The sequence below is a fragment of the Panthera tigris genome, chromosome A2 (assembly GCF_018350195.1).
Source record: "Panthera tigris isolate Pti1 chromosome A2, P.tigris_Pti1_mat1.1, whole genome shotgun sequence".
In the NCBI taxonomy this organism is placed as follows: domain Eukaryota; kingdom Metazoa; phylum Chordata; class Mammalia; order Carnivora; family Felidae; genus Panthera; species Panthera tigris.
The window spans coordinates 39,400,467-39,542,426 of NC_056661.1; the positions used below are offsets into that span (position 1 = coordinate 39,400,467).

Consider the following 141,960-nt stretch of genomic DNA (forward strand, 5'->3'; position numbering starts at 1 on the left):
CTGGGAGAGAGGGATCCCAAGAGGCAGCCCCTTGGAGCCCATCGCTGGCCGGAGCTGGGGCGGGCATCCTTGAAGCTCGAACCTTCTGACCCCACAGCCAAGTTCCCAGTCCGGGTCTCGGTGGCAGGCAGTCTTCTCTTCCCAGCTGCATGGCCTCAGACATTCACTAATCTCCCTGGGCCTCAGCTGGCCCATCTGTAAAAGAGTAGCTTACGGTCAGCTCAGTGGTCCCCAATTTGAGGCGAGGACACAATGGGTGGAAGCACAGGTAAAACGCCCTGGGTCAATCCAGTGCAGGAGCAGCTGTTCCAGATGAGAGAGGCCTAGGTCTTGGCCCGCCTGAGTCCCCCCTGGGAGCAGTGGGAACACTCCTCACCTGGCTCATCCCTGAGGCCCCATCCAGCTCTAACATTCTGTGATCCTTGGATCTCAACACATGCCCCCCAGAAAAGTTTTTCTTCCCAGATGTGTTTATCAAGACCCTTGAGATCCAAGTGACAAAAACTCAGCTCAAACCAAGGGAAGCAGAAAGGGGAATATATGGGCAGAGTCCCTAGAATTCCACTTTGGTTTGTTCAAACGTGGCAGTCCCTTGCTTTTCTTGAATGGCTTTTTGCAGCTCTTGGCGGGGGGGGGGGGGGGGGGGGGGGGGGGGGAAATGCAAACGCTTTGTGTTAGCCTCTGAGTCTGTGCCTGACCTGGGCCCTGATGCTTACTCCCTCATCCTGAACCTTCCTCTCCCTCATCCGGGCCCTTGCACATGCCGTGTCCTCCACCTGGGACGTTTTTCTCCAAGCTTTTTCGCATCCAGCTCACTCTCCCAATCAGGCTGCAGCTCGCTTGTCACCTCTCCAGAGAGGCCTATCATGTCCACTCCAACTTAGGTGGCTCCTCGTGCTCCCTTTCGCCTCACCTGGCCTTATTTCCTTATCACAGTGATCTTACCTGTGCGCTCCGGTGCCTGCTGCCATCTCCCCGTTAGAATGTCCATTGCCTAAGGCGCTTTGAATCACTTACTGGGGTATCCCTGACATCCACACTCCCCTCGCTGTGCGCAAATGTTCCATAAATATTTGTGGAATGAACGAATAAATAGCGACAGTAACTCTTCATGCTTTATCAGGTCCAGATTCCTCTGCCTCAAACTCAGCATGCCCTTACAAACCAGAGCCTCTTGCTTTTCTCAGCTGGGAGCCACACCCCCCTGGCCAGGTCTGCAAGATAGTGCATCCTGGGCACCTCCCCGCACCCTCTCACCAACCGGTCTCCCCCACCCCGATCTGTCAAGTTTCCGCTTAATCTCCCAAAGCCAACCACTTCTGCCCGTCCCTACACCCCCCGCTCCAGGCCAAGCAGGCATCTCCCCCGCCACACACACACCTCAGGGCACCTGCTGCAGCTTCCCAAGGTCTCTCCTGCAACCCCTTCTCACCTCACGCCAACCTCATCCCTGCACCGCTGCTCTGATCGTGTCTCCCTCCACTGAGAAGCTACCATAGCCCCATCCGGACACTTGGAAGAAGCTCGCTGCCTTCTGGAGGCCACAGCTCTGCATGGCCCATCCCCAGGAGCCCATCGTGTGCCTTCCTGCCCCTCTCTGCTCCAGCGCTATGTTCACCAGACTCTTGCCCCCAGCTTAACAGAGCACGGACCACGGTTGTTCACACGCTTCAGCTGGGGCTCCTGGAACAAGGCTGCCTCTTCTACTTCAGTTTAAACTCCAGGGGCGGAGACACTTGCCTGGCTTTGCATGCACAGCCCAGCCCTATTCCTGGCATTCAGTGGTGCTTGATAAATATTGGTAAATGAATGGATGAATAAACGCGATTGAATGTCTTCTATATGCCAGATGTTGAGCTAAAAATATAAACACGTTATCTAATTTTCCCGGCAATCTTGCAAACGAGGTGCTATTATGTTTGTTGATTGAATACATGAGTGAATGGATGAATGAAAGAACTAAGGGGAGCAGAGCCGCAATCCCAAAGCATACAAAGGCCAGGAGGAAATAAAATTTGTAAAAGGCACCCAACGTAAGGCACTAGTGAGTAAAAGAGACCGTGGCAAAATGAAGCCCCATGGCATCTATTATAGGCTGAATTGTAGTCCCTCGAAATTCATAGGTTCAAGTGCTAACCCCCAGTAACTCAGAATGTGATCTTATTAGGAGATAGGGTCTTTGCAGATTAAGTTAAGATGAGATTGTTAGGATGGGCCCTAGTCCAATATGTCTGGTGTCCTTATAAAAAGAGCAAATTTAGACACAGAGACAAACACACACAGAGGGGAGACCATGTGAAGGCACACAGAGAGAAAATAGCCAAGGACAGGGGGCCTGGGACAGATCCTTCCCCCATAGCCCTCACTCAGAAGGACCCCTTCCAGTACCTTGATCTTGGACTCCCAGCCCCCAAGCTGTGAAATCATACATTTCTGCTGTTTAACACCCCCCCACACCTCCCCGCCGGTCTGCGGTACCTGGTTACAGCAGCCATAGCAGACGAATGCAGCATCTGAAGGCATTCACATTCAAAACCATTTTTCAACCCTGGTGGGCCAAATGAGATTTATCCGGAGGCCACGTCCTGCCCGAGAGGGCACAGGTGGAAACCCCTGCCGCTTCCCGGGCCCAGCCACACTCTGTCCACTGGGAATTGGCTCTGTGGGAAGCTGAGGTCAAGCAGATCAAATGGGAATTCAATTATGGTTTGGAGACAAGTCCTCGAAGTCACAGATTAAATGAGGGCAGGTACTGAAGCCAGGGCTTCCCTGTGGTGCCTGAGCCCCAGGCTTAAGAAGCTGGGCATTGCCTCCCAGCAGAACCCCATGAGGCCCAGCCTGTTTGTCAAGTATAGCAGAAAACCTGAATTAAAAAGAAGAGGTAGATTGGATTAGTTTAGACATGCCTGTCGACTAATATCCCCAGCATATGGTAATCAATGTTCTGTAAAGCACATTGGAACTGCTGTTTACCAGTATCTGTTATTTGTAAAAAAAAAAAATGAATCTATTTTTTTCCCCTCCATTTAATTCAGAAATCTCATGTTACACAGAAAGGTTAATTACAAACCGACTTCTAAGAACCCTTTGTTGGAAGCTTCTGTTTCATTTTCTCCAAGATGAGTCCTTGAACTCCATATTTGGGAATGCAGACTCAGGCTGGCTTAGCGAAATCATTTCCTCATTCTAGCGGCCCCCAGATGCAGCAAATCTCTCAGATGGCCTGATGGAGCTGGGATTAACCAGAAACCACTTCAAACCACCCAAAACCGTCTAAAATGTGGTTTTGTTGCTTTTTCCATTTAGATTGAAGACCACCATCTTTTCAACATGTTGTCCTGGTTGCAAAAGTAAGAGGGTCTCGAGTTCTGGGACCACAATGAGAGACATCCAATATTCCAGTGGCTACACCAATTAGGTCTGTTTGCTCCCAGCTCCGGAGAAGGTAAACGGTCTATTACTTGGTAGGTAATGCATACCACATGGCATTCCTCAGCCTCAAGCCTGAGAGGCCTCGTTTTCCTGGCATGGTACAGAGTAGGGCCCCAGCACCCAGGCTGAGCCCGTTCCCCACCGTTAGCTGTGCCCAGAGCTTGCCATGGCCCCGTCGCAGCCTTCCCGGAAGGCTTCTGTTCGCTCCAGCCTTGCTTGGAAAACTTCCTTACAGGAGATGTGGGCAAGACTGGTTTTTGTCTGCCTGGACCCTGGGCATCGTGGCTGGGCCAATCAGAGGACTGCATCCCTCCGTTTGGGTCGCGGATGGGCATGTGACCCAAATTCCCTAGGACGCAGAGCCAGTGTGTAAAGATAGTCCTCCTCTTTAAAAGAAAAAAAATTTTTTTTCTGTCCTACAAGAATATACAACTAAGCTTCTAGGAACCAACGTTCTTGCCCGATGGAGTGTTCCCAGCTGCAGCTGAACCACAAAATAAATCCCAATGATAATAATAATAATAACAGTTAAATACTTATATATTATTGACTCTGGCAAGCACTATTCTAAACATGTTACATATATTACCTCCCTGAATCCCCACAACTTTCCTCTGAGGTCAGTACTCTTTTATCACATCCTGATTCTATATAGATTAGGAAAATGAGGCACAGGAAGGTTAAGAAACTTGCCCAAGGTCACAAAACAAGTGAGATTCAAATCCAGGGAATCTAGCTCCAGAGGCCTCACACTCAAAGACTACCATAGAGCGAGCAAGGGAAAGAGGGAAAGGTGCCATCATTTAAGCCCCAGGATCTAGCCATGCCTGAAGCTACCGCTGGATTTCTTAGCATCACAAAGCAATTCATTCCCTTTGTTTGCTTACCTGCTGTGTTTTGCTGTCTGTCTTTTGCAACCAAAGGAGTCCTGCTTCATGTATCCCTCCAATACATTCTGCCTGGGTAGAAGATTGGCAAGAAGCATCTCAATGTTTCCTAGAGTCTATTTCCCAGGGCTTGGACGACAAGCATAAAGTCCCTTCTTCAGGTTCTATTATTAATCTCGTTTCACTGACTATGAAACTGAGGCTGGAAGAGGTTAAGTCACTCCTCCAAGACTGCATAGCTGATAAGTAACAGGCATGCCTAAGGCCCCTCATGTCTGGCTGAACCTATGTCCATGACCCCCCACTACCTCCATCCCAATCTGTAGTATCACTGCGCTGATTTGTAATGCATAGCCCGTCTACTTCCAACATCAACATAAAGGTTCGTAGTAGAAATTCAGATGCCAAGACAGTTAAAAGTGGGTGTTGTTGTTAATTTTTTAAGTAATCTCTACCTCCCACGTGGGGCTTGAAGTCACATCCCTGAGATCAAGAGTCACATGCTCTACCAACAGCCAGCAGGCACCACTAAATTTGGTGCCTATTTTCTTTTTTTTCCTTTTTTCTTTTCTTTTCTTTTTCTTTTTTTTTTTTAAGAGAGAGAGAGAGTGTAAGAGAGTGTGTGGGGGGAAGGGCAGAGGGAGAGAGAGAATCCCAAGCAGGCTCCATGCTTAGCACAGAAGCCGACATGGGGCTCGATCTCACAACCGTGAGATCATGACCCAAGCTGAATTCAAGAGTTAGATGCTTTTTTTTTTTTTAATTTTTTTTTTAACGTTTTATTTATTTTTGAGACAGGGAGAGACAGAGCATGAACGGGGGAGGGTCAGAGAGAGGGAGATACAGAATCTGAAACAGGCTCCAGGCTCCGAGCTGTCAGCACAGAGCCCGACGCAGGGCTCGAACTCACGGACCGCGAGATCACGACCTGAGCTGAAGTCAGCCACTTAACCGACTGAGCCACCAGGTGCCCCAAGAGTTAGATGCTTAACTCACTGAGCCACCCGGGCGCCCCTAAATTTGGTGCTTTTTAACAATAATTTTATTGATACATGACTCACATGTTACACAATTCAAACAGTAAAATTTACAATTCAATGATTTTTAGCATATTCACAGAGTTGTGCAGGCATCGCCCAAATCAACTTCAGAACATTTCATCACCCCAAAAGAAACCCTGTAGTCTTTCACAGTCACTTCCCATGTCTCTATAAATTTGCTAACTCTTAGACGTTTCATATCAGTAGAATCATAAAATATATGAAATTTGTGTCTGGCTCCTTTCACTCAGAATAATATTTTCAAGGTTCATCCATGTTGTAATATGTATCAGTACTTTGTTTCTTATTATTGCCAACACTGGAAATTCTATGGATATATTGAGTCTTACTTACCCATTCATCAGGTGATGGATATTTGTGGGGGTTTTTCGTTCACTTTTTGGATATTATAAAAAATCCTGCTATGAATATTTGTGAACATGTTTTCCTGTTTTCATTTCTTTGGTATGTACCCAGGATTTGCTGGGCTTGCTTTAGGGTAACTCCATGCTTAACTTTTTGAAGAACTTCCAGACTATTTTCCAAAATCGCTACACAATTTTACATTCTCACCAACACTTTTTATTCTCCATCTTTTTAATTATGGCCATCCCAAGGAGTGTATCTCAACACGGTTTTGATTTGCACTTCTCTGATGGTTAATCATATAAGCATCGTTTCACATGCTTATTGGCTATTTGTATGAATATATTGGAAAAATGTCTATTCAGATCCTTTGCCCAATTGTTAATTGCATTCTCTTTTTATAATTGACTTGTAAGAGATCTTTATATATTCTATAAAGTCCCTTATCAAATATATCAGTTGTGAATATTTTCTCCCATTCTATGAGTGTCTTTACTTTAAAAAAAAAATTTTTTTAATATTTATTTATTTTCGAGAGTGAGAGAGAGAGGCAGGAGAGGGACAGAGACAGAGGAAGACAGAGACTCTAAAGCAGGCTCAGCACTGAAAGCACAAAGGCAGACCTGAGGTTTGAACCCACGAACCGTGAGATCATGACCTGAGCTGAGGTTGGATGTTCATCTGACTGAGCCACCCAGGTGCCTTTCTTTTCACTTTTTTGATGGTATCCTCTGAAGCATGAAAGCTTTTAATTTTTATGGACTCCAATTTATCATTGTTTCTTTGGTTGCTTTCGCTTTTGGCATCATATGTAAGAAATCATTACCTGATCCAAGGTTTATGAAGATTTACTCCTGTGTTTTCTTCTAAGGGTTTTATAGTTTTAGCTCTTACATTAGGTCTTTGATCCATTTTGAATTAATCGTGTATGTATATGGTGTGAGGTAAGGTGTCCAGCTTTGTTCTTTTGCATATGGACACCCAGTTATCCCAGCAGCATTTATCAAAAAGACTATTCTTTCTCTGTTCAATTGTTTTGTCACAGTTGTCTAAAATCAATTGATTGTAGGGGCACCTGGGTGGCTCAGTCAGTTAAACTTCCGACTCTTGATTTCAGCTCAGGTCCTGATCTCACACGTTCATAAGTTTGAGCCCCATGTGGGGCTCTGCACTGTCACTGCACCTTGCTTGTCATTCTCTCTCTCTGCCCCTTACCTTGCTTGTCTCTCTCTCTCTCTCTCAAAATAAATAAATAAACTTAAAAAAATCAATTGATTGTAAATGTTAGGGTTTATTTCTGAATTCTCAATTCTATTCCATTGATCTATAGATCTATCCTTATGCCAGTATCACAATATCCTGATTATTGTTGCCCTGTATTGTTTTTAATATAAGAAGTGTGAGTCCTTTGATTTTGTTGTTTTTAAAAAGATTGTTTTAGCTATTCTGGGTCTTTTACATTTCTGTGTGAATTTTAGGATAAGCTTGTCAATTTCTGCAAAGAAGCCAACTGAGATTTTGATAGGGATTGCATTATGTCTGTAGATCATGGGGGAGTATTGCTATCTTAACAATATTAAATTTCTGATCCATGAACATGGGATATCTTTCCATTTATTTAGGCCTTCTTTTGTCTCTTTCAACAATATTTTATAGTTTTCAGCATATAGGTTTTACATTTCTTCTGTTAAACATATCCTTTTTAAGTATTTTATTCTTTTCAATGCTCTTATAAAATGAAATTTTCTTAATTTTATTTTCAGGTTGTTCCTTGTTGGTAGATAGAAATACAGTTGGTTTTTAAATACTGATCTTTTATTCTGCAATCTTGCTGAACTTTGCTGCAATAGCGTTTTGTGGATTCCTTAGGATTTTCTATATATAAGATCATGCCAATTGCAAATAAAGATAATTTTACTTATGTATTTCCAATCTGGATGCCTTTTGTCTCATTTTCTTGCCTAATTAGCCTAGCTAGAAATCTCAGTACGATGTTGAATAAAATTGGTAAGAGCAGACATCTTTGTCTTGCTCCTGATCTAAGGGGGAAAGTAGTCTTTCACCATGTAGTTTGATGTGGGTTTTTCATAGATGTCTTTCATCAATTTGAGGAAGTTCTCTTCTATTCCTAGTTTATTGTTTTTATATCACAATGGTGAAAATTAGTTTTAAAAAGAGATCTTGAGGCTTTCAGATTAAGACAGAGCATTGAACGCACATACCATTTTGTTCCCTCTTGGACACCATCTGAACTGGAGTAAAAGTTCTTTTGTTTTGTTTTGTTTTTTGCAAGAAACCACAGGTCTGAGAGAATGAAGAGGACACAATAAAAGAAAATACTTTAAGCTGGGAAGCAGACGGGGAGGTAGCCACTGCCTGCTGAAAGCCAAATCTAAGCCAACATGCAAAAACCAACAAAACCAACCAAATCCTCCAAAAGTCAGGAACTCATTACTCATGTAATTCTAGAAGGGCAGGTGAAGGGTGGGGAGGACCGAATAAGGAAAATCAGTTAAAAGCCTGCAAAAAAAGCAGATGGTTTCCCATATCTGCTCCCTGGGTCACCCCTCACTCCAGGATGCAGGGCATCCAGCCCTCCTCCACTCCGCTTAAGAAAGAAGGTTTATTTCCTGAAGAGTGTGACACAGAGGATATGGGACTGTCCATGATGAAGGCTGAGGCCCCAGACTGCTCCCCAGTCTCTACCTCCAGGCAGGAATTTGGAAGGGTCTGACGAACACAAAGTGGAAAAAAACTAAAGGTATTTACATTCAGGGTTCCCCCAAAAAAGAGTTCCCCCACAGCCCTCTACCTTTAATAAGTTCTATTCTTGGCTTGGTGTTTTTAGCCTTAGCTTGCCTCTCCATAGGATTTAGAGACACCTGAGAAGAGCCTTTAACAGGACATAAAACAAGGAACTTAACAACAGCAGACTAGTCTGAGAAAAGAAAGCTTTAAATCATCATTAATTTTCTCCAATGAGAAAATATATTGCAGGCATGAAATAAGAGGCTGAAATGACAAAACAGAAGTGTACAGAACAACAAAAGAATGGCCCGTGGAAATGGGAAACATGATATAAGAAATGAAGAACTTAATAGAAGAAATGGAAGGCAAAGATGAGGTATATTCGTTTCCTAGGGCGACTCTAACCAAGTACCACGGACTGGGGTACTTAAAGCAATAGAAATTTACCATCTCACAGTTCTGGAGGCCAGAAGTCAAAAATCAAGGTACTGACAGAGATTAGTTCTCTCTGAGGACTCTACAAGGAGAATCTGTTCCTTACCTCTCTGCTCCATTCTGGGGGTTTGCTGGCAATTTTTGGTGTCCCACGGCTTGTAGAAATATTACTCCAATCTCTGTCTTCATTTTGACTGGCGTTCTCTCTGTGTCTGTGTCCAGATTGCCCCTGCAGTAATGATGCCAGTCATATTGGATTAAGACCTACCCTACTGATTTCACTTTAACTTGATTAGCTCTGCAAAGACCCTATTTCCAAATAAGGCCACACTCACAGACACTGGGGGTTAGGAGTTCAGCATATTTTGGGGGACACAATTCAGCCCATAGCATGAGGTTGTTTTTTTCTAAAAAAAAAACGAAAGCATGAAAAGAACACAAACAGAAATCACAAGAAAATCAGAGGAGGTACAATATCTGGATAACAGAAGTTCCAGAAAGAAAAAGTAGAGAAAATGAAGTCATCAGTGAAATAGTTTAAGGAAATTTCCCAACACTGAATGATTTGAATTTGGGGATTGAAAGCACCCAGTGGGCATTCAGCACAGTTGTGAAAATAGATCCACCCCAAAGAGCATAGTCATGAGGTATCAGTGTACTGGGGACACAAAAGAGCTTCTTACTTTATGTTATGTTATTTTATGCTATTTTATTATTTTATTTTATTTTAGATTTTATGTTGGCTGTTGCATCCAACATGGGGCTCAAACTCACAACCTTGGGATCAAGAGTCACATGCTCTACCCACTGAGCCAGCCAGGAGCCCCCAGAAAAGCTTCTTTAAATGTCCAGAGAGAAAAAAATTGGTCCCATGTGCAGGATCAGAAACCAGAAGGCTTGAGGCTTCTCATCAGTGTCACCAGATGTGAGGAAGGAAAATGACTTCCAGGGGAGTGTACAAGGTGGGTATGAAGGAAGAATGCAGACATCGTTGGTCTTGAAAGGTCTCAAAGAATAGAGCCCCCCCTACCCCCCCACATCCTTTCTCAGGAAGCTACTGGAGGATGAGCTCCACCAAAACGAGGAAGTAAAACAACAAAGAGGAAAACCGGGATGACAGGAAACAGGAGATACAACAGAGAAGAGAGGGACATACCAGGGTGGTAGTCAAGGGAGGTCCCACTGTGAGAGCCGTGCTGGGCCTGGATGGGGACAGGTCAGGAGACACTAGAAGAGAGGTCTTCAAGAAGCTGAAACGAGGGCACCTAAAGCCAATGAATCTGTTGGCAAGCATCGAGCCCACAGGCCAGCTAGCCTCGTCTTCCCCCTCCACCCTGCATTTCCTCCCTTTTCTGACTGGCAGTTTCAGGAGGCTATCCCTGTGGATTGCCAGTTTTGAGCTCCCTCGCCCTCGGCTTCCTGTCAGGCTGGCTATTGAGTAGCACTGGCAGGAGATGAGAGGGGATGAAGCAAGGGGGGTCAAGTGTATTTCATGCTCCTCCCGGCCTGCTCTGATGCCACCTTTTTGGCAGTGGCTACTTTATCCCTCCCCAACCACAAATCCTGCAAAGCTGCCTCTCTTGCAGAGCTGTAAATGCTCTAGGCTCCGGTAAGCCTCTTTCCCCTCTTTGCCCTTCAGGCCTGGCACTGGTAATGGCTTCCCACTGTTGCTAACGTCTGTGGGTACCTCTCCACCCAAGTCCACACCTCTCTCAAAAGCCCTTTCATGTAGAGCCCTCGGGTGGAAACCTCTCAGTGATATGCTCTGTATGACCAGGGCCCTGACTAAGCCTATGCATGTTTGGTTTTGAACTGGTGATAAATGCAGAGAGAAATAAGCAGACAAAAAAATACTAACTCCAGAAAAAAAAAATTGTGCAGGGAAGACAAAGTAATCACAATTTTACCATAAAACTCCACTGTGATATACACTTACGTATATAGTCAAAATAATATAAATGCTGATGTTGATCTAATCAAATATGCTATACAGACAGTGGGTCCGGGGTCAGGGAGAAGTCTACGTTTGTAGATTGAAAATGGGCAGAAGGAAAGAGCTAAAATCTCATCTCTCATAGTAGAAATTAAGAGGTAACACGCAAGATGGAAAACAGGAAAGAACCCACTGGGCATGATTGTGACGTATGAAAAGAAATACCAAATAGTGATAAGGAATAAAAAAGAGTTTCCTCTGAGAAAAAGGAAATGGAAGAGAATGGAAGCAGGACTGGAAGTTTAGACTGCTGTTACTCTTAATGGACTAATCCTCTAGGGATGCATAACTAAATACCACCAACTGGGTGGCTTAAAAAACAGATATTTATTTGTTCACAGTTCCGGAGGCCAGAAGTCTAAGATCTAGACACCTGCAGCAGGGATGGTCTCTGCAGACAGCTGCCTTCTTGTGGCCTCGCATGGCCTTTGCTCTGTGCGCGGTGAGAGAGTGAGGTCTCCGGTGTCTCTACCTCTTCTTATAAGGACATCAGTCCCCTTAAGGGACCCACCCTTACCACCTCACTTAACCTTACATATGTCTTTAAATTTTTTTTTTTAATGTTTATTTATTTTTGAGAGAGAGAGTGAGACAGAGTGTGAGCGGGCGAGGGCCAGAGAGAGAGAGACACAGAATCAGAAGCAGGCCCCAGGCTCCGAGCTGTCAGCACAGAGCCTGACGCAGGGCTCGAACTCATGGACCGCGAGATCATGACCTGAGCTGAAGTTGGAGGCCCAACCGACTGAGCCACCCATGGGGCACCCCCCCCTTACGTATGTCTTTAAAGACTCTATCTCCAAACAGTTCACTTTGGGAGTTGGAGCTTCAACATATGAATTTGGGAGGAACACAATTCAAACCGTAACACCTAACATGACTTGATCCAGGAGATTCTTTAGACTATGACTATGTGCGTTATGGTGTATCTAGGGAGCATCCAACTGTGCGTTAAGTTGTCCTGATGTAAAGGGCAGAATTAAGGGCATAAAGACACAGGCTAATGGTGGACTTTGGTGACACACACGCTTCTTATGGATCCGGGCTTTGGATCACACAGGAGACTTGCCATCAAGGGCTCCAGATATGGACCAGACTCACACAAAGACCTTCCAGAGCAGATGCAATTAAATGTGTAACTGAAACCTCATCCCTTCCCCAACCCAAAACCTCAGACCACGGAATTCCCCAACTTGAGGACCATTTCCCAGGTTTCCCTTTGGAGGAGGTGGACTGGAACAAAGAGGTGACTGGGAACGTGAAGTGGGATTAATTGTCAGCCTGGCTCGCCCAAAGTTCCAGGTGCCTCCACCTGGGTTCAGTTCGCTCCCACTTTTAACAATACAGCCAGAATAGGAAACCAGGTTTTTCTGCTCGGAGTCTCTCCTTGGATACGGGAGGGTGAAGGGACTGGAATGGAGGAAGTGAAGTTGGGAGTTAGTTCTTTCTAATTCCTGGTCAATCTCTGTTTATGTTCTTATAGTCTGGTAAAATGGTATGGTAGACTAGTTAATGCTCAAAAAATCTGCTGCCCCTCCCTGTGGCACCCAGCCTAGAGGAGATGATACATCGCTATTCTGTGTTGGGGAAGGGATGCTTTTTTCTTCAGGGAGAAAGTCATTTATAGGAAGAGAAGTCAGAGTCATGCCCAAGTTGTTTGGATCCTTCTTGGCCTGCAGTGGAGATATATACACGTCTCCTTCTTTTTCTCTGGAGAGCCCTAACTAATACATAGTGGTTTAAATAAAAGAGAAGTTTATGTCTCACCAATAGGGGTCAGGGGCTAGGCAGGGCGCCTGGGGATGACAGCTCCAAGGTGTCTCAGGGACCCAGGCTCTATCTTTCAGCTCTTCCTGTCCTCAATAGGTAATTTCCATCCTTAAGATGACCTCATGGTCCATGATGACTGACAGTTCCAGCCATCACCTTAAAGTTCCAAGCCAGCAGCCTGAAGAATCAGGCAAAATTAAAGCATGCTGGCCTCCCTCCCATCATTCAAGGACATTAAGAGTCTCTACTGCATAAGGGCACCTGGCTGGCTCAGTCGGTTAAGGGTCTGACTTCAGCTCAGGTCATGATCTCACGGTTCGTGGGTTCGAGCCCCGTGTCGGGCTCCGTGCTGACAGCTGGGACCCTGGAGTCTGCATCAGGTTCTGTGTCTCCTTCACTCTCTAGCCCTCCCCCACTCGCAGTCTGTCTCTCTCTCAAAAATGAATAAACATTAAAAAAAAAAAAAGAGTGTCTACTGCATAACTGGAAGATACCCTTGTTCTTATATTCAAATACGGCCCTGGCCCTTCTAATCAGACTCATTTCAGGCCATGCACTTTGCAACACTGGGCAACGGTTGTCAAGGTGTAAGGACTGTCGTGTTTGCCTTCGGTCTGTGACGGTTGTTTAACGGGAGGTCAGGTCAGACTCCTTTTCAGGGTGGGCTCCTTGCAGGCAAAGACAGGGTGGGCAGAGTGAAAGTAAATAAATATGCTGACATCTGACAAACAAGAGAAAACAGCCAAGCAGAGACATACAAAACTCAGGAAACAAGAGGTTAAGCCCTCAGACGCAGAGGGTGGAGAGAGGGCTGGCCCCCAACTGGGCTCCCCACAAAGGGCCTGCTGCCTCTTGGGATGCCCACCCCAGCTCTACCGGTGGCCCTGAAATGGGAGAGGCTGTTCTCCAAGCGTTAGAAGGCGAAGCCAGAATCTTCCCTGTGGGGAGGACTCCGGGAAGGGGGTGAGGCTTGCAGCTAGATTGCTGTCTTGGAACTAGGTCCTTTGGTCAGTGCTGGTGTCCACGGAGCAGTTCACACGGTTGGTTCCATGCTTTTAGGGGCGCTCAGGAGCGCGCGTGGGAGGGCCTCGGGCCCTATCTGCCAACTAACTGCTGGGCCCGGGCACCCGCGCTCTGCCCGCTGTGCCTCCACCCTTCCCCCTCCCCTCCCGAACAAGGCTGCAGGCCCGGGCGGCGACGGGAAGTGGCGGGCCCTCGGGGCAGAAAGAGGGATGCGCCTACCCGGCAGCGAGTCCGCCAGTTCTTGCGCTTCATTCTTTTTTTTTTTTTTTTAATTTTTTTTTCAACGTTTTTTATTTATTTTTGGGACAGAGAGAGACAGAGCATGAACGGGGGAGGGGCAGAGAGAGAGGGAGACACACAGAATTGGAAACAGGCTCCAGGCTCCGAGCCATCAGCCCAGAGCCTGACGCGGGTCTCGAACTCACAGACCGCGAGATCGTGACCTGGCTGAAGTCGGAAGCTTAACCGACTGCGCCACCCAGGCGCCCCTGCGCTTCATTCTTAAACACGCGGCCGGAGGACTTCGCCGCTCCACGCTTCGGGCGAGGACACTGCGGTCCGGCAGCTCCTGCGAGCCCATTGGCCTCTCCGGCTCCACCCTTTCCCTGCCCCCTTCCCCTTCTCCGTCCCCAGTCCTGTCCCGGCCCCTTTCCCGTCCCCCCACCTTCCCCATCCCCGGATCAATCCCCACCCCGTTCTCCCGACCCCTTCCGCCACCCCGGCCCCCCTCCCTGGTCCCATTCTCGGCCTGTCCGCTTGCCCCCGGGGCCCCGGGCGCAGAAGCCTCCCGCAGGCCGGGAGCCCCGACAGCCCTCCTTCGCGGCAGCGGACTCTATTAAGCCGCATCTTCAGATGTCTGGGATGTGGGCGGAGGGGACTTTCTCAGACACTGAAGTGGACGGTCATGTCAAGAGGCCGCGGAAGCCTCACCTGCTGCCGGGAACAAAGGCTTCCGGCGTCCGGGGAGTCAAGAACGACTCACTCAAGCAGGAGTGTGACTGAGATGAGAGCGGAATCCAGAGTCCAGCTGACAGCCAGGGCGCACCGTTAGATCTGCTCAGAACGGGTCGGAGGAGAAACCTCCGAGGCGGAGCGCACGGGCTGGCCGGGGCCTGGGCCACGCTGCTGGCTCGCACTGGCTGGAGCCCACTCTCCCGTCGGCTTCTCTCTCCTGCTGTGGGGGCTCCCTGTTATGGCCCTGAATGGTCCTATCCTTGTAACTCATGGGCATCGGGAAGTGACTCGAGCCATCCCTTTGCAAAGCTACTGTGGTCCGCACGTGGCCTCAAAGGTAGGAAATGGCGGGTGTGCAGGATACGGAGTCACCCTGTGGAGCAGGGAACTGAGATTTTGTAGGTATCTAGGAGGAGCCGGGAACTCCAGCTCACGAGACCTTTGTGTTACCGTTCTCCAGAGAAAGAAGCCAAGGTTCAGAGAGGCTCAATCATTTTCTAACGGCCACAGAGAGGCCCAGTAGGTCTTAACTACAGTCTTTTCACAAACGCTCCCCCCAGAGTTACGTTAGTTGGTGGAATACATTTTTAAAACACCATATTAAAGAAAGTGAAATGGGTTTCTTTCCAGCAGGACTTCTCAGAGCCTTTGATATACTAATGATCACTGTGAAACTCCAAGAGGGCTTCTGTATTAAACAGGATTTCAACCAAATGTTTTTGGCCACAGCCAGGCATCTGGCCTAACTCGAGTTCAAGGAACATACTTTGGAGGAAGCTGCCCATTCAGCCTCTCGAAGACTAAACTCTGAATTAGACAGCCTTGATTCAAATCCCAATTCCTCCACTTACTAGCTGGGTGGCCTTGGGCAAGTTCCTTAAGATCTCCGTGCTCCAGTTGCCTCATTTGTAAAACAGGCAGGCAGCAATTTCTTCATTCCACAACCATTTATCCAGCACAGACTGCCAGTAACCCTTCTAGACACTGAGGGCTATGTCAGTGCTTACCTCATAGAATGTGACAGATGGCAGTGTATTCCAGGGAGCAGTACATTTTTTCTCTGAGGGGCCAGATAATAAATATTTTAGGCTCTGTGGCCCACACGGTCTCCACTGCAACAATTCCACTCTGCCTTTGTAGCAGGAAAGCAGCCACAGACAGCACGTGAACAAACGGGTGTGGCTGTGTGCCAATAAAACTTTATTTATAGACGCTGAAATCTGAATTTCAGATATTTTTCATCACAAATATTATTCTTTAAAAATTTCTTTCAACCACTTAAAAATGTAAAATCCATTCTGAACTCACGGGCTGTACAAACACAGGCAGTGGGAAAGGATTTGGCCCACGGGCTGTCGTGTGCCCGTCCTGACTATATTCCATAATGTTTCTGTGCGGATTAAGTGAGTTAATACTAGGCGCTAAACACAGTACCAAGAAAGCGTGTTCTTGCTACGTAAATGAATTTTGCTACGGTGATGTCGCTCCATGTTGCGCAGAAGGGATTTACAGAGTCAGGATGAAGTGAGGGTTTGTCACAGAGCTGGGAACATAAAAAAGGGTCCCACGCAACTGTGGTTCCCAGGACCCGCCACTCACACCCGCCGTTCCTGGTGTACACAGTGCTCTTCGAGGGTAAATCCCCACTAGGGATTCACGGGGCTTCTACGGAAGAGTAGCAAGCCCAGGCGTTGTCGGCCCTCGGCCTCTGCTCAGCAGCCACCAAAGTGGTCCCCACGTCTCACCGGCCACACAGGCAAGCTGGCCCCTCCGTCCACCAGTGGCTGCTGATGGCTTCGGGATGAATGGAGGTGTTGGCAATTCTCCCTCTTATGAGTCTATTTGTTTGCATTGTCAGGATGATCTCTGCACATAGGAGTCAATTGGAACATTACAGTATCATTTATTAGAGGGTCTTGCCTCTTGGGAATGCCTCACCTTCACACATTTTCCACTCTGGCAGATTGTTATAATTCCAGCCAATGAGATAACTCTACTGTAGACTTCTCCAAACGGGTACAAATTTCTTTAAATGTGAAGAGGCAATGAATACAATTTATATATCTGCCTTGCTCCCCTGCACGGAGCTCTCCTCCTTCTGGGGCTGCTGTGATGGCTGAATTACTCAGGCTGAAAAAATGGTTCTCATCTACAATTCACTCTCCATGAGCGTATTTGGGGCCGATATAATGGATTGTAGCTCAAACTTCTCTGTGCCAGGAGCTCGTGACATTTATGCACGAATGAAAAGTCCCACTCCCCATCAGTACACATGTGCGTATACACTTATGACATACACACGTATAGACACATATGCACGCAGGTACAATATATGTGTGTGTAATCCACAACCGATGGTTAGTAGTCTCCTACTGTGTGGTGATGCCAGGCACCCTGTGGCTCTCTAATTCTCCCACTGACTCTAAACTTCTTTTTTGGTAATAACAGGACAGTGAACATCATTTAAAAAAATCAAACTTTTAATGAAGAGAAGCCATATTCATTGTAACACTGTGTGTAGATACAGAAACACCAAGCAGCTGTCAAAAATACCACCGGACTTGATTTACATGTGGCCTTCGCCCAATTGCTCTGGGCCAGGGCCGGGGGTGGGTGGGTGGGGATGGGGGGGGGGTGGGGGGGCAGGTATATAACATAAAATATAAAAACAAGATAAAACAATCACAAACCAAGCCTTTCTCATTCCCAGTGTTGCCATCAGTGAAGCATTATAGCGAACGTTCAGGAAATAAAGTTGTCCCTCTTATTAAAACCACGACAAAATAGAAGCAACCCTGGGGGGTGGGGGGGGGGGGAGCGGAGACCTGGGCAGAGTAGGGTTTGTTTCTGAGATGAGGGAAATGAGCCTAGGGAGGCTGACTTGCCCACAGTCACCCACAAAGTCAGGTAGAGGTGGGAGCCTTCCACAGCTCTGACTCCCAGCATGAGCCTTGCTGTTTCCAGGAATCACATCCGTTTGGTGTTTTGCCCTGTTATTTGAGAGTCCCTGGGGTTGGCAGAACCGGTGCGACAGCCTGGGCAGGTCCTGGTCTGGCCTATATGGCTACACCCATCACTGCCAGCAGGCCTTTGGGTCTGGCATTTAAAGCTACAATGCTTGGCACTGGCCGCCTCCTCTGGTCCCATTTTAAACAGGAAAGCGGAGGTTTTCGAAAAGTTGGTGTTGGATATTTAGTTTCCTTCTTTCCGGACTCCTTCAAGTCTCTCAGCCAGCCTTCCATTGAGAATCCCTATGGCCCCAGGGAGGGCTCCACAACGGAAGAGTTGACTGAGTCATCCTTGTAGGGTCCCCCAGTTGCTTTGGATGGGTTTGGTCCAGGGAAGGAATGGTAAATGAGTTTTACCACACAGGAACACGGGGTCACGAAGACTGTAGAGCTGTGTTGAGGCTTTGGAGTCTGAATTCAGCTGAGAAGAGAGTACTGTGACTGATTAGTGAGGTCTGGCACAGCTCCAGATGGGGGAACAGGTGGGGGTGTGGTCACTTGAATGCCAGGTCTAGGTCAAAAGCACCGGCAGGAGGGGGCCAATTTCAGTCTGCATCCACGCGCTTATCCCCCTTAGCTGTGTTCTGGCAAAGCACTGGATCTGTCATTGGGACTAGAAACACCCAGTCACCAGGTGCCCTACAGTGAGCCCCCCAGTCGCAGCCTTGTGATGAATGCCTGGAGAGAAGGCAGGTTTCCCAGGCAGAACATGACACCTGGATATCTACTTTTGCTTCAGGGTCTGCCCTGACCTGAGCGCCTTCCTCTATCTTTCCAGACATGTCCTATGACCTTTTCTAGAAAAATCAGAGCCTCCCATGCAGTATTCAGTGGTCCGTGTCTATTGCACTTCACAGAACTCCGACTGCTAGGGAAAAGACTGCACCTTCCTGACAAACACTATTAGGAGCGGCCAGAACAGACCTTGGCTTCTTTGACAATTAACAAGCAGGACCTTGATCAAGAGGATGGTTCTGAACCTTTCCTTCCCGGGATGTTAAGGTTTCGGAGTAGCTCTTCAGAACCCCTCGGAGGTCAGGGACGAGACAGACCAAAGGCCTCCCTGACACCCCTCATCTCCTTGCTGCCCCAGGCAGAGGCTGGCCGGTTGCCACGTCACAGGATTATGAAAGCAGAGCATAAGCCTGGGTGCCTTCCGGCTTCAGGGATCATCCTATCCTTGACCAGGATGAATTCGGCCAGCGTCTATACCATGTCGGTGTCACGCCCCAGCCACGGTGTTCCTCAGTGGGGGTCTGGACGCGTCGACACGGCATTTAGCCGAGGACAAGAGGGAAGGAGCCATTGTCTCCCTTCCCTCTTGTCCTTACGGCCAGAAAGGATCCAACTTCTTGCTGTGCGCCTCTATCTATGCGAGGCAGCTGCCATCCTCCTCAAAGGGTGGAGCCAGGGCCACCAGCAGCGGGGACCCTCACGCAGGACTCCTCAGACACCAAAGAAAGCAGAGAGGTAGGGGGTACAACCAATCGCCTGTCTATAGCCACAAGAGCCGCTGGGAAACAGGAGACGCCATCTGATCCCTGCCCTTACACCCTTCCAGATCCTTTCCGAGACTTCTGAGGAGCCAGACTTGGGTGACGACTCCGTACCGGCAATTAAGGACCAAGGAGAACGCAGCTTTCTTAGTTTCCTTTCGTCAGGACGAACCCATTTTCCAGTTGGGGGTCCTGCACCATTTTACACCGTGTTCCTTTCAGTGCTAGTCCGAGTGCAAACTCAGGACAAAGAAGAGTAATCAGGGGTGCATCCTGAAGCGTTTCAAGTGGTTTTCATATCCTGTGGAAGGGTACAGCGACCGCTGCGGCCACTCAGCAGTGGTCTCCCTAGCACGCGGCAAGCTTTGTGTGTGTGGCTTTCAGGTCTGACACTGCACTTCGTTTACATCGGAGTCACAATTTACCTAACTGCAGTTGGCCAGAAACGGGTTGTCTTCTGACAGTTTGCGGCGAGCCACCGAACTGACCGTCGTCAGCCGCCGTCTCTTTTTAAATCACTATAACCGATCTCAAAGGATGAGCTTAGATACGTGAAGATGGTTTTCTTCCCAAATCTGGACGTTCTTTTTGTTCAGTTAGGTTTGCTGTTGCAGCTTTGAGATATGCACACCTAAACCAACTTGCGCTCTTGGCCTCCTGTTCCCAATGGAAATAACCCGCGAGCTAAAAATCCGAGTACAGAATGGAACCATTTTCCTAAGGCTAAAATCTATACACAAGGAAATAAAGATTTCAGTGTAAATTTTACTATTTTATTTGTGAAAAAACTACAAGCAGAATTCATAAATAGACATTTCTATTTAAAGCAGGAAAATGATAAAGTGGCTTCTAATAACATAGTCGTGCACATGCCAGTAACAGGAATATATTAACATCTTTTATTTGCTAGACAAAGAGCAGTGTCCAATATAAATTTCCCCAAAACATTTAAGACCTGTGAATTTCTGACCAGTTCACAAAACCACCAACTGACACTTTAGCATGAAGAAAAAAACAAACCTAACAGACTGTCAGCTCTAAAGACGTTACAGAGCAGAAACTTCCAAAAGCGTTATACAAGCTGTCTTTCTGGGCAAATGAAAAATATAGCTCGTATAATACATTAACAAAAATTCACAAGATAAGATTATGTTTTGACATACTTAACAAGCATTCTCTATTTGTCTCCAACAAACAAAGCTAAGGAAATAATGTAACCATCTTTACACAGTAAATTAAGGTTACAAGTCATACACAAGAACAGAACTGCTTGCGCATTAAAAACTGTTCAGCTCCATTGTCATACTCTAAATGTTGGCTCTTAAACCATTTTCGGTTACATACAAGCAAAGGTTATTATATATTCAGCAATTAATAAATTTTCAATAATTTAAGATACGGTAGCTTAAAAAAGTAGACTGAGAATGGTCTTGATAAGGCAGGTGAGACATCTTAGTGGAACTAAACTCACAGAAGCTTCTGCCAATGTTTTTAAAGATCCAGATTGAAACTGAAAGGTTTGATCAGAATATTTTGTGGGTGTCAAGATGTCTTTCCCTTTTTTTTTTTATAAACTGCATGACTCAAGCAGAGCACGCTGGGGAAGCTCTGTTGTGTGTGCGCACGCACGAGTGTGATAGAGCGTGTGGTATGAAAACAAATGGAAACTTGCAAGCGTAACACTGTGCTTTTGTTTGTTTTGTTTTTATAACCTGCTTACTGTGCCACTGAATACCAAGTATTTCTGGTCCTCTTTTAATATATATCTTTATAAACTACACTAGTGTTTTTATGCGCTGCCTACTAGTTGTAGGGCAAACTGCAAATGCAGAAGTTATAGGAATTCCATTTCCAGAATACATGCCTGAGGGATGTCTTCAATTTCGGAAATTAAAAGTGTAGAGTCCCCACCACTTCACTACCTCAACAGGATACACCACAGCAGCCGGAGGACTGGCCCAACGGCATGTGACTGTCGAGAAGTCCCAGTGTTAGCTGCAGTTTCTAGCAAAATGCCAATTTCACCTCACCTGTTTGAAAGCAACCCTCCCTGCCTTCACCCCTCCCAATCCTTTCCTCTATTCTTTATCACGGAGGCAAAACTGAAAAACCAAGACACTGGCGATGAATTAATTAGCAGCCTATGAGTAGCTGGTTCATCAGCTCTTTCCACTAATCTAGGGGTCCAATCACTTTACATGAAACGAATTTTGAGAAAGTACACAGTGTTTCTGAACAAAGTGCATACCAACACTTATTGGTTCAAAAAGCAGTGCAACCCACGAGTTTGGTGGCATTTAAATTTTCTTAAAAAGGTAATTAGAAAACGTAGCAATTCCTTACATCTCTGGAAAATAAATATGGCTGACTAATTTACCCTCCCTGAGACCCTTAATAAAAGGAATATTAAAACTTTAGAAGGAATGTCTTTGCAATATCCCACTAATATTAAAACGTGGATTTAAAATTCATAGTCAAATCACTATGGATTATATATTCTGATGCTTACAGAAAGCATCTGATTTCCTTTGGTTCATTAATAAATACTTTAAAAATGTATTTAAAAAGAGAGCATAGCTTGCATCCCAGATACAAGCATCATTTTAAAAAGAGGGGAACAATTGTCCATGCATTTGAGAATAGGAGCACAGCAACAAATAGCACTGCTTTACAGCCTACACCTTTGAGGACAGAATTTAAATTACGGCACACCAGTGACTACCGAATAGTTTTAATGTAAATGTGAAAGGAACCTTTCCTCTTGGCTACTCAAATCAAGCTGTTAATTGTTTTTTTTTACTCGTTGCCTCCATAGACAGGTACTTCCGTTCTTAAGCAAACCAGGTTTTTCACCCCACAATGTGGCACTTCATCACAAATCGCTGCCCTCCCGTGAGTCCTTCAGTATGATCAAAGAAAGGAAGGTGACACCAAGTTCCCATGTTTGAAATGACTCTGAAGCCTACAGACCGCGTGGATATGAACGTTAAGAGTCAAACGCAAGAGACCCGAAATCCAAACAAAGCAAAACAACACATTTGAAAAACAAGGAGGGGGTGGAATCATGTTAGTGGTCTTTTTGTTTTGTTTTTGCAAGACAGTGAAAAATGAGGGAACAGAAATGTTGAAAAAGACAAAGATCACACGCTCGCAGGAAGTCTGAACTTTCCCTGCAATTCTGGCTGCTAATGCTTAAACCATTCACCACGTTCCCACAGCAGGGAATCGAGAAATGTCTCTAAACACTGTAAATACTCCATGTCGGGACTGGATGTGTTTGATAACCTTGGTTCAGTCAAAAACAAACAAGAGTAGGTTTTAAGAAGGAAGAAGAAGTCTCATAAACTAAATTGGCAGGGTAAGGAAAAGGAGAGGACACAAGGCAAACCAACTTCAATTACAAAAACCACGACTGCAATGTCACGTGCAAAGTGGTAAGAGGGAGTTGCTTCTTGTATGGACCAAAAATATAGGTTAGACGGTTTCAGTCCTGAAACTAAGAGATTTACCTCAGACATGAGTGGAGGTCTGGAAAATGGATGGAATTCGAGTTACAGAATACCATATTTTCATGAGTGCTTATGTAAGAACAGCAATGCTAACATGTAACCGGAACTTACACGAATACTTGGCATTCTGGAGCTAGTTTAGTTACTTTTGAATCGTCTTCAAAGCCCTCCCAACTAAACCATTTGTGATTTGTCAGTTATTCCATTGCAAATGCAGGCTATCTGGAGCAGTCTTGAAATCTGAGATCACATTGTGTAAAAAATATATATTTTTATATCGTCCAGTACTCTTTAGACAGATGAGAGTCAAGTTCCCACGTGGGTTGGAACATACTTCATGTAGGACTGATTTTAATTTAATTTCAGCACTTTCCTAGAAGGGACTGTCCCAGATCTGTAACTGTTCAATGTTGTATTCACTTCACAGTGTATCAAGCACCAGCGTTGCCATGGATTGGTTTCAAATAACCCTTTATATATAATTTTATATTTATATATATATAGTTATATCAAAACTGATAGTACATAGTATAACTGGAAGAAAGAACTAAACTTAAAAGGATATGCTGAAAGGATGGAGTCTGTGAACACAATAAATAAAAGTTCCCTCCCCCACCCAGCCCCCCCCCCCGCCCCCCCCCAACAAAACAAAAACAAAAAACCAGTTGTCATGTACATGGAAAATTGTGCACAGCAGATTTTTTTTTTTTTTTATAAAAAGTAGATTCAGGAGCACATCCAATTATAAATGATTGTTAGGAAAATCATATAAAACAATGGAATACATAAAAGTGTCAAGAGTAATCGTCAGGGTGCGAAATTCCTTGGTGGCCAGATGCCCATGGCAAGCAGAAATCATCCTGGCAGCTTCACTAAGAGGCCGATGTCCACAGAAGATTCTCCAGGGGGTGCAAGCAGCATGGGCAGGTGGAGGATTTGAATTTCATACCCTGATTCATAGTTTTCACAATTCCATGTGCAATTTCAGAAAGATTCATCATTTACTGCTGACATGTCGCCCTTTGGCGTGGAGGAACGGGAGGAGCCCTTGTCTGTGCTCTCTGACCCCGAGCTGCTCTGGTTCTGCTGTTCTGACCCTGCACTGGAGGTCACTGTGGATGAGGAGGTCGAGGAGGAGCGAGTCTTTTCCTTAAAGTCTGTGATAATGACGGTGACGTTGCCCACAGTCACTGCCAACTGCTGTGCGGTGCTCCTGTCCACGTTTTTCAGCCGGGGCCTGAAAGCAACACCCCGGGGAACAGCCAATTAAATATAAGCTATGGATTCAAAGCAACTTCTCCATCAATATACACACAGACCTCATGCCACCATGGGTGGCAAGGGGTCTAAATCGCCACCACACACACCAAGAGCTTCCAGCAAAGTCTGCTGATTAACTTTTAGCGACAGAAACCACCACCGGTTAAACAAAGCTTTTGGACCAATGCAAAATTATCATCGGTTGATCTTTCTCCTGTTGTGGGCACAGTGGTACAGAAGAAACCCACATATTTACACGTGTGTTTTCCAAGCGAACAGGCCCACACCTAGCTCCTGCCCCCACCCCTTCTTAGCTTGCAAGCTCACAGGCACAAAACCTGCCCCGGGTTCGGGACTAGGACAAAGTAAATCAGAGCAGCAATGCTGTATTTCAATCTAGCTTCAAATACCTTGAGGTGTGATTCGTTTCACTGGTCTTTGTTGTAGCATTTGCAGACTGTATGCTGTTTGCTTCACTAGGAGGATCTTTCAGAATATCGGACTTTGGTCTGGGGGGGCGGGGCGGAAACAAAAAGAGGCATTTAAAACAGGGCTGGAGTTCACCGGCAAAATAACAGAACTGTGCAGAGTGGGCTGGGAACTTACTTTGTTTTCTTGTTGGTATTTTTCTTGGTAACACTAGGACTGATTTCCTTATCTTTCTCAGGTTTCTCTTTGTCTTGCTTCTCCACCTTCTCCTTCTTTTCCTTCTTCGGGGGCGGCGGGGTGGCGTACTGCTGCGCCACTTGCTGCGCCACCAGCTGAGAATTGATCCGAGGTTTTCTAAAACGTTTAAGGAAAGACACGTCACTATTTGCTTTGTATTATTTCTCTCACTTTTTTTTTGCTTTGGTCTTACAATCTCTCGAAGTATTTTATGACCGGTGTCTGGCAAGTGCAAACTAAACTACTTGTTATTTCTCCGTTATTGCTCCTATGCAATAGGTAGAACCCTCTTCCTCTTTCAGATCCACCTCCTGCATGTCTGCCTTTAACGACACACACACATGTGCTCACACAGACACATCCCTTCGCAGAAAAAGTCTTTCAGCCCATAAAACATGACACTGTTTCTAAGAGTGTAGAGAGCACTTCTTCTTTTGAGCTGTCAAGATTATACTGACTGACAGCTTTCAAATACTCCTGCTGCAGAGGGTTAATCTCATTTTATTAAATGGACACTGGTAATCCCTTGAAAGGAGAATGAAATTAGAAGTGTGACATTCACTCCTCAATCTAATTATTCCAACTCGGTCTGCTCCCCTGCAGCTCTGTGATTGGCATGGACAACACATATAGAGCAATAAAAGGTAACTGTGGTTCATACTAGCTCCCAAGGGGAGTGAAAGACTGAAAGTCACTATAAAAAAAACCTCAGACAAGTGATACATTCATTGTGCCATCAACCATTATGTCCGCGCCAATCTCCAACTGACACCGGCTCTTAACACTATTGTTTACAAAATCTAAGTGCTGCCAAACACTTTGCACAATGCAGGAGCATTCAGACCCAAATGGGAAAAGGAGACAGAAGAGCCTATGCGTTATTTCTATACAATATTAATTTTCAAACATTTCCCATCTAGATCTCCATTTATAATATAATATATCGCCATTTGCAATATAGTGACTTCTCCAAGAACAAGGTAGGAAACAAACACCTCCAGGTGGGTGGGTCGTTAATAAGGTGAAATGACCGGCTGCCACAATGTAACCATCACCTTCAGCCCCTACATCTCCCTCTCCGTCCCCAGGATGGAGAAGAGGGCTGGGGAAAAATAACCAGCCACACTAGGTCTAGCTCATCATTGGGAAGCCTGGGGGCAGGGAGTGAAACAAATGTGGGGGCGGAGGGGAAGCTTCCTTCTTAAGTAATTCTGCCATTTTGGGGCAGGAAAACAGTTGCTAGATACCTGACATGCTGAACCCCTAATTCCTGGAGCTTCTGAGGGCTGGTGTGGCGTGGATGAGGAGGAAAGCAGCACAAGGAGGAGACAGTCAGCTCACTCCTGCGAGTTCCCCAAGGTGAGCCTGAGCGTGGAAGGCACTGAGTTTGCTCTGAGCATTTCAGTACTTGTTCGGTGGTAGGGTGGCTTTACCAGAAAACGTACCAACAAAGGTATAATCTCAAAGCAAACTTCTTATCAGTCTCTAGCAACATAGGCCTTGGTCATGGGTGGTCACCACAAAACCCAGTCACAGGTACACCTCAGCCTGGACCACAATATTGTCAGTGGTAAGAGATGCAAACGCAGACGTGAAGTACCTCTAGAGAAAGGGAGGAAGGTACTTAACTCTAAGCCCCCAGAGGATCCCGTATGAAAGTAACTTTCTTTTTCCACAGGTTCTGAGAAAGGCAGCAGCAGCCATGCTAACACATTCTACTCCTTCAAAGAGCAAGCACGAATGTGTTCATACTTACAAAGAAGATCATCACCACCACAAACATTTCCCAAGCACTCACTGGGGATCCAAACAGATCAGCTGTCTAAAGGGATTACCAGTTTAATTCAGGTGAAACAAAATGCCACACACTAAACAATACTCTGGTATCAAAATAAGTCAGCCAGAGTTAATACTGTGAATAAACCATAAAAACTATGAAAAAACTACACCTTGAGAGAGAATTTCAATTAAGCCAGCACATTCATTTTATTCCAGAGAAGTCTGACGTGCAAGAACATGAAAGGACACCCGGACATCAGTCTAAGAGAACCTTCCACAGGGAAGGAATAAAAGGTTAACTGCCAGCCAAATCACCAGCCCCACCCAATCCGAGTTAGAGGTGCCTGTCTCATTCTAGAACACTCTACAAAGTTCTGTCACTTACAACGCTGTACTGTGATTGCCAGTCAACTGGACACCCCTCAGTGGCAACCTCACATCTTAATCATTCTTGTCACCATGTCATTCAGCACAGTGACAGGTGCTCAATAAAGTTATCTACTGGATGAATAAAGAATAAACGAACATAGCAAAGACAAAGTAAAATGAGGATGAACAAGAGGGCCCAAGCTTCGATAACCAGAAGGAGGTCAATGCTGACCACCAGGAGAGCAAGCCACATGGGATCAAGGGCTGCGAAGACGGACGGACCGTCAGCGCACTAGTACAGAGATGGCCAATAGGAACCCTTCTGAGAACTGTGGTGCGAAAGTGAGCACGGCCCTGGCCATTGTGGAAAGGTTAGCAGGGTTTGAGACTGCTATAGGAAAAGAAGACTTAAATCATGCTGTATGGTGAAACAGACCGGAGGCAGGCAAGAGAGGTTAATTCATGGGTAAAGGAGAGACCGTACAATCAAGACAAGTCCTGGGAAAGGAACGGGGACACGTTCTTCTAAAGCATGAAAGGGATGCTAAGTAAATGGGGGTTATGGGCAAAATTTGGGAATGAGAAGTCAGAGAAGAGATTCCGAAACCAGGGACCTTAGAAGCAGTGCCCGGTTCAGTGAGTAGCAGGCACTAACATTAGCAGAAACGAGAACTAATGATGAGCGGAGAGAAAGGGAAATTGCTTCTTTTGAGTACAGCTGACAGACCAGGTTAGTTTCAGGTGATTCAACAACTCTATATGCTGTACTCACCCCAAGTGTAGCTACCATCAAAAAGAAAGCTACTTGTATCTCACGAATGGCCCTTAAGGGCATGAGTGGGGGGACCATAAGAAGCTGTGAGGCAGCCAGACATCACACGTGTCCAGGACGGAGTACCCCGAAACGAGGCCGGCTTGCCAAGGCTCCAGGCAGACTGTGGACAACAGGTGAGGTGCCTACGGTGTGTTTCTGTGCCGGATAAGCATTCCCTCAGACTTCAGCAAAATGCATGGTCTAAATTCTTCAGCACATGCAAACCATGATTCACTATCTACAGGAAAAAATCTATATATACCGAAGGTAAAATCAGCTGTGATTCCTAATACACAGCACACATGCACAGCCATGTGATGGCTTGTACCTGCTCCTAAGAAAATGAATGTCTGACTAGAAGAGTGAATGCCGCTCTCCGCCAATGGTTAACCAAGCCACAAGCTCAGAAAACGACAAGGACCCAAGGCTATTTGTGATCTGATAATAAGCAAATAAGCAAGGAATAGGGGATGTCTGCTAAAGACATTTGTGTTGTTTCAAAGGTATTACTGTGTTTTATGTCATCCATTTCCAAAGTCACAACCTAACTCCTCAGTCGTTACCTGACCCCCTCCTCACAAAAAACCCTCCAAAACTGAGGAATATTATTGAAATTGCTATTGCCAAAAAAAAAAAAAAAAAAAAATTACTATCGCAGCTTTTTCAAACTCTCTCCCTCCAACAAGTCCCATAGAATTTCTAAGAAAGATTAGGGTACAGAGGATGTAGGAAATAAACCTAGCCAATTTTTAAAAGATTTGATTTTTAAGTACTCTCTACACCCAACATGGGGCTCAAACTCACAACCCCAAGACCAAGAGTCTCATGTTCTCCCGAGACAGCCAGGTGCCCCAAACCTATCCAATTTTTACCAGCTGCACAGTACTTTTCTCAATCAAGTGCATACCAATACTTACTGGTTCAAAAAGCAAAGCCAACTTTTTTGCAAGGGGAAGTTTAAGAAGACCAGAAGGCCCACCCGTGTGCACCTGCCAAATAAAAGTGCGACCCCGTCAGCACTACTCGGGCAGCTCCTGCCATCTGTCCCCTCTGGTTCCTAGGCTTATGCTCTGACTGCATGTGGGACAATGGGGACGCCCCATCTCCATGAGAGCTGCACCCACCTCACTCCAGTGAGGCCACCCCAGCCTCTCTAGACTAGACACGGCGAAGTGCCTGGAGTAGCAGAGGCAGATCCATTTCCCAGCCATCACAAGACAGGCACAACGTGAAGCTAGATTTAGCACAACTCTAGGAAGAACTGTCTCCAAATTACAAATTAAGAAGATTGAGGACCAGAAAGATAAACTTGTCTAAGGCTAACAATTAAGTGGCTGAGCTGGGATTTTTAACCCAAATCCATCTGGACTCTTCGTGGATTCCTATTTTGAAGGTAACCTCAAAAGAGTCTCTCTGCCTTAAATAGCCCAGACTTGTCTACTTGTGTGTGTGTGCGACTTGGGCCTGAGGTACTAGGGATGAAAACCTCAGGTCAATCCGCTGAGCTACACAACTCACTGACAATGCCAGGAGCCTCATTAGCCTCGTCATCCTCATTGTGGCAAGAGGACTACTTGGTTGTCCCTAAGGGAAGAGAAAAGGGCAGTGGAAGCTACCAAGAATGCTTTCCACTGCCTGCGGAACATTCCCAGTAACAAGGGAACACCTATCATGATTATGTGATACTGCTGATCAGTGAGAAATCATTACTTCCCGCAGATTTACATAGCTCACTGCATCTTCTAAGTGTCCTACAACGCACAGTGTAGACAGCACATTTAGTGGGCAGAACTTTCAACATGTTGCAGAAAGTCAATCCTTCAGTATGCAGCTGCAGAGTCTGGGTTCTTCAAAATTATGTTTTCCAACTATCAAACCTAAAATAAACTATTAATAGCCTTCAAAATACAGTGGGAAACATAGATCAAAACATATGGCTTAAGCTTTTGATGTCTAAGCCTTGAACTAAAGCCAATAAACTAACAACAACATAAAACAAAAACACTACTGGAGAAGTGTTATATAGTAAACAGGGGTTCTAGTTTCTTTAAAAAGAGTAAAGCTGACACTGAACAAGTTTTCTGCATCTTCCTCAAGACTTTTTTATAACCAAAAAAAAAAAATTACTCTATGGGTTTATGGTTGCTGTCTCAGTAACATTTACAAATGAAAATCTGCTGTGAAATTTCAGTAAAAGACATCATCAGGAAAACGTGTCTATTTATTTGCTTTTAAAACAGCTTAATATTTCAGGGGTGTCTGGGTGGCTCAGTGAGTTAAGCATCTGACTCTTTATTTCATTATCTGGCTGAGTGTGGTGCCTGCTTAAGATTCTCTCTCCCTCTTTCTGGGGCTCGCACTCTCTTAAAAACAAAAAAACAAGAACCCAGCTAGTATTTCAGAAAAGTCCATTCCATGAAAAGTGAAGCAAATCTTCATCTAGGGACAGCCTTAACTTTAGACAAGGAAAATTTTCAGAGTTTGAACATACATGAGTGAATGAACACAGGAAGAGCACAAAACAATCTTTCGGAATTGTTTCTGGTATGTGTACTCATGTCACTGGGGTAAGCACAGACAGACCTTTTTTTCTTTCTTTTTTTTAAAGGCAAACCATATTTTTAAGAGGTGTTTCTACCATATACCCTTTTCCTTGTTTGCCTGTATACTCAGGGAAACCTGAGATTTTACCGCTCATTTCTCATAAACTTCTCTATATCTAAGCTACCTAACAAGCAACATCACAAACCACCGTCTTGTGGTTCAGGCAACAAAGAGCAAGAAGAATCTCTAACAAATTGTATCTTTCCCTTGATTATGTTCAGCTTTTCCTAAATTATCATTTGTGCATTTTGCCAACTTAGAGAATTCCATCTGGTGTTTCACTTTTCAATTAAAATACCCTAAAGGCTCTGGAATCAGACAATCAACTCATCCATTAAAAAAAACAAAAAAACAAAACAAAAAACAAAACAAAAAAAAATGGTGCTTTACAAACTTGCCAAATCGTCTTCACTGAGCTTATACAGTCCTTGAGTTCTCTGGCCATTTACATCTCCCCAACCTTTTCCTTGCTTTGGTGATCTGCTAGGTGAAGAACTATTAACTTCTAGGATTTAACAGCTGTTAGAATGCTTTTCCATTTAGCTCACTTCTATCAGGACCCAAGATTCTTCATGAGAGACCACATGGCAATACAATTTTTTTTTTTTAACGTTTATTATTGAGACAGAGAGAGAGAGAGCATGAGCAGGGGAGAGGCAGAGAGAGGAGGAGACACAGAATCTGAAGCAGGCTCCAGGCTCCAAGCTGTCAGCACAGAGCCCGACGCGGGGCTCGAACTCACAAACCGCAAGATCATGACCTGAGCCGAAGTTGGACACTCAACCAACTGAGCCACCCAGGCACCCCGACCACATGGCAATATAAAAGGAAACTTGACATGACCAATTTTCCTGTCCTTACATGCAAAAGGTCATCCTACACATATTGTTACACCAGCTAGGACAGATTCTACGCCACCCACAGTGATTGAATTTTTGTATTGATGATGCCCCCCCCCCCCAAAAAAAAAAAACACAGCAGCTGGGAACACAGCACAGTCTGTATTTATGGCAAAGGCAATACACATGTTGGGTCAACAACACTGGCCACTACACACTAATGGCCCCTGGCTTTGATGACTAGTACAGAAAAGAGGCCCTACAAAAACAACCTGTTTTCTATTCATTTTACCTACCGGCTCTTGAGCCATTGTATTTTTTTTTTTTTTTTTTAATACCAAAGATAACCCAAAGTAGAAATGCTGCAAACAGAACACAAGTTAGAATTCCAGCTTTGACACCAAGGATCACAAGCCTAATGAGTCGAAATCATTTGTTTTAGTTTAAACTAATTATCATACTCAGTTCATTCTAGCCCTTTCTGGATTCACTCATAGGCTAGACTTGCGGCTCAGAAATGAAATTAATAGTAGTGTCACGGTGAGTATGGTTGATAAGTTGTCTCTTTGAGAGGCTCAGGGTAAGGGTAGCAGGAGTGCGATTTCTAGGTCAGTAGAAATGTAACAGCTACTAGGAAAAACTTTATGGAGAAGGGCAGGCCGGCAGACAGACCCTAGTGTGGGTCAAATCCGCATTCATATGGGCTTGCTTTTCCTGCGCAGATGTTTAGTTGGGGCAGGCAGAATGCAGTTAGTAGGAGTAGTGTAGATAATAACGTGTTGGTGAGTAAAGTTAATATTCCATTTATTATTCCTTTTTGGATTACACCGAATGTATAGAACAGATTTCAAGTTAACAGGCTACCTTTAGGGCTCTTCCCCCTCTGCGTGTACTTATATATATATATTTTTTAACAACTGTTGCCTCACTTTGTATCTTTAACAGTTCTAAAAGGTAACTTAGAGACTAAGATTCTCAGTTTTTAAAAATGAGAGGATTAACAACTAGACCAGAGAAATGGAATCTCCAGACTATTCATGTGGTGATCTTTCAGCTACACCATGTGAGGCTAAGACTTTTTTTAAATAAAGGGTTTTAATATCTTAAAAACCTCTGTACTTTTTCATATTTGTTCAAGTGTTATAGGACAGTATTACTAAGAATCACCAATGTGATCAATTGGCCCAATGAAGAATAACGGATGAAGAAACACAGCAGATAATCTGGTTTAAAAGTAAAACCCCAGGGAATTCCTAGGTACGTGCTTTGTTTGCCACTATTTTATTTTATTTTAATTTTTTTAATGTTTATTCATTTTTTGAAAGACAGAGACAGAGCACAGGCAGGGATGGGGCAGAGGCGGGGGGGGGGGGGGGGGGGGGGGGGGGGGGGGGGGAGGGGCTTGGAGACAGAATGTGAAGCAGGCTCCAGGCTCTGAGCTGTCAGCACAGAGCCCGACACAGGGCTCAAACTCACCAACTCTGAGATCATGGCCTCAGCCGAAGTCGGATGCTCAACCGACTGAGCCACCCAGGTGCCCCAATGTTTGCCACTATTTTAAAGGGCGGGTTATCTTAATAGACCACTGTGCAAATATTCGTTATGTTCAGCCATGGGAAGATGAAACCAGCTCCAACCTAATTCGTCTCTGATGCAGGACATATAAGACTTTGTTGTACCAGGTGTTAGTCCCAATGACCAAGGTACCCTTTCCGCTGGCTTGTTCAGGCCCATGTGAACACTCCTTAGACCTAGCTGGCTCTCCTCTGAAAGATGAGTACCCCTAGCTGTCCCCTGAGCCGCTCCTGACGCAACCTCCAGCCATGCTGCACCAGGGTGAAAAGAAACCTATGTGACCTTGTGACCTACACTGAAGCCAACCATCATAATAAGGATAATTTTAAAGTATCTTTTTCTAAAAAAATGTTTATTTATTTTTGAGGGGCAGGGGGGCGGTGCCAGAGGATCCCAGGCAGGCTCTGTGTGACAGCAGAGAGCCCGATGCAGGGCTCCAACACACAAACCGTGTGATCATGACCTGAGCTGAAGTCAGACACTCATCCAACTGAGCCCCCAGGTAATCCCTAATATGGATACTTTTAAAAGTCAACTATCACTTTACTTTGCTAGGATCATATACATGGTATGGCATTATTAACTTCTCCCCGCCTTGCAAACAGTATCTCTTCTTGCTGTTCTTTTTCTCCCACACCATTCTTTCCTCTCTCATGTAAATATGTGACTTCATGAAATCTCTCAAATCCTCTGGCTCATCCTTTAGAATGAGCCACTAAGTGACCCAGGGGGTCTCAGTTACTACCATTTTAGGTTACTCCTTCCCAACAGTACACATCCTTGAAACAGGGTAACCACTCTACTCTGTACCAGAAAACTCAAACTTTCTCTCAATTCTGACTCCAACTATCAAATTTTTTTTTGAAAACAAACCATCCCCTTTGTCTGTCTTTCCTTCTGCCGTCTTCACAGCTGAGAAGGAGAGCATGGACTCTGGAGTTAGGATAACTTTATATAATAGGCTCTGCTACTGGAGAGCTCAGCAGTAGTAGTAACTCAAAAGGGAATGGGCCCTATCTCATTTAATAGAGCTGAAGCGAAGATTAAACGAGGTGAAGTTCACTTAGCTTGTCATAGGACATGTACACAGAATGTATAAATACTTAACAAAATAATTCCCCTTAGAAGTAATATATATACACTACTTTTCCAGCTGCAGATGTATCTACCACCCTTCCTCAGGTACTGGGAGGCAAATATAAAGGTTTACAAGTGAGACAAGTTGGTAAGCCCTGCCCTAGGAAAAGGCACATTCTAGAGACACAGATCTTTCACAAAAGTTGGTGTCCCAAAGCTAATTATGCTGTCTAGCTTCAACACAGCAGCACTAAGCATCCTCATCAACATGGCTACCAATATTTCTACATACTTCAGAGAGCACTTTGGCTGTAGATATTCCTTTTAAAAGAGAACGCCTTCAGGGGAAGCTACCAGGCTTCAACTGTACAATATCTACGGTATTACCCAACTCTCACCAGACACAACTTGGTTAGGAACAGCTGACTCCAACAGAACGAACACAAGCATCATTCATAAGCAGCAGAATCGACAATGTTCTATTCCAGATTAAAAACTGCCATTTTGAAAATTCAAATGTCTCTTATGCCCTGAAACACATGACTTTACAAATAACCACCACTAAGTACAGGCACCAGAACTTTTTTCCTAGAACTCAGAAACATATTCAAGTAGGTAAAAGAGCAACAAATGGTTTAGAGTCTTGGAAGCAAGACCTGTATTTCATAAGCAAACCTGTGAGCAGTGAGTATCTTAGCCCCACAGTTCTCAAAGCATGGTCCAGAGATTCCTGGGGGTCCTCTAGAACTTTTTAAGGAGGGTCTACCTATGAAGGCCAAAACTATTCCCATAATAATTTTCCGTAACTTTTACTTCCACAATAATTCTAAGATATCACTTGCCTTTTCACTTTCCAAAGATTACATGACGTGTAACATCACTGCTCTGACACCTAATGAAATGTATGTCTGTACAACTGACCCTTGAACAATACAAGTTTAAACCACATGGGTCCACCTATACAGAGATCTCCTGATACAGTACTGTAAATGTATTTTCTCTTCCTTATGATTTTAATAATGTTTTTTCTCTAGCTTACTTTATTGTAGGAATACAGTATGTAATATAAAATGTGTTAACTTTATGTTACAGAAAGAGAAGGTAATAGCAGGCTATTAGTAGGTCATTGCTTTCTGGGGGGAGTCAAAAGTTATATGCAGATTTGACTTCAGGGGTGGGGGTGGGGGGGACTGGCGCCTCTAACCTGCGTGTTATTCAAGGATCAACTGTATAGTTTTGTGTTCTAAACATTTCTCAGTTTTCATTTCTGATATGGAAAACATCTACAGACACAACCAACATGATGCGAAAGCTCCTCGGGATCCATAATAATTTTATCAACAATGCAAGAGATTCTCTGGCCAAAAAGCTTGAGAACTGCTATCCTAGGACCATGCCAAATTATTTTTTTCTGTGCAAGCCTGCTTCATTATAGGCAAAGAAAGAAGAGACTTTCTTTAGATGGCAACTTCTAAAATAACTCAAGCTTAAAATCTTCCTTAGCAAAACTTCAAAAAAGAAACATGAAAAGCAACATTACCTCCAACTGCAGGTTAAAAAAACAGTTTGAAAATAAAGAAAAATTTTAAACTTACTAAATATCAGAACAACTTTCAAGAAGTGGGCTTAAAAGTATTTCAACCATAGACTATAAATCTGGCTTCCTTCCATTTCCTCTCCCCTGTGGTGCCTAAAATAACAATTTTATTGTGGTCATCCAAATATTTTAAGTAAATGTCCCATAATAAATATGCCCTTTAGATCTCCCACAGCTATCTTTCCAAAAGCAAGCCCACTGACAAAGAATGTACTAGTTGACTTTATATAAGGAAAAATGTTTCCTAAACTGTTTTTAAACTGGACCTTCTTTGAAGGTAGCTAACTGAATCTCTTTTTTTAATGTTTATTTATTTTGAGAGAGGGAGAGAGAGGGGGAGGGGGAGGGGGAGGGGGGAGGGGGAGGGGGGAGGGGGGAGGGGGGAGGGGGAGGGGGGGAGGGGGGAGGGGGAGGGGGAGGGGGAGGGGGAGGGGGAGGGGGAGAGAGAATTGCAAGCAGGCTCTGCACTGTCAGCACAGATCCTGATGGGGCTCAATCTCAAGAACTGAGATTGTAACCTGAGCCAAAATCAAGAGTCAGATGCTCAAGTCACTGAGCCCAGCAAGGGTTCCTAAGTGAATTTCTTTTTGATACCTCCATTCATTATTTTCAACATGAATTTTATTCTACAGCAAAAGACTTCAGTGTTCAGACTGAAAAGGTCTTTTGCTTGCTGAGGATTTGGTCTGAGTAAGTGTTTTAGGGAATACTACTCATACTGGAGGCAGCCTATCACCGGAGCCATTGGTCATGTGACTACAGGTGTGGTAGCAACACTCTTCTCTTCACCAGCCCCCTTTAGAGGAAAGCCCAAACAGGCATCTAATCCCTAATTTCTGGGCCAGCATCCCCTACCTCTCAAACTTCATTTGAATAAAGGGGCAGAGACATGGCATGCCTTGTGCTGTCTCCTTTCCCAGTTTCACGTCTGGCATTCTGGCTTTTGTTTTGAAATTCACTAAACATGTTTTTCCTGGTGCCTACCATATGCCGAGGCAGGGTGCTGTGCACTTGGGATATGCATGCATATATGCTCATTATCCAAGGAGTTGGTAAGACATGACATAACAGATACCAGTGGCTGAGATCACTGGTGAGGGTCCTCTGTGTTTTATGGGGTGCTCCCTGACACACAAAGCGGAACCTAAGACTTAACAGGTGAGATGCCTAAGCTTTCCCCCTTCTTGCTTTCTGTACTTATTTTGGGACCTAACTCGGTGACTATGAGTACTACCTTCTCTAAACTTCAGTTTTCTCACTGGCAAAGGAGATTAGAGGTAAGTGATCTCTAAGGTTCCTTTAGCTGAGACACCTGTATTCAATATTTAATAAAGACAACTACATAGAGTATTTGTTCTCAAGGTAGAGGCAGGTTTTCAGTTTATGCTGTTAGTAACTCATTTAGCCTCTTATTTTAAAAAGGATTAAATATCATGGGGTACATTCTACAAACTATACTGTTGGTTTAGTGACTATGATATGACCTCTCTCTCCTGCTGCGAAAGACATACGAAATTACCTTATAAATCATGTCATTAATTTAGAAGGAATCACAGAAACTACAAATCTCTAAGCAAACCACATTTTCAGATGCAAATAAATCCAATGATGAACCAAGGTTTTCTCTCTCCAAGAAACACTTTACAACAGCAATCCAATCTACTCTGCAAATTACTTTATAGTTGTCAAAGATCCCATTTAAAATTCATTTAAACACTTCAAAATTACAGTTCATGTCACAAAACTGGGCACCTGCAAAGCATACAAAAGAATTAGTAAATCTTCAAAGGGGGAAAAAACTCAAAGGAATCTGAGGTCTAACAAGTCCATTGCCTTCTTCAGCTCTTGGGTTTCCTCACCCGCAAAATTAAAGCATTGGGCTTCATTAAGGTCATCATTTAAGATTCCTTCAAATCTAATCCTTGAAAAAACCAAACCAAAACGTACATACTAAACAGTAACCGTTCTAACAAACATGGCTAGAGCTAGTTCATGGTCAAATTATCATGTCATAATGGGTTTCCTACATCACTGGGAATCAAAACTTAAAGCCCGCCATCACTTGGCAAAGAGGTTCACTGCAGCGTTTTTCAGCCTCAGCACTGTTGATCTTTTGGACCTCCTAACTCTTTGCTATAGGGGCTGTACTTAAGCACGGAGGAATATTTAGCAGCATCCCGCCCCCCACCTACCAGATGCCAGGGGCACCCCGATCCCCAAGTCATGACACGCAGAAATTTCTCTAGACACTGCCAAATGTTCTCTAGGAGGCAAAATCACTCCCAGGTGAAAACCACTGTTATGTACAAGATTATCATACAGAGAAGCAAAATATCTACAAAGATGGGAAAGCGGCCCAGAATACAACAGTGCTTCTGTTAAAATGTTATCGAAAGATATCCACCAGAAACATCTGTAATGTGTTCATCATCCTAACTATTGGAGGTTACCAGAGAGTGAGATTTAGGAAGAACAATCTGAAGAACTTTGAATATATTAACAGTGGTTTTTCAAATGAAGTCGTATGATCACTCTTCTCAAACATTTTGCGATACTTTTACTAAAATAAAGTTCTATACCTCACAGCAACACAAGGATTTACCTGTCAGATATATCATTTACACTGACATTAAACAGAAGTCTTTGGTAATTTCATATAGAGCCAAGCATCACACATTTGGTCGGGAACATACCAGTCGCTGAGATCTAAGTAACAGTGTTTTTTAATGTGTAGCACGTATTCTAAGGGGGAAAACCCAAGGTAAAATGTAAAGCAACTTCAGTATATTAATAACCACGAGACCGGTCTGACCAATCACCAAAGAGAAGGCAGAGGAAAGACTATTTGACGGTCTCTACACAATTTCAACTCTATTAAGATCATCTAGATTTCAGGCATTTCAGGTGAATCAGTTTTTATTTCCAGTAAGGGAAGGGAAATTTTAGGGTTATCTCATTTCAAATGGTTGACAAGCTCGATGCGAATGAAGGCGAGAACTCTGAAACCACCAGTAGCTCTCAGCAAGAGAAACTAGCACTGGAGTTTGAGAACTCCTTCAACTCCATGAACAGGATTTTGTTTTGCTGGGACAGTGTGGCACAGGCCGGAGATTGGGATTCAGAGAGCAACTTAAACAGTACGGTAAATCTTTGAGTTAAGTATTGGTCCTATTTGTTACACAGGGATGAAACATTTCTCAGAATCAGAAAATAATGAGAATTATTTGAATAAGAATAGAAGTTTCAATAAAGACGAGAATATTTTGAGATACACTGTCAGCAGTCACGTATCACACCCCCAACAGGTCCGAGCATGCACCTTATCTTAGTGCCTAAGAAATCAGTGATGCAAGTATCAAAATCTGTGTCAGATAAGGAAAACACATTTGTTGGAAAATGCTGATAGCCATGCCTCCTAGAATGAATACTTTTAATTCTGAGGGACCGAAGGAAGTGTTTAGGACACTACATTAACCAACATCTCTATGTAAAAAGCGAATTCTGTGCACAGCCCCTACCCACCCTTGAGTACTTTTCTTCCCTTGAGCAAAATTCTCAGAACAACTTTCCTAGCAATTAAGTGTGGTGAGCTGAATGGGCGCTGCCTAATGCTTTCAGTGTCAAATAATGTGTTACTAGTATGGTCAGAACACCTTCCCAGGAAGATATACTCTCTCCCTTTCCTCATTCTTAACATGCTACTGTGACCTCAGAACAGGGGCTGCTTACCTCCACTACTTATCCCTACAACCCCACTTCTAGATCTTCACTGTCTTCCTCCATTCTAGCTCAGGGCCGAAACACCTTCCTCCTCAATGTCCTACCTGCAACGTCCAGTCTTGCCCCTAGTTAATCCCACATGACCCTACTGAGACCAAGGGTCTGAAAAAGAAAGTGTAATTGGCGATTTCTCTGTTTAACATCTACCCCCGACCATGGTTTACAGAAGTAAATCTGAACTCCCGAACTTGATGCAAGGGGCTCCTCACAACTCGGTTCTGACGATCCTCTCCAGCTCACCCCGCCTCCACCACAGCCTGCTCCTGAGCTCTAGCTTAAGCCACACGGACTTGAGCCCATCTTTTTCAGAAGATACCTTTTATCTCTTGCTGTATTTGCTCACCATACTGATCCCTTAGCTTCTGAAATGTCCTTGCCCATAACTGATGTGCAAAACCCATACGTACCTAAGACCCAGCTCAAATGCTGCTTTTCCAAATTCTACTGGCTAATACCGGTTTGTGGCCAGATTTTCAGGGTTCCCTAACACCCCTGGACCTACCTCTACCACTTAATACTCTGTATTATAATCACTCTGTCTCTCCTTACTAGATTATGAACATCTGAGGCCATACTGACACTTTACATTTTGTTTTACTTCCCAAACTTGCTTCAAAATAACTGACAAGAGCTCAGTTAATGCTGCCTGCAAGAACCCAGGTCCTCTGTACAATGTGGTGCAGACAGCAAGTGCTGTATCAGCATGTGACACAAGATTGTATTATTATCATACTGTACATAACAGTCTCTCTGGGACTCAGAACTGAGGGACTTGGTACAACTCCTCTTTCACACTGCCATTCCCCAGCAAAACACTAGGACACAGGAGGTTCTCAAAGAATATCAATACCTACTCCAGAGGCAGAACAGCTCCCAGTTTAAAAGGGGAAGAAAGGAGCAAGAAAATGAATGGGGAATGCACTGCACCCTCTGAAGAGGCACTGTGTCACGTGTCCTGCACGCATCACCTCACAATCCTCACAACTTTCCCAAGTCGCTGAAGGGACCAAAGCCTGAAGGTCCAATGGTAAACAGAAGGCTAGAGCCGGTAGAGTCTAATCCAAGTTTATGCTCTTTCCACTAACCCATACTGCCTGCCCAGTGAACCTCGAGAAGGAAGAAAAGAAGTGAACTGAAGCCAGTGAAAGTGAGGAAAACACAAGAGAAGACTATACCACAAGAGACACAGAGGCAGAGACAAAGAGACAGAGAGAGAGGGAGGGAGACGGAGATCGACTCCAAGAAAGAACAGCCAATATTGAAAGCTGCAGCAAATGAGGACACAAAAAACAAGATCTCTGAATCTGCTAATCAACGAAGTGCATTTGCAAAAGAAATGTTTTTCTATTCCTTCACTACATATGTGCCCCTTCACCTTTCCTCTGACCTCAAATATCCCAACTATTTCAATATATCCAACCTACACTCCACAACTATATAGGTATGGAAAAAGCAGACTCTGACATTCTGTTGTACGATGCCTGTGTTTTTAAATATCTAGAGCCCAGGAATTGGTACAAAATTCTTAGGAAGTCAAGTCTAAGGAATGCTCTTCATCTTTTCCGTTTCTTTAGCAAAGTAAAAAGATCTATGGGTACTAACAAATGACTTCTCAAAGCATTGCACAATTAGTAAGTCCGCTTACTTAACCTTACAGGAACCACACTATTTTCAAGAGTAAGTACTGTGGCATCAAGTGGGATCCTCATACTACCAGCAAGCTCTCCAATTACACAGCTTTATCTAAATCCCTGGCTTGTAAGAAGGGACATGCGGATACACAGAGACGGTGGTGTGGTGCATACCTGCAAGTACCCGCACCACTCTGGAACAACTTCTCAAGCTGGCACTCCACTCCACATCAAGTATCTGCCTTTGGCATGAAAGTAAGCCAATCTGCATGCCTTGTAATAAGTTTCCAACAGGGTAAGGATCCTACAGGTTCCAAAAATGACTCTTACATGTCTTTGTTTGAAATGGGCTTTTTCTGTTCTTAAACCAAACTGCTACAACTGCACTTTGTTTGAAGGTTTGCTGAAAATTTGATTCGTTAACTGGCAAAGATAAAATAGAGATTTTTCAAATTCTTTGTTTTAGAAGTCTGAAAACACAAATGTTTTGTTTTTAACTAATTTTAGAGTTGCAAAAATGGTACTCAGTTAGCATATACCCCTCACGCGGCCTCTCCTGATGTTAACTTCTTATATAAACATAATTATCAAAACCTGAAAATTAACACTGGGGTACAATACTGTTAACTAAAATGGACACTTTCTTTTATTCTCACCACTCGTCCCACCAATGTTCTTTTTCTCTTTCAGGATCCTGTCTAGGCTCGTGCATTGCCTTCTATTGTCAGTTCTCATTAGCTCCTCAGTCTCCAGGTCTCTGATGACCCTGAAACCTTTGAAGAGTACTGGTCATTATTGTGTAACAACATCCTTCAATTGGGGTTTGTCTGATGAGTTCTCGCGAAAAAAAGAAGTCACCCATTTTCACAACACCAGAGCCAAGATGTGTATCCTCCTGTGTGTCTGTTTTCACACCTTATTAGTAATGTTAACCATAACCACTTGGCTAAGGAGGTGTCTGTCAGGTTTCTCTAAAGTTACTGTCTTTTAAATAAACATCTTGAGAGGTATCTTGAGACTATATATAAAAATATGTTGTTTCTCCTCAAACTTTCACCTATTAACGTCAGCATCCAAATGTGGACTGTGCAAAAATTACTATTTTGTTTTGGCTTTGCCCAATGGTGGCTTTCTGGGTGCCTCTTTCTTTCTGTATTTACTAACTGGGATTCTCCTGGAGGTAAGAACTGTCTTTTCTCTGCCAGTATGGATTCATGGATATTTACTTTATCCTACAGGTTAATATCCAATATTGCCATTATTTATTTTGTGTCTCCAATCACTTCAGCTTTGGCCACCAGGAGCTCTTTCTTCAGGTTCAGTTCTTGTGACAATCCCTCATCCTTTTCTGAGGCCTTAAAACTCTACAAAGTTTTAGGATCAGCTGTTCCTAGGACTATTTCACATTCCTAAGCACTGTACCCAAAACCAGTTACAGCCCAGCTAGCAAGGAATAAAACACCCTAACTTACCAGTCATGTAAAGTGATAGATAAATCACTACATCCTGTCCCAATCAGCATTATATTCCACACAGCACAACTATTAACAAAAATGGGTGATGCCTAAGCAAATGGGAGCTCTAGGTATCATTATGAGTACATTTCCTCCAAAGGTACTATTTTAATGCCTCTTCTAACAGAAAACTGCTGTGTTCTAAAGACATCCTTGATCACCAAACAATTTGCGGCCAGAGGTAAAAATGCCAGAAAGAACAATGATGGATTCCAGTTAGGTAGAAAGTGTTCTCTAAAACACATTCAGGGAGGGGGACTGTGGGGGGGCAGACTTCAAACTCTGAAAGAACCTGGAAATATTTTGACCAGGAAAAGAAAAGAGCACAAAAGCCAAAGCTGAGTGCATGCTCCAAACAGCAAATAGCCTCTGGTGGGGGAAACAGAAGCCGCCCCTGCCCACTTTGTGAGGCTCTGTCCATGGCCTTGGAAGAAATAACTAGCGGCACCTCCAAAAGGACTTCCCTTTGCTTTATAGGTGCATGCTTACCTGCCATCCAAGGAAAACCAATGGAGGCAGGTAGTAAGAGTAATTGGTGCTGTGGCCTGCTAACTAGAACAACTTTTGCCTAGGATACATTTTAAGAAGGCACAATTTACATAAAATGCACACAGTTTTAGCATTACAGTTTAAGTTTTGACAAATGTATACAGCAGTAGTCATCACCCCCAACCCAGATTCCTTTGTGTCCACCTTCCCAGACAACCCCTACTGCCAGCTCCATGAGGCTACCAATTTGTTTTTTGTCACTATGGTTTAAATCTTTGAGTTTCACATAAATGAAATTATATAGCATCTTTGTTTGTATGTAGTTATTTTTGCTGAACATAGTATTTCTGAGATTCACCTACGGTGCTGTATTTTGCTTACCCAGTCTCCTAATGATGGACAGTTGGGCCACTGCCAATTTTTAGCTATCATGAATAAGGCTGCTATTAACATTCATGCACAAGTCTTTGTGTGAACATGTTTTCATTTCTCTTGGCTAAAATTCCTATGGCAAGTATATACTTCACTTTATGGTATGTGAATATTTAACTTTTTAAGAAATCGCCCAACTATTTTTCAACGGGATTGTGCCGTGTTACATTTCCTCCAGCAAAGTATGGGTATTCCAACTGTTCCACATGTTCAACAACCCTTGGTACTATCAGTCTTTTTAATTTGAGTAATTCTAGTGGCCGTACAGTAGTATCTCAATGTGGTTTTAACATGTAATTCCCCAAAGAATAATGATGTTCAGCCAATGTGTTGCCTAGGATGTACTCTTATACAAGTGCAGTTGATGCCTTACCAGAAACAGTAAGATTTTACGGTATTTGTAAAGATCAAGAGGCTTTCCAATATGGTAACTGTTGAAGCTGGGTGACGGGTAGAGAGACTGTGGTCTCTACTTTTGTGTCTAAATTATGTTTATTAAGAATAAATAAACCAGAAGCCTGCTGGGTTGCATGCCCAGAGAACGTCTTAATGTTTTAACTGAGGTAAAGAACTCAGAAAAGAATGAGGTAAAGACAATTACTTGTCTGATTCTGGTACAGAGTAATGAAATAAAGCATTTCTGATTCTGACTTAAACAGCCTAAAGAAACTATGAACAAACTCCTAAAAATCAGCCAACTGACCCAGATGATTAAGCATTTATGTACTATATAGAAAAGTTTGTGTAAATCAGTGAATTAGACGCAGACACACAGGAGACAAGGGACCAGACCAGTAAGGATAGCTACCACTTTAGATGACAGAATGAAATTCTGAAGAGGTTCAGCAAACTGGAATAATGGACTTGAGATCAGACAATAAGATTTCACAGGACAGCGGTATTAACGGACATAATCTGCTTCTTGTACTTCTTAATCTGAATGCGACTGGTCCAGTCAAGAGTCACAGATGTTAAGAAAATGGAATTTTAGCTCTGGTTCTTTATCAATTTGCAGAATAACAACCAAGAAACACAGCCTTCAGCCTCAGTTTCCCCAGTTGTTAAAGAGAAAAGACCTGTCCTATGTTCCTCCCATAAGGTTAAGGAGAAAATGTTGGACAAGGAAAACAAACACTTGGGGAGACAAGTAGAGAAGACCTATTTTGGTTTTCATGTTCACATACACTTTTGCACACATGTTCAAATTTTAAAAACTTTGATTTTAGTAAAAATGGAAGACTATCTCCCCATATGTCATAACAACATATGCCTCAGAGGACTGATGCTACATAAATACCCCAGCAAGAAAAACAGACAAGCCTTCATTGCCACACCACATTTACTGAGTACCAGTGGGGGTAGGTACGCCCAGTGCCAACCAGGGTTAAAGAAAAAGAGCTTTTAAAAATTATACTCTATATTCCTATATTAAATATTTCATGGAAAATAATTTAACCCTGATTATTTTAAGCTATTACAGCGAGAGTCCCTGGAAAAGTATGAAAGGTGGCCCCAGTCCCCCACAGTCCACACTACTGTTTTCATCGGTATGTCCATGACAGTGCCTTCTCTGCTACCCCAGCAGCTGTCTAGTTCCCGCTGTTAATAAGGAGCCATCCACACACACACTCAGGAAGCCGAGAATGCACTTGTAAAAGAACATGCTAGAATTGAGAATACAATGTTTTCAGAAGCAGATTACAATGCTCTCAACTTCTGACCGCTAATCTGGCATCTTCCCCAAGTAACTTTTCAAGAAACTTGTTCTCTGTAAAAAAAAAAAAAATTTTTTTAATGTGTATTTATCTTTGAAGGAAAGAGAGACAGTGTGTGAGCAGGGGAGGGGCAGAGAGAGAGGGAGACACAGAATCCGAAACGGGATCCAGGCTCTGAGGTGTCAGCACAGCTCGAGGGCTCGAACTTACAAACCCAGAGATCATGACCTGAGCTGAAATCGGTCGCTTAACCGACTGAGCCACCCAGGTGCCCCGAAACTTGTTCTCGAGTTATTACTACGTTAAATCCATCAAACAAAAATACACTTAAAACTTTCTCTTATACTTAACTGTTCTTAGTAATAAGTCACAGCCAAGTTATCTCACTATGCACACACATCCAACCTATAATCTAGTAAGAAAAACTTGAAAAAACAAACCAACCAGTAGTCATCTTCATTCTACAAGTAGAAAGTACTATCTCACAAGAATGACATCTACAGTTAATATCAAAGCTGTTCCCTTCAAACAGCAACATACACACACACACACACACACACACACATATGTACATATATATTTTGACAGCAGGGTGGGGGTGGTATTCTGTTTTCCTAAAGAAAGTTGTGATTCGTTTCTTTTTTTTCTAGTAATAAAAGTTAATTCTAAAAAGGGCTAAGTGTCTGTGATAAAAGTATGAGTTAGAAGCCAAAGCGGTAATGAGTGTAAACATTTCACACATTACAGTTCCCAGGGTAATCTTATTGTAGTTACAGGATTATTAATGCCTTCCAAAAATGTTAATAGGTAAGAGAATACCTACAGAGGTTGCTGGAGTATGCTCAATACCCTCTCTTGTGCTTAGTTTCAAAGAATGGTATGACTTGATCGTGTGAAAGCAATGCACAATCAGAAGAGGCCATCCTTCAAATTTGGAGTGTGGATCTTTTCCCAGGCTGGTGCTAGATGGTATGAGCCTCTCCTGTGAGGCTGGGCATCTGCACGTGCAGCTCCCAGCCAGCCCAGCGATCACAAGGGTCAATAACTGATACACTGACAACTATTCTATTATTCACTTTCAGTACAGTATTCAACAGATTACATGAGATGTTATTATAAAATATGCACATCCCCACAAAAAAAGGCCTTGTATTACAAAATAGGCTCTTATTTTAAAACAGGCTTTGTGTTAGATGATTGTGCCCAACTAAAGGCTAACATAAATGCTCTGAGCACATTTAACATAGGCTAGGCCAAACTGTGATGTCCTGCAGGTTAGGTGGTATTACATGCACTGTAGACTTATATTTTCAACTCACAAGGAGTTCATTAGGAACATAACTCCATCCTAAATCAAGGAAGACCTATTAATTACTTTTTCATAATAGTAATTTCCTTTATTTTTACAGATGAGTAAAGAGGCTTAGAGATAACTAGTAATTTTCTCAAGAATCTGAGTGTCATTTACCACACAGTAACAACCAACGACCTAACCAAGACTCCTAATCATTTTTCCCAGTTTATAATAGAAGGGTCATTGCCTAACTAAAACTCTTACTCATCTATTCCAAGCCCTAAACCCAAGCGATGTCATGTTTCTTAATCTAACCAGGTGTCAAAGGGAAATTTTTACACTCCCACTTTCTAACACCAACTGAGATGTCAACAATTTTAATGTGTGTTACTATTTCAAAAGATTAAAATGTGGAAGGTGATGTATCAGAATGGGCAAAACAGGGTATGATTTGATTTACTCCTATGGATCACTTAACTGGAAGTTACCACTGCAATAGGTATGGTGCTTAAAAATTAAACTGCATGAACTTAAAAATACTCTAATATTCTAGTTTGGAAGTCAGATTGGACCCCTCCCTTTCTATTCCAAAATAGTTAGCTCTCATTAATACATAACTTAAAGCTCCACTTCAAGGAAATGTCTGTTACCATGTGTCTATCAATTGCTATTTAAAAAAAAAAAAAAACCTTAAAAAAATAAAAATTTTCACAATGATCCAGGACAAGTATTCTCCTTAAAACTGCATTTTATTCTGCTGTTCTGGGGCCCAAAGAAAAAAGCAAGAGCATGGGTTAGTGGAGGATATTATGGGTTATCTACAGTAATAAATTTTCCCAGAAAAATACCAGACTTCTGTCCCGGAGATAAATTTATTCACTGTCCTAAGTGCTAAGGAAACAAATTAAGAACACTACCTATGTATCTCAAATTCTTCAGTACTTAACATGGGTCTTTGGGTGGGGTGTTCTATGGAAGCTTTTGTGAATATGATAAAAATTATTAATCTACTCAGAAAAAAGTGCACAAACAAGTAAATATCTGTGTGCAATTTCAAATTTATAGATCCCCCAGTTATAGCTGGTCCAACAAATATAAAAACAAACAAGAATAATAGGGATGACTGGCCAAGATTCCATCTGGAAGCCACAAAATCTCCAAATGTTACTGTTCAAGCCGACTGACTCTTATCAACTAGGAGAACTGCAAATTCAGCATTTAAGGTAGATCATGCCTTTAACAGTATCCAAAAACTTAGCTAAATTAAAATGACTGAAAATGGCCACACAAATGCCATCCTACCTTTTTTTTTTTTTTTTTGCCATCCTATCTTTTTTTGGTAAGATAGAGTCACCTGTATTGTTTCTGTTAGCGTGCAATTTAATCCTTCCATCTTTCCCTCTCCCTTTTCCCAACCCTGTCACCGCCATTTATTAGAGAAATTAACACAGAGTTTATATTTAAAAAAAAATTTTTTTTTTAATGTTTATTTATTTTTGAGAGAGAGGAAGAGAGCGAGTGGGGGAGAACCAGACAGAGAGGGAGATACAGAATCCAAACCAGGCTCCAGGCTCTGAGCTGTCAGCACAGGGCCTCATGCGGGACTTGAACTCATGAACCACAAGATCATGACCTGAGTTGGATGCTTAACACAGAGTTTATATTTTTAAACTTGCTGGGGAGCCTGGGTGGCTCAGCCAGTTAAGTGTCTGACGTCGGCTCAGGTCATGATCTCATGGCTTGTGGGTTCAAGCCCTGCGTCAGGCTCTGTGCTGACAGCTCAGAGTCTGGAGCCTGCTTCAGATTCTGTCTCCCTCTCTCTCTGCCCCTCCCGCCTTGTGCTCTGTCTCTCTCTCTCTCAAAAATAAACACACATAAAAAAAAATTTTTTAACTTGCTTATTTTTCTCTTAAGTTGAGTTTTTGCTGTGTGTTTAACTTCCTTAACGAAGTATTTTGTAATCAATGGTTTGCTTATTCTTTTTTCAAATCTGAGCCTCTGTAAAATATGATCTTGAAGATGAAGACGATTACCAACATCTAGCATTACAGGACTAAGATCTGTTTCTTTTCTCCTATGACACCTTGAACATTAGCCCTGAATTCAAAAATCTGCACTTTAAAGTTCTCTCAGAATAGAGATTATTTTGAAATATGTCCCAACACGAGGGAATAAGTCTTTATACAAAGGTTTATTCAGTCTCCTTCACAGCTGAATCCACTGGGCCCACTGTGAAAATATGAATATGAAGAGAATTTGGCCTTAACTCAGTCAGATGGTTGAGTGATGTGATGAGGGCAGACTAAAATGGGGTGGGGTTGGGTAAGATGAGTTCCACAGGCCTATGTAGCAAAGCCATCCATATGGAGTGTGTGTGTGTGTGTGTGTGTAATGAGATAATCCCAGTTGAGGGCAAAGGCAACTTCCAAAAGCAGAAATGTGGCCTCTCTTGGAGGTCTCCAAATGAAATCTCAACCTGCCAGATAAGAACCTACTCTTTCCCACCAAACAGCCTTCCTTCCAGGTAAAACAGTACTCTACTGTTAACTGCCTCTTGTTCTTCACCATGGACTATAGCTAACAAACAGAATTAGACTTAACTGACTTCTGAGTTTAGAATATAAAAAAATCATGGCTTTCTCCCTTGCTCTCTCTTGGACCATTGTGAAAAGCCGGCAGTCATGGTCATGAAGAATCTTACAAAGACTCAGGGAGAGGTTCATATGGTGAGCAACCAAGACCTCCCCTGCCATGCCTGCCAACAGCCAGCAAGGAACTGAGGTCTTCCACAAAGTCATGTAAATAAGTCATTTTGAGAAGCAGGACCCGCACCCCCCCCCCAATACAACCCCAGTCAAGCCTCCAGATGACTGCAGCCCCACCAAACATCTTGCTACATACATTCTTATTAGGGACCCTGCCTGAACCAGAACCATCCAGATAAGCCATTCCTACATCCCTAACTCTTAAGAAAAGATATGACAATTGATAAAGGTGGTCAAAAGCTACGAACTTCCACCTGTAAGATTAAATAAGTACTGGGGATGTAAGGTACAACATAAAGAATACAGTAGCACTGCTCTCTTGTATATCTAAAAGTTACTAAGAGAGTACATCCTACAAGTTCCCACCACAATGGAAAAACCTTCCTCCTCACTTTTTAAAAAAAATGTATGTGGTTAAAGATGTTAACTAAACTTTGGTAATCATTTTGCAATGTATGTAAGTCAAATCATTATGCTGTACGTCTTAAACTTATGCAGTGCTGTATGTCAATTTTATCTCAAAAAAAAACTTGAAAAAAGGTGTGAAATAATAGGTTTAAGTTGCTATTTGGGGAATCATTTGTTACACAGCCATAGATAATGCACACACACACACACACACACACACACACACACCTCAAATATACAGTAATTTTTTTATAAAGTAAAAAAAAAAAAAATGCCTAGAAAAAAAAAAGATTCATGTTCCATCTACTACTTCCTACAAAACCTTTAAAGGTTATACATCCTAATGAGATCCACTCTAGGGAGAATAAAGGTTAATTTGAGAAGCCAGAAGTGAATCTTAATTAATATAAGTAACCCAGCTGACCTCACAGTCCAGTCGTCAGATATTCAATCAAATACTGTCAATAGTTACTGTATTCCTTTAGAACAGGGATCAGTGAACTTTTGCTGTAAAAGGCCAGATAGTGACTATTTTGGGTTTTGTAAGCTAAGAGGCAAAAACTAAAGAGTATGGACACACTTACGTAACAACCATTTAAAGCTGTAAAGAGCATTCTGAGCTCCCAGACCCTACAAATATAGGTGGTCAGCTTCCGAGTCTAGGCTACAGAAAGTATATGGTCTCTCATATTAAAGCAATCCAAAACTTTCAGGGTCTGTATTTCAAAGGACTTCCCCCAAAGGTTGCACATTATGCAAGTACTGGTAAAGCAACAAGAAACCTTATAACTAGTTCCTAAGATGATAAGGTCTGCCATTCCAAAGTTAACAAAATCTCAATACCAGAGTCAGAAGAACAAGGATACATTCCTGTCAAACTGGAAGATGCAAATGTGTTTCAGTAAGAATATTAAGGGCAAGAGAACGATAATGGTAATATTGCCAGCAAATAAATTTATCATTAAACAAGGGGTCTGAGTAGCAAAAATGGCATAGTGGCTAGCCAATACAACAAAGAAACACAACTCACCTTCAACAATTCCCATTCTCTGGCTTCCAACAATTCCCATTCTCTGGCTTTAAAACTCATCAAGTTACAGATATACACACGCACACACACACAGCTTTGTAAACTCAACTTATGTGGATCAATGGGTGCCTGAAATAAGGTTAATCACATTAAATTAGCCCTCATCACACTGTAAGAGTCAAGAGACCTCCAACATCTAGTCCTTATACTTTGTGACTAACTGCTCAATCTTTGCCCATTTATCTTCACTGGGATTCATATTCTACGTGATGGAACTAGAATTTATTATATCTCTGAATCTTGTGAATGGCAAAAATCCATGACCATAGGTGTATCTATTTATAATAAAAAGAAATCTAAAATAAGTTAATTCTGTCTCCTTAATGGATTTAAGGCAGTACACAGGTGTTCTTACACTAAAAAGAGGCAAGAAAACCAAGAGGCAAGAAAATACTCCATTTGCTCAAGTTCTCACATAGAATTCTCTAGCCAATGAAATGTTTTCTTAAGGGAAAATATCACTAAAGAACTTGAAATCAGTCTGGCAGGCCAATCAATGACCCTGAAAACCCCTACAGGAAAATAACAGGATCAAGCTACATCTGCCACAAAAGAATAGCCAGGTAGTTACTGGGAAATTAGAGAGAGGCTTGCACTCAACTTGTCTACATGGTATCCTACTTGATGGATGAAAGCATTGAGGGAAGACATTATCCTATCTTTGGCACATAGTGATAGCAAGGATCCAGTCTGAATCCAAGCAGAAACTGCTCAAAATCTTCAATATTTTAGATATATTTAGCATAAAATTGTGAATGTACTTTAGAGTCCATACTGAAGTAAAAAATTTTTTTAAATTTGAAAAATAATTTTGATCTTTAGGAAAACTGGATGTTTTAAGAAAACTTGTATTTCCTTAAATTTATTTCTTCATAAATTTGGTGCTGCACCATGGCTAATCATTTTCTGGCTAATAAAATCTATTTTATATATTACTTTAATGAGGGTCAAACAGAGGGAACAGAAAAGACCTAAATGTTTCAAAATAAAGAGTGCAAATGAAACGAGTATTTATTAAAAAAATTTTTTCTAATGTTTATTTTTGAGAGGGGGAAGGGAGGGACAGAAATAGAGACACAGAATCTGAAGCAGGCTCCAGGGCTGACAGGCTCTGAGCTGTCAGCACAGAGTGACGCGGGGCTCTAACTCACAGACTGCAAGATCAGGACCTGAGCCCAAGTCGGATGCTTACCTGACTGAGCCACGCAGGCACCCCAAAACCAGTATTTAAATGAGCAGATTTGGGACTTGAAAACAAAACAAAACTTAACCATTATTCTCCTTCTTCTGTGTTCTACAAAGGATGAGATGGCTTACAATATTTAAGTTGCAATATTTATATATACAAATCAATGTATTTATTTATATATACAAAATCAATACTAAATGAAAAACAAAAGCAGAAAATGAGGACAAGGAAAAAGAATATAGAACACTGTTGGTATATAGTTAATCAAACTTCAAATTCTGGCTCTGTGTTTTCCAGGACTCTTAGGCACATGTGAAAACCACTGAGTAACAAGCCTGTGTGGCCACTTGATCCTCAAGGGAGAGTTTAGGAGCAAATGGACTAAGGAGTCTCTCTAACCTTCCTTTAGTATCAGTAATTTTTTGTTTTTGTCAATTTTTGAGAGAAGCTAAACAGAATCAACTGGAGGATAAATTTTTTGGCAAGGGCCCAGATACTAACCAGCTAGAAGTTAAGTGCTGAGGCAGGACAACAATTAAGACACTTAGCACCAGGCCATCTACCCACTTGGGGAGTGAACAGCAGAGAAAGCTATAGGCAAAGTGTCATTTTTTTGTTATTTGGATACCCCATTTACGCACAGGTACAAGTTCTTAAGCTGACCTCCCTGAAGTTCTGCATCACAGGCCATGTAAGGTGATCCTCACTTGGAAAATTTTCAGAAAAGGCGCCCCCACCAAGATCACAGAAAGGTCTTCCGGATCCTGCCATGGATATTCTGGCTTTGCTAATGCTTTCCCGTGTGTTTAACCACTAAATAAGCATAAACTTCTGGCAAGGCCAGTTATTAGCAAAGAACACTGATAAATCTGTGATTTTATTCCCTGGATAATTAAAAAAGGGGATAACTAAGGTGGGAGGGAAGCCAACTACAGTTATAATTTTTCCCTTAGCTTATGTATTAGAATGTCTTATTTTAAGCTGTGAGATAAATCCAGACAAAATATAGTAGGCAACTATGTTCTATTGGTTCTTCACAATTAAAAAATATTTACACCAAAGTCTTTTGTTTTATAGATAACAACAACAACAACAAAAGCAGATACTTGTGTTTTGCCAAATGTTTTACTGTTATTTTGTCTCTCCTACCTCCTGGGAGAGAGGAGAATCTTATAAAATTCACATATATATCCTGAGTATTTACAGATGGATGAAAATACATTATCAGAAATTTGCCCTAAAGAATCATCTGCTATCAAAAAGCATCAAAAATTAATGAACTGGTTTGCCTGTGAATTTTGGACAAAGGAATGGATCATCTCCATCTCTCTAAAAACAGTAACAACAACAAACCAAAAAAACCCCCAACCATCCACCGAAGTCACAAATACCTTATTTAAGTCAGTAAGTTTTGCTAACCATTTGACAGTGGTTCCACTACAAAATAACTGCTCTTTATTATTTCTCCTCTACAAGTGTTCTTACCATCCATCCCACAAAGTCCAAGAATGACAAACAGCCGGCACCAATTCTCATCCTTCCAAACCCAGAGCAAACATGGCCAAGACCAAATGAGGCTCCAGATTCCTCAAAACTACATTCCAGGAAGCTGTTAAGATCAAACCCATAACCTACTCTTTTCTCTCACCTAGTACTTCCAGTTCCTTCTTTCTCTTCCACTTTAGCCTCTATACTATTGCCAAAATCATCTTAAAATACAACTTTGATCCTGCCTCTAAGATCTTAACAGTCCTTCAACCACTTAGAAAGTAAGTCCTAAAGCCCACAATGTAACATGACATACATCTAAAGCCTGCCTTTCTCCAGCCCAACTGCTATGTCCTTAAAAATTGGTTTGGCCACTGACACTGTTCACCGGTCCAAACTGACAACTACTCCCTTTCCTACCTCCTCCTACCTCTGTTTAAACCTTTCCTGACTGCTCCTGTCCACGACAGGATCTCCAGCCTCAGTAGTCTTTGACCTCCTGTTCGCTCTTCTATTCTTTATTTGGTTCTACGGACACATGGCTAATGGAATTTCTGTCCAGTTACTCTGCACTTTCATTTATTCTTTCATTCAACATATGCTGTAACTCAAGCACTGTGCTAGAAACTAGAAATAAAATGGTGGATAAAAACAGGCTAATCCCTGCTCTTTAAGAGCTTCATCTAAACAGATAAGTCAAACCAGCATATAATCACACACAAACAGAAAATTACAGAGGAAAGAGTTCAAAAGAAACATCAAGGGCATATTAAAAAAACAGTAGTTTGGGGGTGAGGGAGTTAATGAGGGATATGGGGACGTAAGAGTCAAGGACAGCAGGCTCAGGTAGGGGAAAGATGGAAAATAGCACTGTGGTAGGAAAGAAAGTCTTATGGTATTAAGTAATACTAAAAAAAGACCAAGGTGGCCAATTTGCAAAGACCAGGCAGTAAATGACGAGGCAGGAAGAGTAGGCAGGGAGCCAGACTGTCACTATTATTTAGGGATCATGTATTCTGTTTACTATAAATTCCCTGTACTGTCTACTATAGTATCATATAGTGAAAAACTTAACATTTACTTGCTGAATGGAGGTAAATGCATCAACAGAACTGTGCTGAAACAGTAAACAAAATATGCAACTTGCTAAAGAAATGAGCAGTCTGGTAGCCAATCCTATCAAATTCATATCATTGATTCCCACCCATGGTAACCCTTACAGAGCCTCAATTCTCAAATCTAACTGCACATTAGCATCAACTGGGGAGCCTTTAAAGAACCGTAATGTTCTGGCCACAACAAAAGGGATACTGATTTAATCGGTCAGAGATCGGGCCCACCTAGGCAAATAAATTTTATTTTTTTTATTTATTACTGAAGTATAGCTGGCTTACAATACCATACTAATTTCAGGTGCACAACATATTGACTTGACAATTCTATACATAACTTAATGCTCACAATAAGTATAGTCACCGTACAATGTTACTACTATATTATTGACCATATTCCCCAAACTGTACTCCTCTCCTCCATGACTTATTATTTTATAACTACAAGTATGCACCTCTCAATCCCCTTCATCATTTTGCCCATGTTCCCACGTACCTCCCCTCTGGCAACCACCAATTTGTTCTATTTAAGTGTCTGTTTTTTTTGGGATTCCACATATAACCATATCTTCTTTATCTAGTCATCTATTAATGGACACCTGGCTTGCTTCCAGATCTTGGCTACTGCAATAATGCAATAAACACAAAGGTGCACATATCCTTTTAAATTAATGTTTTTATACGGAAACCCTCTTGTACTATTGGTAGGAATGCAAACAGGAATGCTCTGGAAAACAGTACAGAAGTTCCTCAAAAAATTAAAAATAGAACTATCCTATGACCCAGCAATAGTGCTACTAGTAATTTATCCAAAGGATACAGAGTGTTGATTCATAGGGGCACATGTACCCCAATGTTTATAGCAGAGCTTTCAACAATAGCCAAATTACGGAAAGAGCCCAAGCGTCCACCAACTGATGAATGGATAAAGAAGATGTGGTTTATATATACAATGGACTACTACCTGGCAATGAGAAAAAATGAAATCTTGCCGTTTGCAGCAACATGGATGGAACTGGAGGGTATTATGCTAAGTAAAGTAAGTCAGTCAGAGAAAGACAGATATCCTATGTTTTCATGCATGTGGAATTTGAGAAACTTAACAGAGGACCATGGGGGAAGGGAAGGGGAAAAAAAGAGTTTTAAACACAGAGGGAGGTAAACCATAAGAGACTCTTAAATACAGAGAACAAACTGAAGGTTGATGGGGGAGAGGGGGAGGGTGCCACAGGGAAAATGGGTGATGGGCACCGAGTAGGACACCTGTTGGGACAAGCACTGGGTGCTATATGTAAGTGATGAATCATGGGAATCTACTCTTGGACCCAAGAGCACACTGTATACACCTTATGTTAGCTAACTTGGCAATATACTGTATTAAAAAAAAAAAAGATACAAACCATAATCGAAAACAATGTAAAAAAAAATATGAATTAGTGTTTTTGTTTCTTTGGGTAAATACCTAGTAGCAGAATTACTGGATCCTATGGTATTTGTAATTGTTGAGGAATCTCCATACCGTTTTCCACACTGGTTGCACCAATTTACATTCCCAACAACAATGCATGAGGGTTCGTTCCCTTTTCTCCACATCCAACACTTGTTATTTCTTATCTTTGATTTTAGTCAACCAAACAGGCATACAGTGGTATCTCATTGTGGTTATGATTTGCATTTCTCTGATTAGTGATGTTGAACATGTTTTCATGTGCTTGTTGGCCATCTGTATGTCTTCTGTGATCTTATTCAGGTTCTCTGTTCATTTTTAAAATCGGACTGTTCTTTGGTCATGAGTCTATGTATTTTGATTATTACCTCCTATCAGATACATCATTTGCAAATATTTTCTATTTACGAGGTTGCCTTTTTACTTTGTTGATCATTTCCTTTGTTGCACAAAAGCTTTTTATTTTGGTGTAGTCCCAATAGTTTATTTTTGCCTATATTGCCAATGTTTCCTTTTAGTTTTAAGAATTCAGGTCTCATATTTAGGTCTTTAATCCATTTTGAATTTACTTTGTGTAAGGTATAAGTCATCTAGTTTCATTCTAAGAAATTGTCTTTCCCCAACTGTATATTCTAGCCTCCTGTGTCATAGGTTAATTGACCAGAGAGGTGTGGGTTTATTTCTGAGTTCTCTATCCTATTCCATTGATCTGTATCTATTTTTGTGACAGTACCACACTGTTCTGATTACTGTGTGGCCTTTTTTTTTTAAGTTTATTTATTTATTTTCGAAAGGTGGGGACAGGCAGAGAGAGAGGGAGAGAGAAAATCCCAAGAAGGGTTGCACTGTGAGCAGAGAGCCTGATGTGGGGCTCCAACTCATGAACTGTGAGATCATGACCTGAGCTGAAATCAATAGTTGGACACTATGATTATTAGTGTCCACTCTGATTATTGTACTATTTCTTCATATCTGGGATTGTGATACCTCCAGTTTTGTTCTTACTCAAGATTACTTTGGCTAGTCGAGGTCTTTTGTACTTCTACATCTATTTTGCAATTGTTTTAGGTCTAACACACTACTGCCATTTTGATAGGGATTGCACAGAATCTATAGACTGCTTTGGGTAGTACGGACATTTTAAGAATATTAATTCTTCTAATCTGTGAGCATGGTATACCCTCCTCTGTCGGAATAGTCTTTAGTTTCTTTCATCAGTCTTAAACAGTTTTTGGGAGTATGAGGTTTTTTACCCCCCTGGTTAATTAAAATTTATTCCTATGTATTTTATTGGGCAAAAGTATTTTAAATAGCTTCCCAGAAAACTCTAATGTGATCTCTAGGTAGAGAACGATTTGCCTTAGGGACAAGTCCTCTTAACAAATTGTTCAGAAATAGCTTTATGTTTCTCCTAGCTTTTCCTTAAACACCAGACATAGGCCCGCCCCCATTCCTCCTAAGTTTAAGGCAACCGCTGGTGTTCCCAAACACCAAACGCATCTCTGTAGGTACATCCCAGGAACCACCTTTATTCATTTCACACACTTTCAAACAAGCAAGATGGCATAAAAAAATGAAGAGGGGCTGTAGGTGTTGATTTGGAATAAAAAAAAAAAAATCCTGAAACTAACCGAGTTCAGTTTTGAATACCCTAGTCAAAACTCTAATTTGTGCAACAAGAGTAAAATCTCTAAGGTGGCAAACAAAATGAGAAGATGAGTGAATTCTGTCCTAAAGAGAACAATCTGCCTCCATCATCAGTAAAAAAGGAGAAAGAGCTGGGAAAGGGAAACCACTTAATTCATGTTTGCTTGTGTCCCAGGCAAAAGGCTTTGAGAGACTGAAAGAACATTACACAGCGGGATCCCAAGACACTGGGAGGAGAGGAGTGCATTCCAAATTGCTCCTGAAGTTGCAGGCCTGTAACAGTTATAAGAGCTCAAATACAAGTCAAATGTAGGTCGACTCTTAAGCTATTAAAATTGCTTGCCTTTAAGGAGAGAGATTTTGGCTATTGCTTTTGTTTTGTAGTATAAGAAAATTGCTAATTGAGGTCACCTGTAATACTAGGATTCTATCCTAATACTGGATATATATATATATATATATATATATATATATATATATATATATATATATATATATATAATAATACATAACCTAATGCTGGTTATAAACAAAGGTAATATTTAAAATAATTCAGGGCGCCTGGGTGGCTCAGTCGGTTAAGCGTCTGACTTCGGCTCAGGTCCTGATCTCAGAGCTCGTCGGCTTGAGCCCCGTGTTGGGCTCTGTGCTAACAGCTCAGAGCCTGAAGCCTGCTTTGGATTCTCTGTCTCTGTCTCTCTCTGTCCCTTCCCAACTCATGCTCACTCTCTCAAAAATAAATAAACATAATTCAAAATTAAATGCATCTTATGAACAAGTTTACATTTCACTGGCTACTTTGGATTACCTGTGCATGTCATATTCTTCATCATCAGGCTGATGTACAAGCACAAGGTAAGATTTTAATCCTTATGTATGTAGTTTTACACATGAAAAAAAAAACAGGATGTTTGCTGAAATTTATCTCAAAAGATGCAAGCCAATTTCACCTTCTCTATTTTAAAACTAAACCCATTCTAAGAACAATTACAAGTGACACAATGAGAAAAATTAGCTCTCTCCAAGAACTTTCCGTTCTAAGACGAACCTGGGCCAATTGTAAATCACACCGTCCTGGCACCATTATTTGAAGCCTTTTTCCATTTAAAGAGTCACATCAATGGCAGAAGTGCCTTTCATTACCCTTCCCATTTAATGGCCACAATCTCTCCCAGGTTCCACCAACTGGACTATATAGAGCTGATGTGAGAATGCATTATTGGGCTTCTTAATGCCTTTACTTCCTGTTAGCTAAAGGTTGAACACTTGGCAAAGCATCTCAACTATGTAATGTGTGGAAACGTCAGCCTAACACAGTGTTTTAAGCAGAGTCTTGAATGAATAAATGAAATAAACAATGTCGGCTCAGCAAATGCCTCCCACCTCCAAACTTCTAAATTTCAAACATACATAAAATGTTTTTTTCTTTAAATCCAGGAACAAGAACATTCTGCTTCACCTTTTGAGGACACAATTTAAAAGACATTTCCACCAGATTTTTATTTCCTTCCCCAAACGTAATTACACTTTGGAAAAAAGGATAACTGAAAAATGCCATCCAGTGTTAAGTCTTTCTTTTAAGAATGGCTGTATTCTTGGAAATGTGTTCTATTCTATCATCACCATTAAAGACAGTGGTATGTGTTTGTGTTTAAAATATTAACGTTACATAAATCTTAGAACTGGCAGAAACAATGCCAAATTACTTTATCATGCAGCAGGCAGCATTTTCAAATATATTTTCTTCATGTGGTACTTAAAAGTTTTGTCTATCATCTCAGCAATTTAATACTCCCCAAACCGTTTCCTCTACCTTTAGTATTTCATCCAATTGTAGATGAAACATATGAAACATTAAACTAAACTACCACTTCTTACTAAAACTATTTTTAAAGTAATAAGCCTGTTCACACTGGACTAAGCTCAATACCAAACAAAGAAAAGATAGTGATTCCCTTTTGGAGATTATGATCTAAACCTATAGAACACAAAATATTCAGGGCACCCAAAAAATATTTGATGCAAGCTAAAAGGTTCATCCAGTGGACTGGTGAAAATATATATGGGCAAAGGAGTAAGTAACAGCAGTATGTTGCAATAAATCCTTAAGACTTCCTAGAGACTAGATGAACACTTCTTGATAGTACAGGAATCTACATGACTCAAATCTCTGGGGTTACTGAAGGGAGGAAGAAGACAAGCTGATAAAAGACAGATCCAAAATAAATGCAATTAGAAAGACTGAATAGAAAATAAATGAAGTGGACTGCTGTGCATAAATCTGTATGGTCTCTAGAAGGCAAAGAAGTGTGAAGATATGAAAGGAAAAAAATGTAATGCGTTCAAGAAAGGGTGCTTTGGAACATAAAACAACTGATACAGTGCGCTCAGCCAAGTAAGTTAACTGGTAAAAATCATATTTTCATTTTTTCTTTGGGTACTTAGCATAGATAGCTAAGTTACTCAAAGTGGGAAGTTAATTACTGGACAGAGATCTTAGTTTTACTTTCAAAGGTCTGTATTTATTTTTCTCCCCAAATTCTTAATTTGTAATAAACTACCCATCATATCAGATGATCTTTTAGAAATGGGTATTATGCATTTTCAAAGTGGTTAAAGATCCTCACAGTAAGACTGATGTCCAATGTTACAGTAAAAACTTAAAAGTCTTATTCAAAAAATAATTACTAAATCCCTTGAACAGAAACAAATTATGTTTCTCAAGAAATCAAAACCAACTTCACCTTAGTTCTCCACCAAATTTGGAAAGGTAAAGCCTGAAGAGGTGGGTCCACAAGTTAAAGGTGATCCTTCACAACAACACAACTACCACTCCACTACTCCTCACTTTCTTTCTCAATGTAACTCCTTCCTCTGCAACTCAAGTTAGTGTATTATACTGACTACATGTATCCTCTGGGTGGGTTATGGCTATCTTCACCTATAAGTTTATGTATTTATTTGTTTTAAGAGAGAGAGAGCACGAGTCAAGGAGGGACCCAGAGAGGGGGAGACAGAGAATCCCAAGCAGGCTCTGGGCTGCCAGTGCAGAGCCAGATACAGGGTTTGAACTCACAGAACTATGAGATCATGACCTGAGCCAAAACCAAGAGTCAGATGCTTAGCCGACCCAGCCACCCAGGTGCCCCAACTATCCTCATCTTTAAAATGAGTGAGGGGCACCTGGGTGGCTCAGGTGGTTGAGCGTCCAACTTCGGCTCAGGTCATGATCTCACGGCTCATGAGTTCGAGCCCTGTGTCGGGCTCTGTGCTGACAGCTTGGAGCCTGGAGCCTGCTTCGGATTCTGTGTCTCCCTCTCTCTCTGCCCCTCCCCTGTTCATGCTCTGTCTCTCCCTCTCTGTCAAAAATAAATAAAACATTCAAAAAAATTTTTTTAAATGAGTGATACTGAGGGCCTTAAAGGCTGCTGTAAAGAGTCACCTAAAAATGTACCAGACCTGGGAAACTTACTGGAGATTTACTGGTCACTTGGTAAATCGTTATCATCTCACCTCCTGCTGTAGATCAAAGTACAGCTCACCTGAGCTACTTGTACTAAGTACAAACCTCCTCGCCTCTAGTACTGCCCTTTCTTGTTTATCACAGAGTCTCAAAGTTCATTCTTCCACTGTCACAGATTATATACCACTCCTTTCCTCCAAAGCATCAGCCTGAGTTCCCATATGCATTATGGGGCTAGACCCAAGTTATTCACTTCATGACCCATTCCTCAGGAGCAATGGCATTTCTAGACGTTCTCCAGAGGTACCTTCTCCCAGACTACTCTTTCTGCTGCATAGTTTAACCTATGGTGCCATTCTTGTTCATTATACCTCGAGATCACTTCTTTCACTGACTCAACAAATAAGTATTTACTGAATATCTACTATATACAAGGCCCAATGTATTAATCTCTGATCTACAGAATAGCCAATAGCTAGAAACCTCGCCACAATTCAAACCCAGAATTCTCAGTTTCGCTACACTTCACACTTGTACTTTGTTGCTTCCTCACTTGCAACACAGTTGTTCATACATTCATTTCTCACAAAACAACACTTTCACAAATAAGAAAACTATGAGAAATCAGTAATGGTGTTGACCTTTTAAGACCTAACTAGGGACAATGTAGGCAATCTCATTTAAGTCTTCTCGTACACCCCTCCTGTGAAGCTCTATTTATTTTTTTGTGTTTATTTTGACCCGGCGCGGGGGGGGGGGGGGGGGGGGGATGGGGGGGGGAGCAAGCGAGCAGGGGAGGGACAGAGAGAGAAGAGACAAAGAATCCCAAACAGACTCTACACTGTCAGGGCAGAGCTCGACACAGGGCTCTAACTCATGACCTGAGCCAAAATCAAAGAGCTGGATGCTTAACCAACTGAGCCACCTGGGCACCCCTAGTTATTTCTTTAAAGACCCTGCTGGCTTATTCTCTGCCACGAATTACGTACCTGTGTTTGATGCATTGTAGTTTTTACATCACTCAGGACACTGTTTTAATGTTCTCATGCTCCTGTCAGGCAGCAGCAAGTAGTATGGGTTCAAAGGGTTTGAGTGTGGTGTTTACAGAAGCCAAGGCTGAATGTCTATCTCCGTGTAACCAAGGTGTTCTGTCTGGTGCCCAGATACGCTGCTGCTGTTATTGCTGCAAAACCTTCCGATAAATGCCTACCATTATGCAGAGCCGGAGAGTATAATGTTTCCTTCAACAGTCAACCAACACACATTGGCTGTTGACAGGTCAAACGGTCCCTGACTTCCGGGGAAGGGTAGGGAACAGAGGTGGGGAGACAATTCTGTGAAACATTACTGTTAAATGTGAAAGATGGTGAGGGTGCTAGGTATGGTGGCAAAAAAAAGAGGGAAGACCAACTTTGCCTTGGGAGATGAATGAAGGAGTCTTCATTCACAGAACTAGGTGAACAAAGGGAGGACCCCCAGGAGGGACAAGGTCTAAGCGAGGGGAGAGAGCCAAAGAAGGATGGGAAACTCCCAAATCATTTGGGCAGCCAAGCATGGTATCACTGCTGATTAGAAACGACTTCAGGTGCTAAGTATTCGCGTACCCAGAAAACTAAAAGCATTTGTCTGGTGGTGATGTCTTAAGTACAAAGAACATCTCTGCTGCCAGTTTTGTTTTGCATTTGTAAATTCACATGAGAAATGATTCTATCACAGTATATTCTTCTAGCTCCACAGCCTTTCTCAGCCTCAACCGCACATCTCAAAAAATGGCTTATTTTCTCGATTCTCCCAAGGATATATGTAACCAGTATGATTTCAAACACAGAGAGGGTAACTCACTATCCAGTGGAAGCCTTAGAGCAGTGGGGCCAATTCTCTCCAGAACCGAGTAAGAGAGGCTGTTGGGCTTCACAACGCTGCACTTGCACTTGTCTTAGAACTGAACACTGAATGGATACATAACTCAACCTGAGGTTTGTGCTCTTATCTGAAAGCTAGTAAATGGCAAGGAATTTCCACTGCTGCTTTGTTGTTTTGTTCTCAGAGGTGAGGGGGGAAAAAAGCAGTAGGAGACACTATTTTCCATAGTCCGTGAGATATCTGCAAATAATGCAACTGTTAAGCCTTTCAGATGAAGTATTTACTTAAAACAAAGCTTTGTAACACACACACACACACACACACACACACACACACACACACACACACACAAACCACAGCCTGCAAACTGGAGGATTTAGAACTGGAAAGCACTGCTGAAGTCTAATAAGCCTTTCATTTTAGAGATCAGAAAACAAAGGCCAGAGAAGGCGTGTGACTTGCCCAGAGTCGCACACAGTGCTCAGGCAGAGGCTGCACACTGAATTCCAGACTTTCCAGGCATGCCCCCCCTTCACTACTTACCCTCCTTTCAAGCAACATACCCCACTTCAAAACTTTATAATAGAGTAATAATGAGCAACAGCAATGATGGGGGGGAAAGGTTGACTTATATTGCTTCCCAAACTCAGTATTTATATTCACTTGAACATATACTATAATAACTAAGCTCATCTGGTTGTATTTCAGTGACAACCTCTTAAGTCTAAAAATACTTTTAAATGTGTTTATTACTGACACTGTTGTTCTACTGAGAAACTGATTACAATCAGAAGTATTTTCTAATGTGCTAAGAACATCTAACATAGATACCAATTTTGTAGTAATTTTTTAAAAGCTACTACATCGCTAAGGTTTCTATAAGGAGATATTTTACAAATTCAACTATAACAACATCTTGTGTCTCATTTAACTCTTGCTTTACCAGAATAAATAATCAAAGCATGAATTTATTTGACCCACACCAAAGTAATTTATTTTCAGTTTCATTTCATTGTGGTGATTACCTACTTTTTTCTGTGATGTATTTAGAAACTTTAAAGTACAATGTAAACTACGTCGATACCTCAGAATACAAACCTAAGTACATCTTACATCTAAAGAGAATGAGTCATCAACCAACTTTAGCCCAGATGACAAATTCCAGAACAAGTAGCAAAAATCAAGGATAATTCAGCAAATTTGTAAATATGTTGAGAAGCCCTCTGAATATTTATCACAGATAAATGTGATTAACTAATGTGAAAAGAGGATTCCCTCATGTGCCTTGACCGTTTCATATGTGGCCTGCATGACATATACAGCTTGGCAAATAAAATTTTTTTAATGTTTTTGGGGGGGGGGGGGCAGCGTGAATGGGGGAGAGGCAGAAAGAGAGGGCGACATAGAATAGGAAGCAGGTGCCAGGCTGCACAGAGCCTGATGGGGGGGCTCAAACTCACAAACTGTGAGATAGATCATGACCTGAGCCAAAGTCGGATGCTTAACCAACTGAGCCACCCAGGTGCCCTCACAGCCTGGCAATTTTAAAGGCCAAGATCTGTAGGAAGGTAAAATGAGGTTGGTTTCACTCTTCTCCTCGTCAAAAGATTCAGGATTCCAATCAATCCTTATGCAGCTATACTAATGATGTAAGAAACAATACACAATTTTTTTCTATACTGCACCAAAAGGGGTTCCATTATTTGTTAGCAGATTTACCTTTATAACACATTCATCCTTAATTACTGGAGAGCTGTCTAGAGAGATCAGGGCAAGTGTATTGGTCAAAGCAAATTCCTTCCTCAAACACCCTCCTCTCCCTCCTCCTCAAGACACTGACAAACAAGTGTTATTAGAGAATATTCTTCAACAACAGAAAAATAAAATCCATCACCAGCTCTTAAGCAAATGCTGAGAAGAAAAACCTAATTAACTCATACAGTGAAAATGTAGCCAGGGAGCAAAACCATAATGCTTGGGAAGAGAATTAAAGCAAGGAGGTTAAGTCTAGTCACCTGCTTGTTAACTACCCATCTTTCTTCAATGGTCCGCACATATGCTTCCTGGTTTGTAACTGAGGGAAAGCATCCACATCAGCTGGGGGCGGGGTGCCGGGAGCAGGGCCTGCCCACTCAGTTTCCCAGACTATGTGTGGCAAGAGGGCAGGATCAGAATGCCTACCCAGCTAGGTGCAGCTTTGCTAACTGCAGCCTAACCAAAAGCTTGGGGTTAACAACATGACCCATCACCACAGAAGGCTTGAAACTGTTACCTGATATCAGTTTCTGGCAAATTCCAAGAAAGGAGAGGTTTAAAAGATTACAGCATGCTTAGTAAAAATAACACTTTCCCCTATTTTCTGTGCATCAATTATGTGGAAAAAAAACTGTTACATGTCTGCAGAAGCAGACACTCCATATCTACAAGATGAACCTCCACACAACTGTGTTCCACCTAAAACAGAGGAGACACCCGCCAAAAAGGCACAGCTAAGTCTCTGGTGGGAACAATCTTGTACATGAGCTTCACATGTTATTTCACCAACACTCCAAATGCCATACTTTCTCCCTCGCAGAATTCCCTCGTTTAAGAAGCTTTCCAGTGAAGCAGCAATTTAATTCCTACTGACTTTCCCATCTTCTCATCAACTTTAGAGATGCTGTTTTACTCCTTTGCAACAAGAAAAATCCACACTTTTCCAAGCAAAAATCTGCCTGTGAACCAAGAAGCATACACTCCTCAGTTCGTACTATCCTGTCCTGAGACGCTGTCCCAGGCCCCTCTGGTTTCTCACTTTCATTGTCGGAGTCACTGATACAGCTTGAGCCCGCACGTGTTTATACAATGCCCAAAGCAGAACTGTTCTGTACAGAATAGATGCATACAAGACAGCTGATAGAAGTCAGTGCTAAGTATATGGAAAAAGTACTCAGAGAGCTCTTGAACTGGTCCCCATCTTGAAACGCACCTAAGCAGTTCACTTGTAATTATCAATATGCTGACTTCTGCGTATAAAGGTGCTGAGTGGGTAAGAAGTCCGACTCTAATGCCATAATTAGGGATATAGTTTGCATTCCTTCCCTTATCAGATTTTCCTTTTTAACAAAATTTACTCACAGTCTGCCTCTGCGTTTCGATAATTTTACTAGTAAGCTGATAATGGCAAACTAAGATGAAACTGAGACATATAGGTATGAATGGAGGAAAAAAGAGGACAAAAATTTAATATTTCTCAAGCCAGAATTACATTGCTGCAATTTACTTCTAGAGGGTAATTTTTAAAAAGCTTGTTGTAACAATGAAGTTATATTAAAAAGTTGCAGAAGGAGAAACTGAAGACACTTTCTACTTCTGCTACGAGTTTGAAAACGGTGAGGGATAGATGATAGAGCTGGAATAGAGACTGGTTCCCCACTAGCCTGCACTTCTAATAATATTCGGATGGCATCTGGCATTCATTTTAACGTGTGTGTATGTATGTATGTAGATATATCTATATCTATCTATAGATCTATCTATATCGATATAGATATATATAGTGCATCTCAATCAAGCTCAATTACTATTATTCAAGAAAATGTCCTGAACAGGTCTAGGGTGAAAAGTATTCATTGCTTTTTCACAGTAAACAAATAATGAAAACCAAACTGTTCACATAAGATTTGTAATATATTCAGAAGGTTCTGGGGCAAAAATACAGATACTATAAGCTGTTTTTTCATTATTGGGTAATAAAACTAAAAACAAGAAAAGAATCAAGGCAGTAACCCAACATCATTTTAGAAACAATAATAAAAGCTCATAATGTACGTAATTCTTTCACTGGCTAAAACTGACTTCTCAAAATATGTACTTCTGTTAAGACAAAAAAAATGTGCTAACTGGGCTTCCATCAAAATTAAAAACTTTTGCTCTTCAAAAGATATAGGTAAGAAAATTAAAAGGCATATTTACTTGATAAAGGACATATATCCAGGATGTAGAAAGAACTCTTACAAACTTTAAGCAGACAACCCAATTTAAAAAATGGGCAAAATATCTGAATAGACATTTGGCCAAAGAAGATATACAAATGGCTAATAAGCATAAGAAAAGATGCTCAATATCATTAGTCATTTGAAAAATGCAAATGAAAACCACAGTGAACTTGGCACAATACGTCTACTGAAAAGGTTATAATCCGAAGTGTTGGTGAGGACATGGAGAAACGAGAACCCTCATATGTTGTTGGCCTAATACAAAATATTGCAACCGCTTTGAAAAACAGTTCAACAGTTTCTTCAAAGATTTAAACATGAAATTACCATACAAGCCAGCAATCCACCTAGGTTATCTACTCAAGACAAACACTTGTGCATGCAAATGTTTATAGTAGCACAATTCATAACAGCCACAAATTGGAAACGATCCTAATCCATTAACTGGTAAATACAGAAAATGTGGTTTATCCATGCAGTGAAATACTACCCAGCGATGAGATGGACAAACCTCACAGAGATTATGAAAGAAGCCAGAAAGAAGCCAGATGTAAAAACGACTACAGACAGTTATTCCACTGACACAGTATTTCTACAGAGACTAAAAGCGTTATCAGTGGTTGCCTGGAGAGTAAGGACTAACTGCAAACAGGCACAACGCGACGTTGTGAGGTGATTAAGTGTCCCAAAACTGGGGTAGGGTGATGGCTGTACAACTAAATTCACTAAAATTCACTCAACTGTTTGATAACTCAACTGTATAGTCAATTACAATGCAATCAAAGTTGTAAAAGTAAAAAGTTTTAACAACCCAATCCCCCCAAAATTTTAATATAGAAGCTACTTTAATTTTCAAAATATTCTCACATTTATTTACCAAAGACAAGAGATTATGTTTTCAAACACAAAGTGTATTAGGCTTAAAAGGAACTCAAGACGATAGCAGTTTCTCATTTAAGGCGTATTGTTTAGAAATATCTAACATGGCAGACACTTCATTCTCCTCTATAGGGTCAAATAAAACAGTGCATTGCTCAGTAATTGTACTCTTGGACATTTACTCTAAGGAAAGGAAAACTTACATTCACATAACAAACTGTACATAAATGTTCACAGTAGCTCTATGTGTTCATAGCCCAAAACTGAAAACAACCCAAATGTCCTTCAGTGGGTGAATGCTACAGCTGTGGTACATCCATACCACACAGAACCACTTAACAAAAAGGGATGAACTACTGATACACACTATCTTAATGGACATTAAAGGAATCAGAATAAGTGGGAAAAAAATCCAATCTTAAAGGGTAACATATGTAGGATTCCATTTACAAAACATTCCTGAAATGATGAAATTATGGAGATGGAGAAGAGATTAGTAGTTGCCAGAGAGGCTGGGAGCAGAGGAGAGGACAGTGGCTGCAAGAGAGTAGCATGTGGGACTCTTGTGATGGGCCTATTCTGTATCTATCTTTACTGTGACAGTGGCCAAATACACTACACATATGGTAACATTACCTTTAAGTCAATATGCAGGTACACACACACTCTCTAACAACATCACATATAGGTCCAAGTGAAACTAGAGGAATTTGAATAAAGTTTTGATTGTGTCAGTGTCAATTTTCCTGATGTGGTATCGTACTACAGTCATTCAAGATGTTATCACTGGGAAAAAGAGGATGAAGAGTATATGAGATTTCTCTAGTATTTCTTACAACTGCACATAAATCTACAATTATTTCAAGATAATTTTTTTTATCTTTTAACTATTTTTTAATAGTTAAAAAAATCAACACAGTGTATTTTCACTGCTACTTTCATGGAATACCAATATACCACATATTCTGAGGCTATACTACATTTAAGTCTTACAATATACTACTCTTTTTTATGGGGTACCAGCATTCTCATAAACAGAAGGTTTACCAAGAAAAATGATTAGAATCAATCATTAACTACTGAGTTTTAAACACTGGAGAACAAAAGGTAGGAAAGACATCTAGCACTTACAACTTCTACACCAAGGCTGCAAACAACAATCTCTAGAGGTGGATTTAAGTTTTTCTCTCTCTCTCCCTCACACACACACACACACACACACACACACACACACACACAAAATAGGGAGTTTCTTCAATTAGAAAGGTATTTTCTAGGGGCGTCTGGGTAGCTCAACCAGCTCTTGATTTCAGCTCAGGTCGGCTGAGGTCATGATCTCACAGACTGTGGGATGGAGCCCCACAAGGGGCTCATGCTGATGGCAGAGAGCCTGCTTGGGATTCTCTCCCTCCTTCACTCTCTCTCTGCCCCTCCCTCGTGTATGCACACAAGAGCTGGAGTGCATGCTCTTTCTCTCTCAAACTTTAAAAAGAAAGAAAGGGTATATTGTACAGAAGGACATATTGTACAGTGTGCTACAGATGAAACCATGCCTTCAAGAATACAAGACACACAAAAAGGACACATCTTTCATTGTGAATTCCAAGTTTACCAAGTAAGTTCAAATCACTAACCTGGGTTCTTAGCACATTTTGACACCTTAAACTGCATCTGACAGGATCCTTGGTTACTGGAAAGAAGGATCACAATCAACTGCCATTCTGCAAATACTTCAGTCTTTTGGGATCCCAATTTCATCTCCATCTCTCCACTCCACATAAAGCATGAAAAGCCAAACCCCTTCAACCTGGTGACCTCCTGATGGCACCCAGAAAATCTTCCAATGCTGGACAGCAGTCAGGAAAGGGAGAGCTGGGAGTGAAGAAGGTGGGGAAGCCTTCCTCTCCATTTCAAAGTAAAGAGAGACAGTAAAGGAGCCATTCGAAAACTGTAACATTACCTGATAGTTAGAACAACAGAAAGAAAAGCAAGATGGGCACATACTGTAGTCCTTTTCGCACCCTGAAATAAACAGTTAACTAAAGACAAAAGACAGATGACATGAGAAGAGACTATAAAGGAACCAAAAGAAAGGGAACACCAAAGTTCAAATTCAAAAATCAAAACTAAGGGACCTTAACATTCCAATACAGTTAACAAAAAGAGCAAGACTTCAAAGAGCTAACAAACATATGAAAAGAAGTTTACACTTCTGGATAAGGGAAATGTAAATTAAAACAATGAAACATCATTTTTAACCCTATGCTTTCCACTCTTTTCTGAATTTGAAATCTAATAATCCCAACTATTGGTATTATACAGGAAAACTGGAATTCTGCCCTTAGCAAAAACACTTTGAACACCGAATTTAAAAATTCTTAAACACTGAAGAAGCCCCATCCTATGATTCGGCAATTCCACTTAAAGATCTCCAACCTAAAGAAATCTATACTTGTCACAAGACGTGTACAAAGAGGCTCACAACAGTGTTATTTGTAATAAAGGCAAGGAGAAGCTATCTAAGAATAGATAACTGTATTTTACCCAATGAAATAGAACCTAACAGTTAAAACGTGCAAGCCAGATCCACCATCAACATGGTAAGGTTGATCCAGCATCACCAGGGCATCTAAGACAATGCTAGGCTGTGTGTGTGTGTGTGGCGGGGCAGGGGGTGGTGGTGAGACAAGGTGCAAAAGGATATGTACAGTACACCATTTAGGTCGATTTGTAGAACGAAACACATCTTCAACAAAGTGTTTGGGGAAAGGCACCAAGGGAGAAAAAGTCAGAGAAAAGAGGTGCTCACTGTTTACATTCCTGCTAAATAAATGTTTACCGTTTGAACATTTCATCAAAACTATCCAAATCAAATGCAGAAAAACTGTTAACACTAATAAGCAGTAGGTGAGGAGTATGTAATACTTTTGTGTGTTCTATTAAAGGATTATGTGTTTTCTGAAGTTTTAAAAGGCGGTAGTATATTAAGTCAAAGTGAAAAAAGAAGATGCAAATTCTTTGTATCAGGAATCAAAGAAGAGACATCATTACAAGTCTTACAGACATTAAAAGGATAAAGGAACTTATAAACAATTTCTGTCTAAGTTTGACAGCTTAGATGAGATGTCTCAAAGAATTTTTCCAAATTAACAAAGCTTACATAAGAACAGGTAACATAAATAGACCTATACATATTTTTTTTAATGTTTGATTTATTTTTGAAGGGGGGGCGGGAGGGAGAGGGAGAAGGGGAGGGAGGGAGGGAGAGAGATAGAGAGAGAGAGAGAGAGAGAAAGAGAGAGAGAGAGAGAGAAAGAGAGAGAGAAAGAGAGAGAGAGAGAGAGAGAGGCAGAGCACAAGCTGGGGAGGGGCAGAGAGGGAGACACTGCATCTGAAGCAGGATCCAGGCTCCGAGCCGTGAGCACAGAGCCTGACATGGGGCTGGAACCCATGAACTGGGAGACCATGACCTGAGCCGAACTCAGACGCTCAACCCACTGAGCCACCCACGCGCACCAGACCTCTACATATTAAATAAACTGGTCTGTACTTGACACAACAAACCCAAAAGAATCCTTCCCCAACCTCTAATCAAGAGGACTTCATTGGTGAATTTCTACCAAAAATGTAACAACGAACTCTACACACACTCTGGCAAAAGAAAAAGAACACTTTTCAATATTATAAAGCCAGCATTACTGAAACACCAAAATTAAAGACAACACAAGAAAACTATAGATCCATCTCTCAAGAATATGGAACCAAAACTCCTTAGCTAATTATTAGCATACTGAATCCAGCAATACCTAAAAAGGATAAATAACATGTGATGACCAAGTGAGTTTATACCATGAATGCAAAATTGTTTCAATATCTGAAAAATGAAGATAATTCACCATGTCAACATATTAAAGAAAAACTATATGATCATAATAATAAATGAGGTAAAAATGTATTGACAAAATTCAGCATCTATTCATAATAATTTTTAAAAAAGCCAGCAAACGCAGTCTTCTGGTCAACATCTGGTGGGCCAGGAGTATGGAATAAGTGGGGAAAACAAATACAATTAGAAATTAAAAATAAAGAAAAGTACCACTTACAGTAGCATAAAAAATGAACTATTCAGGGATAAATCCAACAAAAGATGTACAAGATCTATATGCCACATTCTACAAAAAACAATGATGAGAGAATCAAAAATTTAACTGAACAGGAGAAATACTATGCTTGTGGATTAGAAAACTCATTATTGTTAAGTCAACTTTCCTGCAAATGATCTATAGTTATGATTTTCAATACAGTAGACACTTGTAACAGGACTATTTACATTTGAGTTAAATAAAATCCGGTAAAATTTAGAATCCATTTCCTCAGTCTAACTACTTTTCAAGTAGCCAAGTCACATGCTGTTAGTTAACTACCACATACTGGACAGCATAGACAGAAAACATTACCATCGTCACACAAAGTTCTGGTGTTATTGGACAGTGCTGAGCTACAAATTCAGTGCAATCCAGTAAAAATCTCAGCAAATTTCACAGAAATGAGGATGGAAAAAGAGGACCTATTATACTCAAAAAAATTTTTTTCTGAAAAAGAAGTACCAAGTTTAAGGATAGATTTCATGATTTATGTTGACTTACAGTATTCAACAGTGTTGCTGGATTTTATGATTTATGTTGGCCTTACAGTATTTAAAAACACAGTGTGGTATTGGCAAAAGGAGAGTCCAGAAATATATACACACATTGATGATCATCCGATTTTAAACAAAGACACCAACATAATTTGATAAAGAAAGGAGAGTCTTTCAACAAATGGTACAGAAAAAACTGGGATGTCCACAGGTAAAAATTAAGGACCTTAATCTATACTTTATCTATATATAAGAATTAAAAAGGCAAACACATTATTGAAAAATCTCAAAGTTACTATAAAACTTTTGAGAAAACATAAAGGAAAATCTTTAAGACCCCGTCTATGCAAAGATTCCTTGGATAAAACATAAAAAAAAAGAAACTGCAAAAGAAAAAAAATACTGAATTACAAAAAGTTAAAAATAAAAATCCTCTGAAACATAGCATCTCTCCAGTTTTATTGAGAACAAAAAGTTTAAGGTATGTAGCATGTGGCTTGATTTACACTTATTATAAAATGATAACCCCAAGTTTAGCTTAACACCCATCATCTCACAGAGATACAATAAAAAGGAAAAAACTCAAGGGGCGCGTGCGGCTCAGTTGGTTAAGCGTCCAACTTCGGTTCAGGTCATGATATTGCAGTTTGTGAGTTCGATCTCTGCGCCCAGCTCTGTGCTGTCAGCTTGGAGCCTAGAGCCCGCTTCCAATTCTGTGTCTGTCTGCCCCTTCCCTGCTCGTTCTCTGTCTCTCGCTCTCAAAAATAAACATTAAAAAATTAAAAAAAAAAAAAAAAAAAAAAGAAAAGAAAAAACTTGCTCCTCGTGGTGAGAACTCTTAGAATCCACTCTTTTAACAACTTTGCTATATGCTATACAGCAGTATTCATTATGGTCATAATGCTGTACATACATCCTTAGTATTTATCTATAAGTGGGCATTTCTACCTTTTGACCACCTTCCTCTTATTCTCTGCCCCCACTCCACCCTGAAAGACACCATCAAGAAAATGAAAAGCCACAGACTAGGAGGAAAAAATATGCAAAACACGTATCTAATTTAAAAAAACTGTTATTTAGATTATACAAAAACCTCTAAAAGCTGAATAATAAACTACACACTTTAAAAATGGGCAAAAAAAAATCTGAAGTCATTTCCCCAGAGATATATGGGTGACTTACATAAACACATGACAAGAGATTTATCACTAGTCATTAAGGCAATGCAAACTAAAACTACGGTGAGATAACCACTAAGATGTATATTGGCTATTAAGAAAAAAAAAAAAAAACAAGTGGCAATGCTGAGTACTGAGGATGTACAGCGACAGGAATTTCTATAGTGTTGACGATGAAAAGCAAAATGGTATTTTTGGGGGGATGATGGGAATTTGTTCTTCTTAATCGTAATTACAAGTCTAAGTGCATAAAAATTCACAGACCTATACACCCAAAAGGGTTACGCTTAATATGAATTACCTCAGTAAACCTGACCTGAAAAAAATTCTCCCTTTTCCAGTATTTTCTTTGAAATATTTTAAACACTTCAGTTTTCCAAATTCAATTCAAACTTTTCTAACACCTCTCCTCAATTACTTCTAAATGGCCTTCTGAAAGCCTCCTATAACCAGTTTGATCAAACCTTAACTCCACAAGGCAAGCAAATGTTCCGTATGACTAGACAATCTGGTTCCAATGCATATGATGTACAATTAATCAGAGAAGCTTCAAGAAGGAAAGACACGTAAAGCATTCCACCTGCACCCAAGTCCTACAGGTGCTCCAGTTATCTAAAAGAAAATCGTCAAGAGGAATAATCAAAGGAAAGGATTCTAAAAACAAAAGAAATCTTACAAAGGGAAAGGAAGTGCTCTGGATGCGATGGTCACAACAACAAAAAATCACCAACCCACACTCAGACATACCCCCTCACTGGGAGAAATCAGGTGGGCAGAAGAACAGAAACTATCAAAAGAAACCTAATGCTCACCCTGAATCACGTCATATCAAATTTCCCTGTCGTGGAAACCAAATCATAGGACTTCCAAGACAATATACAAGCATTGGAAGTCTAAGATAGTTAGAACAGTTAATGGACTATGCCACGGAGAACTTCACAGAAATGATTATGCAGAGGAAAGTAAGAGCTGGTAATTGAGAAAAAACAGTTGCTGAATTCATTATGAAATGCACATGTGCCTGCCATAGTTCCAAATCTTAAGTGTAAAGAAACCCTGAAATACAAAGCACTTAATACTGCATAGAATCCAGAGGAATACCTCTAATCATCTTCTTAACGCTTGCTTTGTCACAAAGACGGTACCATTTGTTGGGAAGAGGACAAATCTAGTCCAGAAGTCTAGGCCAGGTTCTATTACTACTAACCTGTTTCACAACTTAGGGTCAGTCCCTGAATCTCACTGGATTCTAGTTTTCCTGGATATAATGACTGGATAAAATTACCTCTATGAGGCCCATTCTAAAGACATTTTTCCATGGAGGAAGAACAGGAGCCTAGGGCAATCCAAAGAATTGTAGCTCTTCTTGGCCAGATATGGCTACAGCCATATTAATGTGGATTTAACACTATCTCATTTTGTAAAACTACATTATATATTTACCAGTAGCATATGGGCTTCAGCAAAAAGCAAAACGCTGCCCTACAAACTCTAAGCACAATAAACATCTTCTACGTAGAGAGCAACACCAAGGCTCATCACAATCAAACTGCCAAAAGCCAGTGATAAAGGGAATCTTAAAAGCAACTAAAAACGCATTTTGTAGAGAAAGAAAGAAAAAAGAATGGCAGATTATTCATCAGAAGTGATGCAACCCAGAAGACAATGGAACAACATATATTTAAGGTACTTAAGGTACTTTAAGGTATTAAGGTACTTAAAGAGGTCTGGGCGGCTCAGATGGTGATCTGATCTCTGGGCTTGTGAGGTGGAGCGCCACTTCCGGCTCACTGCTGTCAGCATGGAGCCCGCTTAAGATCCTCTGTTCCCTTCTCTCTCTGCCCCTGCTGCTGCTGCTACTCTCTCTCTCAAAAATAAATTTAAAACAACATTAAAAAAGATAATAAACTGAACCTAGAATTCTATATCCACCAAAAACATCTTTCAAAACAAGCACAAGAAATTGGAAGGCTCGTAGACCATCAGTGGTAATATAAAATGGTGCAGCCACTTTGGAAAACAGTGTGGTAAACTTCAAAATATTAAAGACTTATCAACTGTCCCAGCAATTCTAGGTATATACCCAAGAGAAATTAAAAGACATATCTATTGGGGCACCTGGGTGGCTCAAGCGTTGAGCGTCTGACTTCGGCTCAGGTCATGGTCTCACAGTTTGTGGGTTCGAGCCCCGCATCGGGCTCTGTGCTGACAGCTCAGAGCCTGGAGCCTGCTTCGGATTCTGGGTCTCCCTCTCTCTCTGCCCCTCCCCACTCACACTCTGTCTCCATCTCTCAAAGATGAATAAACATTAAAAAAAAAAAAAAAAGATGTTATCTATTAAAAATTGTATATGCTAATGTTTATAGCAGCATTCATAATGGCCAAAAAGGGGAAAATTCAAAATAACCAACTGGATAAACACAATGTGGTATATTATACAATATTATTTGGCTATAAATAGGAACGGGTACTGATACATGCTACAACATACATGCTGTTTCCAAGGTGAGCCTTGGAAACATGGCAGTGAAAGAACCCTGTCACAAAAGACCACATATATTATTTCATTTACACAAAATACCCCAAACCAGAAAGAGTGTATCAATGGTTCCCTAGAACTGGGGATGCCTGTGTGCAGTGGAGTGGGGATACCTTGGAGGGTGACAGCTTAAAAAGCACAGGATTCCTTTGGGGAGTAAGGAAATGAGGCCACAGTTCGTTATTCTGTGAATGTACTAAACACCAATGAACTGCACACTTTAAATAGATGAACTGTATGATACAGGAGTTGTATCTTTAAAAAAGCTGTTATAAGAAAAGCAAAAATTAAAACTTCTAAGAAATAAAACACAAATCAATCAATCACCCGCAGACCTCAGCTACAAGGAATGTTACACTAAGTCTTTCAGGCAGAAGGAAAATATTACCGCATGGAAATCTGGACCTAAACAAAGGAATGAAGAGCACCAGAAATGGTAAATATGTGGGAAAATACAAAAGACTTCTTCTGTTATACTTTGCAACCTCTTTAAAATATAATTGACTACATAAAAATGTTAATATATAATGGGAGATTACAACAGCAGTAACAGCAGAAAGGCAAGGTATAAGAGTGGTAGCATACTACTCTAAGATTCTTACATTACAGATGAACTTGAACACCACCAGTCTGAACTGCATGGGTTCAATTACAAGTGGGTTTTTTTTTTCTCGAAAAACACAGTATCGTAAATGTATTTTCTCTGTTCTCTGATTGTGTTAGTATTTTTTTCCTTAGCTTACTTTATTGTAAGAATACGCTATATAATACATATACAAAATGTGGTGAGTGTTCATGTTATTTGTATGGCTCCATATAAATAGTAAACCATCAGTAGTTAAGTTTTAGGGGAGTCAGAAGTTATATGTGGATTTCAATTCCATATGGAGTCAGCACCTCTAACCCCCGTGATGTTCGAAGGTCAACAGTATAGGTAAAAAAACGTCTGTCAGGGACGCCGGGGTGACCTCAGTTAAGTGTCCTATCAGGATCTAGCCCCAGGTCATGATCTCAGGGTTCCTGAGTTCCGAATGCCACATCAGGCTCTGCGCTGACAGTGGAGAACCTGCTTGGGGTTCTTTCTCTCTCTGTCCCTCTTCCGCTTGGGCACAGGCATGCTTTCTCTCTCTTTCTCTAAATAAATAAGTAAGTAAGTAAGTATACTAAGGCAACAAATTAAACCAAAGACTTACAGGTAAGAATAAAGAATATAAACAGAAATTAAAAAAAAACAAAAAAACAAAAAAACACTCAACCAAGCCAAAGATGGCAGAAGAAAAGGGGAAGAAGATAGGTGGGAAAAATAGAAAACAAAAAGTAAGACAGTAGATTTAAAACCAATCATATCAATAATCACATTAAATGTAAATGATCTTTATTTAACTACAAAAATTTAATTATATCTGCCTGTAAGAAATCCATTTCAAAGATAAAGACAAAAGGGCATTTGGGTGGCTCAGTCGGTTAACCATCTGAGCCTTGATTTTGGCTCAGGTGATTATCTCATGGTGTGCAAGTTTAGCCCCACACTGGGATTCATGCTGACAGTGAGGAGCCTGCTTGAGATTCTATCTTCCTCTTTCTCTACCCCTTCCCCACCTGCACACTTACACACACATGCACGTGCTCTCTCTCAAAATAAAGTAAAAAAAAAAAAAAAAAGACACAATTATGGAAAAAGATAAGTCACAATAACCCTACTCATTTATTAAACCTCCTTGATATATGACAAAGGAGTATCAGAACAAAAAAACTTATCAGTGATAACAGTGATCCCATAATGACAAGGGCTCAATTCCTCAAGAAGACACAATTCTAATTATTTATGTATCTAATAAGAAAGTGGATATAATTAAATCAGAAGTCAAAAACAGAAGGGTAACTGGAAAAACCTCACGTTTGGAAACAAGGTGACAACTTGAAATCATGCATCAGCCAAAAGAGGGAGGGAAAATTATAAATCACTTTTAACGGAATGAAAACGAAATACAATAATATCAAATTGTATGGACTGTAACTAAAGAAACACTCAAAAGGGAAATTTATAGCATTAAAGGTCTATATCTGAAAAACAAAGTTCTCAAATCAATCACATCAAACTGACACCTTAAGAAACTAGGAATAGAAGAGTAAATGAAACTCAAAATACACAAAATAAAGACCAGATCAGGAATCAATGGAAAACATAAGAAAAACAATGGAACCAAAATCTTGTTGAGCTCAATAAAATTCTGATAAGCCAGACTCATCAGAAAAAGAAGACAGAGGTCAACAATAAGGAATAAGGTGACATCTCGATAGCTGCTACACATCTTAAAAGGATAATATGGGAATATTACCAACAGTTTTATTTCGGTAAAATGGACAAATTCCTACATTCCTTGAAAGGCACAAACTGCCAAAGCTCACTCAAGAAGAAACAAGTAATATCTCTATAAATTTTAAAGAAATTTCAATTTTGCATTTCAAACCTCCATAGACAAAACTCTAGGCTCAGACGGCTCCACTGGTGAATTCTACCAAACATTTAAAAAGACTTAATACTAATTCTACAGAAACCCCTCCCGAAAAATGAAAACGAAGAAGGAATTCCCAACTCATTCTATGAGACCCACATTAGTATGAATACAAAACCAACTACATGACAAGGTTAAGTAAACCACATACCAATGGCCTTCATGAGTGTAGGTGCAAATATTCTTAAAGAAAAAAAAAAATCTAGGGGCACCTGGGTGGCTCAGATGGTTGAGTATCTGACTTTGGCTCAGGTCATGATCTCATGATTTGTGGGTTCGAGCCCTGCGTAGGACTCTGTGCTGACAGCTCAGAGTCTGGAGCCTGCTTTAGATTGTGTCTCCTTCTCTCTGCCCCTCCCCTGGCTCATGCTCTGTTTCTGTCTCTCTCTCGCAAAAATAAACCAACATTTAAAAAACTTTTTTAAAAATCAAACACGGATTATTGCCAAGAACATAAATGTATCATGACAAAGTGGGCTTTTCCCCCAGGAATGCAAGGTTGGTTTAAAATTCCAAAAACCAACCAACGTAATTCGGCATTAAACATGAACAACTGTATGATCTTAACAAATGCAGGAGATGCAGAGCAGGGAAATGTACTTGACAAATCCAACGTTCGTTCATTCCTTAATTAAAAACTCTTGGCAAAGTAGAAAAGAACTTCCTCAATCTACAAAAAAGTACAGCTAATACCATACTTAACGATAAAAGACTGAATTAAAACTCAAGAACAATGTAAGGATGTCCACTCTTTATAGTTTCTATTCAACACTATTCTGAAGAGGTAGTGTAGTAGGCAAGTAAAGAAAAATAAAAGACATCAAAACTGGAAAAGTAAAACTGTCTTAATTCACTGATAGGGTCATCTATAGAAAAAACTGCAAAATCCACACAAAAGCTACAGAGGCAGTAAGTTTAGCAAAGATGCAGGAAACAAGACACACAAAAATAACTATTTGTATAAACCAGCTAAAAACAACCAGAAATTAAAATCTTTAAAGTAGAAACAGTTACATAGATAGCATCAAAAATGTGAAACACTTTGTGATGAATTTGACAAAAGATACCCAAGAATGAAACCCACAGAACGCCACTAAGAGAAGACCTAAATGGGAAACCCACACAGTTTTCAGAGATTGACTACTAAATCTAATGTGGTTAAGATGTCTGTTTTCTACAAATTCAATGCATCCCAATAAAAATCCCAGCAGGCTTGGGGCGCCTGGGTAGCTTTGTCAGTTAAGCGTCTGACTTCGGCTCAGGTCATGATCTCACAGTCCATGAGTTCGAGCCCCGCATCGGGCTCTGTGCTGACAGCCTGGAGCCTGCTTCAGATTCTGTGTCTCCCTCTCTCTCTGCCCCTCCCCCGCTCTCACTCTGTCTCTCTCAAAAATAAAAGTTAAAAAAAAATCTTTTAAAAATCCCAGCTTTTTTTGCAGAAACTGACAAGGTGATGCTAAAATTTATATGCAAATACAAAAGACCTAGAATAGCCAAAATAACTTTGAAATGAACAAAAGTGTATCTTAATACTCCCCAATTTCAAGAGCCTAACAAAAAAAATGTTAAGACAGCACAGTACCAGTGTAAAGACAGAGATTGAGGGAACAAAACAGAGTCCAGAAAGTGACATGTATACAGTCCATTGATTTTCACCAAGATACCAAGCCAATTCAAATGAAGATATAATATTTTCAATACAAGATCCTAGAATAACAGGATGGGCATATGTAAAAAACAAAACCAAAAGAAACCACCTAATTCACCCTTACAAATACGTATACAAGTATCAGCTCAAAACAGACTGAAGATCCAAATTTAAGAGTTAAAACTATAAAACTCCTAGAAGTAAAGACCTGAGAAAAGCTTGGTGACGTTGAGTTTGGCAGAGATTTCTTAGGTATGACACAAAAAGTAAAAGTTATAAGAGAGAAAAATCACAAATTGGACTTCATCTAAAACCAGTGTTCTTCAGAAGACTTTTAAAACATACACCTGAATCTAGAATAAAGAACTATCACAATTCAGTAAATCACACAACCCAATTTAAACATGGGTAGATCTGGGGGAAAAAACCCACAAAAAACCTTAAAATATACAGATGGCAAATAAGCACATGAAAACAACGATCAATGTTATTAGTTATCAGGAAAATACAAAACCACAATAAGAGACCTTCAAGCATCCTCTATCTGCCTAAACTTAAAAACACACACATCAAGGTTGACAGAAATGGGGAGCAACACAAACTCACACACCGCTTTGGGAATTTAAAATACAAAGCCACCATGAAAAAACAGTTTGGCAGTTTGTTAAAACATTAAAAATACCCAGTGACTCCAGCGCTTAACCCAAGAGAAATGAAAGCATATAGGTGTACACCAAGACTTGTTTGGAAATGTACAGAGCAGCTTTATTTGTACTGGCTAGAAACTGGAAACGCAAATGTCCATCAACAGGTGGATAAACAAGTAGAACAGGTGTACAATGGAATATTATTCAGCAATAAAAAGGAAAAAATATGGACAAATCTCAAAATAAGTACGCTGATTCAAAGAAACCAAAGGAAAACCAAAAAGTATATGTTGTAGGATCACATGTATACAAAATTCAAGAAAACGCATACTAACGTGTAGTTGCAGAAAGCAGATTAGTGGTTGACTGGGAACAGAAAAGGGTAGGAGGAATTACCAAAGGGCAAGAGGAAATTTTTAGAGATGACAGATAATTATTTCACTTGTGGTGGTTTCTCCAGGTTCTTCTTTAAACACGAAGTTTCTTACAGGCCAATTATATTTTAATAAAGTTAAAAAATTAAGCCCAGATGACAAGATGTTGTGCTTTTTCTCCTGATTACAATACTTTTTAGTTTTTCCTAAATAATAGAGGATTTAGTAATACAGAGTAATAGAGAAATTATACATTAGTGTATAAATTAATGTTTTCTTGTTCATCACTTTTTTAAAATCAGGACATCAAATCTAGTTGTTCGGTACTATTTGATAATGTATTACAGAAATGCTACAAATACATCTGTTTTTTGTAAAGTAAAGTATTTCTCACTAGCTTGTAAGTATTTTCAAAATGCTCTATCTTCCTTCCCAGTAATTTTAATTGGCAAATAAGCCTAACATTTTAGCTGTAAATTTAGTATCAATACCATCATTACCATTACACAAACTCACCCCATAAATTATAACATGCATCTCTTCAGAAACAATCTGTACCACCACAGTTTTCACCAAGGCATAAAAGTGGTTTTCCTGATGGCTGGAAGAGTTCATAAATCCAGCTTGTTTACAACTTCATGTAATTTTGGGGTCACTATGTTATTTCTTATATTGCCTATATAGTAGAGTAAAATCCTATTCTTCTTCCCGATCTCTACACCAGTATCTAGTCCGAAAGTTTTTAGGCCCAGCACAAGAAAAGATATGAAAGGCAAAAATCACAGCCAGGCTAAGTTTACTTAAAGGTCAATTACCTAGCTGGTTCTTTCTTGCTTATGGCATGTAAGTTTTCATGGGGCTAGACACAGGGAGAGATGGGACTTCTTTCACTACTTTTGAATCCCTGAGTCTTGAAAAGCCAGAGGTAAGGAAAGAAAGTAAGCCAACTCTCATTTACCAGAAGTCTTGCTTTTTTCAATTCCAGGGCTAGGGTTTGTTTGTTTGTTTGTTTGTTTGTTTGGGGGGGATGGGGTAGGGTGGTGGTAAAAAGGTTTAAACTACTAATTAAAATGAATTTTCAGGTTAGATGAGGAAAATCCAAATCACGTAAGACAAGTGGAAACTGGCACTAATTGCTCCGCATTCATCATTCTTAGGCTGTTTTTTGCTGCAAAGCAGATGCAAAGGAAGCCAACAAGATCGCTTTCTTGAGTCTAAATACAGCCAGTCGCAAGAATTAAAAATATGTTCATTCATATACAATAAATGGTATTCCATAACTTACAACAAATACTTGCTTAACTGAAGATCCAATTAGAATCCTCAAGAACGGACCTGTAGAAAAAGTCTGATTTATCTGCAGACTACAAATATTCTAACTCAAAAGGGCAATCCATCAGTCCAAAAGTCTGTTCTTGAAAAAAAATATATATATATATACATATATATATCACACAAGAAAACCACATTCTGTATCTTACTTTGTGCAACCCTGATGGATTTACTCAATTACATCAAGGTAAGAGTTTTACAATGAAAGATTAAGGAGCAGACACCACCAGGAAGTCAAAGTTACAAGTTTAGCTCACACCTCTTTCCTCAAAAATCTGACTCATTAGCACTAGACTTAGCAAAGTTAAAATGACACAGAAATATCCAAGATATGTTTGTCATTATGTAGAATTTGAAAGATTTTTACACTTCACCACACTGCCTATTATTAAGACTTTGGAAACACTACTATAAATTTAAGTTCCACTATATAAATAAGACACTTGAAAAAGTAAAGAGTTACCAAAATAAATAAATAAATAAATAAATAAGTAAACAAAAGTAAAGAGTTACAATAAAACTCTCATTTCTAAAGCCCTATTTCATATAAAACTAGACAGCCTGGATAAAGGAAAGAGGACTAGGAAAAGATAATTAGGACCTATTTACTTGACAAGATCAATGAACTGGAAACAAAACAAAATTCTGGTGATTACAAAACATAACTGAAAGAGTGAAGACTATACTGGTCACTGAGAAAAACAAGGAAATATCCTTATACAATTTTCTGTGCATGTTATGAATAAAATTACATCTGAAAATATACCTTTCAAAACAAAAGGATCACAAAGATTCATCGAGTTACCATTAGCTGGTTTAACTAATAGGATTAAGCCAAACACTAAATTTAGCAAAAGTTCCCGAGCTAGGGATCAACATGGTTGCTGTGTACTAAATTTATTCATGCTTATATAGAACATTTCCTGTTTGTAAATGCTTTTAAAACTAGGTATGGACTTTCTAAGTTTGCATGTAACCTCTTTTTAGAAGCCAACTCTGCAGTTCGGCATTAGTCTCTATTTTCACTGGGTATTTGTTTATTCCCAAAGTCGTGTTCCAGTAATTAAATGCATATTAATAGCTAACAGGTTAACTGAAAATGTAAAATTCTCTTTTTACAAAAACATTCCAATTCATCAGAAGTATCTTCTTTCATGAAATTCATTAGGTCAATGAGTTTTAAAAATACTGATAAACAATTAAGAGGCTTCATTTATAAAATAGAACCAACTGAAAGGGAAAGCTCATATAGGACTTCCACTCTGAAAATAATAGGTAAAATACCAATATCTGTATTATATTAACGAGTTCAAAAAATTCTCCAACCCATCTCTTGAAAACCCCTTGCTAAGAGAATTCCACCCATTCTGAGTCCTACTGAGCTTCAAAATTTCTAAGAAAAACAGACTTCATGACTTGGTCAATTTTAATCCTGTCCTCCTTTAAACCATATTGCATCTAGACCAGGCTAGCCACTGTTTTACAAACCTTTCAAGATAGCTGTTGCTAAAACCTTAAGCCAGCAAGCAGAGAACAGAACGGAATTTAAGAGAAAGGTATTTTTTAGTTCTCCTGAGAAGGAGAACCTTTTTAAAAAAGACACTGGTTCACAAGAATTCTATTTTGGGGTGCCTGGGTGGCTCAGTCAGTTAAGCATCCAATTCTTGCTTTCAGTCCAGGTCATGATCTCCAGGTCCATGAGTTGGAGCCTCACATCCTGCTCTTTGCTGACAGTGCAGACAGAGCCTTCTCTCTTTCTTCCTCTGTCCCTCCCATGTCTCTCTCTTTCAAAATAAATAAATAAACTTTTAAAAAATTATATTTTGCAATAAATTGTAGTCTCAGCTGTGAGCAGAAAAGTATGAGTTTGAAAGGGAGATAATGAAGGAACCTATCTTAAGAATAATACTATGCAAAGAGTAAAAGTTCTATAGAAACTAGAGAGAAAGTAAACAAATGTGGGTAGTATTTCCAAGTCATTTACCGAGTGATTTTTTTTTTTTGAAAGGACATAACCTATGTGCACAAAGGGTTAACCAATATGACATTATTTTAAAAAGGAAACATTTTACACTAGAGATTGGAGAATGGATTACACTTGAAAAGGAACACCTAAGAGTACAAAGCTGCAGCAAAGTAAGATCCTGCCTCTGAAGACTGAATAACAGTCACTGTCCCTGCCCATGAGGGCTTCAAATTTATATTTGGGGCAACAAATGTTAACAAGAAATTCTGGTGCAAAATGACGATGTGCTGCTAGAGAAATACACAAAGTTCTTCTATGATCACAGAAAAAAAGAATCAAGAGAGGTTTCCCAAAAGAGTTGACATGAGCTGGGTCTTACCATGCAAAGGTGGTGTTTACTGTTTACTTTACCAAGTAACAGTAATAAGGTAAGAGTCTTCAGGCACTGTCACAAAGAACATGCTGAAGGAACACTTAAGTTTGACCAGAAGGTGCATGGTAAGAACAGGCAAACATGAGCGGGTGGGTAGGACAGTGCCAGCCCAGGCTGGGCCTTGCACATGACGTTTAAGGAGACAAGGCAATACCTCCCTGGGCAATCAGGCAGCAACCAAGTATTCTAAGCAGACAAGCTACATGATCTAGGTGTTTTCTAGAGAGATCACTGACTACCTGGCCAACCAAGGCTACTGCAATAGTCCAGGTGCAAGTCTGGACTAGAGAGGCTTGCAATTAATGAAGTTCACAATGAAATAATGAGGACCTGAAGTGAGGTGGTAGCAACAGGAATACAGGAGAAATAGAGTAACAGAATTTGATACCTGGCTGCTACAGGTGGGTGTCTTAAAATGATGTCTACAGAGGCGCCTGGGGGGCTCGGTTGGGCGTCCGACTCTTGGTTTCGGCTCAGGTCATGATCTCACGGTCCATGAGTTCAAGCCCCACATTGGGCTCTGCGCTGACAGCGTGGAGCCTGCTTGGGATTCTATCTCTCCCTCTCTCTCTGCCCCTTCCCCCCCAAAAGTAAATAAACTTAAAAAAAAAAATGATGTCTACAGATTGGTGGCTATATAGGTGGCAATGCCATCTTCAGAGGAAAACTAAATAGAAACAATATAAATGTGGAGTTGGAAAAGATCTGAGTCACGTGCAACTGTGCTATGTAAACTCAGGTTGGGAATGTAAACTCTAAGCCTCATTTCATTATCTGAAATGGAGATATATATCATAAATTTAAAGCGATGAAATGAGACAATGCATGAAATGGGCTTAATATAGTGCCTACTATACATTAAATGCCCATTAAATGTTGGCCCTTATCAGCATAATTATTAGGTAGGTTGGGGCCAGGTTACTGATGAAACCTTCGATGAGCTGTGTCCCACACGTCTTCCTGTTACCTAATGAAGCTCGTTCTAGGTCTTACAGTTACAGTACCTAACTCACTCAATTACGGTTTGTTCAATAAATGCTAAGCATAAAAAAGTGTAGGGGCACCTGGGTGGCTCGGTCGGTTAAGCGTCCGACTTTGGCTCAGGTCATGATCTTGTGATGGTTCGAGAATTCGGTTAAGCGTCCGACTTTGGCTCAGGTCATGATCTTGTGATGGTTCGCGAATTCGAGTCCCGCGTTGGGCTCTGTGCTGACAACTCAGAGTCTGGAGCCTGCTTCCGATTCTGTGTCTCCCTCTCTCTGCTCCTCCCCCACTCATGCTCTCTCTCGCTCTCTCCCTCTCTCAAAAATAAATAAAGCTTAAAAAAAATCTTTTTAAAAAGTGCAAATTACTCCTGCTGTATTAGAACCAAGCTTTGCCTTGAGGCAGGACCCAGGATTAACTATTGCAGAAATACAAACTTTGTAAAAATAAGAAACAGAGAGAAGCATCAGAGTCATTCTTTTAATTAAAAGATATAACAAAGACTACCACTAGGACTGCAGCACACCTGTCTGTAGTTAAAACGCCTTCCACACCAATGGTTTGACAGAAAGCCTGTATCTTAAGGATCCTTAATAGGAGATAAACTGAATCTAGTTTTGGTCAGTCTGAAAGTTTAATTTTTTAGACCGGGAAAAACAGAACAAAGATTTTTAAGTCCACAAATGAAGGATTTCAAAATAAAAACACTAACTATATCTTAAATAAGGAAACTTCAGCTATTCATACTCTTGCCAAAAAATTTTAACACATAAAGCCTTCCTATTCCTATTCAAATTCTGAAATATACAAATATCTACGGACATTATCTTGGAATAGAGGAGTGAGACATTACAAATAAATTATTTTCCATATACTTTTAAACAAGTAATTTGGCATCATGGTATTTAAGTCATTTCATTATTATAAACTGCCAAAACTGACACAAATCACAGAATTTTACAACTGGAGGAGACACAGAAATCATCTAGTTCTGAAAATTTCAGGGAACTTCAACTTAGTGCAACTCAGTTTAAAATCCCAATCTGTTATCTGTACATACATAATGTCTTACAATGTGATATTTTTAAAGCTTTCATTCACAACTGCAGTAAGCAGAAAACTGTGTATAGTGAAACTTCTAAGACATCCTAAGACTCTTTGAAACATAATTCCATCAAATTTCAGTCTGTCTGGACAACCAAATTCCACAATCCTCATAACCTTCCAATAAAGAAAAAAACAAAACCAAACACTAATTGCAGAATTTCATGTTGCTAAGATTCACCTAGATCAGAAGTAAGTTCTCCGTATAGAATTCTGATGGTTTTTTTGTACATGATTTATAGGTTGGGTAGACCAGAGACGAGGCATTGTCAGGCACATCCTGCGGGGCCAAAAACAAAAACAAAGGGCAGAGAAAAAATCAGGGGGCAAAGAACACTACCTACCCACCTCCCCGTATTATTTATCACTCCGGTCCTGAGCATCAAAATGTAATTCCCCTTCTTATAAATTCACTTCAATGATGCACACCAAAAGTACATGTCAGGATAAGCTGACAGTTTACGGTCATACATTTTGTCCCAGAGTACACAACAAATTACATGTCCTGTGAGTGACTTCTTTAATTTTCTTAACTGGAGGAAAAAACCACAAATAAAGACAGCAGTACATACCAGGATAGCAGAATGTACATAACAGAACACAGATGCTGAACGTCTAATGATATGTGTGCTCCATCAGACCCTGCTCAGGAGACAGATACCTTCCACTGCACCACTGCCTTGGGAGAGTCAATAATTCACAAACTCACTGCTGCTTCTGACCACTGATTTTAATGGTGGCATGGCATGTTCTTTCAAAGAATTGTGTAATTTTCTGAATGAGTCAAGCGATGAACAGTACTTCAAAGGTGATTTTATGGCAGTCAGCACATACTGCATATTCTCGGCCCATTTTTATGGGCCTATTTGATCAAGAGACAGACTGAAAAACATCACAACAAGCAAAATAAATCACCCAATCTATACAGGCTTATGGTAACTTTTTACATCATAGGTGATATGATTAACCTAATAATCTCAGGATAATTCTAAGCAAAGTAGCTATTCAGCAAACATTATATTATGGCCCTTTTCTAATTTTAACGGCCCTGGAAAAGGGTGACATGTTCTCCCGTGAGATGGCAAAGGTGAAGGGAAAGAATTAAAAGAATGCAGTTAAAATACTTTGGTACTATATTAATTTGTCCATTTAATTATGTCACATTTCTATTTCTTTCATTCTACTAACTGGGTAGGAAATCAAGTAAGTTACTTCACTTGTCTGAGCCCCAACTTCCTTAACTGTGGAAGCTGGAATAACAACTTTATCTCAGGATTGCTTTGAGGATTACATTGGGAAAACGGACATAAAAAAGGTATGGAAAATGTAAAGTGCTATGCAAATATAAAGTATTTGAATATATCATCTTAAGATTTACACAGTCTAAATGTTCAAGTGCCTGGTGCAATACACTCTACATGAGTGCTCAAATATTTGTCCATTTATTCAATCATCATTTAAAACTTAGGTCCCAAAAATTCAATTCTGGAACACAAAGACCACCTCATGTACTACTTATGTATTTTTCAGTAGTAACATTAAGAAATCAGTTTTGCCTAGGGGCACCTGGGTGGCTCAGGTGGTTAAACGTCCAACTTCAGCTCAGGTCATGATCTCACGGCTTCTGAGTTCAAGCCCCATGTTGGGGTCTGTGCTGACAGCTCAAAGCCTGGAACCTCTTTTGGATTCTGTGTCCCTCTATCGCGCTGCTTCTCCCCCACTCATACTCTGTCTCTCTCTCTCAAGAATAAATGAAACATTAAAAAAAAATTTAAAAAAAAAGAAATCAGTTGTGCCTTTAGAATGAGTCATTTGATCCAATCCAATCCAATCCAATAGGTTTTTGGGTTTTTTTGTTTTGTTGTTGTTTTTCTTTTTTAACAATATGTATTCTGTGCTAGGTCCTGCGCCAAGTTGCTACATACAGTAACTCACTCATTTAGTACTTATAATACCCCTGTGGAGAAGTTACCATCCACAAATGAAAAACAAAAGCACAAGTTTAAGTAACATGGCCAAGGACATAAGGTTAGCAAATGACAGAGCTGGTGTTAGTTGAACTTAGGTAGGACACCAAAACCTTGGCTCTCAACTACTACTACTAACTTTCCAATATGGTAGCCACATGTGGCTACTGGGCACTTGAAAGCTGGCCAGTCTGAACTCAACTGTGCTGTAATTACAAAATGCACACCAGATTGCAAAGACCTAGTATGATAAAAAGAACACAGAAAGTCTTACTGCAATTTTATGTTGATTACATGCTGAAGCGGTAGTATTTTAGATAAAACAGATTAAACAAAATAAATTCTTAAAATTATTTTCACCTGCTTTTCACTCTCTCACTGTGGCTAGCAAAGTTTAAAATTTCATGTGGCTTGCAATGCATATACTTACATTGGACAGCACTGATTCAGAACATCATACAAAACATTTCTAATACAAAAAGCACAAAAGAGCTTTAAATTTACAAACACAACATGTTTTAGAGTACAAATATACTCTTCAATCTCAGCTAATAGCTGTTTTAATACTAAATCAGTGTAACCAATATAAAAAAAACCTTTATATAATCTCTTAATGTGAATTATTATTTAAATTTTATTCCAGAATTAGATTTTTTAAATTTCCCATTATGAAAATTGCTTTTTCCAACTGCAAAAGTGGTATCAACTCATCTATACTATAGAAATTATAGAAAAGCACACACACAAAAGAATCCATCATCTTACCAGTCAGAATATTTTAATCATTACTTCCAGGTATATATATCAAATGATATGAAATACTGAAGTGCGATCATATGGTTTTATCATTTTGAAACTCGCTTTTTTTCTAATATATTACGAACATTTCCTTTTAGTACATATTCTTTCTAAAACTTAACTTTTTATTTTGAAATAGTTAGATACACAGGATGTTGCAAAAATAGTATGAGGTCCCATATAACTTTCATCCAGTTTCCATACAGGGTCGCATCTTCTGGATTATATATAGTACAACATCAAAACCAAGAAACTGGGCACTGGCATGCGTGCGTGTGTGTGTGCATGCGCAGTTCCATGCCACCTTTTCACAAGTGTAGATTCATGTAACCACCAACACAGTCAAGATTAGATTTCATCAACACACAACTTTCTGTCTTGCTACCTCTTTACCCATCTTCCTCCTTTCCCACCAGCCCTAACCCTTGGCAACAACTAATCTAATTTTGTTATTACAAAAATGTTAGTGGGCTCCTAGGGTATGTGATCTTCAGAGATTGGCTTTTTTCACTCAGCATCAGATAACTGAAATTGGTGCCAGTTGTTCTATTTATCAAGAATTTGTTCCTCCTTAGTTGCTAAATAGTATTCCACATGGTATGGATGTACCATTCGTCTACTGAAGGACATTTATATTATTTCCAGTTTTAGGCTATTACAAATAAAGCTGCCGTGAACATTTGTGAGGTTTTGTGTGAACTTAAGTTTACATTTCTCTGGGACAAATGCCCAGGAATGCAACTAGTAAGTCATACAAGTAAGTATATGGTTGATTTTGCAATAAACTGCCAAACTATTTTTCAGAGCAGTTTTACCATTTTACATTCCCACCACAAATGTATAAAAGACCTCCAAACATTTTTTGAGCTACAAAATATTTACTGATATTCCATAGTTTTTTTTTTTTTTAATAATTCGCTGCTGATTCCCATGTAGGTAATTTTCTTCTTTTTTTTTTTTTTAAACTTGTAGCAAGAATTACTACTATCAAACTCCACTTACTGGGCCAGAGACCCTTGTGGTATTAGGGAAAGACTTGCCCCTCAGGTAGCACACTACCTACATTTGTGAGTTTATCATCCAGTCATTTTGTTACAATACTGATGTAATTAATATGTTTACACAAATATTTTTACATGCAGATCACACAAATTCCTAGAAGGTGAATTGTTTGGTCTCAGGGTACAAATATTATTATTTTTAAAATGCAACACCCAGTGCTCGTCCCAACTAGTGCCTTCCTCAGTGCCCATCACCCACTTTCCCCTCTCCCCCACCCCCAATCCACTCTCAGTTTGTTCTCTGTATTTAAGAGTCTCTTATGGTTTGCCTCCCTCCGTCTCTGTAACTATTTTTTCCCTTTCTCTTCCCCCATGGTCTTCTTTTAAGTTTCTCAAGATCCATATATAAGTGAAAAGATAGGATATCTGTCTTTCTCTGACTTATTTCACTTAGCATGACACCCTCCAGTTCCATCCATGTTGCTACAAATGGCATGATTTCATTCTTTCTCATTGCCAAGTAGTATTCCATTATATATATAAACAACATCTTCATTATCCATTCATCAGCGGATGGACATTTAGGCTCTTTCCGTAATTTGGCTATTGTTGAAAGCACTGCTACAAACACTGGGGTACATGTGCCCGTATGCATCAGCACACCTGTTATCTCACGGTACAAATATTAAAGGCATGATACCAACTGCCATAATGGCCTTCAGAAAATTTAAATCAACTTACTCAGCCACCAAGTATCTGTGAGAACACCCAATTCTTCCTAGACTCACCAAAAAATTTGTAATCTTTAAAATGAGATTTCCCAAAAATGCTTTTTTGTATTTATTTAACTAATGGGAAGGTGATACATTTCTGTTTCCTGACTTAATTTGTGGTTCTTTTATAAACTACCTATTTGTGTTCTTTGCCAACATTTTACTGAAATGCGGGTTTACTATAAAACTTAGTTCTATCGTATGTTGCAAAGAAATAGCTTAAAATACGTGTATCTGAAATTCAACACACGTGTTAATAGTGCAAGACAATATCTGATTTTACAATGAAAAAAAGATGCAAGTTTAGTTGATATGACTCCCCAATTTATTTGTAAGTATTCCTATATTACATACAATGTACTGGTTAAAAAAAAAAATCATCTCCAATGCCAATTCTAGATTAAAAACATGGCTCGGCTGGTTAAGCGTCCAACTCTTGGTTTCAGCCCAGGTCATGACCTCAAGTTTGTCAGTTCAAGCCCTGCAAAGGGCTCTGCATGGACAGTGCAGAGCCTGCTTGGAATTCTCTCTCTCTCTCTGCCCCTCCCTTGCGTGTGCATTCTCTCTCTCCTGCTCTCTCTCTCAAAATAAGTAAATAAAACAGTACAGAGCTGTGGTCTTCTAATAAAAGTTAAAATAAATAAATAAAAACATGAATGATCAATTCTCTTAAATTCACTCTGAAATGCCAAGACATAAATTTTCTACAGCAAACGTCAAGAACTATCTCCAGCTTCATTAAAAAACATGGCTGGCTTCTCTTTAGGAGAATTTAAGGTCATCCAACCAGTGCTTCTCAAAAGTGCTTCCCAGACCAGCACAGCAGTATCAACATCACCTAGGACCTTCTAAGAAATGCAAATTCACAGGCCCTACCCCAGACCTACTCAATATAAATCCAGGGGGTGAGGGAAGGAACAGGGAATCTAGCAATGTGTTTCAACAAGCTTTCAGGTGATTCTGATACATAGTGAAGTTTGAGAATCACCACTGTCAACAAATTTAATATAAAAACATGGAATCTCGATTGCCTTGTATCCATATTCTTTTAAATGGAGGACTTGGGCAAAGTTAATCAGGCCACAGATATTACAAATTCATTGAGAGATTTTCATTCTTCCCCAAATTAAAACAATCCAGAAAGAAAACTGTAAACTGAATGTTAGCTTTATTTCCTGCAAAAAGGAATCCTAAAAACCATGAAGTGTTCACAAAAAATTTCTCTTAGAAGAAATACCCAAATTAACCATATAAACTAACAGGTCGCAATATGTGTCTTTCAAACCAGAAACTCAACTAGTTTTGTACCATACACTGCCTGACTTTCCCACTCCTACGTCAACTATTCCCTACCACACTTTGACAATTCAGTGAACTAGCATATTAGATCACACCTGGAAAACTAGTTACTCAAATATTTGTGGTCCAGTAAACAAATAAATTGGTCAATAAATAAAAATAATTCTGCAAGGCAGTATATAGGTGACCCTTGTTTTTCTGTTTTGTCCCCAAAGTTTCTGTAGTAACTATGTACTACCACCTTCACGACGAAAATAAAGGAAAATCGTGACTGTAACTAATGATACAGGAGATGAACCTATTAAACACCCATATCATTAATTTTACCAATGTACTGATACTCTTTCCTTCCTTTATCTGTATGATTAAAAAATTTACATGATGCTGGTAAACAGAATTCCAGCCTTCAAGTTCATTACAGTTCGCAATTAGAACTGAATATATATCCTAAGTATTAACCCAGTTACAAAGTTGTGTTACTATGGTAATTATTTTCTATCCACCTGGTTAAGTGTCCATCTCTCTTCAAGTAAGACTTCAGATGTGTTTGTTAGGCTTGGACAATCCAAGTATCCCAACCTCCAGGCAACAAAGAACGGTCCAAGAGCTGGGCAAGTGACAGGGGTCCTGATTCCTGCAGCTGACTCCGAGTTCAAATTATGTAAACCAGCAAAACTGTTTTGTTTTGACTTAAGGTTAGTTTGAGCTGAATTCTTCGTTCTTGAAACCTCGAATATTCCAGCAGCACTTAGGACATGAACAACTTTTAAAGGAATGTTTTGTAAAAGAATGAAGAGTGCATAAACCTTATAACCTACATATGAAATGATATCTTCTTAGAAAGCAGTAACCAAGTTTGTTTTCTCCTTAACTAACCAGCATGTACTAAGTTTTAAGATCCAATATGTGGTGATGAAACTGGCTACATCACCTTTCATTTCTTCTCCCTCCCAAAGGCTACTTCATCTTAAATTGTACTGCTAATACTCTTAAATGATAAAGTTTTGAGCAAGGTTTTTCTTTTTACATATCCCTTCCACCAGTTTATTTCCTAACCAAAGGATAATTTAAATGGTTTTCAAAGTAGACAGGAGAGGGAAAGGAGAACAGTAATATCTAATCCTATTTAAAAATTAAAATTGCACCTGTTTACCTTGTGATTTCAACTATCCATGATTTCTGAGTAACACTGCAGTTTATTTGCATTGCATTCACTGAGAATTCATCTTTGGCACAACAGTCTGTGTCAATCACTGTTTCAGCATGCAACTGAAATTGAAGCTAAATAAATGAAGTGAATGAGTCAAGACTTCAACGGAAGTAATTAACCCAAATTACTCAACAGAACAGTAATACACACTATGTAGAAGGTACAACTACCAACTTATAGGTATACAAGGGACAGTGTAACATCAACAACACCCAACATGTTTTGAGTCTATTTTTAGACTGCCTTTAGGTGCCAGCTCTCACGCACACCCATCTAGTTCCTTAAAATTGGTTTTGCACAACATGACTGATCCTCGGCCCCAGTGTCAGACTTTCATGACTCTGGGCTGCTTAAGTAACCAAATGGGCAACCAAAAAGAAGATTAAGAATCGCCACGGTTATTTTTTAGGTAAATGTGCTAATGCTCTGAAGCTCCAAACCACTCCAGGAAGTACTTTAAATGAACTGCCTACAGCCTCCAAGGCTGAAGTTCTGTGTTTAATTTCTAGTACACGTTTAGAAAAACAAACCCAGAAAAACAGGAATACTACTTTTAAGGACACACTTTATCAAGAAAACTTTCCGCTAAATCAATGAATTACCCACACAAGATGCAAGACTAATGTGAAAGCATATCTATTACTCAGAACCCTTAGCTGGGACAGTTTTAAAGGGAACTCCTCTTGAAACTCCTAGACTTCATTTATTCTATATACACTTACTGAACCCCTGGCAACTGCCAGGCACTGGACTAGATTTTCAAAGAAAATAAAGCTGTGAAAAGAAATGATCCTGCCCTCAAAAAAGGTGAAAACCTAACAGAGGTGATCAAATAAAAATTCTGTTCAAGTGTTACAATGAAGTATACATGATTTGAAGGGTGAGGCAATCAAATAAAAACACTTCAAGCGTTACAATGAGGGGTACCTGACCGGAGAGTGATGGAAAAGTTTCCTGAGACGTCTAGAAGGACAGACAGAAGACAGGCAGGACACAGAAGGAAGGAAAAGCATTTCAGAAGAAAATCCAGAGGAAAGGAATGTGTGAAGGTATGGAAATGAGAGATCACCGTCCGTGCATAGAAAATAAGCAGTTTGGCATGAAACACACACATGCTGTATGTGGAGGGCAGATGGGTGTGAGGTAGCAGGCAGTCGGCTTCCAGAAATCCTAAAGGAACATGAAAAGATTAACCCAGAAGCCCCTCGTGATGATCAGCATTTAGACTTATCTTAAAGGCAATAAATACTAGGAGAGAATTGAAGTTGACCAGGTGGAACGGCCTCAAAACAACTTGGATTTGATCGTCATGGGTATGCACGCATGAGAGCAGGGATATGTATGGTTACTACATAGTATCTGCGAATTACCAGCCAGCCGGGAGAAGTTGAAAGGTATGGATGACATCTCGAGTGAGAGAAAAGCTTAAAAGGAGGTAGAGGGAACAAAGAACTTCTTTAAGCCTGTACAACAAACTCTGCATCAATCACAGAATCATACAGTCCTCATTCAAATCCCAGATTCAGTGAAGCCTTCCCCAATGTACCCACACAGATTACCTCTGCCACGGACTCATTCATTCCACGCATACCGTCACTGGGTGCTTTACACCACTGAAGATGTTACCTAACCTTTTCAACATGGTTGTTGGGGGTCCCTCAAAGGACGAATTTTCTGTTTACTTAATCAATGACTTGAAATATTATAAATGACTTATGAACACAACTGGATGTGAGGCAGTTTACTCCCTTTACGATCTGCAGGAAGTACCACACACCAGGTTTTATCCTCTCACCTAATGTGTCAATTTACACCAGCTGAAAGAAGACAGCTGGGTTCAAGTATGTAGGTAATAGAAATCAAGAAGAGACCCTATCGCCAGAACGTCTCTAAGGGTCTACATGTAAAAAGCGGAGTTCCAGGGGCGCCTGGGCGGCTCAGTAGATTAAGCGTCCGACTTCAGCTCAGGCCATGATCTCACCGGCTCTGAGTTCCAGCCTGGAGACTGCCTTGGATTCTGTGTGTCCCTCTCTTTCCACACCTCCCCCACTCACACTCTTTCTCTCTCAAAAATAAAATTAATAAAAAAAACCCTGAGTTCCAATATACTCTTAGGATAAAACAGCACTGATAAAATAAACAAGAACCACACAATAATATGGATGAATCTCAAAAACCCAGACCCAAGGGCACCTGGGTGGCTCAGTCAGTTTAGCATCTGACTCTTCGTTTCGGCTCAGGCCATGATCTCATGGTTTCATGGGTTCGAGCCCCGCATCCGGCTCTGTGCTGGTAGTGCAGAAGTGCACACAACCATAGGACTCCACTCATAAAGATCAGAGACATGCAGAACTCCTCTGCAGCATTACAAATCAGGACAGTGGCTAAAGTGACTGTCAAGAGTGTAAGATGGGCTCTGGGGTCCTGGCAATCTTCTGTTTCTGGGTGCAAGTTACACGGATGTGTTCACCTTGGGAAAGCTCGTCAAGTCTTATTATTATGATTTGTGCACTTCTCTCTATATATACTATCGTTCAAAAAGCTTACTTAAAAATAAACAGGTAAATGGCTCCCAGCTGACTCAGTCAGTGGGGCATGCAACTTGATCTTGGGGTTGTGAGTTTGAGCCCCAAGATGGGTGTGACTACTTAATTTATTTTTAAGATTTCATTTTTTAACAGGTAAAAAAAAAAAAGAGCAACACTCATGATGGGGAGGATAAAGAGGTCACAAAGGAAAAAAGCCCTAGTGATGGAGCCAAAGAGAAAATGAGAGCCAGAAAGACTAGAATGTTTTAGTTCAAGCCGTAAAGGAGACATTTAGAGATCCACTATTACCTAAAGTACTAATGAACTGAATTAGTGCCAGCAACTTCCTCAAGTAGCTGTAGTTTACCAAAATAGTTTTTATTAGTCTTGGAATTTCTTCGGTATTTACAGAAGCACAGGACAAATGTATGCCACATGAATAATACATAACTGAATCCATTCAAACCTCCTATCCCAGTAACTAACAGGATATACTAACAAGTTTGCTGGCCTGGCTTCAATACGTGACATGCAACTAAGGAAAAGTTGAGTAGCCTGTGCACAAAGGTTCCAACTCTAAACTGTCCCCAACCCAATGAGCTAAATGGCACAGACTACAGAAATAACTATCTCCTTACTCCAAAAGAAAGCAGCATGCATGCTGCCTAAAAAGACCAATGTGTTATCTCTACGTGGTCTAGAAAGTAGTCACCTGCCCCAGCTCTCATCACTCTATAGTTCCATACCCTGATCTAATTTCTCCCAAACACTTGCCACGGGTCGAAATTGTATTTTATTTTCCGGTTTACTTATTTTCTCTTCCTCTCCATAGTATCTTAAACTCCACGAAAACAAGGACCTTGTCTGTCTTTCCACCACTGTACACCCAGAGCCCATGTGGCTGTGTGCTCAATAAAAACTTGTCAAATAACCACAACTACCCAGGTAATTTACTTTAAGGTCACCAAGTAGACATAAGATCAAGTCGATACCAATAAATCAGTAAGTCCAACGTAATAGCAAATAACAAAATAAATTATCACTGTTTCTGGGTAAGAGTGATCATTAAAACTCCACCAGCTTTGAGGCTGAAAGGTTTCCTAAGGTTTGATGGTTTGGAAGACAGGTAATTTTTCCATATATTTTATGGAGAAATTTTATGAAAGACAAATACTACGGCAAAACCAATGTGACCTAAGGAGCAAAACCACTGTGGTGGGTGAAAGCATAGGGAAGAGTTAGATACACCCCACCCCTGCTTTCTGGGAGCTTTCCTATCTGAACATTACCTCAGGGTGATGTAGTTTTGAAGATCAGAACTTTCACTTATCGCTAATTATGTGTGTTTTCCTCTAAAACTTCACAATAGTGAAGTACTTCACAACTATTCAAGGGATGTTGAGTTGTTAGGCTATCTGAAGTTAAGGAGAGAAAATGTCCACATTTATAACTGCAAAGAATGAGGGAGCTCCTATACAAGGAGAACATTTTACAAATAACACAGCTGAGTACCAACCTCTAATTCAATATCCTGAGTACCGACTTTTTTTTTAAGTGATATAATCTTATTACACATCTAAAGTAAATTCCTCACTTCTACTTGCCTATAAAAGCTCTAAAAAGAGTACACTTTTCAGAGGGATGGTATTTAAATAAACAGGATTTGAACACAACATCATGATACAATCTGGCACTGAAGACTAGCAAAGTTCTAAATCTCTGCTAATTACCCAAAGCAAAAGTTTACCAGTTTTCGAGCGTGACTTAAGCAGTAGCTGGTCAAAATGCAGCACTATGATCAAAAGAAAAACCACTGATCAGCGAGAGTTGCAGCGGTGTCTCGGCGATCTGTATTTTCCAACCAAGACATCGCTGCATTTCCAGCAACAGTAGACCGAAGCAAAACACATTTCATTTATCACCAAGTCTAGGAAGTTACTCTGCTCAACACTCAAGAAATTCCACTTAAGAGAATAATCAGGTAAATGTGTTAATTTGCAGGGTTTTTTCCTTCTAAAAGCTGGTGGTATCAACTTTCATGAGACTGGCAAAGTAGGTTGGGAAATCCTACTTTATCTCCTATTTACCACCTACGACAGGGATAGTGTTTCCTCCCCACCCACGGCCACCTTACAGACACACTCTTTTATTTCCTATGTTGAAAGGCCTAAGCCCTTAGAGAGCTCAGCATGGTGAGGAGGCAACCTTCCAGTGCTCTTATGACATATCACAGAACAGGCAGAGGAAAACCATGTGATGTGATGAAAATCTAAAACTAGTTTGTGGTGATGCGAAAATCTAAAATCTAGTTTGTGGTGATGGTGGCAGAAGTCTTTAAAATAACTAAAGTTCAATGAATCATACACTTACAATTAGTGAATTGCATAGTATGCAAATCATACCCAGTAAAGCTATAAAAAATGAAAACAGAGTGTGACGATATAGTTAGAAAAAGGAGCGTATACGGAGACCCTCCATATAACTGAGATATCCAAAATATAGATCTCTACTGCCCGCTGAACTTCCAAGCAGCCTAGTAAGCATCTCCTCCTTCCCTTAACACGTTCCTTAGGAGCAATCTGGTCCTCCTTTCATTCTGCTCTATGCTGCTCCAATAGGAAGAAGACCTTATGAATTACTCTCATGAATCTACCTGCAGAATTCAAGATATCTAGTACACATGGCAATAACAATGAACAGGTGGCAGGTGATTTTGTAGAAATCAATTCTCCTTGCCCAAAGAAATGGGGAGGAGGAATCCTTCTAATTGATTCCCCAAGTCAGATTGCTCCAATCTCCCATAGTATTATTTACACCACTCTTAGAGTCTTTATAACCTGGATTCTCATCATCCCTGTGCATGCCTAACCAACCCATGCTCCCTACCAATGTCTTGACCAGTATTTTTCACCTCCTAGGAATTTAATAAATGTTCTTTGGATGAGAGTCAATATTTTCCTCATCAAATTGAGTAACACCAATTCTATCTCGAAGGGTAAATGCACTTCTGTGTCCTATTGGACCTACTACTAATCAAAATCTGACTTCAATGGTTGACTAGATGATGGTGACAGCGACAAAAATGATGAACTCCAAAATGGCCAGTGGCTAGGCCACCAGATAGGCTGTTACTACAATACGAGTAAGAAACACCAGCCCAGAGCAGTAAAACCTAATTTCTATACCAGTCAACAGGTTTACAAAGCCCTTTTTGATTATTTAAGTTATTCTAAAATCAATTTCTGCCTATTACTCAGCATCCAAAACCCAACAATTTTCTACTGTCATCAATACCAGGTGTGATTAAAAGAATGCAAGGCAAAAAGTATTAAACCTTTGAGGTACCAAGAAAATTTCAAGAAAAAGGCACAGGAAAAATCACACAGCAATAAGGAGTACTATCACTGAGAAATTAACCAACAGCTACTAGACTGGAAAAACCTGGATGAAGAGTTCTGAAATTCACCAGTCTACATGAAATCCATTCACAGCATGAGAAAGCCAAAATGTCATTCACCTTCCAATTAATGACGACTTCAAGAATAGATCTAAAACACCAAAATATTGACAGTAACCAAGAAAACACACTTTGGCTATGTAAGGGTATCATAAGTGACTTGTTAGGAGTTTAAGTCCTCACATCTCGGAAAGCTGTGTTCAAATCCTACTCAACAAGAGACCTCAAAAAAATCACACAAAAACCCGTAAAGGTTAGAAGAGACTGTCCTATTCCTAAAATATTTCATCTTTAATTACTTAAAGTATTTCTTTAAAAAAACTGAATCTCACTGTTATCATCTGTAACCCTGAAAAAACTAAACATTTCTATTACTTTTAAAATCAAACCTCCCACAGGCTTTCAGAAAGTTTGATAAGTCAGATTTTTTTTAATACACCAAGAAACTGAAACGCATTTCATTATAAGATAATTATTCCCAGCAATACATCAGATGTAAACTTGAATTTGGTTTTTGCTCTTCACCAGTAAAGTTCTCAAGTTCTTAGGAGTTTCCTAGTCACTTGAACATCATCTACGGTAACACTCAAAGCAAAACCACAATAAAGAGGTTTGGCCTCTGAGGGATTCTACGTGTAAAAAAACATTACTCATAAATAAAATACAATCACTATTGCTTTAAATAACAAATACATTTCTAAACTTTCATCCCATTTGATGGAATTCCCTGTTTCGTAGAACAAAGCAAAATCTATTAAGCTCCCAATAAGTGCTTTTTATTTTAACTAAATCTGTTCTATGGTATTTAGTTCTTGTTCTACAAAACTTGACATGAATTTGCTGTAAAAACTTCTGAAAAAATATTTCTAGTACTTGAATACTTTTATTCAAAGCACTCATTACTTCAAGAGTTAGTGGAAGTCACAGAACTGCTCTCCCAGTAATTGCACCAATTCATCCCAGAATTATATTCTTCAGATTACCCGATATCCTAGGTAATTCCCAAGTATAAATAAAGCAAGAAAACCCTAACGGGACACATTCATTCAGTCCAAGGACCTTATCCAGTTAGAACTATGCAGTACTACCACACAGTCATATTGGAACACTACCAACTCAAAAATAAGTACCTGATGAAATGAGACTTCTGGCAATCGACTTAAGTCTTCAAGGATTCACTAGGAACTCAACTCCTCTCTGGCCTTCACACACACATCCCCCAATGCCCTCCCATTAAACGACATCAAGAACAGTTTAACTTCAAACTCTAACATCCCCTGAACCAAATTCCAGATACAATTTAAAAAATGACCAGAAAACTACAAAATCAACTTTGACATTTTATCCAAATATATCTGAACGTTAAAAGTGAAATATTTCCACTCATTTTGATACCAGATGCGATTTACTACCTTCACAAAAAACGAAAAGGAATTCTTTCAACATTCTTTTCATTATAATAAAGCTTTACATGCAAACTTCAATATATTCCTTTCACCATTTTGCAAAATCGTCCTCCATCACCACTCTGCATAAGCTAATCAGAAAACACACAAATTGACAGCTCAGCTTTCCAAATACTACTTTATCAAACCCCAACATTTCTTTTCACAGGGCAAGAAAATAACAGATGTTTGCAGCTCAAGACAGGAAAAGCACAATAACCAGCCTAACTGTACATTCACCGTTAAATCTCTGGAAAAGGAAAAAAAAAAAATTCAGGACAGGCAAATTAAAAACATTCTACACATGGCAAAAATAAAAGGTCTAAAGTCCTACAATGCATAGCAAAAGCACTGCTTCCTCTCTTTTTGAGCCAATACCAATAAGCCAATGGATACAAGTGTCAAATAAATCCAGTCTGTTTGAAATAAGACGAAAACCTGGAAAAATTCCCTCCCATAAATCATTCAGTGAATAGGAAGCTTTGCACCCAACACGAAATACACACAACCAAAACCACACATTACCCACCCCCCAAATGCAAAAAAGCCGTAATCAACAAGTTGGAAAGAGGGCAGCAAGTACAGCTCTCTACCCTATCTCCCACCTTAAGAAAAAAAAAAAAAAAAGTCCTTCAACAAAAGCTCACACAGATCCTCAAGTACCTGGTGGAGGTGCCTTTCCTCACATCGCAGATGCTGCATTTAAAGGCTTCAGCGCTGTTTCTGAAGGTGCAGACGCTACAATCCCAAAAGCCTTCGTCTGCGGCAGGTTTCGCTTGTCTTTTTGGCCTTCGGAGGAGTGAGGAGTGGGGGAAAGGGGAGGGAAGAGACAGGGAGCAGGAAAAAGGGGGAGAAACAGCAAAACACAGGCGCTGGTGAGCCGTCGCAATTTCGCAGGAATCCAGTGCTGGAAACTTCGCTCAGGCGACCACCCACCCACCCTTTTCGGGGACTGAAAGAGGGACCGGGGGAGGGCACGGGGCGCCCCTACCGGCACCCCGCAACCCCCGGGCGCGGGCCGTACTGCCTCGCACAGCAGGCGGCGGCGGCGGCGCCCCGGGAAGGGCCGCGGCGGGCGCAGGAAGCGGGCGGACTTGTGGACTTGAGCGTGGGGCTGGGGGGGCCGGCAGGGGAGCCGCGGGCCGGATCTGGAGGGGGCGCGCAGGGGCAGCCCGAGGCCGGCGGCGGCGGGGAGTGGGCCGGCTCCTTCCCTCTCCCCTCCCATGCTCGCGCCCTCCCTCCCTCCCTCCCCACCTGGTTAAATCTCCCTTTGTCTGGGAGGAGTGGCGGCGGCGGCGGCGGAGGGCGGCTGAGGAGGAGCCGCCATGGCTGCGGCGCGCACGGCCGCCGGCCCCGAGCGGGAGCGACACCGCCTCCCGCCGCCGCCGCCGCCACCGCCCGCCGCCGCCGCCTCCCCCCGCCCCCGGATCTCCATCTTAGCAGCGCCTCCCCCCCGCCCCGGGTGGCTCCGGGGCCTAGTCGTCGCCGGCCCCCGCCCGCCCCCAACCCTCCCTCCCCTTCCGCCCCCTCAGCTCGGAGCAGGTACCTGGTCGGGCTCTTCTTGTCGCCCATGGTCATGGATGGGCTGTACCCCCGCCCCCCCCAAAGCCGAAATCGGCGCCGCTCGGAGGAGAAACGCCGTCCGGGGAGTCGTCGCGGACCGGCCCCCCTCCCTCCCCCGCGCCCGCCCGCCCGCCCTCAGCCGCTGGGGCTCGAGCTCCGGCCGCCGCCGCCGCCGCCGCTGCCAGTCTCCGGACGAGACTAGTCCCCGCCAGCGCCGCCTCCGCCGAGTGACTGACGAGGGGCGGGGCCGGGCGCCGCGCGTCACGCGCCGTGTGGCCAATGGGAGGACGGCAGCCTGCGCCGCGAGGGCGGGGGCGGGGCGCGGGGGAGGGCGGGGCGTGGCGGACGTGGGCTGGGCCGTCGGTGTGCGTGCCCGGGAGTGTGTGCGCGCTGGGGGCGCGCGTGCCTGCCGGTGGCCCGGCGGCCCGGCGCGGCGGAGCGTGCAAGCCTAGAGGGGCGCACGTGGCCGCGCCCGGGAAGCGGCGGTGGGCTCCGGATGCCTCGCTCCCGCTTTATCGGGCTGTCGCGTGGACCCCGGCCCCGAAGCCGCCCCGGGGGAAGTAGTTCCGCGCAGTTTGCGCGCGCCACTGGGGCTGGCAACTGCCGCGCCGCTTGCAACGCCTCGAGGCTTGTAGTGCCCGGGAGTCGGCAGGGCCTCTTTCTTTTGGCCCGGGCTTCCCCGCGCCCCTCTGCTCCTCTGCCACGCGGAGCTTTGTATCTGCCTCTCTTAAAGTCTTGGCTTCCTGCGGATACTCCGGCCCTAAGCCCCTTCTCTGGCCCCTGACGCAGGAGAGAACTGTGCATTTAAGGGTGTGGCACAACTAAAGGTTCCCCAAGGCCGACTCTGAACTCCAATGCACCAACTCCCACTGGAGACCACCCCCCCACCACCACCACCAGCCTAAATAGGGCGTTTCCCTAGGGAAGTTGCTGTTCAAATCCTGGCTGCCACATGCCAGCAGGCTAACCTTGTGCCTCAGCTTCTTCATCTCCAAGGTGAGGGTTAACAACTGTCCTCTTAGTGTTGTTGGGGAAATTCAGAGATGGAATGCACGAAAAGCACGCAAGTCAGTGCCTTGCACTAAGGAAGGACCAATACAAAGTATCGGGTTAAGAACTTTTGTAATTGGGTCTGGGTTGAGCACCATTTCCCCCACTTTGGAAGATTCTCGAAGGCGAAGAACAACTTTCCGCCCTGCTCCAAGAGTGCTTGCCAAATTGACTTGAACATGATTCGGGCCCCTTTGCCCTCAAGGAGTCAGGACCCTAAGATGGTTAGATAAAAGGCTTGGCGGGGCTGAAGCTCTGGCTGGGGGGTAGGGACTTGGTCAAAGAATGATGCTAGTAGTTGGGAGGTGCGGATAGGGGTGTGGAGGGAAGATAAGACAGGCGTGCAGCATCTACTGAGATACGTTTATGTGCAAACACAAAGTGGATTATCAGGACTGCCCCATGGAAGGGAAACATACGGAAGCCTGAGAGACCAGGGAAGCTTTCCGAGACTGAATGCCCAAGGAGCAGGAAGTCCTAGGATCATTCCAGGGAACAGAAGGGAGAGAATAAAAGAGGGAGGGAACGTGTCACTGATAAGCTTGATCAGCACATGCTGTCCTTTGCAGGCAGGCACACCCTGGAGGGCCAGGAGGGACAGCAGTATTTAGCAAGGGTCAGCAACTCCCGCACCTCCCTGGCTTCCACCCCCCTGCCTTCTGAGGAAAGGAGGGAGAAAAGGAGGAAGAAGAGAGAGGCAGAGGGCCAAAGGGGCCAGAGAAAGCCAAGGGGCATGCACACAAGCCATGGCCCAGTGCCCACAGCCTTGGCCTCTGGTGTCTGCGTGGCTTCCTCCCAGGACTCCACCCCTGGTATGCAGGTACTGAAAAAAAAGGAGCATTAGGAAATCCCAGCTGGAGGAGTGGCCTCTGGGTAGGGAAACTGGGTAGCTGGGAGCCACAGCTTATGGAAAGGAGACTGACTTTATTATTATTTACATAGAATAAAATGCACAAATCATTCTACAGCTCCATGAATTTTTATAGATACCTGCTATCCTTTTATCCACCATCCAGATCAAGATATAGAATATTTTCATCCTCCCACTGAGTAACTACCTTCTCCAAAGGTAGCCACTGTTCCAGCTTGTGTCACCAAAGATCAGTTTTGCTTGTTTGTGAATGTCATATATATAGGTCATAAAGTATGTATTCGTGTGTCTGCTCAAAATTATTTTTGTGATATTCGTCTATATTGTTGCCTGTTATCAGTAGTTCCTTTTAATTTGCTTTCTTAAATGTGTGGCATTCCATTGCAAATACACAGTAATTTAGTTATCCATAGGAGAAGAACTTTTTAGTGGTTTTTGTTTTTAATCGTTGACCTGTTTTACCTTTTCAAAAAACAAAAAAGTTTTTAAAAGCTGTTTTGAAGGAAAAAGAAGTTCCAAAATAGAGAACTCATTTCTAGGAAAATATCAGACCCACACATCACCATGTGGTTATAACTGTAGAGACTAATTTGGTTTCCTTGTTGGGAGTAAATATCTTTTGAAACCCTCCTTATAGGTACAGAAGCCAGACAAGCATACTTCTGGAGCAGTGTACTATAGAACACTTGTCTCTAGGCAGAGCATCAGATTATCATTCTAGAGTGGTTTTTGTTGCACCTGAGCTATTTGGGGAACAAATCTTCCTCCATGGTGTTGCCTTGAACCATCGGTGGGTACAGGGATGAGTGGGATTTGACAGACAGCCCCTCCTCTGGTCCTCTGTTCCCTATTTTGAACTTCCATTTCAAGTTTCATCTGAAGGAAGGGTTCTTTTGATTTAGTTAGAAGCACTCCCCAAGAAGTGTCCCATGTAAATGATTACACAGAGATGTAGAATAGGTTAAAAAACCTTATTCTTTCTCCCTTCCCATCATTCACTCTACTCCAGTCACATTGGCTTCTTTGCTTTTCCTGGAGCACTCGTGCTCCCACCTCAGGGCCTTTGCACCTGCTCTTCTGTCTGCCTGGAATGTTCTACCCCTAGATAATCACATTCTTAGCTGCCTGGCTTCCTTCAGGTCTTTGTTCAAAAGTGACATTCTCAGTGAGGTTTTTCCTGAGCACCCCATTGAAACATATCACACACCACCCCATAACCTGATGCCTTAACCACTTTACTTTTTTCTCCTTAGCATTTAACCATCATCTATGTACCATGTAGTTTACTTATCTTGTTTAGCAGCTCATTGCCCAGCAGACTATAAGTTCTGTAACCACAAGGATTTTCTCTGTTTGCATTTTTTCCTTCCCAATGTTATATATAAGTGCCCTGAGAAGTGCCCGATAAGCATGCACTGAAGAGAATTTTGTTTTCCTTTAACAGTAATTTATAGAGTAGCAACTAGGTGCCATACCCCATGCCAGGGACTGGAAGATCAGATGGCCGTCATAGACTTCATTCCTAATCTTTTAGAGTTTACATTCTAGTTGAGAAGGCAGACTTTATACAAGTAATTAAGTATGATTGTGGCAGTTGCTACAAAGACAAACCATAGGATGCATGGCAAGAGGGTACTAGGGGAGGAGGGGAGTTGATACAGCTGGGGGGAAGGGGGGGCACGGCCCTGAAAAAGTAAAGATCACCCAGAAGAAGAAAAGAGCAGTCAGGGATATGTTACTTTGCAGGTGATGAAGACAAGCAGCTGTGGGCAGAGCCCTGCAGGAGAGGAGAGATGAGGCTGGAGAGGGAGAGCCCGCCTAGATCCCCTATATGGCAGGGCAGGCTCACCTGGGATTGGTGTCTGTATCCTGAATGCCATGGAAGCCACTGATGAGTTTACCAAGACTATTTGTTGGGGCACCTGGGTGGCTCACATCGGTTGAGCGTCTGCCTCTTGATTTCAGCTCAAGTCTTGGTCGCAGGGTTAGGAGTTCAAGCTCTGCACCGGACTCCACGCTGGGTGTGAAGCCTACTTAACCAAAAACAAAAAAAAAGGAAAAAGAAGAATATTTGCCTGTTTGTGGTCTGCCTTCACAAATGAGATGCGGGTGAAAGCAGACCCCTTGGAGGCAGGAGGTAGTGAAGGAACTTTAGATTGGCCTGATAGTTGGAGCAGGAGGGCAGCTCCAGCAGGCTTCCTTTCTTTTGCTCAAGAAAGAAGCAAAAATTATTAGTGCCCACCAAAGAAGGGTCTGGAGTTTTATCAACTTTGCTTCCTCCTTCCTTTAAATTTGTAAGTATTTTTCCTAAACAGAACTCCTAAATACTCTGTGCTATTTCTAAAAATTTTTTTAATGTTTATTTATTTTTGAGACAGAGAGAGACAGAGCATGAACGGGGGAGGGTCAGAGAGAGAGGGAGACACAGAATCTGAAACAGGCTCCAGGCTCTGAGCTGTCAGCACAGAGCCTGATGCAGGGCTTGACTCACAGACCGCAAGATCATGACCTGAGCCAAAGTCAGATGCTTAACCGACTGAGCCACTCAGGCGCCCCACTCTGTGCTATTTCCAAACAGAAAACCTAAATACTCTTTGAACCTTAGAAATACCCAGGAAAGCTATTATACACAAATGAGAGAAAAAAAGTCTTTCTCCAGATACCTCATGGTTTATCCCACCCCACCCATGTTATACCTTCTTATGGTCTGAGCCCCAAACTGTGATTTGGGGTGAAGTTTTCACCAGTCTCCAGTGAGATGAAATGAGAAAACTAAGAGTACATACATTTGTAGGAACAGTCTCCTACAGCCAAGTAGATTACCAACAACTGATTCTTGGGAAAGAGTATTTTTTTTTCTGAGATTATGTCCTGCCGACTTTTTTCTTTTCTTGGAAGTTTGGATAATTTAATACCCCCCTCCCCTTTTTTTTTTTTTTTCAGATTTCTAGGTTTTTTAACTTTTTGGCCTTGAAGATATTAGGGCTTATGGTTGAGTAAGAGCATCAGATTCACACACTAGACCAGTGTAAAAAAGAATTTTATATTCATATCTCGAGTTAAAGACCTGATACTCTTACAGAAATAGTGCCAGACCCTTTTAGATACTCTTTTTCTGCCTCATCATTCTTGATGTAATAAATAAATGCCTTCTAAATAAAAGCAAGAGTAGACATTAGTTATCTTTCTTAAAATGTTCTCTACTAGCCACATCACAACATGACAATTCTATATTGACTTCTTTTTTTTGTTTTTTTAAGCAATCTCTACACCCAACGTGGGGCTCAAACTTCCAACACTGACATCAGGAACCCCATGCTCTCTACTCATAGAGCCAGCCAGGCAACCCCATGTTGACTTTCTAACTTTCTCTCCTCACTGATTTTATTCTTGACATTTTAAGCAGAGCAAAATCTAAATGATTTTAATGAAACTTTAATGAAACTTTTATTGAGGAGAAGAGGAAGGAGAAAACAGTATGATCTGGTGACTAGAAAAGCCACCCAAGCAGGACAGAAACTAGGAAGGTTAAGATTTCCACCCTAATTGCTAAGATTTAATGCCCTACTTTGCACTGAATGTTCCTTCAGTGGTTTAAGAGAGAACACTGCTTCTCGAAGCAAACTAACTACATGGAGTGTTTTAGGAACTGGGGAGAACCTAATTCATTTCAAAGACTCAGGCTTGTGCTGGTATCACTGGGGACATCGGCAGAGCAATACTCAGGATAGGATTAACATCTAAAGAAACAGCCCTGGAGGCAGAGAGAGGTGGAGCTTCCCTGACCACCTGTGTTTGAACCTTAACCAGATTTTGCAACCAGCCTGTGCACGTGCTTATCAGAGCTATGAAGTTTTATTGATCTGCTTCTGGCACAGTAGGAAATATCACCAGTCAAAATTGTCCCTGGTTATACCTCATGCCATTTACAAAAATTAATTCCAAATAGATCATAGGCCTGAGCATAAAACCTATAACTATAAAACTTACAGAAGAAAATACAGGAGAAAACCTCTGTGCCCCTGGAGAGAAAAAGATTTCTTAGGCATGATACAAAAAATATGACCCGTAGAAGAAAAAGCCAATAGTTTGGACTTAGTCAAAATTAAAAACTGCCCTTGGGGTGTCTGGGTGGTTCAGCCGGTTGAGCATCTTCCTCTGATTTCAGCTCCAGTCATGATCCCAGGGTTGTGGGATCAAGCCTCCCACTGGGCTCTGAGCCGAGCATGGAGCCTGCTCTCTTTCTCTCTCCCTCTGCCCCTCCCCCATGCGCATGCTCCCTCTCTCCCTCTCTCTCTGTCTCTCAAAAGAAAAAAAAAACTGCTCTTAGAAAGACACTGCGAAGAAAATGAAAAGACAGGTCAAAGACTGGGAGAAAATATTTGCAAATCACCTATCTGACAAAGGCATCATATACAAAATATATGTAGAATTTTTACTATACACAAAAAGACAAGCAACCTAATGAAAACACAAGCAAAAGATTTGAATGGACGTTTTGCAGAAAAGGATACATGAATGGCTAATAAACACATGAAAAGACACTGAAAATCATTATTCATTTGGAAGATGCAAATGAAAACCACAATTAGGTACCACTGCACATTAGAATGGCTTAAAAAAAAAAAATCCTAACAATCCCAAGTGCTGGGGAGGAAGTGCAGGGACCCTCACACAATGCCAGTGGGAGTGCAATATGGTACAGTTCCTCCGGGAAAATGGTCTGGCAGTTTCTTATAAAGTTAAACATACATTTACCATATGAGCCAACAATCCCACTTCTAGAAAGTTACTAAAAGAAATAAAGACATATGTTCACACATAAACCTGTACTCAGATATTTATAGCAGCTTTATTCATCTCACCAAAATCTGGAAGCAGCCCAAATGCCCTTGAGCTGGCGAATGAGAAACGAAGAGTAGGTCCGTCCCTACCGTGGAGTACTACTCAGCAAGAAAAAAGGAACCAACTACTGACATATGCAACACAGACGAATCTCAAATACATTATCGCAAGTGACAGAAGCCGGTCTCACAAAGAGACAGACAGGCTCATGTTGTGTGATTCTTTTTTTTTTTTTTTCATTTTTTTTTTTTTTTTTTGAAACAGCACAAGGAGGCGAAAGGGGCACAGGGGGAAAGGGGCACAGAGAATGTTAAACAGGCTCCACGTTCAGCATAGGGTTGGGGAACAGATCAGTGGTTGCCAGGTTTTGGGTTCGAGAGAGGGTTTGACCACAGAGAGGAGCAGTAAGCAAGAGGGGTTTTGGAGAGGAGATGGAAGTAATTTACATCTCGGTTGTGGAGGTAGTTACTGGACCAAATGCACTTGTCCAAACGCGGACCTATACACCAAAAAAGTTTTATTACCCATAAATTACACTTCAGTAAATCCGACTTTGGATGCTTCTGCCATGTTAGCATGGAAAATTCCTCATGCCTCTACCTCCCATCCTGCTTGCCCCATTATAGTATTAATTACATGAGCTAGCATTCTGTAGTTTAACTGTGTGCCTAGCACGGGGGGCAATCCTGCGCTTTCCTGAGTGCTCTTCTCTTCAGTAATTCACCCAGTTCCTCAGGCCATGATTTGTGGAATCATCCTGACTCCACTCTTTCCCTTATGCCTTACATCCAGCCCATCAGCAAATCTTTTGCACTTGGCCTTCACTGCACATCCTGCATCTGACCACTTCTCATTATGTTTATTGCTATCACTCCAGTCCAAGCTAGGATCACCTTTCGGCCACCTAAATGGCCTCTCTAACCTCTCCTCCTGCTCCTCGCACCTGTCTGTATATACTAGTTCACGCTATGGTTTCGACTCCCCAGTCTTTGTGATTTATCTCTGAAAGGTTGATTTCTCCCAGAAGTGACATGTCTGCTGCAGGCCAGCTGTAGCTCTGCCCCGTGTCTCCTCCCTCTAGAACCCAGGCCGATGGAGCAGTATCCAGCTTGAGCACTGCTGGTCACAGAGATGGTGGGTGGGGTGGGGCGGGGAGGATTTATAGACAGACTTGCAGTGGCAACTAATTAACAACGTGGCCTGTAAGTGATACTTCTGACTTTCACTCATTGGTCATAGCTCATGGCCCCACTCAGTGACAGGAAGTGCAGCCCACCATGTGTCTAGGAGGTGGAAAGCAGGAAGTATGTGTTCATCAGCTTTGTGATGACCATGATTCTTTCAAGTCTCTTCTCCAAACAGTAGTCAGAGAGATGTGCATGACCAAGGCAGTCTCCTGCTCAGAATCCTCTAATAACTTCTCATGACACTTAAATGAAAAATCACAATCTTGGGGTGCCTGGGGAGCTTGGTCAGTTAAGCATCCAGGTTCGGCCCAGGTCACGATCCCTTGGTTTGTGGGTTCGAGCCCTGCGTCGGGCTCTGTCCTGACAGCTCAGAGCCTGGAGCCTGCTTCATATTCTGTGTCTCCCCCTCTCTCTGCCCCTCTCCTGCTTGTGCTCTCTGTCTCTCTCAAGAATAAACAGTAAAAAATTATATATATGTGTGTGTGTGTGTGTGTATGTGTGTATGTACACATATATATGTATACATATATATATATACACACACACATACACACACACACACACAAATATATATATATATACACATATATATATCTCACAGTGTTGACCCTGGCCTTCAAGGCTTACTGACTTCATCTACTTCCAATTCAGCTCTAGGCACACTGGCCTCTTGTGGTTTCCTGCCAAGCCCCAAACTTAGGGCCTCTCTAACTGTTCTCCCCCAGATATTGCCATGGCTCCATCTTTCTCACTGTCCAGGTAAATGCCCCATCTTCAGAGAGGATCTCCTGGCTGAAATATCATACATGGCATAACCCCCAGTCAGTGCTTATCCTGCTTTTTCTTTCCATCCTTATTATGCCCTGGCATTATCTGATGTAGTATTTGTTTTTGCATGACTCTTGCACTAGAATTCAATGTCTATCAAGGCAATGACTTTGCTTTGTCCCAATTCTGTATCCCCTGTGCCTAGAACAGTGTAGAAAATGTTCCCCCACATAGTAGAAACTTAAAAATTATTTGTGGAACAAATGAGGCGCTTTCATTTTTTATTATTTTTAAAAATATTTAGTTATTATGGGGAGAGTGCAAGCTGGGGAGCAGCAAAGAGAGGAGGACAGAGGATTTGAAGCGGGCTGCACACTGACAGCAGCGAGTTGGATGTGGGGCTCAAACTCACAAACCACACGATCAAGACCGGAGCTAAAGTTGGACACTCAACCAACTGAGCCACCCAGGTGCCCTGAATGAAGCACTTTTTTTTTTTTTTTATGTTTATTTGAGAGAGAGAGAGAGAGAGAGAGAGCACAAGTTGGGGAGGGGCAGAGAGCAAGGGAGACACAGAATCCAAAGCAGGCTCCAGGCTCCGAGCTGTCAGCACAGAGCCTGACGCGGGGCTCGAACCCACAAACCGCGAGATCCTGACCTGAGCTGACGTCAGACACTTAACCGACTGAGCCACCCAGGCGCCCCCTGAATGAAGCACTTTTATATTCGTTACCCTCAATGAAACCCCAAATGACCCAGTGAGGTAAGAACTTTTATAGCCCTATTTGACAGATGAAAAATCTGAGTCAGGGAAGTGATTTGCCTGGAGCCAGGGACGGAGTTCGAATTCGAAGTCAGCATCTGACTTTCCAACTCCACCTCTTACATTTCTCTTTCTGCCGTGCTGTTTACGAAGCGTTGCGTTCACTGAAAAAGAACGAGCCGGTTTTAGAGGGTGCCTGAGGAGGACGGGCTGACGTGGAAGCTCAAGTGGTCCTCTCTGACAGGAGATCCCAGGGTCCTCTTCACAAACAGAGAGGTTTTTGGCCCTGGCACACCTAGTTTATGGGCCCACGTTACTGTGAGTTCTTGCCACATCAGACAAGACACGCGTGCCAGAACCCAGGGCATGAATGATACGCTTTGGTATGGCTCCATTTGGGGCCTTAAGAAAATGCACAGTGAGGGTTCTCTACGATGGTGTGATTTCCGTCGTTGATTCAACATTATCTATTGGCGCTTTGGACGCAGAAACTGTTTCCCTAGAAGCTTCTGCCTGATACTTTCTACCTTTAGAATCCGAATCACAGAATTTTGAGGGTGGAAAGGAGAGAATCAATCCATCTGCTTGTGTCCTTTTACTTCAAGGGCAAGAACCCCGGGGGGCGTGGAGATTACAGAGGGCTTTCACACACATGGTCGCCCTTGATCCTCACTGAACCCCTCGTAAGAGCTACCATTGTCCTCCTCTTTAGAACAGAGATGTACATGCTGAGGCTCAGGCAGGCTTTTTCTGATGGCAGGTTCTCTCTACTACACAGCAAACAGAATCCAGAGAACCTGGGATAAATATCCTGGGATTCATTAAGAATTGCATTAAGAAAGAGGCTCCCCCACAGGAACAACAAATGTTGTGGTCGGTTTATGCATCGTCATGGACTGGACTGTGTCCCCCCCCCCCTCCCCCCCGCCCCCCCCCCCCCCCGCAGATTCATATAGAAAGCCCTACCCCCCAGCAGCTCAGGATATGACTGTATTTGGAGATAGGGCTTTTTAAAATTATGATAAAGTTACAGTGAAGCCCTTACAGTGGGACCTAATCCAATGTGACTGGTTTCCTTATAAGAGGGGAGGAGACACAAGGCACGTGTGCACACAGAGGAAAGGCCATGTGAGGACACAGTGACAAGGAGGCCATCTGCAAGTCAAAGAGAGTCCCCCACTGACACCTTCATCGCTGACTTCCAGCCTCCACAATGAGAGACAACAAACGTCTGTTGTTTAAGTCACCCAGTGTGTTGTATTTTGTTACAGCAGCCCCAGAACACTGATAATACCCGGTTCATGAGTTTGTGGGTGGCTACAGAGTGGCCACCCGTGGCATAGTAATAGCCAGCCTACATGGAGTGTTTACTCAGGTGCTAAAAACTTTAGGTGTGTTAATGAAATGAATGCTAACAATAGCCCCGTGAGGTAGATTCTATGATGGTGCCCCTTTTAAAATCAGGAAAGTCAGACAAAGAAAAGTCACCTGCTCTGAGCTGCCTGTTTGTAAAGTGGCAGGGCGAGGATTTGAATCCTGGCGGCCTGGGCTCCCAGGCCCTTGTTCTGAAGGATCTAGCTGAGTTCGTTATCATCACCCCCATCTTCCAGATGAGCAAACTGAGACTCACACAATTGTCCAACATCCCAGAGCCAGGGTGTGGTGGAACCAGAATTCCCAATTCTTTGATTTTGTCGCAAACGAATGGCTGGAACTCAAGGATCCTGAAAGTCATTCACTGGAGGAAGGGAAGGGACTCACCCGAAAGAGTAGGAGCAAAAATCTATGTATACACAAAATGAATTGGTGGGGGGAGAGGAATGTGACAGAGAAGTTTGGGCCCACTGAAGGGTGAGCGGCCATACAGCTAGGTAGACAGCTGGCAGGATTCATTCAGGTGTCCTTGACTCTCAAGTCCACTCTCCTCTATCATTTTTAGCTTTGACAGGTATTTACAAGGCATCTACTATGGGTCTGATATCAGAGGCTGACCACACGGGGATAAAGGATATGGCAGGCCTTGGCCTTTGGAACCCACAGTCTGGATGAAATGGGTACACACACAGATCATTTCCAGGGTGGCGAGGGCCATGGGGGCCAGGGGATCATAACTGTCCATGTTCTTTTGTGTCCTGGTATCTTCTTCCTTTCCCAAGCAGTTGATTGGGCCTGTGCTCTCCGTCTTAAGGAAAAAAATCTGACAGAGTAGAAAAAAAAAAGGCCTTAGTCTCTGCCTCTCGTGTCCATAATTCTAACCTCTCAAAGGTCCCCCTGGGGCAATCCAGGGCCGGTAAGGGATAAATGTTCCAAAGAAGGAAGGAGAGGAGAGTGCTTTTTCAAGACAAGAAAACTCTTCAAAGGCGCTGAGGGAGAGAGAAAAGACAATAAGTACATTAGAGAGAGCTGAGGGCCAGAGAGCAGGAGGGTGTGTCCATAAAGGGGGCCCTGGGAAGGGGCCCTGGGAAGGGGGCCTGGGAAGGGTGGCAAGGCCTCAGAGTAGGTGTGGTAGTGGTGGTATATATGCAGACAAAGCCAAGGCCACCCTGCAGAGATTCTAGGGACCCAGCATGGAGTAGGCTTTGCCTACGTGACTCCTGGACTCGAAGGGGCCACGAGGAGAAAACCAGGGGTATCTTTATGGGAACCTGTGATGAACAGATGCCCCGAAACTAGGCAGACATGTCCGTCAGCACTGTGACACTAGAAAGTCTAGAACTTAGATACAACACTGGAGGGAGAGGAAGTGCCAAACTGATGGCGATTGAGTTGGGATGGGGTTCAAAATACAAATCGAGAAGGGAGAAATGAAAATAAGGAAAGATATCCCTGGTGTGCCGGAAATTCACACCTAAGTTGTACAATAGGTGAACCAAGGTGCGTGAGAGCATGCTGGCCAGCCAGGATTGTCCAGGGAGATGCCAGGGAGGGCAGCCCAGGCCCAGAGGACCACCCATTCAGTGACACTACAGGGCAGTGACTTGTGGACCACAAGGAAATCAGTGTGCAGGAACCAGGAGGATGTGGAACAGTGGAGGTGACAGTCCAGAGAGGCACGCCCGGTCTTGACACAGCTTACAAACCCTGCACGATGGCTGGAGTTCATGTTGAAGATAAAGGCAGGCTATGGACACATCGTGATCAAGGAAGTTGTAGGATTAATACCAAGTTTTTCAAATCTCTTTGGGAGGGGGGCTGCCTGGGTGGCTCAGGGAGTTAAGTGTCCGACTTTGGCTCAGGTCATCATCTTGTGGTTCATGAGTTCAAGCCTCGTGTTGGGCTCTGTGCTGACAGCTCAGACCCTGGAGCCTGCTTTGGATTCTATGTCCCCCCTCCCTCTCTCTCTCTCTGCCCCTCCTCTGCTTGGCTCTGTCTCTCTCTCTCCCTCAAAAATAAATACACATTAAAAAAACAGTTTTTCTTAAAATAAAATCTCTTTGGGAGCAATATAGGTGGTGGTGGCTTGGGTCAAAATGAGAAAGGGCTCAGGAGAATAGTACAAGTGGCAAAGAGTTAAAAAGAACAAGGAGGGGATTAATGGAAAGAAAGAAAGAAAGAAAGAAAGAAAGAAAGAAAGAAAGATTTTCAGCAGTAGAATCTTCTGGACTTTTTTTTTTTTTTAAAGAACATTAAAGATTTATTTTCCAATATGTTTTTATTTGGACCTCCCCACCCCCACCCTTGCCAACTGAATTCACTCCCCACCATTAGTCCAAAGGGAGGGTTCTCTCCACCAGGCATCACAGCACACCACAATACCAGCCTCCTCAGCTCAGAGGAGATAGTGTTTGCCCCGTGGCTCAACAATCTTTGTCCTAACCTGGCCCCAGCCTCAGGTGCACAAGCACATGCCTTTGGTCACCTGAGACTTTTAAGTACCACCAGCTGGTACTCTAGCTGATTTGGACCTTAGATGCCACTACCCACCAGAGAAGAGGCTCCGACTCGATTCCAAGCCTGTTCTTTAAATTATTTTTCAAACATTTTTTTTTTAATTTATTTTTGAGACAGAGAGAGACAGAGCATGAGCAGGGGAGAGGCAGAGAGAGAGGGAGACACAGAATCGGAAGCAGGCTCCAGGCTCCGAGCCATCAGCCCAGAGCCCGACGCGGGGCTTGAACTCACGGACCGTGAGATCGTGACCTGAGCTGAAGTCGGACGCTTAACCGACTGAGCCACCCAGGCGCCCCAAACATATTTTTAAAAAAGCAACTTAGTAGAAAACAAGGCCATCCTAGGAATGTTGTCAAAGTCTCTAGTCAGCTTTTGACTGATATATGAAGTTACAGATAATAAAGAAGACCTCCCCCACCAGGTGTAAGACTAAACCAGCAGCTTCTGGGCCCTGGTCTCCAGTGTTCAGAAAGACACATTGGCTGAAAGACAGAGACTAGAGACATTGTAGCCCCCGGGGCCTCTGTAAATGATGCCTCTCAGTCACCAGTGGACAGACACATGGTGTCGGGCATTTGTCCTTGGGCCCTCCCTTATCCTGAGATTCACAAGCAAGATCTCTGTGAGGGGAACAGCCCATACTTCTGTGGGAGGATGGATGTAATACTTTCCAGGGCACAGCCTGGATGAATGATGCCAAACTTTCCAAGTACAGAGAAGTCAACCACAGTTGACCCAAGCAGTACTCAGGGCTCTGGCCATACCCAATTGGTCCCCCATCAATGACCAGCAACAATTGAGGCCAGAGGTACAGGAATTCCTTGACATTTGGAGAACTGGCCTAAGAGTCAAGGTTGGTACTGGTGAGAGCAAGTGTTGCTCAAACACCTAGGCCAAATCCTGCATGAAGCCATGATCAGGAGTCCAGGTGCCTACAAGAGGAGTAAAGGGGTTCAGGTCCTTACTGAGCTCTTGGGAGCTTTCCAACACCAGGGTCACTGGTTCTGATAATAAGTCTTTCAGGAGCACCTTGGACATGTTCAACATGGCAGTCCCTGTAGACATCGGCCACATGGCCCAGATAGACAGGCAGCAGCTCGGCCTTGCTGCAGCCCTTGAGGGGGTACACAGCGCCCTGTGCCACTGAGCAACTTGCCGAGAAGGCCAGGCCCTATGGCGTGTGGGTGGGGACCACCACCATGGCGGGCGCCTGTGCGCAGCTCAGCCACGGAGGCCCAAAACACCTTGGTCCAGCGGGCAAGGCCACACTCCCGGGGAGCCACAACAGCCAGGCCCTTGGCACTGGCAGAGTGGGGCTCAGAATGCAGAGGAGCTGGCTGCTGTGGACAAAGCCCCTGCCCCCGCCCCCCATCCCTCATTCAACCCGGTGCTGGCAGCCACCACGGCTCTCAGTGCCTGCAAATCTCCTGGACTTAACTCATGATTAGGTTTTAGGGGTGAGGCAGAGGGAGGAGTCAAGGATGATGGCCAGGTTTCTGATGTGGGTCAATGAGTCAGTCATGGTGATATTAACAGGGCTAGAGTTATAGGAGGAGAGGCTGGTTGGAAGAAGATACTGAGTTGAGTTGTAGATGTAGTGAATTTGACGTATCATTTAGGATCCTCTTGGCTGCAAGTAACAACAAAACAAAACAAAACGAAACAAAATAAAAACCCATGCAAACAATAAGGGACTGTATTGTTTAACATAGTTGGAAGCCCCTTTCCCTGATAAGATTCAATCAGCTGGTCATTAAGGACCCAGGCTCTACTCCTGTTGGATTTCACCTATCCCTCATGGTTGCAGTTGGTTTTCCTGACTCTGACTGACTCCAAGTCACAGCAGTATCGAGAAGGAGAAAAGAAGCCATCATTCATGTGTCTGTTTGAGAGAAAACTTTTCCTAGACATTCCCAGCAATCTGCCCTGTCTGGGTCACATGCCCACTCCTTAAGCAATCACGGGCTTCAGCCAATCGTCCGGAAAGGATTGGCAGCTGAGGAGTCGTCCAACACCACGACCAACAGCCCTACAAGGTGACCGTGGCATATGCAAATGGAGTTAGCTTAGAAACAGTCGGAAACAAGGAACAAAGGACAGATTTGGGGTGAAAGCACCATAGAGGTGCTATGAGGAAAGCTGTCCCCTGCGGAGACAGGGGCAGAGAGAAGAACAGGGGCCAAACACACAACTCCAGAGAACACCTCTATCTAAGGGGTATCCGAGGAAGAAAAACTGCATTGTAATGGTTGACAACTTGACTCTGGATTCAGACAGACCTAGGTGGGAATTCCATTCCTGCTGCTTATAAGCCATTGACCTACAAGGGGGTCAGTGAAGATCCCTGCATTACGCAGAGCCTTACCTTCCTTGTCTGAAAAAGGGAACCCATAAGTCCCACCTCCCAGGGCTGCTGTGAAGCGTCGATAAGAAAATGCACACAAAGCCTCCGCACGACCTCAGCCCATGGCAGCCGCTCCTAGCCATTGGTGAAAAAGAACAGCCTAGAGAGTATCTGAAAAGTGAAGGGGGAAGCTGGTGAATAACCAGGATGAGATGGAGTCATTGAAGGCACGGGGCGAGAGGATTTCAAGGAGGAAAGAGTGGGCAATTATGTCATCTGCTGAAGAGAGGTCAGGTCAGAAGTGGACTGAAAACTGCCCTTTGGATTTAGCAATTAGAAGGTCACTGGTACCCTTGACAAGAGCACTCTCAGTGGAGTGCTGGGGTTGGGAGCCAGGAAGCAGGGGGTCAGCAGTGAAGACCAGAATTCAAGTCGCCTGGCTACCAACCGACAGCAGCGTGCTTTGCACGATGCCAGGAGCTGCTTGGTGTTGAAAACTCCCATTTTCAGTCATGCCTCAAAAATACTCATTCGGAGAGCAGTAAACAGTAGGATTCCACAATCTGTGAACGAAACGGCCCCTCTTCATCATTTTTAATTCTTTTTTGTGGATAAAGCGAAGGTGGTTGTTTCCTTTCATTAGAAATATGTTGCATCCTTTTCGAGGATTTGTGTTTACATTACCATTTTATTGCTATATGGTTCTTTTTTATATAACATATTTTGGAACCATAAAAACAAACAAACACAACAAACAAAACCCAAACAACATATGTGCTTTGCATTAAATTCAGAAAGTTCAAACCCCTCACTCTGTGCACATTTTCGAGGCAAAGTGTGGGACTAGGAAAACCCTTCAAGAAACACGCAATGTGACAAATCCTCCTTTAAGAAATGATAGCAGTTGCTTTTGAGACCAATTTGGTCACACGGATCCTGTTTGTCAGGGCTGTCATTAAAAGCCTAATATTTTTCCCATTGCAGAATGTCTCCCAGTGACTCAAACGTGGGCAGAGGCTAAGCACGGTCAATTTCGTGACCTCCCTCGTGCTACCCACCCCCCCCCTCACCCCGCCCTGGCTATCTCAACTCCCCAGTGGATGATCTCTTATCCCTAGCAACAACTGGAGCTGCTACTGTTTCTCGACTCTGGCGAGGAAAGTGGGCTTAGGGCCAAGTCTACTGGCCAGGGCTCCCCTTGGAAGATGCTAGAAGAGCACTCCACATTCTCTCACCATCAGTGACCCAAGTTCCTCACCTCTGCCGAACATCTGGATTGCAACACACAGAGTTCAAAGGTCCAGCATGTGTGTCTGCACCTGGCCTCGCTGTTGAAACAGAGCTGACCTCAAACCAAACACGCGGCCTCTCTGCTGTTATTTATGCGGAGGGTCGGATGCCAGATATAAATATTAACTTCGGCATCTTCTCCCCACAGGACTTTGTGATTAAAGGATGCACGTAAACAAACCATCTACCGGGCAGAAAAAGCAACTCTACTCTTCTCGGCGTATTGAACCCTTCTCAAAAGAAAGCTGATCCCCTTTCCTACCGTTGTGAATGTGTGTTGGTTTACTTTAATAATATCACGGCTCCTTCCCGCCATGGGGCTCCCCGTAGCCTCTTGCATTTGAAGCCATCAGGTGGTGGGCCTGCTGCAGACATGGTGCATCCCATCCCCAGGAGAGGCTTGTGAGCGAGCACCATATGTTATTAAGACCTCCCAGAACTGGTTGCCATCGTTGGGAGCACAGTCAAGGAAGAGAGAGGCAAGAAGCGGCCGTGTAGCAGACGTGGGTCCTCGGTGCCCGGCAGCTCTGAGCCATCCCCCCCTCTTTGAAGTCGGCTAAGGAAGATGGATGAGTATGTGGGGGGGCAGGTGTGGCTGACAGCAGCCAGGGGTAGAACAGGTGTAGTAGTTTAAGGAAAATGTAGATCATGAGATTCCCGGGCACAGGAATGGACCTAGTTTTTCTGTTTCTAGAAAGAGGCTGGAAGATACAGAGAGCATGATTTAATTTCCACCAACATGTATTAGCAAATTATGATACCCAGTGTAGTAATGCTGGGGGACAAGGGCATGCACAAAATACTACGGAGTTAAAAGGGGAAAACACCCTCTCCACTTGACAGGGAAACTAATAAAATTTTCACAGAGAAAGAAGCATTTGAATGAATGACTGAGTCATTCCTTCATTCAACAAATGCTTATTGAGCCCCATCATGTGCCAGCACCATCCTGGGGGCTATACAGGTGACAGGCAAGATCACTCCCATCCGCGAGCCCACTCTTTCATGAAGCTAGACTGCATGCCTACTGGGTGCCCAGCCCTGGGAGACGCCCTCTGGGAGATTAACATTCTGTTGAAACAGATGAGTCACTTCAAAATTGTGCCATGGGTGTTATGCTCAGAGCAGGACAAAAGCCACGGGATGACAAGAAGGGGACTGGGTTAGTCCAATGGTTTGCAACCCGGGGCAGGGGCAATTCTGTCCCCCAGGGAAAATGTCACAGTGTCTGGACACATTTGTGGTTGTGGAAACTGGGGGAGGCAGGTGCCGCTGGCGTCTAGCAGGGAGAGGCCAGCCATGCTGCCAGACACCCTACGATGCCCAGGGCAACCTCCACAGCAGACGATGAACCAACCCGAAATGTCATCAGGGCCAAGGTTGAGGAACTCTGGCCTAGTACTAGACTCAGGGAACGCTTTGGGGAAGTGCAGTTTGGGTTGAGAACCAGTGGGTGCTAGAAGTTCAAAATGCTGGGCATAGGAGTCCAGCATGGAATCAGAGGACGTCGTGAAGAGAAAGAGAAGTCCCCAGGAGCTCCAGCGGAGAATGCAGGGAAGGTGGAGGGGATACAAAACACAAAATCCAGTCTGTTTCCAGAGGGACTAGAAGGTCTTCTGTGCCATGTTATGAAGTGCAGACTTTATCTGGAGGGCATGATGGCTAATACAACCTGCCCCCCACCTCCTCCCCCACACATCTACTCCGCTGGAAAATTTTAAATCCCGTGACACGATTCCGTTGGTTTTTAGAAAATCCCCTCTAACAGCAATGCAGGTGATTGCGGGGGAGTGGGGCGGGGGGGGGGGGATTGGAGGCACTTGAGAGACTTTTGCAATACAGAAGTGACGGCTGGAGGCCATGGCAGGGAACATGGGGGGAAGCTGCAACAGACTCCTGAGAATAGAGGAATTTTTATGCTTGATGATTGATTGGGTGTTGCAAAAGAAGGAATTCCTTAGGATGACTGAGGTTTCTAGCTGAGGGCCAGTGTGAGCGGTGAGGTGTGTGACAGAGGAGAAGTCATTTGTAGGGGACAGAGTTCAGTTTACAGATACGGTGTTGATGGTCCCGTGGGGACATCCAAGCGGACACATCCTGTTCACAGAGAGAAAAGCAGATCTGTGTTGGGGAAAGACGTGCCCTGGAGACATGGACGTGGGGATCACAAAGGCCCACTGGTGGTAACCAAAGTCTTGAACGTGGAGAAGGCACCTCCTGGTGCTGGTGAGAGACGAGAAGCCACCAGGGCAGAATGCCGGGCTTCATACAGAGTCGAAGGGCAGAAAGAGAAGGAACCACAGAAGGCAGACCAGAGACATGGAAAGAGTAGTGACACACAGCAAGAGAGGGACTCACTTTAAGAATAAGAAAGTGGTCAAGCTGCCTAATGCAGCAGAAGTTAAGCAGAATGTGAAATTAGATGGAGCTATTCAACATGTCAATCAAGAGGTCATTGGTGACCTTTTCAAGAGCAGTTTCACTACAATGGTGGGTGAGGAATTTATTTAAAAACACTTGATTACTCAAATCAAGAGGAAGAAAATGGGAACCGAATGTCTTTATATCTGGGCAGAATTTGAATAGCGGTCATTCTGCCGGCTTGGCAAACAGAAAAGGAGTAAAACAGTTAGGCAGAAAACCGGATTAACAATAGGCCCAATCATGAAAACAGTTATTGTATACCAAAAAGACGTTTAGAGGCGAACAGCCTCACAGTCGACTTGGCAGCTTAGTGATGTCTTTAAGAATCTAGACTCTTTCTATTTTTCTGCCCTGTCATTCTCATGCTAGTTACCACATGGTCACAAAATGGCAGCTGCAGGCTCCAAGCATTACATCCCCACATGACAGTACCTAAAGCAAGAAGGAAGATGCCAGGGACCAAACTGAGGCTCACCTCACACTCCCCTCTCCTTTTGTTGGGAGACTTTCCCTTATATCTTATCACATGCCTCCTCTTAGACCAATTAAGATAGAGGTAAATGGGACTGCCAGAAGTAGCTCGCACGAATCATCATTCTTCCCCTGGGGCTAGGCACATGGCTGCTTGAACAGAATTGGTGTTCTGTTCACAAGGAAGAAGGGGGACTGGCAGTTGGGGTGACAACCTGTCGTGTCGGCCATAGGAAACTATCCTTTCACAGGGTGAGGGGAGCCCATCAGAGACCTTACAGCATCGGACAAGCCCTTGGGATGCTTCGAAAAGAATGACTAGCTGTTACAGTTAATATTCAGAGCTGAGATGTTATTATAATATCCACTACATATAGGGGTGCCTGCATGACTCTGTTGATTAAGGGTCTGACTCTTGATTTTGGCTCAGGTCATGATCTCACGATTCGTGAGTTCGAGCCCCACATTGGGCTCTGAGCTGACAGTGTGGAACCTGCTTGGGATTCTTTCTCTCACTCTTTCTCTGTTCCTCCCCCACTTGTGCTCTCTCTCTCTCAAAATAAATAAACTTATCCACCACATATTCACTACCAACCCTAGGCAGAAGGCTGATTGTTTCATGGATCGTATACGCTCAGCAACATCAAGATGTAGGTAATAATTGGATGATGATGCTGGCAATGAAGTATGCTTATTGAGGGCTTACTATGTGCCAGGTACTTTATATTCATTACCTTAATCTTCAAAACACAAGTGAGATGGATAGATGCTATTCATATGTCCATTTTCTTTTTAAATTATTTTTACATTTATTAATTTTTGAGAGACAGAGAGAGACAGAGCATGAGTAGGAGAGGGGCAGAAAGAGAGGTAGACACAGAACCCTCATCAGGCTCCAGGCTCTGAGCTGCCAGCAGTGAGCCCGATGTGAGGCTCGAACTCATGAACTGTGAGATCATGACCTGAGCCGAAGTCTGACGTTTAACCAACTGAGCCATTTTATAGAGGTGAAAACTGAGGCGTGTAGAGGTTCAATAACTTGCCTGGTGTCCCTCAGCTAGTAGCAGCCGACCCAGGACCACCCCATCCCGAAGTCAGTGCACACGCTGATGACACTCTACTACCGCCTTTGATAAAAAGAAGCCACTGGGAAGTTATGTTACACCCGGGAGTGGAAGCAATTGTATGTGAGGATGGAAAAATGTGCTGCGATGAGCTTTCTCTCCTTTACCAGTGTCCTGAGTTTCCAGCCTTTCATTTTCCCACACAACTTTGCAACAAAAGCACATCCAGCAGACAGCCCATTCCCTTCCAGCTTTGCCCCCTCGTTAACAAGCTCACTGATCTTACACTGCTCCTCCGGAAACTGAAGACTGAGGTGCGTAGGCGTGCTCACGGGCTAACACTAGGTGCACATCATGGTAACCAGAACTTCTTCCTGGTGGGCACAGTGTCGTGGATGAGATTTGGGGAGGAGGATTAAAATCTGAGGTCATTCATATGGAATAAAAGGAGAGCTCCAATCAAAAAAGGACAGAAACTCTTGTGTGTTCAACAGGGTTTCAGGCAGAATTTGGGTTCACGTCTTGAGATGAGCAACGAATGGGAGCTGATGTTGCTGACTATGTTCTCTGCTCCGTGCCCAGCCTTCCACGTGCATTATCTCAGGGAACCTCACCATGAGGTTAGAGAAGAAACTTTTATTGTCTCTGTTTTATAGATGAGGGAAAGGAGGTTCGGAGCATTAAGCAATTTGCTTAGGGTTCTACAACGAGTGAGTGGCAAAGATGAGATTGAACCCACCCAGAGCTGTCCCTGCAGACTGATCACGTGTAACCACTACGCGTTACTCCCTGCGGACCCCCTAGGTACTGCTGTGAATACACAGCTCCACGGAGGAAGGGGTTCTTGGGACTCACCAGCTTTCTGTTTCCTTAAAATCCTATCTCTGTTCCAAATACATTCCAAAGGGCATAAATCTCAGGATGAGTTCCCATACAGAATTTAAATCATGGAAGCATGTTGGGAAGACATTTTAACAGAACTACAAATAAAAGTAAAGAGGCCCTAAATACTATACAACGCCTTAGCTAGGCCTATAGTGCCCTAAGGGTGGGGTGAAGGGGCTTTGCGTTTTCTCACCCAGTCCTAAGACAAGCTGGCCTTTCTCAGGGTTAACATAGGCACCTGCTCTCGACTGGGATTTTACGGGGTTGTTTTGCTAACCAGGTTCCAGTTTCTTCCCCCACCGCTCCCAAGACCGCTAAGATCGCTCCTTGGGATTTGGATCAGGGCTGTGTGTAGAGAGACCAGCTGGAACTGGCAAGAAGACCCTACCCACCCACTGACAGGTGGAAACGCAGTTCTAGGCACCAATGTCAACCCCTCTCTCCTTCGAAAATGATGAACAGAATTTGGATTCCTCTTGCCAGTACATACACCAGAGGTATGATCCAGAAATGGCATTAACACAAGTCATAGTCAAAACTTAAAAGTTAAAGCAGGGGAAATCTGAAACAATGTTATGCCCATCCAGTGCTCCCATAGGTGCCCTAAGATGTGCATTAGAACATGGCACGTCTTCTTCTGGGCAGTACAAGCTGGTGCCAGTGTACAAGATGTAGTGGGTCGAGGGTGGCCTGAATTTGAGCCCTCACTATGCAAAGCACAATAAAAAATGGCAGCACTGACCCAGGTCCTGTCTCAGCTTCCCAGAATGTTTTCCAGTGTTCAAAAGCAGAAAGCTGGTGGACACATTCTCACCCAGCTTAAAGGGAGAGAAGGAACCTGAGAACTCTTTTCTTGTTGAAATACTTAAATCCTGCGGCTCAGCCTGGAAAGACTCAATTAAGAGGAGTTGTTGGAAAACCTCAGAACCATGAAAGGCCCAAGGCCATGTTCAAAAAGCTTTCAGAAACTCTTAGCATGGAACAATTTTGTTTAGTTCACAAAATTGGCATTGACCCAACACCTCTCCTCTTAGCTTCATCTCTCAGCCTCCTTCCCAACTCCTCATGGCAGGGGAGGAAGGAAAATAGAAAGCTTTGGAGGGTAGCCTCTAGATTTAGGTTTAGAATTGGCCATGGCACTTTAGAGCTGTGTGACCCTGAGCAAGTTACTAAACTTCTCTGAACAATTTTCTCACAGGGTTATCATAGCGGATAAGTAGGTTAGCGATGCATACAGTACTTTGTATTATGCTTGCCCCTTGGAAACTGAAGAATACATAATAGTTATTATTAACCCAAGCAATGCTGGAAGAAAGAACTCAGGAGGGTTCAGCCCATCTGACACCTCTTTTTGTTTTCATGCCTCATCCCCACATGGGTTGGGGCCAGCAAGGTAAAAGAAGTTCCAGTAGGTACAACTGGAAGTAGGCATGACCAACTTTATCTTTTTTTTTTTTTTTTTTTTTTTTTTACGTATCGAGCATCTATAGATGAGGCACTGGCCTAAGAATGGTGGTGAAGATAAGGATTAAAAAAAAATCCTCTGCCCTTAAAGAATGTGCAGATTGGCAGGAAAAGAAGTGATAAAGGGGTATCTGCCATTTTCAGTTCAGGAAAAACTTTTGGAGGTGTCTGTCACTTATTTCCTCCCTGCTCCATTCATCACCTGGGGGGGCCAGCCCTTCCTTCATATCTTGTGACACCTGACCCATCCTGGGTACAGCTCATTGCACCAGAGCTAGTCACGTGACCACACCCCGGTGAATCAAATTGTTTTCCTAGGAATTTAAAATGGAGTGGATTCAAATTCAGACTCAGGATGAAGTTAATCACGGTGATGGGTACAAATAGCAAAAGTGACATAAACTCAGGGCTGCTGGAATTCTCAGCCTTGGGCACACCAGTGGATAAGCAGAGAATTATCCACACCAGTGGATAAGCAGTGAATAAGCAGGAAAACTGATGTGAGGCCAGGTAGCTGTAGCCAGACATGAGAGAGAGAAAGAGATGGAAGGGGTAGCCTTTTACGATCCTAATGGCTTTTCACTTCTGACGAGGCGCAGCTATACTTTCTTCAATGGGGCTTCGTGAGTCTTCTCTTCTGGTACGCCCCTTTTTACTCGAGCAGTTGATGCCCCCCGGTTCCACAGAAAAGCTCAGTGTGTGGGACCCACTGCCTGGAGATAAGAAGCTGCCAAAGCCCGCTCAGATACGATTCTTTTAATCAAAATAACTGCCTCTTGAAAGCCTGATTAAATTAACCATTTGGTTTTAATCCAAACAACTGTTTGGCAATTGATCCCATTTGAACAGATCCAGGGAAACAGGAGTAGCATCTCCTTTTACTCAGAGCACCATGATGTTATGTGACGGTACACCACTATGAAGAGTTCCCTGAAAAATGCATACTTCTGGGGAAACAACATTCCAAATTTGTAGATGAAAAAGAAGTGCAATTAACGTTATTTTAGGCTCTTGTAGGCTTATCTTGTGATTTCTAAGGGGAGGCAACCACTTATTTTCAAGTCTTGGCCTTTTAGACGTGTACTTATTTCCACAGCAGACTTAAGGGACACCTTATGCCCACATCACCCGTTGTACAGAAGGCAGGGTCAGCTGGTCAACGATCCAAACACTGTGCCCATGCAAAAGTTTTTTTTTTTTTTAATGTTTATTTATTTTTGAGAGAAACAGAGACAGAATGCAAGTGGGTTAGGGGCAGAGAAAGAGGGAGACACAGAATCCAAAGCAGGCTCCGGTCTCTGAGCTGTCAGCACAGAGCCCGACGCAGGGCTCGAACTCACAAGCTGTGAGATCGTGACCTGAGCTGAAGTCGTATGCTCAACTGACTGAGCCACCCGGGTGCCCGCAAAAGCACAAAGGCAATTCCTTGTATCCAAGCATCCTTTCTGAATATCCTGGGCTTGCCGGTACATTAGCAACATTATTTTGCCATCACTGAAGCCTCTAAGATTTAATTCAGGGAAGTCTATGAAAGGGGTATTGCATTTGAGGAATATGTATATTGCCTGTACATCAATTGGCATCTTGGGACCGCTCTGGGGCACCGAGGTCAAAGTTTAGTGATGCATGGAGTTGTCCTCCTAATGGTAAGTATTGATCAGTAGCCTCAGAAAAAAAAACAGCACGCACTCAGTCTTTCCCCAGCCAGACGCCAGCCTCCCGAAAAAGGAGTGTCTTTCCCAGAGAGCCTTGGAAAACGATGCACGGAACACTCGAGCCTGCAATACATTCACTAAGAGTGAATGACTGCTTCAGCAGGATAAGTGGAAAATGATAAATAACACTGTGCACCATCTGCATAGCTATGATACCTGGTAGGAAGGGGCTCAAAAGCAATACATGCCGTATATGCATAAATATGTTCGTTTTCCATGGCTGCCATAACAAATTACCCCAAATTTTGTAACCAAAAATAATACAGATTTATTATCGCACACCTCTGTAGACCCGAAATTCCAGTTGGCTGGATTGGTTTCTCTGCTCTGGGTTTCACAAGGCCAACATCAAGCTGTCGGCAAGGCTGCATTCCTTGCTGGAGACTTCAGGATAAATCACTTCCAAGCTCATTCAAGTTGGGGTTGAATTCAGTTCCTTACAGATGTAAAGTTGAGGTCCCTGTTGCCTTGCCAGCTGTCAGCTGGGTGCTAGTCTTTGCCCCTAGAGGCTGCCCACATTGACTCTCGCGCTTTACACATTGCCCCTTCACCAGTGGTGGGATCCCTCTCTTACTTGGAATCTCTCCAGCTTCTGCCTCTGCCAAATTTCTCCTACCTCCGGCCAGAGAAAGTTCTCTGCCTTTAAGGGTTCGTGCGATTCGATTGGGCTCACTTGGATCACCCAGGATAATCTATATTAAAGTTTGTAATCTTAGGGTGCCTGGCTGGCTCAGTCAGTTAAGCGTGCAACTCTTGATTTCGGCCCATGTTGTGGGATTGAGCCCTCCTGGGATCAAGCCCTGCTGGGATCGAACCCTGTGTCAGGCTCTGTGCTAGGCACAGGACCTGCTTAAGATTCTCTCTTTCCCTCCCTTCTGCCCCTCCCCTGTTTTCACTCCCACATTCACTCTTGAAAGAAAGGAAGATAGGAAGGAAGGAAGGATGGAAGGAAGACAGAAAGTTACATGGGCAAAGTCCCTCTTGCCATGGGACATAATGTATTCACACATTCCAGAGATTAGGATGTGACCATTTTGGAGGGCCCATTATTTGATCTACCAAAAAATATACATATAATTTTATACCCTGAAAAGCAGGATTGCAGCCAGTGCCCTGGTGTGGTCTGCACTGTGGCACCGCAATCTGACTAACTGAGCAAAATGTAACTGATGGTGTATTAGTTACCTACTGTCGCATAGCAAATTACCCCAGAAGTTCGCAGTTTAAAACAAATCATCTTTATGCCACAACTTCAGTGTGTCAAAAATCAGGTGCGGCTCAGCTGAGTGCTTCTACCCCAAAGTCTCTCGTGAGGCTGCAGTCAAGCTGCTTGTGACGGCTACAGTTTTATCTGAAGGCTCACCTGGGGAAGGGTCAAGGATCCACTTCCAAGTATATTCACATGTTGGCAGGAATCAGAAGACTCAGGTCCGAATTCACCCAGGTATTACTGGCAGAACGCTGCTCCTCACCTCATGGGTCTCTCCATAGGCTGCCTGAGTGTCCCCCCAACATGACAGTTGGGGATCTGAAAGATAGCCTGGGCTGGAGGGCAACGGAGAGGGGGCATACCAAGAGAGAGCCTGCAATGGAAGCCAAAATTTTTTTTTTTTTACCATCTTAACGATTTCTACGTGTGTAGTTTGATAGTGTTGAATATATTCACATTGTGCATCAGATCTCCAGAACTTTTCCATCTTGCAAAACCAGCACTCTCTCCTCACTGAACGACTCCCCATTCCCCTCTACTCCTGCCAACCACTATTCTACTTTCTGTCTCTACGAATTTGACTTCTCTAGGTGCCTCACCTTGGTGGAACCATATGGTATTTGTCTTTTGGTGACTGGGTCATTTCACTAAGTATACTGCCTTCCAGTTCATCCATGTTGTAGTATGTAATAGGATGTCCTTCTTTTTTAAGACCGAATAATATCCCATCATACGCATTATACCATATTTTCTTTATCCATTCATTTGTCAGTAGGCATTTGAGTTGTTTTCACCCCTTTGCTATTGTGAAGAGTGTTGTTGTGAACATGGGTATGCAAATATCTCTTCAAGATTCTGCTTTCAGTTTTTTGGGTATAGACTCAACAGCTGGATTGCTGGATCAGATGGTACTTCTATTTTTTTTTTTAATTTTTTAAAATGTATATTTATTTTTGAGAGAGAGAGAGACAGAGTGAGGTGGGGAGGGGCAGAGAGAGAAGGAGACACAGAATCCGAAGCAGGCTCCAGGTTCTGAGCTGTCAACACAGAGCCTGACGTGGGGCTCAAACTCACGAACTTCGAGATCATGACTTGAGCCGCAGCTGGACGCTTAATCGACTGAGCCACCCAGGTGCCCTGGTAATTCTATTTGTAATTTGTGAGGACCCTCCATACCGTGTTCGGCTGCACGTGTTCAATTTCTCCACATCCTCACCATCACATGTTATTTTCCATTGTTTCGTTTTGTTTTGTTTCATGGTGGCCATCCTAATAGGTGTGAGGTGATATCTCACTGTGGTTTGGATTTGCATTTCCCTACTGATGAGTGACACTGAGTATCTTTCACACACTAGTGGCCATTTGTATTCATTCTTTGGATGGAAGCCACAATCTTTTAAAAACCTAATATTGAAAGTACTATGCATCACTTCCATTGTATTCTGTTCATTAGAAGGGAGTCAATGAGCCCCGTCCACACTCAAGAGGAGCAGACTACTAGGAGGCAGGGATCACAAGGATAATCCTAGGACCTGCCAACCTCAGATGGAGTGTCAAGGGTCTGTGCAGAAGGACGACTCAGGCCTTCAGTGTACCAAGGAGCTTTTCCTAAACTTCCCTTGTGTTAAGAATCACTTGAAGCATTTATTAAAATCAGATTCTTAGGATCTTCCCTAGAGGTGCTAACTCAGTGGATCTGAGGGAGGATCTTAGATCTTGGGAATCTGCTTTTTTAAACACTGCCCAGGTTTTTGTCTTTGTTTCTTTTTTCCCTTTTCCTTTTTTTTTTTTTTTTAAGACTATTTTTTTAAGTAATCTCTACACCCAACGTGGGGCTTGAACTCACAGCCCCGAGATCAAGAGCTGTGTGCTCTATTGACTGAGCCAGCCAGGCACCCTCGTTTCTCTTTTTAAAGATAGAATTCACATGCCATAAAATCCACCCTTTTAAAGTATACAATTCACGATTTTTAATATATTCGCACAGTTGTGCAACCATCACCACTTTCTGAGAACATTTCATCACCCCTTAAAGAAACTCCCATCCATCAGCACTCACTCTGCATTCCTCTCTCCCTCTGAACCCCTGACAACCACTGATCAACTTTCGGTCTCCATGGATTGGCCTATTCTGGACATTTCACATTAATGGAATTGTATACTACGTGGCCTCTTGTATCTGACTTCTTTCACTTAGGATAATGTTTTCAAGGCTCATCCACTGTGGCAGCAAATATCAGTATTTCACTTCTTTTTATGGCTGAGTATTATTGCATTGCATGGCTACATCTCATTTTATCCATTCATTTGTTGATGGACTGAGGAGATGCTTATCATAAAGGAAGCCTGAGAAAGGCTGCAAACTAAGTTTTACAGGGAGATCGAAAGTAGTTCAGATGCCTTAGGTGCTTGTAAAAATGCAGGTTTCTGGGCCCAACCCAAATCTCCTTATTACAATTAGGGACAGGCCCAGGAATCTGTATTTTTTCTTAAGTAAGCTTTAGGCCCAACGTGGGGCTTGAACTCACAACCCCAAGATCAGGAGTCACACGCTCCACCGTCTGAGCCAGCCAGGCACCCAGAACCTGTATTTAAATAAGCATCCCAGAAAGATTCTTTTGCACAGTGAAACTCAGACTTAGAGGAGAAGTGAGGTGAGGTAGGTAGCAGGAAAAGAAGACAATTGTTCTAAGAACTTTATTCCCAAGCAGCACCTTTTTAACCATTAAAAAAAATTTTTTTTAACGTTTATTTATTTTTGAGACAGAGAGAGACAGAACATGAACAGGGGAGGAGCAGAGAGAGAGGGAGACACAGAATCTGAAACGGGCTCCAGGCTCTGAGCTGTCAGCACAGAGCCCGACACGGGGCTCGAACTCACGGACCGTGAGATCATGACCTGAGCCAAAGTCAGACGCTTAACTGACCAAGCCACCCAGGTGCCCCTAACCATTTTTTTAAAGGTAATGTGATAGGATGGCAATTAGACACTTAGCAATATGACTCTAACAAAAAGACCTGGGCAGAAGCCATATGAACACAGGATCTTGAGACATTTGTGGGAGGTAGTCAAAGATGACACTTCTTATTGTGGGTTTCCTATGTTTATCCCTCTGCAGACCCAGCCCTCTGGCCAGGCCCTGTGCCCAGACCAGCTTCTTCTGATAGTGGAATTTAACCAACTAGGTCTAATGTCATAGATTCATAAAGCGGAGAAGAACTAAAGAGCTTATCTTGTCCAATGGCTCACAAACACAGCTGATTTTCCAGTTTTAGGATTCTTTCAAAAATCCTGTTTTCCGAAAAACAAAAAAAAACAAAAAATCCTGTTTTCCAACACTGCCCACTGCCCCCCCACCCCATATACACACACTCCAGAAGCTTCAACTGGTAGCTCTGGGGCCTTGAAATCTGTGGTTTTGCAAAGCTCTCCAGGTGAATCTGATGGTCAGCCAGATTCCATAACCACTGGTCCAACACCCTCGTTTTTCACAGCGGGAAACTGACCCAACATCAGACAACTTCAGGAAAGAACATTGCCTAGAACTGAGGTCTCCTAGATCCTCATCAGTATTCTTTGAAACCCATGCCGTCAAAATGTCTAATTACTGGAGCAAAAACCATGGAATTTGGTTTTTGACACTGGGGTACAAGCCTGTACACAAATATGCTGTCAGGACTGAGGTCAGTCCTGGGTGCTGTGTTGGCTGGCCCGTGTTAAATGGTAAGAGAATAAAGGATGAACCAAATTGTCATTACCAAGTTAATACTGCTTGGAATCAGCCATTAGTATTTCAATTTGGGGGGTAGCTCCCGGTGGTTTGACCATCATTAAGATTTAGGAATTACAAAATTTGGACTTTAGCCGTATCATAAATATGGATAAAATGCTCGCTCACATTTATTTCCCATAAACCTGGAAATAACAACTTTCCAGCTCAGTGGTTCTCCAATCTCACTGTGTATGAGAATCACCTGGGAGTGTTTAAAAATGTCCTATTGCCCAGCCCTGACTGTCCAGAGCTCAAGAAATAGAATCAAGGGCCAAGCCCGGTCATTCATTCATTCGTTCATTTACTTATTTATATCTTTTCAGGCTTATGTATTTCTGAAATGAAGCTCCTAACTAAAGCTCCCCCAAGTTATTCTGATGCATAGCCAGGGCTCACACCCACTCTTCTTGTAGCCACGAAGTGTCTAATAAAATGAGAATAATTAGAAAACTTTTAAGTTTCCCGTTATATTCTGAGAAACATTTTCACCCTGAACGGGCTCGTGAAGGATCACGTTCCGGGATCCCTGGGAATTCTAATCAGTAACATTTGTGCCCTGCTTTATAATTTACTAAGCGCTTTCACACACATGTCGCCACCCGGTTATGATTATTTATTAAGTGTCTATCATGCCTTTTCTGCTAGAAGTTCAAGGTGGTGGATTCTCCTGCCCATTCTTAAAAGAATTCCATTGATGAGGATTTCTTTTTAGAATTTTAAATAAGGCAGAGGAAAAAAATGTCAGAAAACGGGGCAGAAATCTCCCTGGAAAATTGTGCTTTATGTAATGACACCAGGACTCCTTGCACATTATATTCGGAGATTGGGCTAAATTCAGCCTCAGAGGTTCACAGACCCTCGGGGTTGAAGTACTGATGAGAAAGGAAATGGGGAAAATGTGAGCTCTAAACCAGAGCTTTTCAGATTCTAAACTGCATGTGAATCACCTGGGATCTTGTTAAAATGCAGATTCTGTTTCACCCGGTCTCCTATGGATTTGAGATTGCGCATTTTTAACAAGCTTCCAGGTGACACCCGTGCTGCTGGTCTGCAGATTACATGTTGAATGTAAAGAGTCTAGAATTAGGGACAGGCAGAGGGAAAGAGGTCGGGAGATTTGTCCCCCAGCCCTATTCCCCCAGGTTCTGCGACAAATTTAGATTTCTCATTCATAAAATGGGGCCGGGGGATTGGTCTAGATCAGAGATAAATAAATACTTACCCCTTATGACCACTCTCCCACATGTCGTGGAAAGACAGAAGATCCTGGAGACAGAATGGGCATGATTTCTAGTCCTACAGCCCAGAAAATGCAGGTGGTATCTTCAAGAAGCACGTAGTTAATTTAAGTTGTCACATATTGCAAACCATGACCCCCATAACTCTTTCACACGGATGTGATTGTCAAAGCAATTGGGTTCAGAGTTCGTCCAGGTATGGTTAAGTTTTGATGGGGAAAGAAGTGGCCGTAGTGAGAAAGCCTGATGTACCAAAAGCCCCTTTGAAGAGAAAGACGCAAAAAGGGAGGGAAGGAGTCCAGCAGGAGATCGGCAGGGGAGCCACAGGGAACACACTTAACCCTCTCCCTAGTGTCCTGGCCCTTGTATTATCATCTGGAGCCTTGATCTTCCTAGGACTTCTACTTCAGCTCCTAAACCTGGACTCCTACCATGGACGGGACCTCTCTGGCCCATCCCAAGCAGAAGAACAAAGACCCCTACGGGAGAGCCTGCCCACATTCTCCATTAGAACCCTGGAGGTTCAGTTGGTTAAATGACTTTGGCCCAGGTCATGATCTCACGGTTCTTGAGTTCAAGCCCCGCGTTGGGCTCTGTGCTGACACCTTGGAGCCTGGAGCCTGTTTCGGATTCTGTGTCTCCCTCTCCTTCTGCCCTTGCCCTGCTCAGCTCTGTCTCTCTCTCTCTCTCTCTCTCTCTCAAAAATAAAAATAAACATTAAAAAAAATTAAAAGAGAACCCAGTATCCTTTCCAACCTTGATTAGTCCTGTCTAGTGCTGGGAGTGTGCTCCTGGGACTCCTGGATGCACCTCTCTGCCTCACTGCCTGGAGTTAGGCTATAGCATCTCCTAATCTCACAGGGAGATGATTTTTATACCAATTGAATAGAGACACTACTCAGTGGGCAGCCGTCCATGGGCAGAATTTATCAATGCTCTCCTCATGCAAATACCTTGGGGATTACATGGCTGGCACTGCTTTTAGACTTTCAAGGTTAAGGAAGATATTCCCAGCGGGAAGAATATATATGCTTCAGAGACAGACAATGTGCCAAAGCACTGCCCTAGCCACTTTAACTTTTATCTCATTTAAGCACTGCAACACTGCAAATTTAATGCTGTTGTTCCCACTTCACAGATGAGGAAACTGAGGTTCACAGAGGTCAACAAAACTCCCGCAGCTCACAGAGCTGAAAAGTAGATGACCTGCCATCTGATTCCTGGTTCATCAGACTGCAAGCCTGGGGCTCATAACCCCTCACCTCACTGCCTCCTAGACACTGGACTTGAAGGGAAAAATCTTTGGAAGCTGAGAATGAGTGAGAATGATGACGTAGAGTCAATTTCCTTCTGTCTTCCTAATTTGGAACAAAACAGGTGCCCAGGGCATTGGAACACTTCTTACAGTTCGTGGAAGAAAGGATGTGGCTCTTCTGTTTCCAGGTGCTGGCAACATCATTTTAGAGGTCCCGAGTTACAAATAGATGACATAGAGAGGGTGCCTGGGACTTTGACTACCCTCTTGAGTCGGGTCTAGGTCCTTGTACATAAAAGGAGGGATGCCCTTAGCAACTATCTTGTGCATACCCCCAAACTCTGCGGTCAATTCAAACATGTTTTGAGTACTACAACCTGCCAGACAGTGAGACAGGCAGGCGCTGAGAGGTAGATGTGGGTGAGCAAGGCCGATGAGCCCCCCTCTGTGGGGCTGGCCTTCTGGCTGGAGGAGGGGCAGGGCAGACAGACACAAATAAGACACTTCATGTGTAAGGAAAATGACCAAAGGGGACGTCGCCCTGTCCTGGGGCCTGAGGGACCCCATCTCTCAGCAGCAGCCCCATTGGACTGAATTAAACTTAATCAACCCTCCCTTGCCTACGGGAGCTTGAACCAAACTAGAAGGCAGGCCACTTTTGTCACTTGCAGAACCACTGTCTACGAAGTTGTAATAAATTCCCTACCAGCTTGGCCAGCCGCTGATGTGCCAAGCGCTCTCTTGGGCCCGGCAGAGAAGGGCCAGGCACGCACACACGTGTGCACACAAGCACACACGCTCATGCACACGCACACCGCCTGCTGCACTCATTACTTTCCCATTCCACATCCTTCCTCCTCTCGGGTGAAGCCCGAGGATGGGATTTCTTTCACAGCTTGCCCTGGAGATGCCGTTAATGCAATGTATTTTAAAACCATTTCCTTTGTTCTTAGGGGAACACACTAAGATATTAACGGTGGTAGATTTGGGTGGGTGGAATTATGGGGGGGGATGCCTTTTCTTCTTCCTTTTTTTAAAGTTATTTTTATTTTGTAGTTTTTTCACAATGGGCATGAATCACCTGTGTAATAAGTTTTCTTAAAGAAAGAAAGAGGACATCTCTTACACTACAATTGCTTTCTAGTTCGCCTAGAATTTGCCCTGGAAGATAATGAGGCATGTGGCATGTTTAAGGCTTGTTGGCACTGTGTGGTGTGATAGCAAGGACCCTGGACTAGGCACTACAACGCGCAAGTTCAATTCCCAGCCTTCCAGAACTTTCTCACTTTGAGACACTGGGCAAGTCATTTAACTTCTCTGAGCCTTCATTTCCTCATTTGCGCCATGGAGCAGTAATAGCTCCCAGAAGATGAAATTGATCCAGTAATGTCAAGTGGGATCATTATTATTATTATTCATGTAACTGAAAATCAGCCAATTTCACACTCACGTAGGAAAGAAGAGAAAAGCCATGATTCTGGGAAGTGTAGCCTGGTCAGTCTCAGCTGGTATCAGGGTGGGGGGAGTGGGAGGATGGGAGTATGGGAGCCAGCACCGAATGGTCTCCTGTGAGTCTCACGGACCCGTATTCATGCCTTTGGATGGTCCTCTCCCCCAGGGAGTACAGCTGACCCGTGCAACCAGTAGGACATTGCAGAAGCGACAGCATGTGACTCTGAGGCTGGCTCATAAAAGGTATTATGATTCTGCCTTACTCCCTCTTGGACCACTCATTCGGAGGGAAACGGGAAACTAGCTGTCGTGGCATGATGACACTCAAGTGGGGTCGTTGGGGCAAGGAACTGAGACCTCCTATAAACTGCCATGCGCCATCTTGCCAGCCACGTGAGCGGGCCATCTTGGAAACAGAGGCTCTCAGCCCCGCTGACATCTTGACTGTAACTTCTTGAGCAACCCCGGACCACAACCACCCAGCTAAGCCACTCCCTATTTCCTGACCCACTGAAACTGTGTGAGAGAATAAAAGTTGACTGTTACTTAATACTATTAAATTGTGGGGAGATCTGTGACGCAGCCACAGACGATCAAGCCTTCAGCGGGCAGCTACCTAGGAAGGCTAGGGACCTGCACGCATGGCTTCAGGAGGAGTAATTCATTCCGAGCCCATTTAACTTCCTTCCATGATGAAGTGACCCCGTGTGTGGATAGAGGGGGTGTGGGCAGTAAGTGTATCTCTCTGGTCTCAGGAGGGCTTTTAATTTGATACCACATGCCACTCTCATCAACACGCGGGGAGGCAGGGTCTTAGTGGTGGTTCATTGATTTGGCCTCAGGAGAATGGATGCAAGAACTAATTCAAGACTTGAGCGAGGGAAAGGAATATACTAATAGCAATACAAATATCAGTAATAATAGTAATACTCTTGACTACTACTCATTTTAACACTGCTGATACTTGTCATCAAGACACCTCCCCATTGGAGAGCCCAGGTTCTTCAGAATTCAGTAATTATACTTTCCTTTGATAAACAAAATCGTTTCAGCCCCCACTGCAGTGCTTTGACAAGTCTCCTTCAGAAACTCCACAGATTTCCAGAACGGCCTGCCTTGTCTGATCAGTGGGGGCTGCGGCCTTGGTCTGTACTGCTCCCCAGTCCTTCTCCATCACCCTCTGCTCTTGAGGCTCCATCCCTGGTCTCCCGCTCTGTACCTGCTGGACCAGCTCACTTCCTCCATGCCTCAAAGCCTTATGAACACAAGGTGGGGTCCTAAAAGTTTGTGGATAATGAGAGGGATATTACAGCCCGGCACAGGGGATTGATTAAAATGGAATCTACAGCAGCTTGGTCCATGAGCTTCTTGGTGATGGCCGCGACAGGGGTTCCCGTCACTCTGTGCACACTGTTGCTGACTGCTGCTTTCCTGAGCCACGTCCATTTTTCTCTGGACCCCCTCAATCTCCCTTCCTCCCATTCCCAGCCACCCCTCGCTTCCTTCCCACAGGCTTGCTGCCCCCACCTCCAAAAAAACCTGTCACCTGTTCTGCAGACAAGCTTCCTCTGTGTGATGTTTTCCCACCAGGGTGGTATAGACATGGTTAAACACCCGGGCTGTGACGCAGGACAAGATGGCCCCTGCTGGACTCCCAGTTCTGCATTTTCCCTTCAAATCCTTCCTATCCCTGTTTTACGGGTGACAAAACTGACTTCCAGGGGGATTAGGTTTTGTGCAAGGACCAGGGTGAATAAAAAAGATCTGGGACAATTCCCAGGCCTCTTCCAGGCAGAGGGAGAACTAGGTTGGAGATCGTTAGTTGAGGGCACCTGCAAAAGCTAAATTGAGGCTGCCTGAAGCTTAGGAGGAAGGAAATGTATGTAGAGTTAGTTCCTAGAGGGCTTATAAATAGGACCATTGCTCATGAGTCCTGAAAAGTCCCAGGGCCAGCCTTCCCGAGGAGAGGGAAGGGGGCGGGGTCACATGCCCTCCTGAGGTCATTTCTAGCTTAATGATTCAGGCGGCAAAATCCCAGTGTGGGTTTGGCTCTCCTGAATGTACTTTCATTTTGCATTATGATTTGCCACTCGAGCTGATGAGAACCAAATTGATGTCATTTCCCTCCCAATAAGCTCTTGACCAGAAAACATCTATTTCTCCATCTAACAGGGATTTTTTTTCCCCACCCAGTTTCTACAAAATCATGTTGCCTTAATATTTGCCTTCTTTTTTAAAGATAGCATTTGTCAGGGCTTCTCATCTGGTTATAAAAGTCATGTGTGTTCACTGCAAAAGAATCTGTAAGGCATAGCACGCTAAACGAAAAAAATAAAAATTATACATACTGTCACACCCATAGACAAACATTAAAAACTGTAGTGTGTTTTATGTTTTCTTCCAGTCTTTTCCTCGTGGGTAGGATAATTTTTTTCACCCTAATTGGATCAAATGCCTTTAAAAAATTTTTTTTTAAGTTTTTATTTATTTATTTTGAGAGAGACGGAGACAGGGCAAGCAGGGAAGGGGCACAGAGAAAGGGAGAGAGAGAATCCCAAGCAGGCTCCACACTGTCAGTACACAGGCTGGCACGGGGCTCAAGCTCACAAAACCAGGAGATCATAACCTGAGCAGAAACAAGAGTCGGATGCTTACCCGACTGAGCCACACAGGCACCCTTGGATCGACTGCCTTTTTTCAAGACTTCTATTAAAAGTGGGGAAGGGGGGCACCTGGGTAGTTCAGTTGGGTAAGCATGTGACTTCGGCTCAGGTCATGATCTCGCGGTTTATGGGTTCAAGCCCCGCGTCGGGCTCTGTGCTGACAGCTCAGAGCCTGGAGCCTGCTTCAGATTCTGCGTCTCCCTCTCTCTCTGCCCCTCCCCTGCTGGCACTCTGTGTCTCTCTCACTCAAAAATAAAAATAAAACATTAAACAAATTAAAAATAAAAATAAATAAGCTTTAAAAAAAAGTAGGGGAGGGAAGGATTATACCTTCTGGCTTTAGGGGAAAATGAGTGTTAATAAATAGCTTACATTTATTAAGTACTGACAACAATCCAGGCACCTTATATGCATTGCCTTAATGCATGTAAGTACTTATATGAATTGCCTAACTGAATCCTCACAACAATCCACTGAGGAAGATGCTAATACCGTGCCCACGTTACAGATGAGGAAACTAAGGCTCCAAGAACCTTAAGTAACGTGCCCAAGAATAGCTAGTTCATGGCGCGGCTGGGATGGTAGATTTTTTTGCCTCTACAGCCTGGGAATATTAACCTTTATAGTACATAGAGAGTTTAATCTCTTTTTTAGCAATAACCGCCGCAACCGGAAAGGCCATAATGGAAATACTGGCGTGCTTCTTGTTTAACTGGGAATATTTTAATGGAACCACAATACATTGATGGAACAAAGAGCATGCTCCCTGCTGACCTTTCATCACACTTTGCTCTTAAACCGTAGAGGGAGAAAGGAGATCCAAGGGAAAGGTCAGAAGTTTATTAGCTAGTGCTGCTACAAGCTTACACAGGCTTTCCTATAAGCTGTTGCTATTTTAGTATTTGATGGCTGTCTAACATGTCCCTGGGCACGGGGGCAGCTGACACATGCCAGGGCTCAGTGCACATGCTGTGAAGTGACTGCTCATTCTTGCTAATGGCCATCCATTGAGCACCGACTGGGTTTCTCTCAGGTACAGTGCTAGGCATGGACTCCAAATGGCGATCTGTAAAACCAGCCACCGTAGGTGCAGCCAAAGTGGTGAAGCGGTATTATAATTATCACCACCCTGCCACCTAGCCACCTATCCCCCCGCCCGCCCCCCCGTCAGGAAATGAAACACTGTTTCAAAATAATAGCTCAAAATGTTATATTGGTTAAATAGTATATCTGTTAGGGTGCTTTGATTGCAAGCAACAGAAACTGACTCTGGCTGGTCTAGGCAAAAAAGAGGATATCTTGGAAGCATAGCGGAGAGTGCACTAGAGCAAAGGGAAGGCTAAAGACTCAGGCGTGGAGCCATCAGGCACCCAGCATCTCCAGAAGGTTCTTGGCAGCAGAAAGTGCTCACCGTAGGTGCAGCCAAAGTGGTGAAGCGGTATTATAATTATCACCACCCTGCCACCTAGCCACCTATCCCCCCGCCCGCCCCCCCCGTCAGGAAATGAAACACTGTTTCAAAATAATAGCTCAAAATGTTATATTGGTTAAATAGTATATCTGTTAGGGTGCTTTGATTGCAAGCAACAGAAACTGACTCTGGCTGGTCTAGGCAAAAAAGAGGATATCTTGGAAGCATAGCGGAGAGTGCACTAGAGCAAAGGGAAGGCTAAAGACTCAGGCGTGGAGCCATCAGGCACCCAGCATCTCCAGAAGGTTCTTGGCAGCAGAAAGTGCTCAAAAATCTCACCCAGCTGCCTTGGCTGGAAAGAGAACACTCCAACTGTTCTCTGTTTTGGGCCTGAATCCATGATTCAGATTTCAGAGCCGGAGCCCTCATTGGGCTCACTGGCAGTCACGTGCCGGGGAGGGACGGGCACCTGGCTAACCATTCCGTCAGACAAAAATGGAGAGCTATTAGCAGAAGACAGGCTAGAGGCTGGGCAGCTGACAAACAATGAATATCCTTGAATTTCTTGAGAATGAGGAGGGTCAGCTACAGAGGCTATGGTAACACCTATTTAAAAAACAAAAAAACAAAAGCCTTTTCTATCCATTTCTCTCACATGCTGAAGCTGCTCTAATCTCTCCAGTTACGCGCAGACCTCCCAGGTATCCAGCCCCGTGTACCCTTGCCGGGCGAAATGCGATCTGAACACCAGCAGCAACTTCGTCACCCGGGAGCATGTTAGAAATGCAGAGTCTCAGATCTACTGAATCAGAATTTGCAAGATTTTAGATCAGAATTTTAGATCAGAATTTAGCAAGATCCCCAGGTGGTTCTGATGCAGGCTAAGATTGGGACACACTGGTACATGCATTTTCCTCTCCCTCTCCCCCCCTTCTTTCTTTATTATAGATCAACCTAGTTTCTCACCAACCTAAAACAATACCACCTCTTCGGCAAGAGGGACGACATGGACTGTCAACTACAAGCTTGCCTCTGATAGAGTGACAGAGACGAAATGAGAACATATGCATGCCAATAATTTTTGTCCTGTCAACAAAAGGACCA

At 42.5% G+C, this 141,960-nt stretch overlaps 1 protein-coding gene, 1 long non-coding RNA gene and 2 pseudogenes across 2 annotated transcripts; 1 reads left to right on the plus strand and 3 right to left on the minus strand.

Moving 5' to 3' along the window:
- Nucleotides 1-23,310: 23,310 nt before the first annotated feature.
- On the minus strand, nt 23,311-102,927 carry LOC102969816 (RING1 and YY1 binding protein). The gene is made up of 5 exons (XM_042979421.1): nt 102,806-102,927; nt 101,923-102,048; nt 24,525-24,701; nt 24,329-24,427; nt 23,311-23,895 (listed from the first exon to the last, which is right to left on the minus strand). Exons 1-5 carry the CDS (start codon nt 102,835-102,837, stop codon nt 23,643-23,645), a joined length of 687 nt encoding a protein of 228 aa, XP_042835355.1. The 5' UTR covers nt 102,838-102,927; the 3' UTR covers nt 23,311-23,642.
- On the plus strand, nt 36,403-41,659 carry LOC122236719. The gene is made up of 3 exons (XR_006214924.1): nt 36,403-36,515; nt 40,676-40,904; nt 41,340-41,659. It is a non-coding gene; the product is annotated as an uncharacterized LOC122236719 (long non-coding RNA).
- Nucleotides 90,511-90,667, minus strand: LOC122236806 (annotated as a pseudogene).
- A 13,875-nt stretch (nt 102,928-116,802) lies between the features above and the next one.
- Nucleotides 116,803-119,055, minus strand: LOC102951826 (annotated as a pseudogene).
- Nucleotides 119,056-141,960: the final 22,905 nt, after the last annotated feature.

Coding starts and splice junctions, on each gene's coding strand:
- LOC102969816 (XM_042979421.1), bottom strand. CDS start 102,837: ATGACCATGGGCGACAAGAAGAGCCCGACCAG. Junction 24,702..101,922: donor AGGAAAGGCACCTCCACCAG/GTACTTGAGGAT, acceptor TAAACGTTTTAG/AAAACCTCGGATCAATTCTC. Junction 23,896..24,328: donor GAAACGAATCACACCTCAAG/GTATTTGAAGCT, acceptor TGTTGCTTTCAG/GCCCCGGCTGAAAAACGTGG.